Here is a 144,179-nt window from a genome sequence, read left to right on the forward strand (position 1 = left end):
GTTACCATTAGGCTGTAAAGGGTTAATTTACCAGAGAGGGGCGGAATTGCAGAGGAGGAAGTGTTGAGCCGGCGGTTGTGAATGGGGAGCCATTTTCTTCCCAGGAACCCGATGGTACCGGCACTTCGTCGTCATCCGCAGAGGCGTGTGTGCTGGAGGTTAGGTTAGGAACCCTACGAGGGGTTCCTCCCACGGCGAACATAAGGGCGCCTGGTATTGTTGAAACCGCCTTCGGCCAGGGTTAAAATGTCCAGCTCAGCAGAAATGTTGGGGTCTTCTTTGCAGATTGACTCTGAGACGCACCCGCTGGTATACGACCTCCACGACAAGCAGAAGAACGGACGAAACAACACCTGCCGCTAGTACGAGCAGAACGGACGCCACTTCCAAGATGTCGACGCTGCGCCACGGGGGTCCAGGATCAGATTCTGTCGGCCGCCATGTGTGTGCGTGCAGTCTCTTCAGGGTCCCGTCTTGTCGAAGCTTCAATAAACTGGAATGAAATGCGTTGGAAGTTTCTCGTAACGTCTGATCATTGCAAATTTTGTTCAGGGAAGAAATCATGGCATACTATAATCCTAGAAAATGTAGAGTTCTATTTAAAATGATGTGAAATGATGATAATGATAATAATAATAATAATCCGTGGCGTAACCTCCCTTTGAGAGCCAAAGCCGACTAGCTTGACTGCTGGCCTCACGTTCACATGCCTAAGCAGAGGTGAACGATCATCCAACCAGATTCAGGATGACGTGTGGTCAGCACGACGAGTCTCCCAGCCATTGCTAGTTTTCCTGACCGCATTACGCTACCAAATTTCCTCACGATGCTGGGTTGGCACCGGTCCCATACACCGGTCGAAAGCTCATGAGAAATTTCTTTCCCCCAGACTAGACCATTCGCAAAAAAATGAAAAACGCTCTACATTTTGGGATTGCTTGCTCATTTCAAAATCTTTTGTTTTCTGTCTAATACACGTAATTATATAAACCTGCCGTTGCAAACCTCAAATACCATCATGGCGGACGAACGAACTTGTGAATTGGAAGGGGCAATAAGGCTTCCTGAAATGACTCATCACGGAACTTTTTGGAATGCGAATGAATCGAGGCGGAAAATGAAAACCGGGAACATATCTCTGCGTATCTTTTGTGATGATGATATTTAAAAGTGCGTTTATGGCATTGAAATTGTCTTCATTTATTTTAATAACAAGGCAAGGCACAAATCCTATCTTGTGACGAAAACATGATCTTAGGTTTTTGCAGATCTGTTGATATGTTTACGTGACTCGTAGCAAGTGCAATTGACTTTAGTTTACCATTTCCGCTCGGCAAAGAACGAGTGTGGAAACTGCGTATACGATTTTCCAATCTTGTTTCTTACGAAGAGGAAAATGACACAAATAAGAGGTCCCAATCGTGAAAACTGCAGATCGACTCGAAATTCGTACTTGTGATTGATAACCCCGAGGTAAGGGCTGTTCTTCTTCGTAGCCAATGAGAGGTATTCCTTGGTAAACGCTTCTGGTAAAGGTTTTATGGAGCAACTGAGACTGTTCTGCATGTAAGTCGCCACGAGGCAGGAAGTCACAAAGGCGTACTTCGAGTTCTGGCAAACTTTGCTCAGCCCGGACTTGGAGTCAGCTGGGAGATTACTTCTCTTACTGGCAATGAACGTGTCGTAAACTTGTCTTAGGACGTAGTCCGTCGTCTCCTGGGGAATAATAAAATGACAGTTTATAGATCTTGAAGTTAATATGGTGGCATTCACCACCGCAAGAAATATAGAACAATCAATAGAATTTAAACATAAAATATCGATATTCCATACCGTAAAGATGTCAACTCTGGTGAGGTTTATAGGCTGACATCCATAGCAAAGTTTACATTTTTATACATTGTCAAATACGATCATAAAATAATTAAACAAATGAAGGCGTCTCAAGGGATTACATGCACGCTGTCATCCGCTGACGTGACTTTCAACTCATTTTCATTTTGATAGAATATTCCAATATTTCGACATTACTTCAAATTCGCTGAGCACAGCCGAGTTATTAACGACGCCCAGATGATAGTCCTTTCTTTTGAGCAGCGTCTCGAAGCTGTTGAACGGTAAGACGTTGATCCGGACGGCCAGAGACGAGACCAGGGTGGCCGAGTACGCGGCGCTGAGGGTCAGCGCCGTGAGGCACGTCCCCAGGTACACTAGTCTGCGTGACAAAGCGTCAGGTTTGACTGCCACACCTGTTGAGGACGAAGACAGACACAGACACTGGACATTCATAAACAGACCAGCTTTGAACAGCACGTTTCATTTTACGCCATTATAGAATCTGAGAAAATTCCATTTGTATTTTATTTAAAATTCAACATTTTTTCTGGACAGAATATACTTCAGTACGGAGTTCCGTAATTAAACTTAAACCTTAGCCACGTCAGTGTTTGTAAGCCCCGTAATCTTTGCAGGACACAGTTAAGAATGCTGTATACAGAAATTATACTGAAATACGTGTTTCAAATCCTACCCTGCTGGCAGCTGGGGCCCACCCAGCCTCCTCTACAATGGGTACCGGGGTCCTTTCCCGGGGGTAAAGCCGGCCGGGGCGTGATGCTGACCACTCACCCCCATCTAGTGCCGAGGTCAAGGAAGAGAGGAGCTATACCTCCACTCACCCCAAGCGCCTACATGGCGTATAGTGGGACAAACTTTACTTTACTTACCCTGCTGGCAGAAGATTGCATACACATTGCAAAAGGATTTCAAGAAGCCAATCCCGTGCCTCGTATCTTTATGGCATTCAAAGGAGTGTATTGCCACGAGGCAAATGGCCATGATGAACATCACAGTTATGGCCGCAAGCCACAGTTCTTTGCTGAAAGGTGCTAGGAAGTCACTCCACCCGAAATCTCGACTCCCTGTGCCATGAATGAACACGGACACGCTAGAAAAACGAAACAAACATACAAGTTCTTACTCTCCACTGTTTTCAGAGTTATCATTTCCATTTCAGTCCAATTATGAACTCGCTTAACAGATTCAAACGGAATTTGCATGCAACCACGAACGTAAATCTTGAGCTAGGGGAGATCGGTTAAATTGAAGCTACCTACGGGAAACATGAAATACTATACTCCTTAATAATTGATGTGTCAACTAACAATTAAGTATCCACATTAACTATAAACATGCTGCTCTTGTTAATAAAATGAATTTTAAAGGATGCAATGACCACCATTATCCTGCAGTACGGTAAAATGAGATTCACATAAAATGTCTACTAAGAATACATGAAATTCGACAAATCAGTAGATCCAAATACAATTTTGACCAAGTGTAACTTTAGATCTCACACTGATAACATATTCTGTGGTCAGGAATAAGCACTTGTATCATATAATGACACATAATTAAGAATGAGAATTTATATTTAATCCAAAAATAAAGAGATATTTGAAAGCCCCTGCAAATTATCAGCAAGAGCTTTTGAAACCACTGGTTTTCATATCGTTTTAGGAGCAGGCACTGGACTCTGTTTCAGTGTTTTCTGAAGAGGCCTGTAATGCTGACTGGAGCTTGCAGGTTGCTGTAATAATGGTCATTAAACTGCTGCACGAATTGGCAGGAAGACCACACGGAGAATTTTCGTTTCCCTCAAGTTGAAACCAATTCAGATGTTCGGCAGAGAGAGGAACTCGCTGTGCGCACAATTCCTTCAGAAATCGCCTCAGCACTTAGAACGCATAGGCGAAGTTTGGATAGAATTTGACACACCGCAAGTAATCTGTTTTCCAAAATCAGCTTCGCACATTTGCGTTCGAAATAGTAAAATTACGATTCCACGAATATGAGGCATTGAGGGTTGGTTTCAGCAGCTGCTGTTAGAAGCATTCTTCCAAATTAGCGAGGCCTTTAGCTGATAACTTCCGAGGAAGTGAGAAACGTACGCGGACTCGGAGAACGGGACAGTGAAATCTACGACTTTGGTCCTCAGATTGTTCACGGTGAAGTCTCCTACAGCCAACTCCACTTCGTCATTTACGAGCAGAGCAATCATGCCTGTCCAAGTACCATTCTTCGTAAGGGAGCCGTAAGCGTTATCAGGGGCCACTTTAAGTTTCGTTCTGCAACAGAATAAACGCCACACTTTTACGACTAGTCCTCCAGTAAAGTTTAACAGCGACTCAGTCACCTTCCTTTCAACGACACTGTTCACAGATGGAAATGTAATCGGATTACAAGCGGCAACACACGTGATCACGTGATTGTATCTGAGGTTTAGCAGATTTAAGTTAAAAAATAATTATGATTCAGTTTATTTGATGAGATTGAACAGAGTAGAGTGTAATTGTGTCAGCGAAAGTACGGCAGAGTCTTGCCTTCATCCGAACGTAACCACCAGTGAGACGTACGAAGTTCCTCAGAAAGCATTTGCGTGACATTTCTTTTCCAGTTTCATTACACAGTCCATCTCTTCGTTTACGTACAAAGAATTTGGATATTTTAAATTTTAATCACTTTAGTTATTAGTATTTAATGTATAATGTTATGAAGTCATATATAAATACGTAATTACGTAAAATTCATTCGGCGTTCCAGTTCTGCCCAGACGTCCCCCACGAACCCCGTGATCCGGTCTGATTCACTGTTTACCGTCGTCATCGGAGGTCCCTGCAAAGTTTAAAGCGACAGTGAGCAACGCAGTCAAATTGCCACACTCAACACAAATGAGGAATCCTGTTGTTCCCTCCATACTCCACGACGCAGGAGAGACGTAACTTTTACACTTGTAACATATCGACAGAAATGTTCCAGGTAGATAAACGCATGCGTGGATTTATGTTTACATGTGTGCAGGCATTCATGTACGGAAGGACACACGCATTTATGCATGCAGCCACGTTTGTGCGCAAGAATAGTTGGAACCACGCACGTAAACATGTAATTCTCGCATAAATTTTCCATATTTTTGCGATCGAAAATTGAGGTGCGTGATTTATGAGAGGAAATATTGTGGAGAGTCTTCAACGACAAAATGCATTTCCTGTTGCCAAGGATAATACACAATATTACTTTATATACCTACCACATTATGATCTTATTCCTCAATACAGTTCTGTAACACTGTCCTTTCAACGGCTTGTTAATTTACACATCAAGAAACTATGAAATTTGACGTTAACAAATCAGGAAAGACTGAGAGATCAGTTTTCATCTCCGTAAGTCTGTCTTCGTCATCCCTTAAATGCGATATCAAGCAGTTGTTGTTTCCACTCAGTCCGGTCACAAGTTTGTGAACCATTGTAATTTCGTCATCAAAATATTTCGGCATTCGATAGCTGGGCGATGTTCGTCTTCCTCGCCTGAGCTAACATTGAATTGCGAAGGGCTGATGCCCTGCCTCGTTGCTATGTCGCGTCCTTCGGAAAGCAAAGTTTCGTGCGACATTATTGGTCCAAACTTCTAGCATAATCGAGTATCTTATATTCAAGGTCACGGACTTGTCCACTTTTCGGCCCACGAAATGATTTTCTGGCGAGCAAAAGAAGAACATCTTTGTGTTTCCATAAACAGCGCGCGGCAAATTCACGACCGCCTGGCCTATTGCCGTGTTTTTCCGCGTGTCAGGTTACCTCGAATTTGGAACCTGGTGTTTTGCTCCAATATTTCAGTTTATCCACCCTGGAATATCACGAAATATCACATCCACTCAAGTCTCTACAATTTTTCTCTCAGCTAAGAAACAATAGAACTGAATACGAACAGAGAGTACTCAACAACTGTATAGCAAGTACCACGGGTTGAGTTAGGAAATTTCAGGGCTACTCAACTTTCGCGGCAACCTAATGCCTACGAGGCTCTTCAACTACACTTGCATGGTCGACAAACGAATGTTGAATCGTGAATGGGCTCTAGACTGAAAAGAAATGAGTGATTACTATTGTTTTTTTTTCTTAATTTCAGATTGAAAAATCAGGGTGCACGGACTATTCTAGAACGAGAATTAAGCGAACAAATACGGTGTACGATGCATCCGCGTCTGTGACTATGCGCGTATGTACGTGCATATTTACGCATGTATGGACGCATGCTCGTGTGTGCGTGTATGGATGTGTATAAGGGTCAGTGAAAAGACAGTCCCGAGACCTCGACTGAAGATACATTGATGACAGTTCCCTGAAGGTCTGATCGCCGGTCGAGGAAGTCGTCTCTTACTGGTCCACGGAGCCCGCTTTTCCTACTCCACGTGGCGAAGCGTCGTAGCTGCGTCTTGCCAGAGACCTGGTACACCTCCGACAGCAAGACGCAGTGATCCACGATCTGCGCGACGAGGAACCTCGCGTCCAGGGTCACCCGGATGCCTCGCAGCACCTCGTGAAGCGAAGGGACCGCCTCAACTTGCCAGAGCCACACGGCAGTCTTCAGAGACATCTCCGCCAAGATCTGCGGTTAAGACGTCGGCACGTGAACGATTTAAAATATTTAACTGCGAAATGTGTTTCATTATATCTCGCCCTGTTTAATATACGGATATACATATATACATACTATTGGTTGAAATGAAGGCTATGCCAACAATTTTGAATATATGTCTGCGTGTTGTTCTCCTTTAAGAATTCAAAATATCCGCATGTATATACGAAATATTACAATATGTTATACAAGATCTTCTTTGTGCTCGCTTGCACTAGTCCACTTGTCTGAATGCAAGTCGCCTTAATCCAAGCTCATGTTCTCCAAAAGGCAAGTTTCATTGGAAAAAGGCGAATAGTAAATCAGTTCGATGCATCGTCACGGATGAGTTGGTCTCGGCAGATTGAGAATTCCGTAAAAGTCACGTGAGTATATAAAATCACACTAGTTTCAGCTTGTACAAATCATGGTTTCTTCGCCACTCGTCTTTGACTTCAAATTGTTTTTCAGTTCCTGGCTGTACATTGTCTGAACATCTTCATTTTTATGCAAACACAATCTGCAGTTCACACTTAAATGATGATTTCCTCACGGAACATCTCCATTACCTCGTCTCTCGCTTTCAACGCTTAAACAATGTTCATATGCGACTTCACTTGTTTTGTGAATGTTCACAAAAACAAATTTTCCGAACAAAAAACAAAATATTGCATTCCTGTCCGTTTTTCAACGACACTAGCGAAACAAAAATTGCTTTTTTCGTACGTTTCAAAAAACGGAACAGTCAATTACTAGTTCAGAGTTTTGAAATTTTTATTCAAGTCATTTAAATTAAAGTAATAAGTTTGAATGTTTTTTCATTGATTTCACTTGAAACATTCCCTTCAGCAGACCTGAAACTTACCTAAAACACAGTTCAAATTAATAACTTCCTTTTAAATTCTTGTTTTGAAGTGACTTTGGTTTAAGCTGCTTGACTAGTGTAAACGAGGCTTAAGATACTCATTTTTTTTTTAGTTTAGGTTGAATAGACTTTTATTATTGGATTTGTCGAGAGACCTTCTAGATTAGCTGTAGCCACTACCTGATTAAAGCATAACCCAAGCAAATGTATACAAGAGCCTGTCACCATACCCGAGTCTTACACAAATCCACTCTGCAACGTCAGAAGACACAAAGATTTGCTTTAATACTGTCGCCTGGGTCTTTGAAATGGCCTCTTTGTCCGGGTCTTCCAACCAAAATGTCGTAGGCGTATGAATTCTTATGTTCACGCATTTTGTTTTGTGAATTTCGTCGTCTTTGAATTTGTCATCACAGAAGAAATTACCTAGAAAGTATATAACTTGAACACAAACAAGAAATACAGCTCAAAGAGATGACGTGTGAACCAACTCTGCTGGACTAAACTTACGCAGCTGGTTCTTTTTAAACCTGGCGTGAAATATGTTCTGAGAGCAACAGATAAGCTCCCAGTGAGGCTTGATGATATACAAAGATCCCAGTCTTTTGTGAGTCATAAACTGGTCTAAAACTACGACTGTAAGTAGACTCATGTAAGTCAGCCAATGTTCCTCCTCGCGCGGACTCAGGTCGAAAGCGTTGACGTTCATCCCTTCAAATCACGACGCCGCGTGCAGCTAAGAAAAGTTGGCGGGCAAAACCTCATGAACCACACGGCTAATTTATAGCTGAGGCGGGGACTGGCAGACTGACCTCTCTCAGATCCCCGTTTGCACTGTCTGAAAGTACGAAGTGAAGTGGAGTCTTGCCCCTCAGAGGAGGGTCCTTCAACTTCCGGTAACTGGCTGCTGTTGACATGACGTCATGCTCACCAAGGTTCTTTATCACATCGGCCATCTGCTGTTTTACTGAAACTATGAATCACCAAATAAAAATTCAGTTTTTTAGGACTGCCGATATTCATAGCTTCCGACGTTTCAGGCATAGTCACTTGGGCGGAGAAGCCAATCAGAGACCACTTATTGAATTTAAGACAGTTGACGTTGAGGGGCATAACATCAATACCAACTGCACTCGGACAAAGTACCCAAGAGCCAGACAACATAGTGCATCAGACGGAAAACCACTAGATTCGTGAATGCGTTGGAGCAAACTTCACGTTAATAACCGCAGTAGTTGAATTTTTAAGTCTCTTTAAATCACATCGCTGTTTAATATGGGTCTTCTGTCATCATTTTCAGTCTCGTCTCTAAGAAACACACGGCGTCAAAGCCGATGCAATGGTACAGAATTTGTACGTTGTTTCCGGGGAGACAATGGATCAAGGCACGTGTTTCCTGCTCAATTCTTTCGTACATTTTGGTGTACCATAGTAAGTATGTATTGAATTCGATTTGTGCGTACCTACGTATGTACGTATAATCACATCATTGGGTCGCACTTTACTGATTGATCGTTAAGAGAACAGAGGTACTCAGATTCTCCATGACAGATTCTGCGTATCCTCCTGGAAGATTTACCATTGCAAAGTCGTTCAAAAATTTGGTTGTCTCGAATATTATGCAGACGATAAGTTCGTGGACTATTTCCTGATCACAGGATCGGACGCGGTGGACCTGGAGGGTGGGTACCACCACCTTCGCCAGATTTAACCCCAATATTTTTATTTCTTTGGGGAACGCCATGCGGGAGACCTCCTTTAACATAGAGGAATTTAATTCCTCAAGGTTGGCTACACAAGGAACTGGGTAGCCATGTTCGTATTTCAGACAAACTTTTAGGTAGGACACTGTATGTATATTGTAAACGTAAATGCGTATAGGCGATATATGGGCGATAAAGCCAGAGGGTTATATACAGATTTTTACGTATTTGTCTGTACAGAAGAGTATTTATAAATTATATACTACTACAGAAGTTGATGAACACAAAATGAAATGTGATATCTCAGAAGGGAAATAAATCTTTTTCGGAGGAGAGTTATCTGAAAAAAATACTGCTTAAACACATAAGTAATTCTAATTAACAGGCTGTACTGAGTTGCAAGAGACACTATAATGTTAGTATAAAACTGAATACATTTAAAGTCGTTGGACGGCACATTACTGGGGGAACTCTGAAAGGCAAAACGTATCAAAATCCTGCTGTGCCCATGTTCGGTATCGATTTAAATGTTTGACCTCATTAAAATAATAAATGAGACGCCATGATTTCGTACAACTCCTCAAAGCGGTCACGTGATTGTGAATTCCGGGTGATAAACTTAACTAAAACAGCGTTCAGCCTGTCAGCGCAATTATAAGAAAACACTAAAAGAAATTAATAAAACACTCAGAGAGAAGTCTGGACGTTGCTGTGCCATTGGACCCTAAAGACAGGAGAAAGCAGAGATGACCAAGGAAAGATTATGTCTGCTGCAGCGGTTGCAGGAGGGACAGGCGAAGACAATCTTCAGTGGTGATGAAGAATAATAAACTCACGTTTGTCTGTCACGTTGTCTGGGTACACGAAACTTATGTATCCTGCGCTGAAGTACTTCTGAACAGATATTAATAAATCCACGAAGATTGGAGTAAACTGCTGGAAGGCAAGAGTTGGCGTTAGGATGAGGGACGCGCAAGAACACACCGTGGCTGTTGAAGCTGCCATGATTCTGGACTGCAGGTTCCAAAGAGCTCAGTTTACATTTACACAACAACTCGATGAACTGCGAAGTTGGCAGGGGGCGTTTAGTCTTGTAATAGCGCACATGCGTATGTTGGAAATAAAGTTTTGAAAGAAAAATAACACATTACGTACAAAGTATAAAGCAAGTTTGACTGTTATCTACATAAGAGTGTTTTAAAATTTATCGAAGACAGTGGCTTTACAAATTGTGACCGTGTCTAAAAGCTTCTAACTTGTCAATAATTTATATACGACCATCATTGTGTATTGATGTGTCAAAATAACCAAGTAAGGATTCACATTAATCCTTCCTTTTGCCTCTACGAAATGCAACGCCTAAGTCAAAGGTTCCTAATCCGTGGGTCACGATCCAAGTTCGGGTCGTGAAAGTTTTCAAATGGGTCGCCGAAGGCCTTTGAGTAATGCAGGGGTGGCCAACCCGCGGGCCGCGGGTCGCATGTGGCCCGCCTTGAACATTTTTCCGGCCCGCGAGATTCATCACACTTTTACAAAATATATTTATTTTATAATGGCCAAAGTAGTGAAAACCAATGTATTAAAAAAATACATTATTTGTGCATCCATATATTCAAAAATTATCTGTCGAAATTATGAGAAAAAATTAACTTTGATTTTAAAATAATATTCTTGCGAATATATGACAGATATTGCCTGTTTTATTCATGAGTTTACAGTTATGAGTTCGCCAATTACGATGTGCAAATACTCAAATTGAGATCGATTTGCAAAAGCTAAGTGAAAGAGTGGAGAAACAAATATCGCACTAGTAAAATTAATATTTTTTAATGATTTCATTATTTTTATTTCATTCATATTTATATATTTTTTATATTTAATTTTTAGTGCTATATATTTCTTTACAATGTACGCTTAGTATCATTATTATTATATTATCTATGTTTACATGTAAGAATAATAGTAAACACAATAATAATAACTCATTATGTTTCAATTTTTCACTCCAAAAAAATGTCTATAGTGTATCTAAATCTAATATGGGAATATATATAATTTTATATGTGGCCCGCGGAGTTATGATGCATTTCCAAAGTGGCCCGAAAGATCATTTGGGTTGGCCACCCCTGGAGTAATGAATGCTAGCAGATAGAAAGACAAGGAGGGGGGTAGAATAGCCACAGAGAGCGAGATACAGAAAAAGTAACCTAATATATAGAAGATCCAGATGATTCTTGACTGCAAGTTAGTCATAGATCTCCTCTCGTGTTCTGGCAGCCTTCTTCTGTCATCTGCACATTAAGCAGCTGACACTTGAGGAAGATCAAAACATTTTTTACAAACTATTCGTTCACAGAAACGTCAGTTTCTACATTTGTGAGATGACACTAACTTAAGAACCACAGAGAATCCTTAAAATTTTGAAATTTTCACTTCGTCTTATATTTTATTGTATTATTAACGTATATGATATTACAAAAAAATATTAATCTTTACTCACTCCCGATCGATTATCGAAATGAGAGTAGAATTTCCGTATCCCTCCACCAGGGGGTAATTTCATGGTGAATGAAATATGACTCTAGGTTACCGTCGAGATGTAATATGATTTATCATTAATTTTCAAGGCTTGAGTGGCTTCAATTAACGCTGTAACAGCCGGCCGATCGTCATTAAAGAGTGAAAGGTCATGACAGACTTTCCGTCAGACTAGAGTTCCTTTAATTATAGCTAAATACTGATGTAAACAGGTAGGAGAGAGGAGCTTTCGTCTTAACCCCTGACCAAAACAGTGACCTCAATGATTGGTAGTCGTAGACAATGTAGAATGCATTCACAACAAACTCTCAAGTATTAGTAATATTTGGAACATTAAACATCTGATGTTGTGTTAAGATGTAGCAGTTCCTTCTTAATCCTCACCAACTGTAAATTCATGAATAACGTCATTTTTGTTCGGATATCCTCGTTTTACAATATTTCACAGTCAGTTACAAGTTTTAAATAAATGGAAGAGATTGAGAAGACGTCGACACAGCAGTTGGTACAGTACCCGGCTGAAAGATGGCAGGTCAGTCCACGCGCGAAGGTACGTTACTTTGAAGAGAGATAAACAGAAAATCGAACATTTTGTATGAAAGAGAACTTGGAAGATCTAAGGGTAGAAGGATGACAAACTGGATTTTAAAGACGAGCTGTAAGGGTTTTAACACGAAAACAAAGTTTATACCAAGAATTTCTAAGGAAGCGATTACTTGAAAGACCTAGTCATAGAAAGACAAAATTGAAGTGAAATAGGACTGTGTCTGTTTCCTGATGGCGGCCGGAGGCGGGGCTTTGCGAAAAAAGTAAGACGCCTTCGGATTCCATAAAATAAGAGAAATTGCTTAAGTCAAAAAACACTGTACTCAATGGAGTTCGTTGCACATTTGTAGGTATTTGATTCATGAAATGTATTTATTTATAGTTTATTAAAGGACGCTCAGTCTTTTTCCCGTCGATGACTGTGAATAGTGAATTTTAAAGGATGTGGAAGGAAGAGGTCGTGCCTAATTTGAGATACTATCCTAGAATTTGCCTGAAGGGACTGAGGAAAACCCCAGTCAGGAGAGCCGGTCTCCGGGCCGAGATTTCGAAACTTGCATATTGACGTCAGGGCACAGGAAATTATTTCGGAGTGAAGCCACTTTTGCAAATGTCTCATTTCCCTACGACCAACTTGCATACTGAGATGTTACTTTAGTGAGGGTAGCTCCTGAAGCTAACCTACGCTTTGATTCAGAAACGGTGTTCTTTGTTGTCCTCGAAAGCCTCTTACGAAAACAAAATCCATTAGGCCCGAAGCGTCGCGGACCAAACCTCGCCTTAGCCATCTGCAGGTCAAGACACCGAAGACGCCTGTCTGCGTCACATTCAGCGTCTCTCGGCCGATAAGCTTGCGTCCTGCTTTCACATCCCAGGGTTGTGGCCGAGGTCTCCCTCCACCTCTGACCTCTCCGAGAAGGTTACTTCCCTCGTCCTTTCTCACGCTATCGATCGGGGTACACACGAGGCACTCCCTCACTGTGTGTGCAGCCCAAGAATATCACATCCCTGATCAACGTGGTTAAAAACGACGACTAAAGCCTTGGAATTCATGATTCTGCCGACAGCGGTCAATGTTAGTGACACTTCTCTGCGCGAGATTACTAATTCAGTTCATGTGGACTCTACGAAACTGAGAACACGCGTACTTGGCTTGGTACTAACTTCAATAGTTCATATCTCCGTTAAATGAGAGGTCAGATGCTAGATTAATTACTCCATTTTTCAGACACTTAAACCTTATTCACGGCTACTCACTTGAAGCTCGCAGTATTTTAGAAACTATTAATTAATTAATTAATTTTAAAGAACTTGAAATATAACATTCGTTTACCAATGCACAATTTTTTTTATAGATTATACAAATTAGAATTACATTTGTGAGGAGATTAAGGTCAGAGTCTATTCGGTCCATGCAGTTCAGAATGTTTGTCTTCTCGTCTCCTGTCTGGAGAGATAAAGATTAAAACGTGCAAAACTGTGACTTCAGCTGTTTTTTATGAACAAAGAGCGAAACCTGATCTCTCACTTAGGGTAAGAACACTGAGTGAGGGCCTTTGGACCACATGGGTGTGAAGTGACAGCCAAGAGCTTCATTTGCTGACGGCTCCCAGTGATGGGTACTTGGGTTGCCCTACCGCTGACGGTCCACGGCTCCATGACGCATCGTACTATTTTCGGGCCTCTTTGATAAGAGCAATGTTTGCGCTGCCCTCCATGATAGTCGCCTGACACAGCTTGTCACTCAGACGATCGGAGAAGCAGTGGAAACCTCGCATCCAGCTGAATTACACTCTTTCACGTAACGCTCTGTCTTTTACCGGATTTTCGGTCGGCTTTGCTGTTATAAGCGGCCTTTATTCTGTTGCGACGCGCGTTAAACCGGTTTAACCGCACAAATAGTAATGAATACACAAGCTACTTTGCTGTTTTATTGTCTGATTTCCTGTATTCGTCAGCATTCTCACGTAACTTCTAAATCTTTGTCTGACTGTCTTAGAGGAGCTGGAGCTCGGCGGGGGCTGACGGGTCTTTATGAAGGACCAAAGTGCCAGGATATACCGATGTTATTTGGGAAGCTCGTACTGGCCTCTGCCCACGACATCAGCGCCTCTAGGACGAGCAGAATTAGGCCTATAACGAGTACGCAATTGAATTCTGGTCCAACACATTCAGAACTTAATACCAACATAGCAGATGAGTGTTTCAACTTCCTAAAGACGTCAAGAATATTTCTTAAAGGAAAGAGTTTGAATTCGCCTATCGCTCTGATAAGGAGAAACAGGAAGTCTTCAATTCTTGAAGCGAGCACTTGTATTTCTGATCCTGCAGAATACATAAAAAGCTCCCTGCCTGGAAAGGAACAAGTCATCTATAAATGTAATAGTGGATCTAGACTTAATAGACCACACGATGATTTGTTTCCAACTTCACTAGATTCAAATTATCGTAGACCGAGAGTGACCGAAATTACCATACAATTTTATACAATAAACAAGCAGACAAATGCAATTTTTGCTGCCAAGGAATTTGACGAAGTAAAAATTATAATAATAGCGGTTCTAGACACAAACGAGGGGAACTTCATCGCGAGTAGTTACGCGGCCTGCGTTTCTGTTTGTTGGCTGCCCTGCGTCGTTACCCTTCTCACAAAGAAGACATGTCGCAGAAGATTTTGTAATCCCATGGCATACAACTTCGAGGGACACTGTTACTTCCTTCAAAAACTTCAACAACAAGGTAAGATTGTGTCTAATGTAGTTGTCTTGCTTGAAACAGAAACGTAATTTATTCTAAATTAAATTTTAGCGAATTAGAACGTAAGATTTATTGAAAGCTTTAAACCTTTCCGATTCTCAACTGTCAACATAAAAAAGGGGAACTTAATTACTCTGTCGTCACACGTCTTTATCTTGCAATTCTGTGAGGGGCTTTGTCACGCCTTCTTAGTCTCTTCGATTTCTAGAACCCTTGTGTTTCATGAATGAACTTTCCACGCTGTACAACTGCTGAATTCTATGAAATACGCTACTCATTCTGCAGGGCCATTACAAAGAGACGCCAAACGATTTTCATCAACAACATCAGATGTTTCTGCTCCTTCAACCATTGCTGCTTTCTTTAAAATTCAATCATAGTTTATTAGCCTATCTTAAAATATTTACAAGATCCAGAATGAATCTTCTTCGTGAGGCGAAATTCTTTTGTTTTAGCCACTCCGTATTATTTAAATTCGTTCTGCCTTATAAACAATATTTAATTCTTAAGCCCACTGCAAAACAGAGTCTGAAAATTAATCTGTTTAAATCTTTTGTTCCTCGTCGTTAATCTCCGAGATTCACTTCCTTTAGTTTAGTATGAACAAAAAGTGTTTTATAAAAACTGATTTCTATTTCCTCTGCTGTCTACGTACTGACCGACATTACATGTTTTCTTACATGGTATAATTTAGATTTTGTAGACTTACGAGCTTAATGAAGATATCGGCTATAAAATAACAAAAAAGTTATGGTTATAGTTTGAAAGAGACACGTCTTAGCAGAAGTGTTGAAGCTTTGTTTCTATTTGGAGATGATGTCTGATGGAATTGACGTGTTATAACAGAGCCAATTTAAACTTGGCGGGGCGTCAACTGCGTCTCGGTGCCATTGCTATCGATTCTGGAGTTCATGAGATTATTAAGAAGGAAACAATGGAAAGGAATTTTGAATTTTAGGCAGCGAGGTATAATCACTGGTTTCCCTGGATCTGTAAATGCATTTTGGATTTCATAAATCAAAATACGGCTCTACTCACATCTGTAAATTTCAAATCGAAAGCCACGCATGCTAAACATTATACATACGTAGTATTCATACATGTAATGTTATATATGATATATATGTATCACAATTCTGTCGAAATATTTACTTATGTTGTGGCACATTTAAATTTGTTTCGTGCAGGTCGATTATAGTCTCAAAATTTTTGATTTCATCGTTAGCATCAGAACAGATCGTGTTTCTAAAAATTGTTATGTACCTGATACAAAATTAAATAATAAATTGTAAGAACGTTGTCTAAGTTACAAAGATTGTTAGGACGAGCGTCAATGTTATTGCAACAACAATAATATTTCTTAGCCTGCGATACTGTTTCTTGTAATACGTGTATTAAATAATCTAAGAATGATCAACATGTAATTATCTGTGAAAAATTAACAGTCATGAGTCACATGGCGCATTAGAAAAAGGATAAATTTGGTAGATTATTTCTATTATAAATAACCAATGCAGATCCCTGTTCCCAGTCACAAGAATCCTGTCAACATACAATTTAATAGGTATTTTAATATTATCCTCCCATCTACGTCTTGGTCTCCCAAACGGTCTCTTTCCTCCATGGTTCCGGGCTTAAAGAAAGTGGTCGTATTTAATCCCGTCAGTCCGTGTTACATGTTTCCTATCTGATGGTCGTAATTGGTGTGATGAAGCGTACAGATTGCGAAACTGCTTGTGTTGGTTATTATTCAGACCAGACTCAAATGCCCTGTTTGGTCGCAAAAACGCCGAGAGTCAAGACACACTGAAAGAATAATTTTTTCATTTTTGTGTGTTATCAGACGTGGTCACCCGCTTCCAGGGGTAGGAACATAAATTACTCTGGACACAGCAGCCCTCTAGCTCTGGCTCTGGCTCTGGGGAGGGGGGATGCCAGAGAATCGAGTCTGTACACCCTGAACCGAAAACATGTTTCACTTGGGGTGTAGGAACATTCTGAAAAATATTTAGTTATTACAGATTATCTGTATCAGTAGCGCATGCGTATTGGAGGCTCAGTCCCAATCAGCGACTGGAAAGCGCCAATTTAAACCGTAATAAGTATATTTAAGGTTTCAAACTACCCGCAAATCTGGTCTGGATGCCGGTTTTAAATCCGAGAAAAAGGTTGTGAGGTAACATGAAGACGAATTCTGTGTCGTTTTGATAGGAGACGAAAGGTAATGCTGCATTATCGTGTTCAAAGGCGACTTCGTGCTGAAATTTCTGGCCCTGGTATGAGAGTGACCGCTTTCAGACGATTCGATATTATCGATATCATTATCGGATGTGATCCGATGCCTCTCACACGGTTACCGATCCGATAAGTCCGTCGTTTCCGACTTCAGAGCACAAACTGTGTGCACTGTCAGAAGATGTTTCGCTAGAAATCTGCTCGATATTCCGTAAAGCACTCGAAGCTTATACAGTGCGTTGCTCCAGAGCGCCCGATATATCGATATATCGACTCGTGTTCTTGGGTCAGCCAGTGACGTGATCTCTCCTGGAAAGTGATATTCTAAGTCAGTTTGAAATTTTTCTGCTGTTGATTAAAGATGCAATGACCAGGCCAACATTTTAGAGCAGTGACTCCGTTTTATGTTGTTCAGGCCTCAAACTTCGCGTCGTTTGTAAAGTTTCTTTCTCTATGGTTATGTGCTGCATGGGGGTGATCACAGCGTGATTAATGCAGCGACAATAAACACAAAAAATACGTACGTACAGGCCCCAGTAAAATGTATGGTTTCACGGTGACAGACGAGACGTCATTAATAAAACTATCGATTACTATTTTTCACCACACACACACACACACACAGACTGTTTGCGGCAGAACATTTACTGGGTGTGACAGCCAGCTGGTCGGTTCGATGAAGTCTGCTGGAATCACACTCCGTGGAGCACAATTCTTCTTCAAATGTTAAAAGTCTCTCAGCTAGCCAAGACATATTCCTCCTCGCCGCTTTAAACCTGAAGGTTCATCGCCGTTTTCAGAAGAGACTCTCACGAGTTTTCCACGGCTCTGCAACCCAGAAGACACCCATCTTCAGACGGTCACTCGTTCCTGTCGTGAGCCAGTCAACGTCCTAGCGCCTTTAACGCGCCCAACCACTTAGAAACAAACGCCCTGTTCACCCTCTGCTAAGGCACAGAATGCAAAGGCATCTGCTCTTCACGTTTCCTGACTTAGTTTTTGTATGCATTTCTTATGTCATTTTACATTCCTTGATTTACGACCACAATAATTTAAGAAATAAAAGTCCGATATTATTTCGTCTCTTTTTGTGGCGCCCTCATCTTACCAAGTTCTTTTATCCGACCAAGATGGCGCCTACATGTTTCCAGATGCTCCCTTTGCGATGTCCATCCGCCGCTGGTCCCGTGGCCCTTCATGCGTACACAGCACACAAACGTACAAACATTTATTCTAGCCTGGTAATATAAGGCCTGTCGGTTGGTTGACAAAGATAATTTACGGTACACACACACAATGATCATCACAAAGGAATATATTCTTTTCCCTGTTCCTTGCCATAAGACCACTAACTAGCAGCAAGAGACAGAAAGGGGTTTTCAACACCTCAGAATTTTGTTAGTTCGCCATTGGATAGTTCCAAACCAGTTCCACCCACCGGTTGTCTATTGCCAAGAGGTTCCTCGCCAAAATTCTGTATGCAATGTTGACCATTCCTGCATGCGGTGAGTGTTTTAGGGCGCTTTCGAAATGAAACCTTCCTGTGTTAAGTGTTCCACTCTCAATCGTCCATGTGCCAAGCCACAAGCAATGTTTAGTCGATATCGTTTATCGGCGTGGCTTTCGATCAGCGGCACCTTTCACTTTTCGAGACAAATGGTCTGTCACTTTTAGCCTTGATTTGCGCCGAGTGCTTGCTAGATACCGGAGTACTTATCGGAATTGAAATAAAACGTCGATTGCTTTCCGCTACTGAGTGCGGGCGTCGGACCGTGTTTGTTTTGATGTTGAAGACCCCGTGTCCATATTCAGTATCAGTTTTCTGTAAAAGGTGGGGAGTTTTCATGCCACTCTGCAGATAAACGAAGGTACTGACATCCTGTTTCTTCTGTACGAATGATTTCTCGCGTATTACCTGGGACTGTTTGACCGGGGAGTAACTTAAAAGTACAAGAAAACACGAGCAATGTTGGATGATGAAGACTAGCTATAAAGAGAAATAAACAAACACGAATCGGGACTCGAGCCCGAGACTTTGCGAATTTGCTGGGCCCCAAGACAGAGAGGTTAATGCGATCGCAACAGAAGTGGCTTGTTTGTAAATGAAATGCTCTTTTCTCACTGTCGGTTTTTGAGACTGCAGGCTGTTACAAATTCTTGCGTGTCTGGGTGATGGCGGCGGATCAGAAGACCCTCTGCTGCATCTCAAACTCGCGACGTCTCTGCGGGTGAGAATAACAAAATACTTTCATGTCCAAATGACGGAGCACTTTTCAGGGAAATCTGAGATCAAGTATCACAGCGTGGGGTAGGATCTCGTGTTCGTATGTCGTGAGTGTCAACAGAGAAAGTGCAGCACATACTGGATAAAATTCGAAAAGAGAAACCCTCCGGAAATTACTTTCTCACGAAATCCATTTCTTTTAGTAGAGTTGTATCGCTTTCGAAAAAGCAACGCAGATCGCTCACGAGAACTGAGATTCTCTGGCCCTCTAGGTCTCCTTGCCGTCATTTTGACCCAGATGCTTGTCTATGGACTGGAAACATAATGGAAGACCCTACAAAGCGCTGCCTGTTTCATCTGTAGCCAAGACGACTTTAATTATACAAATTGATTATATTATAAAATTCTCAGCCAGCGAAGCGACTTAGTGTTGGTTAGGCGACCAAGCTCTGTTCCCGTAAGGGCTCGACTGCTACACCCAGACCAGCTCTAAGGCCCGTCTATCCTCGTACGCGATGAACCCCACGGGTTATTTCTCCGGGGATAAAACGGTCAGAGCGAGAAGCTAGCGACACCCTTATCAAGTAACATGATATAGAATACTTGAAGCCTAAACTTCAAGATCTCCATACACTTTTACAACATCAGACGTGGAGGATCTAATCTGAAAACTGGTCACAATACTTTAAGATTCAAATTTTCTATTTTCCTTACAGCTGTCTTTTGAATAAGTGATGTTATTACGAATTAATGTGTTAAATAAAGAAAAGTCTGTTCAGTTATTTAATTTAACGGGCTTTAGATGATCATATATTGATTATATTTCTGTTTGCAAAAAGGACTCCGTATTTCACTGTAAGCAAACACACAGACACACAAACAATAATTTCGGGCTTGGGCAATCCGTTCATCACTTGGTGCATTAATCAGTGGTGTCCTCTTTTGCAAAGTAGAACCTCGTTTCTTACAATCGCTGTGATACGGCACAGAGAATGTTACTCTAGAACACCCGGTGTCACGAGTGTAATGAATCTGCTATGACACAGTCCTAGGTCGACAGATCAAGGTTCACGTTCTAAGGTGTACTTAAAGGAGTACCTCAGACTCACAGATTAGCGCACTTTCTGGTAATCCGCTGAATTCCGCTTCATCAGAGGTCCATGTTCCCTAAAGTTTCTTATAAGGACTGAGGGAGTTTTCGAACTACACTCTTCAATCTGTTTCGATGTTAAACAACAGACATGATATATCCTAACCAGACGAAACTTCCAATTTGGAAGGTTGTAACTTAAGCGCACTCCCAGCTAAAGTTTACGTTGTAATGCCAAGACGAAATCTAAGCGGGTTGCTGAAGGACAATTTATCCCGAACGACGTTCACATGCATCAGTAAGAAAACGGAGCGGAGTAGAAAGGTTACTTTCGTAAACTCCAATAAAATACGAAGTGTATTGGGGTCGGCTTCCAATTCGACAGTTTAACGATGCTGTTTAAAATAAACCCAGACTCAAGAAATCCAGGCCACTTTACATCTAAAACGGACAGCAGTGGAGGAAAATCCACGGACTTTGCAAGCGTTCATCAGATACGCAATCTTCATGTTTGTTCTTCCATGGTGTTTAACTTTGCATTTTTGTTTCGCTTGCCTTTAAATTTATTTTGTTGATTCAACCATTGCAAAAGAACATTTGGAGAATCAGTCACATGATCAGTTTTAAGCCCAGAGCGGCTACTACTGTCGGCGCATTGACAGAACCGCAGAACCGCTCGAGTAAGATGTACCGATGCTGCTGAGCTAAGTCCACTTAACTGCTCTCGCGACAATCGTAGTCTATTCGTCAATCATAACGTAGCCAATTGAAAGGGCGTCGTTGAAGAATTGATAAACCAATCAATAAAACAATACAGGAAACGTGCAGGGTAGCAACAATCCGATGTTACCGGAAATCCGTCATCCCCCGCATTTATTTTGTATAGGCTGAACCTCCCTCGTTTATTCCAGTGTCTTTCATTCATGGAACTGAGAACAATACGAGGCCACGTGTGACCTTTCGAGGGAACAGAACATAAATACGCAAGTCCATGAAACACAGATAGTCTTGAGCTGACGGTCGATAAACGAGGCAAGATGTTCGCTTATTCTTACAGTTTTTGTAACAACCCGCCGTTCTACATTATTTAGAGGCGAATGAATTCAATCGGAACCTCCTTCTTACAATGTTTAAAAAATATTCCCCGAAATACAGAGTTGCCATACGTGTGATCTTTTCTCTTCAAATTATCTTATTAAAATGTATTTCTCTCTTACGTATGCCTGATATATAGTTCTGTGACTTTCGAACTGTTCAGCTTATACATCCGCATCAAAATTGTACTTATAAGATGGACCTTAGGGAGTTTCGGATCGATGAAGCGAACTGGATCAGGATAAGGTCTTGTGGCGGGCTGTTGGGAACACGGTGATGAACCTTCGGGTCCCATAAAGAAAGTGGGCTATTGTTTGACAAGCCGAGTAGCAATCGACTCCTCAAACAATAACATGCAAGACAGCCATCTTCAGAAAGACGACATTTGTTCTTCGATACAATTTAGACCTATTATGTTCAGTGTGAAGACTTTATGTATCATTGTAACTTTGAAGTAAGAACTGAGTATATAGTAAACATTAAAATCGTACAAATCTTCTTTTATGGGTGGTTTTAAAATTGTCCCAAATATTTCTTTCTACCAACAACTAATTTGAGATATACGGGGTTAATGTGTGTGATTCTTTACAGATGCTGTTTGCTGGTGCTCTTGGACTCCAGCGAAAGGAGAACGTCGACATTCATTCAGCACGACACTTCACGAAACGAGCCACATTGAGCGCGAAAGATTTCTCGGGACTGGCGTTTCAAACAAAGGATTGGGAAACCTCCAGGCAAAGCAAGGCGCGAGAGAACTTCGGTCCACACACTTGTCCTCCGGGAACACTTCCAGGGGTTCAGGAACGGACGAATCTCGCAGTAAGCACTTCGGGACACGCGCAGGAGAGGCCGAAACCTCTCCTGCGAGCCGTAGAGAAGGCAAGGAAATTTCTGGAGAACCTCGTACCGATGTCGAAAGCAGCGAGGTAGAAAATAACAGACGCACTGTCTCCGCCCAGAATTCGGCTGCTGACATAACTAGTGAAAATCCACGCAGTGAAGAGATGACAAGCCGTCGCTGGAATTACTCAGTTACGACTATGAATGCCGAAACAGACGGCAACAGCACTTCTGCGTATGAGCCCGGTGCGGGCAATGTATCGGCCGTGGCCGATGATGACGCTGCAATTTCTCCGAACACGGACGAGACAACGTCTATCGCCTCTGAGCCTGCTGGTTGTCCGGTCCCTTGCAATGGTCAGGATCAGTACGGAAACGGTTGGACGGGGTGTCCTGGATCCTACGTGACTCGTCCTTGTCCTAATAGGGCCTTAGGGGAAGCCAAGTGGTTCTGTGATTCGTATGGGAACAGTTTCGTTGGCAGTGTACCCGACTACGGCAACTGTACTCACATGTGGATTGAGGAGGCTGAGGAAGAGGTGAGTAATTTAAACGTTAGCAGTGGGAAAACAAAGTGCGCTGAAGTCACGCTCACAAAGTAGTTCCGTCACTTAATATTTATATAAAAAAACGTGTAACAAAGAACGTAGCTACTGAGCGCGAGGCATCACGCCAACTTGTACGCTGGCAAGGAAGCGTTGACGTTCCCCCATAAATTCCAGATTTCAGAAGGCAGAGACGCGGTTCAGATCGCCAGCTTCATGCAGAAGTGGGCAAACCGCACGTCGTTCTTCGGCCACGAGCTCAGCGACGTGATGAGGATCCTCGGGTCGACGTTCAGGTTGCATATGCGGCAGGTGCTCTGGGAGTACCCGGCGATCCGCCTCAATAAGTCCGCCATTTTCACATCGTCGGCCACAGGAGTTATGGGCAGACTTCTTGTGTCCAAGCTGGGTCTGGAGCAGCTGGTGGAGGTGAGACGCCATGGTGACGTGACGCCTTTGAAATAACTGCCTCTCACTGTCCACCAACTCAAGATGACTCTTTTCTGACATGCCACGCTCTATCACTTTCCACTTTATTTATTTCATATTTTGTTTCATTATTTATCCCTATCTTCATTCTACAAACTGTTTCCCATTTCCTTCCTCTCCCTACTGCCCTTCCCCCCCCTCTACCCCCCCCCCCCACTGGCCTGGTCGCGGTTTTGTCTTGTTTTATCCGTTCATATAACTCAACCAAATTTCTCGCAGTCATCTTATTCATCGCCCTGATGAAGGAGGCTGTGAACTCATGAAATGTCAGACAATATCATCCACATTACACGGCGCGGCCAACTTAATTTCTGTCACAGTGAGAACCTGAAATCTCACCAACGTAATTAAATTTTAAGTCATATTACATCACGACATTATATGAACCTAACATTACTTCAACTATTTTCCATTTTACCTGTGGGCTGAAGTGGTGATAATGTTTTCTGCCAATTCCGTATTCTTCCAAAGTCGTGCAAAAAAAAAGTAGATACATGGCGGACGCAGACTGTGTGACGTGACTGCGACGCTAGCGCTGTGTTAACCTGCTGGGTCTCCAGCTTCTTACACTTACGTAGGATGTTTGAATTGCAGTCGCAAAGGGTGTCGCTGGGGTCGGTGTTGAACTCACTGGCAACCAGCGTCGGCTTTACACTCGCCTCCTTAGCTGCAGACCTCGGAGAAAACTTCAAATACAACGCTACGTTCTTGCCAAGGTAAAGTTGAAATGAACCCAAGTCCTTCCTCGTGCTTAATTAGCTCTAAGTTTCAAGGACGTGTGACGAAGTGGAGGAATAGCTCCCTGGATTCTTCGACTCGGCACTAGATTGACGTTAGTATGCCCAGGCCGCGTCTCCACCGCCGAGAATATTACCCCGGTCTTCCAACCTCTTGGCCTACTAGCCCTAAAAATCAGTATTACCATTAATTTTAATCAACTTATGTTACCAACTTTTTGGAGCTGTATTTTGTCTGATTGTCCTGACCTCTTGAGGGACTTACGGATAGCACTACAATCTATAACTCAGAATAAATAGTTATTACTAGTCTAAATAATCGATCAACTTATTCAATGAATCACATTCCTTCTTGATAAGCGAGTGGTCGTTCATCTCATCAAGAAATTAATCCCGCATTATGGAACCAGAAGGCTGATTACCGTGTTCAGAACAGGAGGCATCCGATCCTCTCTCGAGACAGAAGATCTCAGGCCATATTAGCACAACCGCATTATGTTAAAAAGATTTCATCGAAGTCCGCTGTGATGTTAAGCAGTTTGTAACAGATGACTCAACGCTGAAAGACTGTTAGCCCCAAGCACCCGGAAAGACACCTATTATAAACTGCAGTGACCTATTGATCGATATGTTAGTGATTACTCTCGAAATTCTAAAAGAGAAGTACGGATAGAAACATACTTTAAATCTGTAACAGCTAGGTCACTCGAAAAAAATTACAAAGGCCAAAATGGTTGTTTCACCAGCTGTTCTCGATTTCCAGCATCGGACGCATACCAAGGACAATGTTATGTTACAGCTCGTGAGTCTAAGAGAATGGCTAAATCTCAAATCTGTGACGAACTCTTTTGTGAACTCGGTAAGGAAGCTTTGGGCTGTATAAAAGACGAAACATGTCTTCACTAGCAAACGTACTGTTAGATTCTCAAGAAGGACTCTGCGACACGAGGTTTCTTACGTCATAAAAGGATGCAAATTGTTATTTGCTACTTAAGTTTGTTTGCATGTTACATCTTAAGTTTCATTTCACTTCTGCCGCAGCAACAACACGGCGCTGCTGTTCGGAGTGGGCGTGTTCGATACAAACAGGACTGCCAACCGTCTCGTCTTCCCTCCTGAAGATGGCTTCACCAAATCTCGTATCACCGTAGATGCTGACGGCTTAAAACGACCAAGAAGTGTCGGCGTGGTCCTGAGTTCAGAGCCAGCCGCTTTGCTATTTCCGCCCTCACGAAACAAGTAAGACCTCCTCCTCATTTTGTAGACTACAAAGATCAGAGTTTCCTATCCGATCCCCAGAGATGAACCACGTACAGCCGCTGTAATTGCAGCCCACGGGTGGTTACCTGAATAGTCAGAGAAAGGGTTCTGCCTGGTCTTAGAATCTTACGGGTCCGCTAATAAGGGAAACTTTGATTATATGGAACAAAATATATCATAATTTCATTAAGAAATAGGTGTTAGAACTGTGTCAGAAATACACATTAGCCCGAACGCTGTTTTATTTGCTACTTTCAATTTGCAAGACGATTAATACAGAAAAATGTCCACAAAACTGCACACAGGTACCGCTAATAGGATGGCCCGAGTCCCAGTGGAGCGATTATCATAATCAATTAGTTCGTCTCCACGCATGTAACAACTCGAGACCGATTGACCGAATTTTCATAAAATTTGATACTAGGGACATTTACTAAAAACGCAGTGGCCGATTTAAATTTCGCTGAAAGCGGACGAGAATAACTGTCACTTTACATGTGGAGCCAAGCGCATTTTGAGGGGGCGTCATCACAGACTCGTCCCAGAATGTCAGTAGTGAGAGTGGTCGCTCTGGGAGCAGGGGTTAGTGTAGTTGACCCCTGGGTTTGATTCTAATCACTGTCATTAATACAAAATAACCATCACAGTAGTATAGCTGTTACCGTTCTAGCCTTGTGTCCAGATGGGTTTTGGTTCAATCCCAACACGCGATAAGGGACATTGGAATTATCCGGGGTCATTTATCGTTTCCTGGGTGTGGGTTTCCATTTCTGTCATTAACAGAAGACTCCCCACTAGTTACTAACACAAGCATAATCAAAGCGGAAAGTGACAGAATGCGAACAAGGGTCTTGATCTAGCGAATGAACCTGTTATTAACCACTAATAAAGCAGTTGTTAGAGATACGATGTTTTAAACACGCAATTTCAATCTTGCAGTAGAGTTTATTTTTAGAAAAACCCAGGGTTAAAATGTTTTTTCTCTTGTGCTATTAACCATGAAGGGGTGCATTTCATATTACCCTGATATATGTTTATAAAACTGTAGGAAAAGGTTGCCATATTTGAAAATTACAAATCTTGTGACATTCGGTCTAAGTTGCAAAGATTTAACAGCGACTGGTATTAGTAAAACCCTCTCTGGCTATTACCTGTGTCAGTTGATTAGAAATCACCAACGTTTCAGGGAGTATCTCAACTCATAAACAGTTCTGTGTCGATGAGAAACGATGTGATCCCTGAAACGTCTGGATTTTTTTTTTTACCAACGGACATGGTTTAAGCTAGAAATGTTTTTTTTTATATTTAGCTGTATACACCACGTGTCTTGCACGTGGTGTATAAGTTTGACGCAAATATTAATTTCGTATGCTAGATGTACAATGAAACTTTCCAAGCAAATTCAATTTCTGCAGTTCCAGACTGGAACAAAGAGTCCGTCCATCTCCTGAGTCTGTACTGATTAAAGAACATTTAGGGCCTCCGGGTACTGACGAATTACAAGGCGTTTATTTTGATTCGTTTACGACTGAAATCTGTAAATGTAACGCGAAGAGGAAAATAGGTTAGAAAATGTTTGACGAGCTAATTAAAAATAGGAAATGAAATACAAACATAAATACCACGATATCAACGACAAAACTTTTTTATCAGTGAGTGATTCTCAAAGCCAGGCATAATTAAAATTAGTATATTTTATCACGAATCAAATTTTTTGCAGTCAACGAAAATTGTCCACTCATTTTTACCGAGCCCGCATAAAATTTTTGTTCTTACATTTTGTTTGTTTGTTTGTTTTGCTTCAGAGAGAAAAAAGGAGAAAAAAATGTTTTAACTTCAGTTTGAAGCAAAAACTCCGTCCGTGGCATATTTGATATGCAGAGTAATGCTTTCAAAGTCGATGGCTCTGTCTTGCCTCGAGTACCATTCATTCCTGTGGGCCAACATTAGGAGAGAGAGTCTGTAAGTCCGTCCCCAGTTCACGTCCCAGAATCGCATTGCTAGTCACAAGATAATCGGTAGTGAAAAGCCCGGTTATATAAGGCTTCGTACATTCATCCAGACTCGAATAATTTAAATGAACCCCCCCCCCCCCTACACCCCTATAAAGTGTCAACGCATTCATGAGCCTTCCACCTTTAATGCCAAAGTTTGCCATTCGCCATGAAGTTAACTTTTGCAGTTCGACGTTACATTTTTTGCGGGTTAAAACTTATCCTTTTTTTTCCCCACAAGCGGAACTGACGCACAGAAAGTAAAATCCGCTTTCATTTGAGCCCAAAACTTTAACTTGTAGGCATATTTCAATTTATTAAAAAAAGTTAAGGGACTTACGATTCGCGTACAGAGAAAAACACTACAAAACTAGAAATTACGATTGCACAAGAAGGATACTCATGCACTTGCCATATTAAAGTGATTAAATCGTGGAAGATTCGATGGGTGGACACTATCAGGTATAGGTGAAACAAAAAATGCTTGTAAAAGTATGGTCAGGAAAATGGAGGCGTATAAATCTGCGGAAATATAAAATCTCTGAGAAGTGGATTGTCAAGGTGGAAGTACACAGACCGAAGTGCTTCAGTAAACACGGCAATAAACTCTACGGATCAATAAAAACAGGAAATAATCATCTTCAGTTGCTGGGTGATTATCGACTTTCGAAAGGAAAACTTTAAAACGTCAGACGTCAGACATGACGAAATCCTTTCAGCAGTTAGAAAGAAACGTATGTATTAGCAGTTCGTCTTTTAAGCTTTGAGGCTCGTCACTTGCAGTCAACAGCACAATACAGACCTACACTTTGTCGCCTTTGGACTTCTTGCTTTGGGGATACCTGAGCTGCTGTGACGACCACAGATCCTGAATATTAACTGTATTCATGCTGAACGAAAGGTTAAATTTACGAGTATATTTGAAACTGATTACTGTGCGTGAAACTTTTAGTCGCAAAAGCTGTTTCCAACACGTGTCGGGTATTCAAGCCTGTCCTGAATTTTGTGGCACGAAAGACTGCTGAGAAATGTAAGCATCTGTCGCAAATTCCTTTCAGTAAAACTGCAATCACTGACATTTATTAATAACATTCTTAAATTTAGTATATAAGATTCAGTTTCATATTGTGGTTTTCATGTGAGGTTACTAAAGGGAGGCAGGGCGACATATATTCACTGCATGAATGGACGCTGATACTGGGAACGACCCGTTCTTCAAGTGCCTGAGCACTGCAGGTCCCAAATTTTCGTTTGCTCGATCTATAGACATTCGGTAGGACTCCTTGGGTGAGGGATCGGCCCGTCGCAAGGCCTCTACCTGTACACAGGACAGAAAAACGCGGACAAACATCCATGGCTTGAGTGGGATTTGAACCCACGGTCCCAGCGACCAAGCGACCACTGCGGACCCCGGATGTTGATACTCGAGCGTATATTACATCAGTAACTATATTTATTATAAATAATAATATTTGATAAAAACAATACCAAAACTATGAACTCTAATCTTTACAAACTAATCAAGAGACCTCTGAGAAAACTTTGACATAGCAAGGCGCGTATAAAACTTCCTAAGCAGTGATGCGAGATAGCAAAGTGTTGCATGTTGCATGTGATGACAGCGTTGGATTCTTTTATGGACCACGAAATGATAGAATAAGATATGGTGAAAGAACAGGGAAGAATGGAGGAAATAATGTAGAAGTCCGAAAGATACAGAGGAAAGGAAGAAAGATGGAAGTATACGTGAGGAATCATTCCCCGCTGAATTTTATAATGAGACGTTTGCTTAATATGAGGTAGAAAGGATAATTTGCAGGCATGAATACTGTAGAACGCAATATTAAATTTAATAACGGTGCGTTAAAGTCACGGAATTTAACTGGGGGTTGTATTAACTTTCCTTTTGTTGTTTATCTAAGGTTATTTTGAGGTAACTTAATATAAACACTACTTTTAATTATATATAAGACAACGCTGCCTCAGCTTCTGTTATACTGATTTCCAAGAAACTCAGCCTCTTGTTTTGGTGAGCGCTTTACAAATATGAGTAATGAAAATGCAAAGTTTATTTCGCAGACTGACTGTTCCTGTTTAGAACTGTTGTTTGTTTTATGTACGTAATCTCCATCCCAAAAATAACAAAAATTTCAGAGTACGTTCTTCGCTGCACGAGGGCAGCTGAACCACATTATTCCCTCATGCTTAGTCATAAATTCGAATTATGTGAACAGAAACACGTGTTGCAAAGGGAGAAACAAACTGTGTAAACACTGATTGACCTCCGCTGTGCTAGCCTGCAATGGCGGTAAACGCAAACAAACTGACACTTTCACCTTCGGGGTGAGTGTTTCAGTCGCAGAGGCAAACCAGGGTCGACTTGAGCTCATTCGAAATGATGTCAGAGACGTACAAATTGCGTTTGAATCTCAGTTAAAATAATTCAGTGACCGTGATTTCACTCGGGGGGGGGGGGGGGGGGGGGTCCGCGTTTTTTTAAATTGAGCTGTCACATGACAGTAAAGACCCATTTTTGATTTTACCGTGAATTGTACGGGTCACCTGGCAAAGTGAGGACAGAGAAATCTAGGAATCTCCGACGGGTTGGACATGTAGCACACACGAAGAGGGAGAGTCAAGGGGTTCATAGAGAATATTGGTGTGAAATCCTGGAAAGCGACCACTGGACAGACAAAGAAGGAGATGGGAGGGTAATACCAAGATGGATCTTAGGGAGGTGGGCTGTGAGGGTGGAAAATGGGTGGGGTTAGCTCAGGATCGTGGCAGGTGGCGGGCTTTGGTGTTGTCGGTTTCTGCTATCAGAGAGTTAGTTACTCAGTCCGTCTGAGGTAATGCAAGTCACAGCCTCTCGAATTCGCGTTGACTGTGTTACCCCTGTGCTAGCCAGCAAGATAGCAGCCTATGCCTAGCTAATGGAGCTAGTGTCCTGGTTTTAGCTTCGTGGACGAAACCGCCGAGGCCAAGATTCTGAACTCCGTCCTCATCAGCTACAGCATCCAGGACGCAAGTGAAACCAGAATGGAGAGATTCCGGGCCGGGGACGGGGCTGTCCAAATTCTGCTGCAGCACGTGAAAGTCGCCAAGGGCCCGCAGGAAGTGACGATCAGGCGACGTCTGCACGAGGGCGAAGAGCCCGCCGTTGTGCTAGGCAGCGCGCGGTGTGTCTTCTGGAACGCCAGTCTGGGGTAAGGTTAGTCCCAGATCCGTGAGCATATTTTAGGAGCCGCTTGCATAGTCCGAGCTCTTCGAATATTTCCATCTGTCTGCTGAGCTTAGAGGGGAAATGCAGGCTAATAATTTATAACACCTGATTTCCTACTTCCGTTAAGGAAATCCACCACAAGAGATGGAATTACACACATTGCACAGTCGCCATGTAAATATGAAGCCACACATCGAATAATTCAACATTTCAATCTACAGCGCTTTGCAACTTAATCGCTATGAAGTTGAAAATAAAATACAGATTTGCCGGGCTCGATCAGCCACTGCAATGTGTCCTACGTTTAATTTTGAGTGAAAAACGAAGCATTTGCAAACTTTTTAATAATAATTTAAAGTATTTTTCGGTATGGCACAGTTTATATTTAAAACAAATCAAGTTAATTCATGACTACAAAGCAGAAAATGAACAAGAATCTATTGAGAGGCGTAAAATACGTGCTTTGGTAGACAGAGGTTATATTATCCGCTGTGCAGCTTCATACTACTCTGGTTAATCTCAAAGTGATAAAGAAACAGATATCACAGTTAAAAATTAAAATAAATCAATGGGTTATAAAGACCTTGTTGCCGAATATTTGAACAAAAAGCGCCAGGCCCTTATTCTGGAAGTGCCCTATTCGATTTCTGATCCTGATATCCGCGTTCTTCCTAAGAGATCAGCGCCTTCCAACGACTTTCGAGCTAATCTCTCCCCAACATTAGCCAAGCCTATCCATCTCCGAAACGTAATCGACAATCTACGTAGTTGATATGGCGATATTAAATGACATATGAATGTTAAGTATAAGGACCGACGTTTTTGGATACGTGACGCTGTCAGACGACCCAATTACTGTGATACACATTGAGGCTTACGTTTCGTTGTTCTGTGAAATTCTTTGGTGAACGCAGCGAATTTACATCCCATGAGATTGCCCAAAGTTCTGTTTACTTATCACATCGTTTTGATCAGCGATCTGTGCACTAATCCTCCATTGTGCTGGTGTGTTTGACCCCCCCCCCCAATTAAATACCTGGAGAGTAGCAAATCAAGTCGTTCAACAAAGGAAGAGTGGTCCTTGTTGCACTTACATTCTGCATGCTTCAAAACCGTGCATTTTTAACACTTACGCATGACAGACAGTGGAGTCAAAATTCCATCCATTCTTAACCTCACCCAACATAATACATACACGACACTGAAATAAGTAATGTAAATTACTTTCTGTAATTGTTAAATGCTCACTACAAACTTAAAATCTCCGTTATATTTGTCGCAGATCGTAACTTGAAATCCATATTATTTCATATTCCGTACCGAAGTCTGTAAAAGTTGATAATTTGATACCATCTTCGCCCTTTATCGAAGAGTTACAAACTAAATTCAAATGTCCTCCAAAACACTGTGACCAGTTCCAAGACGGCACCGCCATAACAACCTCTAACCTGTAAAATAAAATTCGAAAACCCACACACGTTTAAACAAAATTTATCGAGTTGTCTGTCCGTTACTATTAAATACGTGCACATCGTAATATCGATATTAAATGATTTACTGCACGACAAAGTCTGAGCTTAGAGGGCAAAGGGCAAGAACCTTTATTTTAACACGCGAAATCATCACAAAATTATCATTTGCAACAAAAGTTTCGCCTATATTTCAAGTCGGTTTTATACACATTTTTATCCGTGTGTTGCGCACTGCGCAGTTCGTTTCGAGTTTAGTGGCAGTCAAGCTAAACGGTATCGTCGAATCGCGAATCATTCTCAAGGGACTTAAGAACCCGAGCTGCTTGTTCATCAAGCAGATTGCTCTCCACTAGATTACTTTGCATTTTGTCAATGCTACCGCGATTTCTAAACTTTGTTACTTAACTCGTGTAAGATCAAAATGAACCACTTCATTGCTTTCTCGTGTAATTCACTCCAGTGACTGAACTGTCGCTCCTTGCGAATAAATATTTCCGTGCTGAGAACTGAAAACGGAAGTAAACAGATTTAAAAAAGGGTTTATCGGAAGGTTTTGTCGTTTAAATCTACATTTGAACGACATTATAAATTACAATCGAATAAGTGTATAGGATGTATATGAATTATCTCTACAAATTCACTCGTGAACAAAACATTAACTAAAAGACGTTGACGCACCTTCTGAGCGTCATCTGCGAGATAGACTCTCGTGATACTTATAACAATTCACTCTACACGACCATCGTTGCATCTTATTTGGCGATAAATTTTTCATTTCAGCGGATTCTAAGACGCACGCGGCCGTATATAAACTTGTGTTTGAGAGACAGCATTTGCTAGGATTTCGTGTTCCCCCTCTATTACAAGTACAATCATCAAATGCTGACAAAATTTCTGACATGATTCCTGTGATTTGTGTACGTTGGGATGATACCGGAAGCAAGCCTTCGTACTCAGTTTCGAGGTCTCCTTGGCTTTACTCTTAAAGGAAAATCTCAGGATGAGAAGGTTCTTGGCTGACATTTAAGCAGTTCCTCCAGAAAGGGAGGGTTGGCCAAAGTGAATTACCTTGATTTCGGACACAATACTAGGCCCTTCGTCTTCAGCCAGTCCTAATATTGAAAGCAGCATTTTAATTTTGTGAAACTTAAGGCAGTTAGGCAGATAAGTAAGTAAGTAAGAAGATGGCTGTCTTCTGGGTTGTTGCACCGTGTAGTCTGGTAGAAGTTTACCGACGTTTCGGAGGTCCTTAATGCCTCCATCATCAGGGATCGCCCTGATTATGGAGGCAGCAAGGACCTCTGAAACGTCTGTAAACATCTACTATACTACACGGCGGTACAACCCAGAAGACGGCCATCTTCGGACTCACCGCCGTGAAAACTCAAATCCTACAAGTAATTAAGCATCAGTCGGTTGTTCGAGTGACACGCAAAACGTGTTTCTCGTTCACTTTGGTCTCCTGCCTTCTGGCTGTCGTCGAGAATGACAGATTAGCGTCGAGGGAATAAGTGTCAATAAGGACCAGCGTTGGAAGAGGGATGTGCCGGATGTGATCTCGGACCACTAAAGAAGTTTCTGGGATGTTTACAAAGTTCAGACGGCAGGTGGCAAATGTTCAGAGAGAGATGAAGAATGTTTAAAAGCGGGAAGCTGTATGCTCCATCTTTGGCTTTTCTAGTGCATTTTTAAGGGAAAGAATGAACTTGTTGCGTTGAGGTGATTAATATATCACATGAAATTCGATGATTTTACCTTTTCTCTTGGTCCTGATTGTATAAAATCAAACAGGCCGAAGACTTCGGAATCCTAAAATCCAGTTTGCTATGACTCTCAGTTAATTTCATAAGTGAGAAGACGATTTGAATAAATTTGCTGCCAGACATTAAAATTCTTTCTGAAGAAATTTTAACTTACTGCATTAATAAGAAGCATACATCACAAAATACTAGTCAGTCAGCTGGGCAAATAAATTTATGCCCTTTAAATAACCTAATGCCGCGTTCTCAAGAGGCCATAGCCGAATCTTTACCTAAGCTCGCTGAATTTCTTCTCTCTTCTCCCAAACTATGTAATCAAGATTCATTTTAATATTATCCTCCCATTTACATATAAATCTCACAAATAGTCTCCTCCCTTTAATTTGCGACCAAAATTATGTATGCATTTTGTATATAAAAAAAAGTAAAATATTATTACATTTTTTTAAATACAATCTGTACTAATTATCTTTCTTCTATTTGTATTGAACGATGATGTGCCAAGTACAGAAGCTTCCGGAGTCGAATGATATTTGAATGTATGGTCAGTGTTCCATATAATGACAGACAAACCTCGGCTACCTCGTTTGTTGTTGTGGTTGTTCGAGTTTCGTGTGCCATTTTTGTATTGTTGAGTCTGCGTTCTTTGACAGGGAGTCGGGTTTGTGGGACGAGAGTGGCTGTCGGGTTGATTTCAGTGACGAGACCTACACGCGCTGTGTCTGCAGTCATTTGTCTACGTTTGCGGTGCTCATGGACGTTCACGATTACGTGGTGAGTGGATTCGAATGGAGAGTAACAATTCTCTATTATTTCGTTGTATTATAATCGCAGTTTGAAAAGCTCCACATATCGAAAAAATTTAAAAAAAAAAAAAAGGTTATGTGATATTTTATTGGACAGTTAACAGTTGGGGTTTCCATACGTGAGCCTGTAATCTGTCGATTACATTCGTGATATTTATCGGATAAAATAATCCCGCAATTAACACACGACTGCTTAAACCACACATCGGGTACAACAATAAGAAAAATTGAAATAGTGGCCAAGCAGAGGCGAGAATTTCGGTGGAATACCGTAGCGTAATCATGCTCTAGATTTGTATTTATCCGCTTTTCAATCCGGTTAATGGCTGCCCCGACATTTATCGGTGTTACTCGCTCTTTGCATCACGTCTATTTTGAAATGGATAATCGCGTCTGTCTGTCTGTCTGTCCCTCAGTTCGTCTGCAGCATTTAACTGATTTGCATAAAATATGTTATGAACGTTAAGCCACTGGGGTGTACCCGAAAATCGCGCTGTTCAATTTTCTGCAATCGTTAATACCAACACGGAAAAAAAAACAAATCTATGAGGTGGAATCGACACTAGCCCCACTTGTAAAGAGAATCATAAATGGTGTGTTTTTCTTACAGATCGCTACAGCAGCAGAGGCAGAAGACCACATAGCCTGTATTTTTCCAAAATTTTCCTTTCAGACTAATAATTTTTGCCAGAACGAAATCTCCCCGTGCATGAATATTTCACCTACATTTTGGCACCATGACATAAAATCAACCAATTTTGGTCTATCGTCGGATTTCCAACAAATCCCTTAAATTAAATGGTTTTTAAATATATATTTATTATCTCAGTCTATACACAAACGTATTTAAAATGTTGTTGTTAAAATTTATATAACACTATAACATCTGTAGTAGAAAATATCACAATAAGTTATATTATGTTATATTATGGCGCTTATTATTAATTGCACGACATGTTTCGATGTTTTATGACATCATCTTCAGGTTTATATCGTCGTTTTTATCATTTTAAAACTATTATATATTTCGATACAATGCATTTATTGATTTATAGGTATATTTGTAGATTTTTCTGTCTTTAACATATAAAAAACATTTAGAAGCAGCAAATATATGGAAAGAAGTATGGATAAACTTAGAAAATAAAATAACATAAAAGTTACAAATTGAATTAACAAAGTTATATCAAATAACTTATTGTGATATTTTATACTACAGGTGTTATAGTGTTATATAAATTTTAACAACAACATTTTAAATACGTTTGTGTATAGACTGAGATAATAAATATATATTTGATTTCAACACAAACATGACGCACTTAAGCTACAAAAAAATGATTTTTTTTTTTAAAATTTGCAGTAATCAGTAGTAAACGTTTGCAATGCTAGACAGTTAATTATGAGTCTACAATTATAACGCAGAATATTTGTGCCTCTCTTTAATAGGATGATATGTTTTTAAGTGTATTAACACCCTCCTCAGCTGAACAGATTACATATGGCGTCGTAAGTTGTCAGGTTGAAACTAACGAGCCCTGAGGCTGGTCTTCTACGTTTCTGCCTGATGCTGATTGCAAAAGAGACAGTTGTGAGTTACCCTCAGGTATTAATGACGACTACAGAACCAAGACTTGCGTCTTGACAAATATAACACAAACATCACACGTCTCTCTGTCTTTCATCAAACCACGTCTTTGCCAGTAACTGTCATCTACTTCGGTGCTCTGTTCTCTGGGAAATCGTGCACTTCGCCGCTTGCAAACTAAAGCCAATCGAATTTTAATCCGTACGACATCGACGTGAATAAAACCACTGCCTTCGAAATTTTCTGTCGATAGAGTATTCCGGTCTCACGGTTTCGAACACTTATAAATCATTTCGAACCTGAGGTCTTGTAATAAATTTATTATTGTGTCGCCGGCCGCATTCTTTATAAATGGCGACTATTTATTAAGACTTTGTGGCGATCTGTTAAAACCGCTACAGAGATATTATCACTTTCAAGCAGGTGTGAACATTGGTAAAGTTTTCTCTTTCCGATGCGTGAATTGTAATTCGTATTAATTACTCGCTTAAAATCAGGTACTTAATTCTTCTTAGAAAATTCAATGATTGTGGTTGATGCATGCGTCTACTGGCAGGAGTACCCGAAGCTCATGATTCGCCTCATCCGACTTCCACCGCCAGTGGAACGGGACTGTGTTTCGCTTTACCGAGTGGTAAATCAGTGGTTCACAGAACTACGTGTTTGAGTCTGTCCAGTTGGTTGGACCGAGTAAAACGACGAAGAACCTGTGCAGCCGTCCTCGTGCTGAGAGAACCCGGGAAACCAAACGGGAGTGCCAACCAATCGACTTTGTAATCGCATGAAGACGTCACGTGACAAACTTAGCGAACGTCTTCTAGGACGCAGCAAAGAGCCACCACAAGTTTCTTACAGCACAAATTGGTGAAACCACGAAATTTATAAGAATGGCCGATTCTGTTGTTGTTTGTTTGTTTTTCACAGGGAAAAGACGCGGCTCTGGAAGTTCTGTCTTTTACATGCAGTGGCGCTAGTGTGCTGTGTCTCCTTGTCACACTCGCAGTCTTCCAGGGATGCAGGTAAAGAGTGGGGCTCTCCAATGTTCAGTTTTTACTCTATTCATTGACATTTTCTCAGCTGCTAATGATGCATTTCTACCATTCAGTTCAGAAAATTTTATATCCCCTCGTATCTAAACCAATTGTTCTGCAAGGAAAAAATATTTTATTCAAGACCTCTCCTGCGAAGTTTGGTCAAAATATGTTTAATTGGAACATTAGGAACGCCACTCAAGAAGATCACGTTCTGTAATCCTCTTCTTTGGCGTTCAGTTCTTTTATTTCATTATTTTATCAGAACAAGGATCGTCTTTCGGCCAAGGACATTAATACCTTTGAGGATCGCACTCAAATCTGCAGAAAACGTGTAATTTATAACATTCAACGCAGTTGTTACAGGCACTGCTTAGCGAATTTCTTTACTCAGAGAGCAATTCTTATGAGAGATCATAAAGAATCACTGGAGAATTTAAAATACAGAGTAAACGGAACGAATAAAGTAAATTCAAACTTTCGCCCCACGCTCAATAGTTCATAAGTACCCTGAGAATTCTGCAATTACACTAGGGCAGACTGATATTACTGGAAACAAAACCTTTAGTAAGTTTTCTTCAGATGGAGAGTGAATCAAATCAAGAATCACGAGTGCATAAGATTTCGGTTAAACCTTCAGCCTTTCGATAAACTTGCCCGACAAGTGCCGCTGCTGAACTTAATTTGCTAAATATTTTACCAGAAACCTAACCTAACCTCACTATTTCCTCTCTTAAATTCCATACTCGTTCTCCTGGAGCCCAAGGCGCATTGACACAGACACTCTGCAGTGTCCAGTTTATCTTTGCAACGCGTTACAGGTCCATCCAAGGGGAAAGGACGGACATCGGCAAGAACGTGTGTGCGTGCCTGCTCGGAGGTCACGTGACGACCTTATTCTTCCTGGACAAAACGTACATCAACTTCTCTGAGGTGAGCACCGGACACGAGGAAGGTCAGTGTCGATACTGACGACTCATAACAGCAAGCAGGGTCCTACTGAGAAGCTGATAGTTTCTGAGGTAGTCAAGGAACAATTCTCTGCTTTCAAGTTTATTACAACATTTACAAGGATGTAGTTTACAGTTAACCAAATGTCGGGGAAGCATTTCGCATGCCTTGTACCATAATGCAGAGGGAACACGGGTTTCAGAGGAAAACGATCTACGTTTAGGGACGTAGAATTATAGCCTAAGTTAACATTTGCAATTCACTGACAATACAATGCAGTAACCATCATCACCAATTCTCTTGCTACAAAAAACCATCCACGGGCCAGTGTGAACACAACCAAACAATTTATAATGCAAACAAATGTCATGTTAATTCATATTGAAACAAGGAAAGCAGTTAGGTAATGCACGCGTAATGTAATAATTCTGGAGTGTTCGCTGTTTTGAAAATTAAAATCCAACAGGCAGATTGCGGACAGGCGCAAGGATTTATGGGCATGACCTCCGTCCCCCCCCCCCCGACTTCAAAATGGGCGTCTAATAATTATTCATCAATTTTAATGAAAGCAGGAACTCCGCTATAATAATTTTCTTCTTAATTTCAAGCACTGTGAGACAATTTATATCCTAGACTGTGCAGCGCCGACGGTGTCATCATGGAGATTTGGCGATTCCGCTATTTGGGTTAAAAGTAACTTGGCGCACACAGATTATGAGATTGGCCACAATTGACAGATTTTAGTTTAACTAATTCACATTAGATTTAGCGAAAATCTGCGAAGAGGTTCCTTTATCGCAGATCCATACAGCCTCGCGCACAGTCAATGTAGCTTAGAAGGGAATTCTACAGACGTTCTTGCTAAGAGCAAAGGCGAAGGTGATGGAAAGTGAAGCAGGTCGCATATCCACCAGGTGAGTGACATTCCCGAGCAAAACTCACTTCTGGATGGCCTGACGTGGTGTGAGACGGGTTTATGACTACTCGGAGCAAATTTCAGAATAAGACTTCAAATCTACTATTGCATTGCTCTCTCTACATATGGCCTTTTCTAGACTTAACCGGACTAACACACACTCCTAGGTTTTGTCGTGGATGTCTTCAGTCTGTCCACCCAGATTCCGTTACAGTACCTCGAAACACTCAGTGAACGTCTCCTTCTAAATTACTGACCGTCTTTCATATTTTCGGGTCTTGGATCAAAGCCTCGGCTCAGATGAAGGTTTCTCTGCAGTGAATAGCAGAAATTACATACAAATTAGGTTACGACCACTTCCGTTAACACCCTTTGAAAATAATAATCATTATTTCATGAATCATCATATCATTCGATAACTCAAAGTTGCATTCGTAATCAAAGATTTACTTCTGAGTTGCTCTCAGGTTATGCTACAAACATATTCAGTTGAAGCAGCGTCAGGCCATCAGCAGGCGTCGAAGCTGCCCGTCTCTGATTACGGAGTCTCGTAGGAGTTTGTTTTAGCAACAGAACAACGTACAAGCCAAGAGGAGGCTCGACATCACGCATTCGGTGTCACGTGATGATTTATGGGGCCGATCTTATTTCTCGATTGAACGTCTTTCCCGCCATGAAAAATGTTCCTGGCTGCTGTTCGGAGTTCTTTTATGAACGGACAACATACTCACGACGATATCCAGTGCTTCTGAAACAAAGTTTGCCGGAAAATTCATTTCTGTACGCGCTAGTTTTGTCCCAATCTTCAGAGTTGATGCTACTAAGGACATTCATAAGGTGGCGAAGTTTAAGGCGTCTAAAACCTAATCGGGATGTGATTAGTTTTATTTGATTTTAGGACAACTTAAACAAAAAATAATGTGAGTAAGAAAAATACGTCTTAATGTACGTGATAGTTCAGTTGTAATCTTAATACAATCGTAATAAGATTCTTGTTGTCAATATGATGTTCATTCAATTGACTTGAATTCTAGAGCCACTCCAATTTAAAATATTTCATTTCATCTGAGAATTCTGAACATTTCGTCGAGCTGCCTTCTCTTGTAGTGGCCTACACACTCTTTGACTGGAAGGGTGATATTTTCTGAAATATTTTCCGAAACCGTACTGACGTTCATATTATCATCTAATTATTCAAAAGCTACAAACCCATTTGAGATTTTGACCTGATATGGAATTTAAGTTCTAAAGGGTTCTGACGATGGTGGATTAATCTTAAAATTATCCATTGTCTGGACTTTTTCAGTGGCGGAGACTGGCTCTAACCAACGGACCCAACTGAGTAGGTGCCTCTCACCTGAAGACGGAGACACGTCGTGCTTTCTTATTTTAAACAAGACGATGGAAAAATTCCAGACAATAAATAATTTTAACTGACATGGTATCTTAACTTGTAGGACAATATCGTTCACCTTTGTTTGTGTGCAAACCGGCCTAGTTTAAAAACGCGTCATCGCCTTGCTGTAACCCAAACACTGATGTGATCTCCTAAAAACTAAAAGGTTGAAAAACAGTTTTTTATAAAGCGGTGTGTGTGTGTGTGTGTATTTTAGCGCGAGTGGTTTGTTGCACGCCTGTGTGGACAAACCGATAATCCTCATTACCTTTTTCGATAGCCAGTCGATGTTTCGTATCGTACGCCTATACTCGTGTCGAATATTGCTCTGTTATGTTCGCTGGACTCTTCATTAATCTACGATGCTTATGGTTTGCCTGTGCCGACAGGATGCCCCGAAATGCCCCTTGTCAAGTTTAAAGCTTCATTTCACATGAACGACGAGGCATAGAAATCTCATTCGTGTGCCGTTAAAATCGGCATCTCAGGCCATTTATATTACCACGTGTTAAGTGCGTTGTCCTCAGTTTCCACGATCTTTTACAATCTCATCTCAAAGTTTGATACAGCCTTTTGGATAATGAGTCGCGAAATTTCGTGACGAAGGTTGACTTAAACTGTAACGCACTTCTGACCTTTTCTGGGTTTTAAGATAATCGAATGTACGGTTTGTTGATGCATATTCGCTGCTTAGTACTGCAGGTCGCAATTTTCTGGTACCTATAGAACCGACTGAAAACAAAAGATGAATTTATTTACAGGCTATATAGCATCAAGTGAGACTATGATAGTAAATAATAAATTGAAAAATATGTGAAAGGAAGCGGTCGTGGTTAAATATAAGGTGTTATCCCAAAATTTTCTTGGAACCACTGTCAGTATAGCCGGTCTCTGGGCCGAGTTTTGAATCCGGGACTTCCCAGATACGAAGCAGGAGAGATGATAACTTAACTACGACTTTCAGTAAATAAATGGCTTGGGTACTACAATATTCCAGCAAAATTTCTTCAAATTATAATCACTTATAGCGGAGAAAATCTAGTTTAAACTTGAAATGTACATTTTGGGCCACTCTGTACGTCGCAATCAATAGTTTCATATGGCGTGAACGTGTGCACCGCTGATGGTGGCTGGACCGAACGAAAACATGCAAAATGAGAAATGGAACAGGTATCATCGCGATATTAATTGCACGTGCGGTGGGATGCGACTTGTTTGTCTAACTGCAGCCGCTTACGGGTTCATTGTCCATTCCCCAGGTGACACATTACTCAGTACGGGGCGGCAGATTAACGATATCGATAGGAGAAAATCGAACGACTCGGGGCAGAAAAATGTAATCATCCGGTCACATCCGTGCCTCTGCAGTCAGCGGCCGGCGTGTAACCACGTGAGACATATCACGGCAATATTAGTTAGGTTAGGTTAGGTTAGGTTAGGTTAGGTTAGGTTAGGTTAGGTTAGGTTAGATTGAGATAGGTTAGGTTAGGTTAGGTTGGGTTGGGTTAGGTTAGGTTAGGTTAGGTTAGGTTAGGTTAGGTTAGGAGGTTCTGAATATTTTCTTTACTATTTTAAATTAAATGGAAAAAGACCATAAACATCTTTAAGATGGCTGTCTTCTGGGTTGCTGCTCTGAGTAGGCTGGTAGAAGCTTGCCGACGTTTCAGAGGTCCTTGCTGCCTCAGTAGTCGTGAAATGACTTTACAAACTGTTTGCAGGAATACACATAGGCAGTGCAGCTCATGGGCTAAAGCGATAGGTACATACGCAGATGATCATGTGATTGGCTCTATGTCCAGTCAGATTTCTTTCACTGTGTACAATTCTGTTACTTATTATTCTTATTGTTAACTCTGAATTATTATTTTCATAATTTAGGCACGCAACATATCAAGATTTCTCACCAATACCATATTTTAATCGCTGAATTATTAGATTTGTTTCGTGAAGAATGTTTAGGTACGTTCTTGTCTCATCTCCATACCAACTTTAATTCTTTTAAATCCAATGTTTCATTATTTACCGTAATAAAATCGAAAGGCATTCGGCAAAAGATTGACTCAACAGATGCATAATTTCAAGGCGCTATTCAGGAAACGTGTCACGTGACACTACAGTCTCGCTCTTGCGTCACGAAGTTTGTCGAGTGTGTGAAAGTGAGATTTTAATCGAAAGTTGATCAGAACCGACATTCTGAGGTGTAACAAACGGAATGGTAGGCTGACCCGCCGCAAAGCTTCAGCGTTCACTTTGCGCACACAGTAAAAATAAATCATATAAAGGGGCACTGAAGTGTGAATAGACAATACGCCCAACAAATGACGTACGTGAGAATTTATGAACACGAGCCTTTATCTGACATGTTCTTTTATAGCCAATCGAGGATGCATAGACGTTCTGTTTCAAAGGACTACGCAATCAAATTTTCCTTTTCTTCAGATCTCATTAAGAAGATTCTTAGTACATATATTTATTTTACAGTCTATACACAAACTTATTTAAAATAATGTTGTTAAAATATTATAACATTTCCAGTATAAAGTATATTATGTTATATTTATGGCGCTCCTTTATCGTAGTACGACATTACATTATTCAGAGCTTTTATTTTTGTTTTTGGACGACATGTTTCGATGTTTTATGATATCATCTTCAGGTTTATCAATCTATATTATTTTAAAAACTATTATACATTTTGATGCATTGCATTTATTGATCTTTTAGTATGTTTGTAGAATTTTCCGTCTTCATAATGATCTGGTGTCTGTATTCAGACGTTCATTATCTGTGGAATTAATTTCCAAGTGTTATTATGCAAAAGATTCTTAGTGTTTGGTTGCTCTATGACGCTGTATCAACAGCAAACATATTCCGCTGTAAGACTACTTAACAGATAACCGAGTTCAGGACTTCTGTTTTAGACCCACAGACGTCACTTACGAAAGAAGGCTTATTCTGCTTCAGAAGAGGTCACGTGAGGTCACGTGTCAGTTCAGTTAACTTCATGTCTGGTGAACGTTGCATTCAGTAAGCAGAAATGAAAAGCGAACGCTTCAGAAAAGTAATAAATGTCTTTAGCCGAAATAAGCCGTCACCATATTAAAAACTTCTTCATTCGAATGAATGCGAAACTTTAAGCTCGTAAAATCATGAAAGATGTAACATAATTACGTGCTTTTAAAAACAGTTAAACATTTCATGGTTAATTCCCACCCTGAAAACGGGCACTGATGCGTAAAACTGCAATGTTTAAATTGTAACGGTTTTAAACGAGATTACAAATGAAGCACAAAATTTACAGCCTCAGTGAATCTGAAGCAATGGCCAGGTTTCATTTAAGTAATTTGTGCTTTGCGTATGTTTGTAGTTTATATAAAATCTGTGTATCTAACTTAATTCTTCCTAATTACAAGGTGGATAAATAATTGCTTGGACTAGACTGAACTGGCCTGGGTTGAAGCCCATGAGGGTGTTTTTGTGAAGTACCAACGAACCTTCGGTTTAAAAAGGTGGGGACTAACTTGAAAAGCTCAGAAACTACAAACTTTTCACGAAGAAATTATTTTGCCATGCTTTTAAGACGGGCGCGTTCTTTAGACACTTATGTACGTACCTACAACAGCAGTGTACTCAAGCTTGGTGCAGATTATCGGCGTAAAAGTACGAAGTTGCCGCGTTGTGAAGTATTACGTAAAGTCCCTTATGGTACAATATCGATTTCCGTGCAACGTGTTTTGTCTACCTTATCCTTAACTCAGACTTTTGAATCGGAGGAAACAGAAAATCCCTTCAAGATTGCCCGTCCTTGGTCACCCCTATGAATGAATGCACAATCTGCAGTAGACACCCGAAAACTGTAATACGAGCAAGCAACTGTTTAAGTAGGAATAATAATTGAAGATTTCTGTCTTCTGGGTTGTTGCGCCTTGTAGTCAGGTCGAAGTTAAACAACGTTTCAGAGGTCATACTGCCTCCATCATCAGGGCGATGAGTATGAAGATTTCTGTCTTCTGGGTTGTTGTGCTGTGTAGTCTGGTAGATGTTAACCAACGTTTCGGAGGTCATACTGCCTCCGTCATCAGAGTATGAAGATTTCTGCCTTCTGGGTTGTTGCGCTGTGTAGTCTGGTCGATGTTAACCAACGTTTCAGAGGTCATACTGCCTCTGTCATCAGAGTATGAAGATTTCTGTCTTCTGGGTTGTTGCGCTGTGTAGTCTGGTAGATGTTAACCAACGTTTCGGAGGTCATACTGCCTCCGTCATCAGAGTATGAAGATTTCTGCCTTCTGGGTTGTTGCGCCGTGTAGTCTGGTAGATGTTAACCAACGTTTCAGAGGTCATATTGTCTCCATCATCAGGGCGATGAGTATGAAGATTTCTGTCTTCTGGGTTGTTGCGCTGTGTAGTCTGGTAGATGTTAACCAACGTTTCAGAGGTCATACTGCCTCCGTCATCAGAGTATGTAGATTTCGGTCTTCTGGGTTGTTGCGCTGTGTAGTCTGGTAGATGTTAACCAACGTTTCGGAGGTCATACTGCCTCCGTCATCAGAGTATGAAGATTTCTGCCTTCTGGGTTGTTGCGCCGTGTAGTCTGGTAGATGTTAACCAACGTTTCAGAGGTCATATTGTCTCCATCATCAGGGCGATGAGTATGAAGATTTCTGTCTTCTGGGTTGTTGCGCTGTGTAGTCTGGTAGATGTTAACCAACGTTTCAGAGGTCATACTGCCTCCATCATCAGGGCGATGAGTATGAAGATTTCTGTCTTCTGGGTTGTTGCGCTGTGTAGTCTGGTCGATGTTAACCAACGTTTCAGAGGTCATACTGCCTCCATCATCAGGGCGATGAGTATGAAGATTTCTGTCTTCTGGGTTGTTGCGCTGTTTAGTCTGGTAGATGTTAACCAACGTTTCGGAGGTCATACTGCCTCCGTCATCAGAGTATGAAGATTTCTGCCTTCTGGATTGTTGCACCGTGTAGTCTGGTAGATGTTAACCAACGTTTCAGAGGTCATATTGTCTCCATCATCAGGGCGATGAGTATGAAGATTTCTGTCTTCTGGGTTGTCGCGCTGTGTAGTCTGGTAGATATTAACTAACGTTTCAGAGGTCACACTGCCTCCGTCATCAGGGCGATGAGTATGAAGATTTCTGTCTTCTGGGTTGTCGCGCTGTGTAGTCTGGTAGATATTAACTAACGTTTCAGAGGTCACACTGCCTCCGTCATCAGGGCGATGAGTATGAAGATTTCTGTCTTCTGGGTTGTCGCGCTGTGTAGTCTGGTAGATGTTTACCAACGTTTCAGAGGTCACACTGCCTCCGTCATCAGGGCGATGAGTATGAAGATTTCTGTCTTCTGGGTTGTTGCGCTGTGTAGTCTGGTCGATGTTTACCAACGTTTCAGAGGTCATACTGCCTCCATCATCAGGGCGATGAGTATGAAGATTTCTGTCTTCTGGGTTGTTGCGCTGTGTAGTCTGGTCGATGTTTACCAACGTTTCAGAGGTCATACTGCCTCCATCATCAGGGCGATGAGTATGAAGATTTCTGTCTTCTGGGTTGTTGCGCTGTGTAGTCTGGTCGATGTTTACCAACGTTTCAGAGGTCATACTGCCTCCATCATCAGGGCGATGAGTATGAAGATTTCTGTCTTCTGGGTTGTTGCGCTGTGTAGTCTGGTCGATGTTTACCAACGTTTCAGAGGTCATACTGCCTCTGTCATCAGAGTATGAAGATTTCTGTCTTCTGGGTTGTTGCGCTGTGTAGTCTGGTCGATGTTTACCAACGTTTCAGAGGTCATACTGCCTCCGTCATCAGGGCGATGAGTATGAAGATTTCTGTCTTCTGGGTTGTCGCCCTGTGTAGTCTGGTAGATATTAACTAACGTTTCAGAGGTCATACTGCCTCCATCATCAGGGCGATGAGTATGAAGATTTCTGTCTTCTGGGTTGTCGCGCTGTGTAGTCTGGTAGATATTAACTAACGTTTCAGAGGTCATACTGCCTCCATCATCAGGGCGATGAGTATGAAGATTTCTGTCTTCTGGGTTGTCGCGCTGTGTAGTCTGGTAGATGTTAACCAACGTTTCAGAGGTCATACTGCCTCCATCATCAGGGCGATGAGTATGAAGATTTCTGTCTTCTGGGTTGTTGCGCTGTGTAGTCTGGTCGATGTTTACCAACGTTTCAGAGGTCATACTGCCTCCATCATCAGAGTATGAAGATTTCTGTCTTCTGGGTTGTTGCGCTGTGTATTTTGGTAGATGTTAACCAACGTTTCAGAGGTCATACTGCCTCTGTCATCAGAGTATGAAGATTTCTGTCTTCTGGATTGTTGCGCTGTGTAGTCTGGTCGATGTTTACCAACGTTTCAGAGGTCGTACTGCCTCCATCATCAGAGTATGAAGATTTCTGTCTTCTGGGTTGTTGCGCTGTGTAGTCTGGTCGATGTTAACCAACGTTTCAGAGGTCATACTGCCTCTGTCATCAGAGTATGAAGATTTCTGTCTTCTGGGTTGTTGCGCTGTGTAGTCTGGTAGATGTTAACCAACGTTTCGGAGGTCATACTGCCTCCGTCATCAGAGTATGAAGATTTCTGCCTTCTGGGTTGTTGCGCCGTGTAGTCTGGTAGATGTTAACCAACGTTTCAGAGGTCATACTGCCTCCGTCATCAGGGCGATGAGTATGAAGATTTCTGTCTTCTGGGTTGTTGCGCTGTGTAGTCTGGTAGATGTTAACCAACGTTTCAGAGGTCATACTGCCTCCATCATCAGGGCGATGAGTATGAAGATTTCTGTCTTCTGGGTTGTTGCGCTGTGTAGTCTGGTCGATGTTAACCAACGTTTCAGAGGTCATACTGCCTCCATCATCAGGGCGATGAGTATGAAGATTTCTGTCTTCTGGGTTGTCGCGCTGTGTAGTCTGGTAGATATTAACTAACGTTTCAGAGGTCATACTGCCTCCATCATCAGGGCGATGAGTATGAAGATTTCTGTCTTCTGGGTTGTCGCGCTGTGTAGTCTGGTAGATATTAACTAACGTTTCAGAGGTCATACTGCCTCCATCATCAGGGCGATGAGTATGAAGATTTCTGTCTTCTGGGTTGTTGCGCTGTGTAGTCTGGTAGATGTTAACCAACGTTTCAGAGGTCATACTGCCTCCATCATCAGGGCGATGAGTATGAAGATTTCTGTCTTCTGGGTTGTTGCGCTGTGTAGTCTGGTCGATGTTAACCAACGTTTCAGAGGTCATACTGCCTCCATCATCAGGGCGATGAGTATGAAGATTTCTGTCTTCTGGGTTGTCGCGCTGTGTAGTCTGGTAGATATTAACTAACGTTTCAGAGGTCATACTGCCTCCATCATCAGGGCGATGAGTATGAAGATTTCTGTCTTCTGGGTTGTCGCGCTGTGTAGTCTGGTAGATGTTAACCAACGTTTCAGAGGTCATACTGCCTCCATCATCAGGGCGATGAGTATGAAGATTTCTGTCTTCTGGGTTGTCGCGCTGTGTAGTCTGGTAGATATTAACTAACGTTTCAGAGGTCATACTGCCTCCATCATCAGGGCGATGAGTATGAAGATTTCTGTCTTCTGGGTTGTCGCGCTGTGTAGTCTGGTAGATGTTAACCAACGTTTCAGAGGTCATACTGCCTCCATCATCAGGGCGATGAGTATGAAGATTTCTGTCTTCTGGGTTGTTGCGCTGTGTAGTCTGGTCGATGTTTACCAACGTTTCAGAGGTCATACTGCCTCCATCATCAGAGTATGAAGATTTCTGTCTTCTGGGTTGTTGCGCTGTGTATTTTGGTAGATGTTAACCAACGTTTCAGAGGTCATACTGCCTCTGTCATCAGAGTATGAAGATTTCTGTCTTCTGGATTGTTGCGCTGTGTAGTCTGGTCGATGTTTACCAACGTTTCAGAGGTCGTACTGCCTCCATCATCAGAGTATGAAGATTTCTGTCTTCTGGGTTGTTGCGCTGTGTAGTCTGGTCGATGTTAACCAACGTTTCAGAGGTCATACTGCCTCTGTCATCAGAGTATGAAGATTTCTGTCTTCTGGGTTGTTGCGCTGTGTAGTCTGGTAGATGTTAACCAACGTTTCGGAGGTCATACTGCCTCCGTCATCAGAGTATGAAGATTTCTGCCTTCTGGGTTGTTGCGCCGTGTAGTCTGGTAGATGTTAACCAACGTTTCAGAGGTCATATTGTCTCCATCATCAGGGCGATGAGTATGAAGATTTCTGTCTTCTGGGTTGTTGCGCTGTGTAGTCTGGTAGATGTTAACCAACGTTTCAGAGGTCATACTGCCTCCATCATCAGGGCGATGAGTATGAAGATTTCTGTCTTCTGGGTTGTTGCGCTGTGTAGTCTGGTCGATGTTAACCAACGTTTCAGAGGTCATACTGCCTCCATCATCAGGGCGATGAGTATGAAGATTTCTGTCTTCTGGGTTGTTGCGCTGTTTAGTCTGGTAGATGTTAACCAACGTTTCGGAGGTCATACTGCCTCCGTCATCAGAGTATGAAGATTTCTGCCTTCTGGGTTGTTGCACCGTGTAGTCTGGTAGATGTTAACCAACGTTTCAGAGGTCATATTGTCTCCATCATCAGGGCGATGAGTATGAAGATTTCTGTCTTCTGGGTTGTTGCGCTGTGTAGTCTGGTCGATGTTTACCAACGTTTCAGAGGTCACACTGCCTCCGTCATCAGGGCGATGAGTATGAAGATTTCTGTCTTCTGGGTTGTTGCGCTGTGTAGTCTGGTAGATGTTTACCAACGTTTCAGAGGTCACACTGCCTCCGTCATCAGGGCGATGAGTATGAAGATTTCTGTCTTCTGGGTTGTTGCGCTGTGTAGTCTGGTCGATGTTTACCAACGTTTCAGAGGTCATACTGCCTCCATCATCAGGGCGATGAGTATGAAGATTTCTGTCTTCTGGGTTGTTGCGCTGTGTAGTCTGGTCGATGTTTACCAACGTTTCAGAGGTCATACTGCCTCCATCATCAGGGCGATGAGTATGAAGATTTCTGTCTTCTGGGTTGTTGCGCTGTGTAGTCTGGTCGATGTTTACCAACGTTTCAGAGGTCATACTGCCTCCATCATCAGGGCGATGAGTATGAAGATTTCTGTCTTCTGGGTTGTTGCGCTGTGTAGTCTGGTCGATGTTTACCAACGTTTCAGAGGTCATACTGCCTCTGTCATCAGAGTATGAAGATTTCTGTCTTCTGGGTTGTTGCGCTGTGTAGTCTGGTCGATGTTTACCAACGTTTCAGAGGTCATACTGCCTCCGTCATCAGGGCGATGAGTATGAAGATTTCTGTCTTCTGGGTTGTCGCCCTGTGTAGTCTGGTAGATATTAACCAACGTTTCAGACGTCATACTGCCTCCTTCATCAGGGCGATGAGTCTGAAGATTTCTGTCTTCTGGGTTGTCGCGCTGTGTAGTCTGGTAGATATTAACTAACGTTTCAGAGGTCATACTGCCTCCATCATCAGGGCGATGAGTATGAAGATTTCTGTCTTCTGGGTTGTCGCGCTGTGTAGTCTGGTAGATGTTAACCAACGTTTCAGAGGTCATACTGCCTCCATCATCAGGGCGATGAGTATGAAGATTTCTGTCTTCTGGGTTGTTGCGCTGTGTAGTCTGGTCGATGTTTACCAACGTTTCAGAGGTCATACTGCCTCCATCATCAGAGTATGAAGATTTCTGTCTTCTGGGTTGTTGCGCTGTGTATTTTGGTAGATGTTAACCAACGTTTCAGAGGTCATACTGCCTCTGTCATCAGAGTATGAAGATTTCTGTCTTCTGGGTTGTTGCGCTGTGTAGTCTGGTCGATGTTTACCAACGTTTCAGAGGTCGTACTGCCTCCATCATCAGAGTATGAAGATTTCTGTCTTCTGGGTTGTTGCGCTGTGTAGTCTGGTCGATGTTAACCAACGTTTCAGAGGTCATACTGCCTCTGTCATCAGAGTATGAAGATTTCTGTCTTCTGGGTTGTCGCGCTGTGTAGTCTGGTTCGATGTTAACCAACGTTTCAGAGGTCATACTGCCTCCATCATCAGGGCGATGAGTATGAAGATTTCTATCTTCTGGGTTGTTGCGCTGTGTAGTCTGGTAGATGTTAACCAACGTTTCAGAGGTCATACTGCCTCCGTCATCAGGGTGATGAGTATGAAGATTTCTGTCTTCTGGATTGTTGCGCTGTGTAGTCTGGTAGATGTTAACCAACGTTTCAGAGGTCATACTGCCTCCATCATCAGGGCAATTGGCACATTCTTCGCCCTGATGACGGAGGCAGTATGACCTCCGAAACGTTGGTAAACATCGACCAGACTACAAGGCGCAACAACCCAGAAGACAGAAATCTTCATACTCATCACCCTGATGACGGAGGCAGTATGACCTCCGAAACGTTGGTAAACATCTACCAGACTACACAGCGCAATAACCCAGAAGACAGAAATCTTCATACCCACCGCTGTGAGAACCTCAAATGATACAGGAATAATAATTGTTTAATTCACTTAATTCGTTGTGAAATTCGGTATTTCCGGTGTGTGACATGACTTTGTGCGCTGTGCCTTGTGCAGGTGTCGTGTTCGATCGTGGCTGGGTCGCTGCACTACCTGTTCCTGGCCGCCTTCTGCTGGATGACAGTGGAGGGTCACCACCTGTACCGAATGGTTGTGACGGTGTTCGACAACGGTCGCGATTTCCGACGATGGTACCAGGTGGTGGGGTACGGAGCCCCGGCGTTCGTCGTGATCCTGACGACGGTCGTCGCGGTCCTCAGGGGCGACAGGGCTTACGGGAGGGAAGAACTGTACGTGAGATGAACCTAACATAAATCGACGACGGACGGTTTCCCATTTTTGAGGCGAACTGAGTGCTCATTACCTTCTGAACGCGTAACAAACGATGAACAGGTTTCACAGGGACGAGATGGATTACCTCGGTTGAAAGAGCTGCCCACTTCTGATCGACCGAAGCTCGAGTCCCAGTAGGGCCAATGGACTAAGATTCTTACTTGTCAACACGTTTCGATCGATCCACTGAAACTTCGACGTACATTGCAACAGATAATTTCTATACCAGCTATGTCACTATCAGCTGCCTCAGGGATGATCCTTAGTATGGAGATGGTTAGTCAGTTCAGACGGAATGGATTCTTGCTATGCTTATAGTAAAGGACGTTTTGTTTGTTGTAAATGGACGTTTAATTCTTACGGCTTGTAATTCGCAAGTGTGTTACTACACGAATAATTTTTAAAGAGGCAGGCAGAAACGAGAAACAAACAAAATGAAAAATGTACTTGAAATTATAAAGGTATGGACCTTCTGTTGAGAACCAGGCTTCGAAAGCTGTCCTCCGTTAGTACAGAACACAATTTCATTAATTAACAAATCTCTGCACCTTTAATTCCCTCAGTGGAATAGATTTCTTTATGACAGAATTAAACTCGCTCAGTTAACGAAATCTGAAAGGAATCCACATCATCAGATCCTAATTTGTTCCAGACATGTTGAAAATACTGCCTTCTAAAGCAAATTGTGTCATAAATTCAGCTTTTTTCGACCTAAATTGTTTATGAATTTCTAAGAGTCATGTCCTTATGTCATGCTGGTTATATCTCAGCTGGAATAACTTAACTTACGTAGGAAGTCCACTCCATCTAATTTCTTAGTATTAGCTCATTTAATAGCGCTGTTCCAACTGCAATGGTTTTATACTGTCGAAAAGCAGTACAAAACATGGAGCGATGAAGTCGTCGCCTACTTGAATATATTATTCACGGACTGTTCCTCTAAGGGTTACAAACAGGACGCATTATTTCCTGTAGGTGGAAAATTCAGTGGGAATAATTTATTTTGAATCCTCAACCCTTTCTCTCGTTCTCCGTTTCATCTAGATAAATCGTACGTCTATCTCCTTCACGAGTACTTACAGAATCTGCCAAACTGTAGCTTCAATTGTTGAATAGATCATACTGCCCTCTAGTGTCATTACTGTCAACTTACATACGTGTTCTTTCTTAGGTCGATAATTTTCAAAAGCACAGCCCAGCTTCGAGTTGCGACGTTTCCAGAAATAGTTTACTTGTCTGTTTGCAGTGTTGTCGCCCGCAGGCTGCCGAGGGAAATATTACTCGCAACGAATTGATTAATAATAAATTGCGTTTGCTGCAGAGTTTGTAGACTCACGATAATTAATTAATTAAAGTGATGATTCTTTGTGCTCTCCTTCCAGATGTTGGCTCTCGTCTCCAGTCTACATCTGGACTTTCATTGGCCCCGTGTTGCTGCTTTCCGTGGTAAGTCCTATGCAAGATAATAGGGGAGGAAGCTAGGTTATGTTAGGTTAGGTTAGGTTAGGTTAGGTTAGGTTAGGTTAGGTTAGTTTAGGTTAGGTTAGGTTAGGTTAGGTTAGGTTATGTTAAGTTATGTTAGGTTTGGTTAGGTTAGGTTAGGTTAGTTTAGGTTAGGTTAGGTTTGGTTAGGTTAGTTTAGGTTAGGTTAGGTTAAGTTAGGTTAGGTTAGGTTAGGTTAGGTTAAGTTATGTTAGGTTTGGTTAGGTTAGGTTAGGTTAGGTTTGGTTAGGTTAGGTTAGGTTAGTTTAGGTTAGGTTAGGTTAGGTTAGGTTAGGTTAGGTTAGGTAGCACACCAGCCACTCAGCGCGGGCGCAAAGCTGACACACGTTAACACCCTGGACACCATATATTAACAATTTTCGTAAGTTCCAACAGGAGCTTACAGGGAAGAATTTAAGAGCTCTTATCAACACGGTAAAATTCTGAATCAAATATAATTAGAGCGATCGAATAAAGGAGGCTGAGGTGGGTGAGACATGTGGAACGCATGGCGTATGCCATAAACACATGTAACACTTTCGTCGAAATAGCCGGTGATTAAGACTTAACATAAATATAATATTAAAATGGTTGTTAAAATATGTGTGAGAGTGTATTGTGCATTAAACCAGCTGACGAAAGAGCTCAGTGGTCGAGTTCTTCCGAACACAGAAACGCGCCCTTGAGTTCGACGCCCGACTACCGTAATTAATTTATTTATCCGGGTAGAAATAAAGGAATCATAAAATCAACGATGTGTTCAGGAGCAATTATTTAATATGAAGGACAGAAGGGCATGTCCGGTCGCTTTGTCCGATGACTGTCCATAATTCATCGCCTGACATTTAGTAATCTAACTCCCTTAGATAAAGGATTACTGGACGCATTAAAATTATAAAGGCGCTTATAAATAATTCCCAAGAGCTTTGATTACTAGTCTAGTAATGCAGATATTGTCTATGCCAACGAAATGTGTTTAGTGCGTAAAGCTAGTACAGATCCGCTCTGAAATTCTCGTTCCGAGAATGAAATGCTAAACTTTTAGGCAATAAAATGTATATTTGTTTACGTAAAATCCCATTTCCACGCAATCAATATTTCAGGAGCAAACATATTTTCTCATGAGAGGATATTTAACGACGAAAGACGGCAAAATAGTTTTAAACCGAACAGATATTTAGTTGCATAATTATGTACTTTGCTCTCCACTTAAATATTTGATAGTTCAAATACGAAAAATGTGCTGAGTACGTCTCTTTGATGCACTTAGAACTCTCGAGACTTAAGTCGCTTCCCTAGTTTCAAGGCCCAAACTCTCGGCCCAAGCTCCTACGTGGCGTGTAACGGGCTCTTGGCTGGAGGTATCAGACAGGCCATAATCACAATGCCAACATCCGAAAACGTGACATGAGAAGAAATTTTCTTTTGAAGATTATCGGCATTGTGCGAACATGCGAATTCAGTACGACTAAAGGGTTTTAAAATGTGATTTATCATTACTTTAAAATGGCACAGCTGCCTGCTCCAAATGGGAAATACATTTCTAAAGTTTGATATTACTACTGAGGAATGCCTTTCAACTTTATGAATTTTTAAAAGAGAAATCTGTATTTCACTTCCTATGAATCCAATATAACCGTTCAGTATCCTTAACATGATACACAAATTATAATGCTAAATTCAATCGGCATCATCTTTGTCCTACAAGTAATCTGTTGAAAGTAAATCAGATATGTAACCCCGAATAAGGCAGCGTATCTTCTTACCTTGAATAGTTAAATTCCCTTAGCGCGGTACACACTTAATATAACAAAAAAAAAAACTGAATTTGCTAAGCTACTGCTTTTACGAAACGTCGACATAAAACGAAAAAAAACAGGCCTCATGAAATTCGTTTTTTCGTTACAGTTTGGAATATCCGATCGAAGGACGTGTACATTAATTAATTCCTGGTACAGCTTTAATTGTTAATTTTTTTTGGAATTTAATACAGAAATCTAGTTTTATAATCCCTAGATTATAAGAATCGTCACCATTAATAGATGTTCTGACATTCTTTGCTTACAATGCTGGCCCTTGAATTTATGGAAATATAATAGGCAAGGATACAGATATATAAAAAGACGAGTGGGTGGGTAGAATATAGATACATAAATGCACATGTAAACAAGTGGACAGATAAATCAGTAGACGGGTATAGAGAGACAGGCAGACAGGTCGATGCATATAGAGTGGTTTATAAATCTGCCTCAAAACGCATAAAACAGTTTCCTACGAAAATCATTTCATTTCGTCCTTCAACTCTGTTCACTCATGGGTTATGAATAACGAACGAGGGCTTCGCAGAACGAACCGAACCCATGGCGAATTCCCCTTCATCGTTTTCTGCGCGGGTTCACAGGTTCGTGTAATGGACGAAAGAATTTTACGCTAAAATGAAAAAGAAATATATGTCACAGACTGCTTTTTGCCTCTGTGTGTATATTTGATGAACTGTTTCATGGAAGGCTTGACTCACATTCTCTCCCCAATATAATATGATCTTTATTGGGTGCGGTGTAGTGAATGAAGATTTATTTTAAGAAGCAGGAACAGGGCCTCAAAATGTGCGTCTGTGATTCTGATTTGCTGAATCACTTAAGAGCGTCCAGCGAACCGGAAAATAAAGTGGCTCACATATCCTGTAAGAAGGCTGAGAGAACGTTTTATCACGACAAACAAGCAGACTGCCTCAGCGGTATCGGTGTACACTTTCAGAAGTTACAGTTTTCGAATTTCTCTCTAGTCACATGCTACTCGCAAAAAAGAAACTTGTCGTGGTTTTCCCTTCTCCTTACAGAAAATTAAAATTAGCCAATACGACCTCTTTCAAAATCTGTGCCTACTCGACACTTCGTCACCATTTTCTTGTCTAATTCGTCGTTGTGTCAGAACAGCGGTTAAATGTAATTTTTATTTATAAATGTTATCAAAATTAACGAAATATATTGCTCATATACATTAGGCCTATTCTGTCAGCAACCTTAATTCTTAAAATTCCCGTGTGTTCTAAGCGATTGACATCCGGACAGACGTCTACTAGACACTTTAGACCCGGATTTAAGCGAAAAATACGCTGTTCATCTACGCACTTGCTGTTAGCTAGACGTTCTGCATAACTTCAAGTGAACGGTTACTTTAGAAGAAATTCCATTGTTTCCAAACCACTAAATTATTGGAAATATCGCCATAAAGTATCTGCTGCTTGCGAATTAAAAGCTTCTAGTATGTTACTGTACTGGTGTCAGCTGTAGGACATAGGTCATTCTGACCGGTTATTTATATGCTTGAAGAACCCCAAAGTATAGGACAGCTCCTACCAATAGCTAATTATTTTTATATATATCAGGTTCGCTAACAGTAAATCTGCTGTAATGGCGACTACTGTTACAAGCCTTGAGACTAAGACGGTAATTAATAATTCCTGATCATAAAACACTTGTTCCGATTTTGGCTTCACTCATAAATTCAGGAAATCCTTTAGAACCTCTAATGTCTGCCAAGACTGTCGGAGTAGGAGACGGAAAATAAAATTGTGACTGTGTAAACCTCATGAGGACAAGGCTATGGGTAAACTTCGAGCAAAATTCTCTCGCGTTTATCATAAATTATCATGGAATGAACAAAAACTGATACAATATACAACATGAAAGTGTTACTACATTTTGCCTTGGATTTTAAAGGGAATAAATGTACATTTAACAGGAATTCCAAGTCCGAATATAAAATGCAGTCAGCACCAGTAATGTTGGTGTATTGTAGCATTATGGATGAGACCTAACCTAACCTTGCAACATAGAAACATGAACACAAATTTATATCCGCCCTCCTGGAACGAACTGCTTGTTAATTAAGGACAAAGTTTAACATGAGTAAACTTCCCGTTCGCCAGAGATTGTTTGAACAGTTAATTGCCGGGTGCCAGTTTAAATTCTGATAGAAATACAAGGTGGGTTATGTAACTCCCAACTCTACATACCCCGTTAGGGTATGCAGACAGGGTTTATCCCCAGACACTTTTGGAAGTTGAATTTGACACAGCATGTACCGCAAAACTATGCAAATATGAACGTTTGTCGTAAAATGCAGTGTACTCTTTATTCTAGAGGTATTAGGGAAATTTAACATGCATATAATCCTACCTTTAATCGTAGTGGGTAGGTAGTTCATCATTTTGGTCACTAGCTGTCTCTGTCTGTCTTCTCAGCCTCCAGGTCTTTCAAAACCTCGGTCTTCAGCTTGGAGTTAAAGTTTGTTCTTAAGAGATTTTATATAAAGTTGCGGAAATCGACTCTTGAGTAGCCCGAGGACGGTCTGTAACAACCAAAACATCTTCAGAAAATCACAGTTTGATGTAATAAATATACGAAATGTTTCCACATGCTATGCGTATCTGTTAGTAATTATTAAACTTCTTCACAGTAAAATAATTCAATGTATAAACTGGACTTAAGTATATTTGGAAGCGTGTAATGTAAGTCATTACATGTAAGTTCCCCATTCGGAATATTTTTAAACAAAGCGCATATCAGATATCAGATATTAAGACTTCATGTCTACTTCTAAAAGAAATATTTTCATACAATTCCGTGAACGTTTCTGTTAACTGCAATTCTGACTGGAAGAAAGCATCCCTCGCCTCGAAAGCTTACGACCCTCAGACTTTCGGAGAGAACAAATTCTACTGTCAGAACTGTGAAGGATGCGAAACGACACTTCTTTGGCTCAGAGAAGCGAACGCCATGACACAGCGAACTGTTTCGTCTTCTGAGTCAAAGCATTCTTTTATTTTATTTAAACATTCGTAGTACTCGGATTTGGTGCAAATATTGCGTTTCATGCAGTGTAAAATAATTTAAGAAGGTTTGCGAGATGTTTTACCTTAAAAATATTCATGACGATGTGTACATACATAAAAAAATTCAGTAAAACTGTGTCTGACAGCTGTAAGTCAACTTTAAGCCGAAGACCTAAAACGAGTTTCATATTCCACAGTTTCTTTGCACGTATTACAACAGCCATGTGTATATATAAATATAAATAAATAAATATACACACACAAAATCCCTCCAGGAGCAAATTAAACTTTTCTTTCTAAGGCTGTGTAACTGCTTTACTGACACATGAGAAATCATTTTACCTCACATCCGTGATTAGGTGTTCGTCACTTTTCTCGCACGTTACAGAAAAAATTTGACGTTAAAGCTACAGCTTTCTAATTTTTCGTTTTGTCTGCAGCTCAGATTACTTTTGCCCACCCTGTGTTAAACACAGCTTCAGACTCCAGGTTGAAGTATCTCTCCTGAGCTTCTCGTTTTAAGTAACGTACAGACGGGAAATATTCACGAGACGTTTCACTGACACATGAAGTTGATTTGCTAACGCGAATCCTGTTACCTGTCGCGTAATTCCGTACATACAAGCATAATCACTTAGGCAGTGATCACACGGCGCTTTGAACTTAACTGCATAAACATGCACGAGTTAAATCGACGTTCATTTTTACGAACACCTAAACACATTCTCATTTCTTTCCATATCTTTAGAGTGAGGAATGACATTCTCTGGAATTGGATATGGCAGATATAATAAATGTATTAATATTTTAAAAGCCGCGTTTGTTATGTCACATTTGGAGATAGGTTTCTGCATTCTCCCCCCCCCCCCCCCCCCAGGTGTTAAGAAACACTCATAACAAATGTGGAGAGTTTTAAAAATAAATTGTCTACGACATTTCCGAATCAGTTTAGAATTTCTTAAGTGTAATAGCACTTGTATTATTGTACTCGGAGTGGCGTTCTTTATGCCAGACACTGCTTAGCGTTATTTGATTAATCTATTTATTATCATTAACATTTTCACACGCTCATATGCAAAACGGATAAAAAAATTCTGTGAACGTCTTAATGACCGAATAAGTATTTCGTCATTAATCCCATTCAAGTATTTGGAAACTTTTCTGGAAGTCAATCTAACCTTTGCTGTGACGTCATTGGACGGACGTTTCGATTGTCTCAGCCTGTAAAAGTTTCACATTCACACTGGCCACCACTTCTCTTCCTGGATGTAATAGCAAGTCATTTTGATTATTACGGGAAATTCTAGGCTTAAAAGTGTACACAAACAAACAGGGAGGGAGTGTCTGAAGACAATTCCGATTTATAGAAGCCGGAGGGGGGGGGTTAAAATGAAAATGAACACAAAATTTGTGATATAAACACGTGAATTTGCCGGACACAACTGAGAGTCTGAAGAAAAATACTTCTTTCATGACGTTCTTTTGCGTTCTGGCTCCGTGTGGACTGGCCGGTAGATGCCAACGTTTCGGAGAAGCGTACTGTCTCCATCTTCAGGGCTGAAGTAAATAAAATGCTCAGAATCAAGAGGAACTGTATAATGTGGCAGGAAGGTAAATCTCAAATGTATTTCTAACCGTCAGATAAATGACGGGAGGACTGAGAACCGTCGAAAGTCATTCTTTTGGTGTTTAAAATCTAAATACAGATATGATGCCCACTGTTCCATCTCACACAGTACTTACTGATGCGTCTGGTATCACATGCATGTGACTGTGATAAGTTTTCCTTTCCGTTTGTACCCCGTGTAACTTTCTTCAGTCTGTGGATGTTCGAAGACCTCGGTACGTGACGACGAAATGCGGTAGTGTTCTTAGACACAAACCTTCCATTCAGAACCTAACCTCAACATTCCCTTCTTCTGTAACTCAAACGTCCTCCTCTGTACTTACCTCTGTGCCATAACTTTTGGCCCGATTAACATCAGACAAAGGCGATGTTGGGGTCTTCCTAACGACTTGCTTTAGTGAAACAAAGCGTAGTTGATTACGCTTTGTCCACATATTTCAAATGTTAATTACTAACCTAGGAAAATGTGTGTGGGGGGGGGACCGCGTCACCTAAGGTAATTCCGCCACCCTAATTATCTTTCAAACGATTTTAATTGAGCGCGCTGTGTTCACACTGACATCTCTGGTGACGAAATGCAAACAGTCTCGAACTGTCATGGCGGTCCAGGTTTTCGTCGTGTCTTTGTGGCGAAGAAAAATCTCATTTTAGGCACGACTCTTCTAAGTTTTAAAGTTAACAGAGTGCACAGGAAGCGCAACTTTGTGTTTTTATTTCTTAAAACAGACGATGACATTTGAAATTACAAATACGTGTGTCTGTTGTTATGAATCTGTAGTCTTGTATTATACTGGGTTCAGGCGGGGATAAATAATGTATTTTGTCAGCCAGTTCTGAAGTAATGACACACTTAATGGTGCTGCAGGCAGTATGAGGGCTTATGATCTGTTAAGCAGATTCTGTAGTTGATTTTATGAGTTACCCACTCTTAACAAAAAAACCTCCACGGTCATCCCTTCTTCATCTACGCCACCCGCTACACGTAAATTGACTTCCTTTTCAGGAAAATTACTCCGCTAGATGCCTCTGCACACTAACCTAACATTGTCTACAAAATCAATCTTATTTACAAGCCCTGCGTAAATTCTAGCTCAAAATTACTTATAATTACAGACCATAAAACTGACCGGAAGATTGCATGTAATAACTTTACAATCATTACATCGTAAACTTTGTAAGTTACGTTCTTTACAGCGTATTACGGAAACTTGCATTCCAAACAGAATAACACACGAGCCTCTTCTAACACAATTACTTCATGCATATTTGCGGGATGGCATTAAAACTGTCCGCTCAAAATTTGACAACTTCGAAGCGAGAGACCTCATCTAGCATTTCTTTGTTCTCATAGACCAACTACAAAGTGGCAGAGCGGATTCCTGTTAAGTACGGCACTTACTAAAACTTGTTCAGCTACTTCGGAATCGGTTAAAATTGGACAGCGGTGACAGAGACGCATTACACGAAGAGGAACTCCCGCGTGGGGAATCCCTCGCTAGGAAATTTATGCCAGCTAGGTCATATTTGTTACATTTATAGTTCAAAATGGTTCCAAAGTACCAGTGTGAGCTAATCTTGAGTAAAACCAAGTTTCATTTCTTCCCCTATTCTCTCTGCCCCATTCGCCCGAACTGACTGGTGTTACTGAACGTTCTGTGATCCTTAACGTTCGCGTTTGCAGATCAACACAGCAGTCCTTGTTCTGGCTCTGCGAGAGGCCGTGTCTGCAGGACTGAGCCAAGGAAAATCGAAAACCGAGACAGTGTGGTGAGTTCTGTCCCAGCCTGTACTTCCTGTAGGAAGCAAGGAACTTACTGGCATAGCAAAGAGGGGTCATTGGATAAAACATTATTAGGACGAGATGAACAAGACATTAGCAAGAACGGGAGGGATGAGAAATATAATCTGAGATCCTGAATGAAAGAGGCATACGACGTAAACTAGATGTAGGCGGACGGACAATATTAGAAAGTGCATGTCTTTACCACTTGCTCGAAGAAGTTTTGTGTAAAACGGTGAGGATATCTGGCGGCTGGGCCGGCGGTACGTCACGGTCTTTCCACTATGCGTCATCACAGCCTCGGTCGTGGCGTTCTTAGTCCTTGCGGCACAGCCAACAAATATCCTGATCGTATCGCGTTGTATGTGAGGTAATGTTTATAGCCCTGTGAGATGATGCACCATTGGCTTTTACCAGGATCTGGATCCGGGGATGGTTTTCACTGTCCGCCCTTCTCGGAATAACGTGGCTGTTTGGACTTGCCTACATGGAATTCAACCACAGTTTTGTCTACGTTTTCGTCGTGCTCAACGGCTGTCAGGTGAGAGACATTCGGCTCACTGAACCACACCAGTTCTGGCTCAACGTTTATATGTAACATAAAAAGATGATTATGAAGACTGGGTAATGTACGATATTGTAACTTAACTGCAACCTCACCAATGTCGCGTACTCGTCATAAACTATGTTACTATTATACGGGTCGTGGGAGTTTGACATTTGATTACGGGTGGGGAAATGTAACTGCACACTACTTCGTTATGTTGTGTTATGTTTTTGTTATTAAACTGCCGTTCGAAATGGTTAATACGCTCGTATTTGAGAACATAAAATTTGCACATGCGTAAAACCCAAACTCACTTTACTATCAGTTACAATTCATTTACAAATTTGACTCTTCAACTTTCTTTTAGAATGAACTTAAATGTGAGAGTCTCACAGTTGCACTAAAAATGTATATAACCACATAAATCAAAATTATATTCACAGAAACTTTAACAACGGATTAAATTGTGAAATGTTTAACACAATTCAATTCAGAATATATCTCTCTCTGGCTGCAATTTAAAAAAACAACAACACGAAAAATAAAATTTAAACTGAAATGTAAGAACCTGCTCTTTTAATTACTGTTCTACGTGGGAATGTGTGTAATATTTGTAATTTCTTTAGAACATTCCTGTATGCTAGTTGATTGACATGAACCGTTTTTCTTGTAAATAATCCTGTCAGCCATTACAGTCACTACTCAAGGTTGAAAATGTATGAACAAATAACATAAATGACGATGCGGTTCTTGGTCCTTTGCCCTGTGGGAAGAAATCTGGTTGAGAATGTTCGAGAACGGGTGCTTGGGAAATGTACAGACCCAAGACAGGAAGTGACAATATAACTGAGACAAATTCCAAGTTCGTCTTTGCCATATGATATTAGAGTGGTCATCTGATTGCTTTTGTGGAAACGGTTGTGAAAAGTCATCAGGGTTCTACGAAAGGCGGGAAATGTCTTGACGAACAAGTGAAGAAATCAGTCCCCCATTTAAGAGAATGCAGCAGTGGGGGTGTGTCCCCAGCAGGTAACAGCCTGACTTCTAACAATACTTTCACGTGTGTGTGGACAGGGCCTGTTCATCTTCCTGTTCCGCTGCGTTCTGAGCCACCAGGTGCGTGTCTCTGTCACGACCAGAGTCAAGAGGGACGGCTTCCTGGAGCTGCTGCGAGGACTTGCTGTAAGCTCTTGTCGGAGACGGACGTAGGATTCTCAGACCAGGGGTGACCAACCGTTTAGGGCCACACAGTTTCGCCCGTCGCATCGTTATAAACTATAACAACGCACGGGCGTGTTGTAAAAAAAGTTTCTTTCACAGAGACAAAACACTGGATGTTTCTGGCTCGACGACGAACGGGGTTCGACTCCCTGGTCGGACTGTCTTCTCTGTTGTCTAGAACCTCAGCTTTCTCTCCAACAGGTACCGCAGTTCTTTCCTCAGGGTTAAAGCGTACCGGGGCGTGGAGCGAAACATTCACATGCATACGGTGACGATGTTGAAAATGTGTGGCGCTAGACCTGCAACCCCCCGCCCCCCGCTTTAGACGATTCCATACGTCATCAGACCTGCCTAATTATGTATAAGACTCCTGAAGACAATTACATGCATCTACAATATTCTACTGGCAAGTGTCTGTCAGCCGCGTGTCCAAAATGTTGAGAGTATCGAATTTCGACTTCTGATTACATTCGAAAATCTTGCCATTGTGTGTGTGTCCAGGAATAAGTCACCAAAAGAGTGTGTCACGCAGCGAATATACGATAAATGCATACGGATTGTAGGCTGTAAAACTAGCACATACTACTTGGGAAACCAAGGGTACCGGTAGATGGACGGATAATATTAAAACATGTTTTACGGAAGCAGGGTCTGGATTTATCTGACTCAGAGCAGGTTCCAGCTCCTGAGCCTTGCGAACGGGACACAGGAATTATTATTCCATAAATGACGCGACATTTATTATTCCAGCCAAGAAGCTAAAAGTCCCCGATTACTGTTAAGTATTTACGCATTTACGTAAACTTTTAAAACATTACAAATTAAACGCATCTGCGTATAAATGCCTCGTACAATTAAATGCATAACAGAATTTTCAGGTGAATTATGAGGTGTAAATAAACAGGCCTACAAGTGGTCAATATCGAACAGAACTTTGACGTTTCGGAGACTGTTTGTCTTCCCATCATCAGCGACTAACGCAATGAGTGGCACAAGGCAGTGTAATTATGTTCACACACGGAGCCCAGTTAAGGAAACACAAACACGTTTCAGGGATTTAAATATTGAAGCACCAGCCACCTTTATGGACAAAATGCCAGAAGTGCCTTGACTTGGCGCATGAATTTTCATCAGAACTGTCTTTAGCAAGACCGGAATCACATCTCCGTGCCTGGAGTAGGGGACCCCATAACCAGACATTTTCTAAACCCGAAAACTCGTAGTGTATTTTCTAATTTGTGTTTGAACGTATTGTTTCCTGCTTGCCGTGTGTATCAAATGGTTCATCATGCAACTTCGTGTCCTTGCAGATGCGATGTTCGCCCAGGCCCTCGGATAGCACCCGCACGACAGCCACGGAACACACGGACTGGGTTCACGATGACCGGAGCAATCGCCCTCTGTGGTTTGTGCTGACCCAGGGCGATAAGGCGGCCTTCAATTGGGGTACGTTCCTTGCGACTGTCGATGAAGACGCGACTTTATCTTTGGATCTCGTTACGTGACCTCATGAGTGGGCTAATGCTGCTCTCTGTGTAATTAACGACGCTAATTTAACGTGGAAGTTATACTACGTTAAATGGAATAGGACGGCGATGACGAAGTATAATTTAAGTAAGAAAACAGTCGAAAGGAAGTCATCCTGCCTACTTCAAAGTATTTTCTGTCTCGGGCACTTAAAATTACGGAGCAAAGTTGCTCCGTTAAGTCATATTATGGAGCGGTGTTAGAGCTCAACGTTCAAGGTGCAGATAAGTAGCTAGATTCACGCCCCATCCGCTTTATCCCCAGGGGAAGAGGCTATATTAACCGCTGGATACGAAAATGGATCGATCACAGAGCTAAAATGAATGCAGTGGGAGTCTTAAATTTCAGCCCTCGGTCTTCTTGGGGGTCCAAAGCTGATGGAGGGTGGAAATGACGCTTAGAGGCGACACTCCATGAAAGAGCACATTGCTTTCTTGACCGCAGTATAGTTTATTTGAACCGTCTGTTAATAAAACTTATCTGCTCTGCTGGAAAACACTAAGAATTAAATTTGTGTATTGTTCAGGTGATTTTTATTTTGCAGGAAATGTCTAGCGTTTATACAGAATATTTATTAACTTTCTGTTGTAAACCAGCAGGTTTATAAACTATTCTTCCTTGTGTCACTTGTCGGCATGGCTTCAACATAACTTTTCTGCCGTCAATAATGTAGGAATATAGTCACAAAGATGGATAGCCGAATGCACGGTTTTGTCAGGGTAATGTGACATAAGTCGGCTGTAGAAATCTGAGGATGAACAAGAGAGTCCTTTGCTATGATATGGATAATCGGCTGAGATTAATAATACGTAAAATTCCTTCTAGGTTACACATTTAAAAATAACTGTCTCTGACTAACAATAGCAAGCAATAGTGAACGAGACGTGTTTTCAGAATCAAGTATCCGTGGCAGCCCGGATCATACGGCCGTTAATAAGTCTAACTGCGACCAGACCGGAAGCCCCTGCGCAGAATCCGGCAAGATGAACCGGGAAAGCTATGAAGGGAGTGGAAATTTGGGTCAGCGGGACATTTGCCCGGCAGTTTCCGGCTGTCAAAACTGGTCTCAGAGGTCCGTGTCAGCAAGCAGATGCTCCACAATTGACGAGGAGCCCGACCCTGACTGCTAGGAGCCCGACTCGTCGTGACGCCATTTGCAACTCCAGGACAACATTACGTAGCCTGTAGAAATATCAGAGTTCTTGCTGTGTTATAAAATGCTACTTACGTGTAACCTAAACAGCAAGACTACTATAGAGCGTTTGTATTTGTGTCAGAGTGATTTATCTGCACGTAAAGGCATCGTCACACAGACTCATTTTGTCTCTTTTAATTTAACAAACTTTAAAATACCGGAAACTTACTTATCCATAAACATTTCTGTACAACATTTTGGATCCCTACCCTGCGTCATGTATTTGTGCCGTTCAATTAACTTATTTCGATCGTATCAGGCGAATACTGAAACTGTGGAAAAAGGAACTAAGGATTTGGCCAGGTTTCACGATTCTTCACGGGTCAAGAGTTGGCCTGTGTTGTTTCAACAAAGTCTCTTTTCCTCTTTGTTCTAAACTAATACACTTAAGCTACTTAGCACTGTGTTTATAATTTACTTACACGTCAGACAAAGTTCCTTTCATACTGTAAGAATTTTCCTCGGAATCTTATGATAAGATATGCATTTCTTCGAAGAAAAATTTTTTATAAAGAAATACGTGAGTGCAGTGTGAATTGCGTTTTGTAAAAAACAAAACTTACAATAAAGGATCTTTAAGAAAAGTAATGTTTCTCCTCTGATTTGCAGTCACTTTTAACATTAGATTGCGAGTCACAAAGCGACAGAACGCTCATAATTTAGTTATGATTTTGGTCACTGGTAATCATTTTTACCATTCTATTTAATGAAGTCTAAAATACTGGGGAGGGAACTTAAACTGAGAATCTATAAAGTTCTGATAAGACCAGTAGTCACATGTGGATGTGAAGCCTGGACATTAACTAGCTTTGATGAGCAACGACTTAGAATATTTGAACGCAAAATATTACGGAAAATCTACGGTCCAGTACAGAATAGTGATGGCTCCTGGAGAATTAGGATGAATCATGAACTAGATTGTATCATACAGGGAGCAGATATCGTGAGGCTGATGAAAAGCAAAAGGTTAGCCTGGCTTGGCCATGTTGCAAGAATGGAATGGAGACCGATGGGAAGAAGGATGAAGAGGGAGACCACGGAAACGATGGATAGACGACGTGGAGGACGATGGGAGTGAGGGGATGGAGAAGAATTGTGAATGATGGGACAGAATGGAAAAAATTCATCGAACAAGCTAAGACCCACACAGGGTTATAACGCAATATGGAGAAGAAGAATTCGTATTTTCTAAGTACACGGAAGTTCGCCCATATTTGTCTATTTTAAATACGTAATTCAAAACTGGAAGCTATAAATGAGAAAAATCTTACTTTATTTCAGACAAAGTTCGTACCACTCAGAATCACGGCTCATATAAACGATACCGTTCCCTCTTCACGTGCACCCAGACTTGGCTGGGTTCACTCTTATTTCCGTGACGATTAAATTTTGTAGCACGTTAACATGGACCATTCACTGAGTAAATGGACGAAAGAAACAGAAAATCGATCTGTCAACAGGTTTTTGTGGTCGGACGACAAAAAACTATTTCAATTTTATGAATTTTAAATATGGTGACAGTGGTATGACCCAGAGAAAGGTGGAATTACGAAAGTTTAAAGGTGGAACATGTTCGTTGAGGTTAAGCACGACGATCAGCGTATCCGGAACAACAGAACAATTTTATGAATGACGTGACAGAAGCTTTGAAATAATGGCTTTAAGACCGACCTAAGTATTTTATTTATCGCAGTCTGGAAGCCCGTCGAAAACTGGAAGTAGCCACCTGTCGTATCTGAGTTTAAGACAGGCTATCGCGATTTAATACTACTTTTTCCAAAGTTTCTAAAAGTACTTATTGTACGTATCTGAGTTACACCTAATCTGCATGGTTTCTTAAATTAAAATACTCTGTAATTAATTTAGTTTCCGACTTAAACGATCTTCTACCTTGTGTCTGATTACGATGGCAGTTTTATTTTCTTTGTATTTAATCTTTCGTTAAAGTTCGTCACAGTCTCTAGCGCTCAACGAGTCTCGACTATCTCCACTTTAAGTTAAGTGGTTCCATAATTACTTATCAGCAAGATTTTCTTCAATACAATAATTTTATTCACCGTCTTTACACAAGCTTATAGATTGTTAAAATCACATAAAATTATAACATTTCAACATTTGATATTGTTACATTTTAAAATGACGACATGTTTCGATGTTCATTCCATCATCGTCAGGTCTATCAATTAAAATTAAAAACTGTTGCACTTGCTGCCCTGCGTATACTGATTTGTTCTACCCGTTAGATTTTATTTGTTTAACCTCCAGGCTTCTTCCATTTACTTTTGAAGACTGCGCCTGGATGTCTTAAATCTGCAAAATCAATTTTAATTTTCATATCCTGATCCTGGCTACTGACATAGGAAATGGAATAATTTTAAAGAATTACTCAATATATCGTAATACAAGCAAAAGAAAAGTAATCACAAAATATTTAAAGTATTATAACATACCGGGTTGTGTGTGAGGTGCGTGTCCGATATTACGGAGCTGTAGACTGCAACTAAGTTGTGAGTATCGTGTATGGCTATATATATTGGGTGAAAGTTGTTTAGGGGGTTGGGTCGATGGACTGTAGAATGTTAAATATCGGATTGTTCGTGTAGATGTTACTGTCGTTTAATGCAAGATTTTGTTTATGTGTTCTTTGTATATGATATTTTTCTATGGTGTCTCTATGATAGACCTGACGATGATGGAATGAACATCGAAACATGTCGTCATTTTAAAATGTAACAATATCAAATGTTGAAATGTTATAATTTTATGTGATTTTAACAATCTATAAGCTTGTGTAAAGACGGTGAATAAAATTAAGATATAAGATTTTCTTCGTTCGTTTTCTAAGAAAATATTCCCTCTCTATTCTGTATCATCTTTAATATTACAATGCTCTAAATTGTACCTATTTTATTAACAACCTTTGGGCTAGAATTGATTATTAAATTTTCTTTTCTTTTCCGGTGACTTAAAAATACGCGAAGACATAAACTTCGTTATCAACTGCAAAATTCAACAAGCTTATCATGATCGGTACATCAACGGTGTGCTAAAAACTATATCAAACTTAACATTCAGTAAATTAAAATCATATTATACCTTTCACGTGTAAGGAAAATATTTCAATTGCTACATCAGCGATATTTAAATTTTTCCTACTGAATTTAAAAGAGATATTCGTGCATCTTTAGATAGTAAATGACATAAACATGGCACTAAATACATTACGGCTTATTTGTTATATTGCATGTAATTTCTATTCTTTAATCAGTGTGGCCAAATTCAAAGTACATGAGATGTGGAACTGGAGATTTGTTTTGGACTCTCGGACTTCGTGATTTCTGCTGGAAACTTACGTGCATATTTTTCATACAGTTGGGAAGATGCGGACTTTGCAAAGGATTTGGATCGCTACTGATTATCTCTGTAAAAATCCTTTGAATGTCTGTCCACATGCTAACCCCCCCCCCCCCACCCAATTAAATTTTATTCCATTATAAACTTAAGTTTATTATTTGTACAATATAGATGCGTAGCATTAATAGCTCAAAATGTTTAGAACTGTAATCCGTGTAATGGAATTTATGGCTTTTGTCTGGAATCCACTTTTGGAAAGAAATCAACCATTCTGATTATCTGAGTAAAAATCGATTTACAGATTTTGACATTTACTGAATGTGATGAGCAGGTAGGGACTCGAAACCATAGCTAACCCATTCTGATGGTCCGTCGGCCGTTCTAGTTCATGAAATGTCCGATGGTCACATCGTGCTGCACTCTGATGCTGATATGGGAATCACCCGCTGTGGCGCATTAATTCGACCGTGAAGGTGGCGATGTTGGCAGGAGAAACGACTAACAAAAGAGCGTAATGATGCGGACTAATCCGGCCATTATGCAACCAGGCTTCGTGAAACATGTGACAACAAAACAATGGAAAGACACGTACAACACATGCCGTTAACGGCTATGCACGTTTATGTACGTAACCGAACACAGCTATGGCTCGTGTACTTTGTTACCACTTCAGTTACACACTCGCATTAGCATGTTTGATCATACTAAGTATACCCCAGTGCCAGATATTTAGACAACGCACGAGTTCAGCATTCGGCTCTTCTGAAGGACGAAATGCGAGACGCGGAAGCCTCCTTTTGGGATGTGGCGTTGAATTTGGCTACCTACGTTACGTCAGATTTGCTGTTTTCAGGGTAGTGCATACAAGCAAGATCTTCGAATACAGTAGACGCCTATTACGGCAATATTCCCTTGGTTAGACTTCGTCCTAGTTTGGGAATAAAAAAACAGTTTCAGATTGTCGCACATGGCGGGAACATGATCGTTATCTATTGGTGGGTAAGGATTAAAAAGGATACGATCGTGGTGTACTTTAAAGCACAGCCCTTGGACAGACCGATTGTAGCACGTGGAATATTCCAACTAGCAACTCAATAGGCCTAATAGCGAATTATCAGGAGGTTCAGGGAATTTCATGTTAAGTAACCGAGCAGTGAATGGAGATACATCTTCCAGACTCACTTGCCAATTGATTACTGGCTGTGTTAATTAGCAAGACGTTATTTGCTTTGGATGAAATGCATTATAATATCTGGTATCTGTACTCCGAAGCCCCAATAAGACGATACCAAAATGTGAGTTGGAATTCGTAGAATTCTGGAAACAGCTAACATTTCATCCGCTTCAGAGGTTATACGTCTACCAATACAATACTTTTGTTTTGTGGTGTACACTTACAAAGGGGAACACTCGAACTAAATTTGGAGAAGATCTTGCTGCATTTTAAATACGTTATTTCCGCTTTTCAGTGTCGTAATTACGCCCTGCGGCAGACTTTTCTTAAAACGTCGATGGAAGTGATTGCTCACTGCAATAAACATCCACCACTGGACCATATCTTCAGCCAGCCACATCCTACTTATTTAAGATGTATTTTAATATCATCCTACGCTTAGGTATGAAGAAGTTTATGATACTCCCATCATGTAATTTTCTCTGTTCTCCTGCCGCCTTCTCCTTATAATATGAAATATTCTACAATAACTTCACTCTAAACGAGACACACGCTTCGGCTGTTTTATCAACCGGTAAGAAGGCTGGGTGGGCCCCAAAGCAGGTCTGGACGTGAAGGCTACAATAAAAATATGTTGACCCTGTTGAGAACCGAACCTCGGTCATCGAGCTCCTGGTAGTTCACTGTATTGACAAATATAATAACATAAGACAAAGAGTGCATAGCTCTCTCTCGAGACTTCTGTTCGTCGTCCTATAATGTCCAAGTATTTTCCTCAGAACCCCGGCCTTAAAAAGAACGTCTCTAAGACATTCCTTTTGGGCTGGCTTTGCTACAGCTGTGTGCAGAAGATGACTGTCTTCTGGGTTGCACCGTCGTGCTGTCTGGCAGAATTTTACGAGCGACCCCATCGTCCTGATGATGGAGTAAGGAAGGGCCTCTGAAACGTCGATAAAATTCTACCAGACTACACGGCGCTGCAACCCGGCCATCTTTGGGATGAGCGCCGTTACAACCTCAGATCCTGACAATACGCACGATGTAGTTTATGGAAAACTAATCCAGAGACCCTGGGCTCAATTAAGCTTCAAACGTTTAATTAAACCGCGAAGATTAATGACGTCAACAAATCTGCAGCTCTAAAGATGACACGCGGAAGCTATTCAGACTCCATGAAGGAACTTGCCCAGTCGTCGACATACATCTGTTTGCTGCGCAGATAACGTTTGATCAGGCAGTCAACTTACTCAGGAGCGGATAACATATTTTACACGAGTGGAAGTTGTAAAGGGAATCAGTGACAAAAGGAATTCAGATTTTTTTGAAATAAACACTTCACAAAGCTACGCAAATTCCCTTGTCCAAACCAAACGCTGGTCTCTACGTAACGGAGGGACGTACCGCCTCTGCAGACGGGTAGAGGACTCTGGTCTCCGAAGTCAAGGTGTGAATTAACGTCGAAAGCTGGTAAAGTTTACCGACGCTTAGTAAGCGGTTACTGCATTCATCAGGGCCAGAATACAGGCATGTACCAACTAGAGAAAGTCAAAACAGATTTTGATTAAATTTGACATTAAATTTTTCTTAAAGATTCTCAGGCCTTTCTGTGGGCGAAAATGACTGAACATTTCCAGTCCATCTTGTTTACCTTCGTTACCATGGCAATCTGGGAAACCTTGCGTTGAAAGCAATCGCATGGGGAACTCCACGTGATGATGTTGTCGCCTAGCGAGACGACGGTCAGACATCCCGCTGACAGAAAGAAAACTGATTCCAGGTATTTGTGACATCAATGGTGGCTTGCGAAAAGTCTTATATAATAGGTAAAAGGCATAATTTCAAGTAGAATTAAAGAGATAAATAGGTACACGCGCCGCCTACTCTGTTCATAAACGGGTAGTGTTTACAAATAAGTCATGAGACTCATTGCGGTTTCCTGTCTTCATGGGTGTAGCATAATTTGTCCCCTGAATGTAACGGGTGGGTGTATTTGTGAATATCACTACTCTGTGTGAACCTTTTGTTTATAATATACGAAATTTTGTAAAAATATGAATTGTAATATATATATAATATGTACTGTGTTCTTAAGACTTACTTCACATTCTATTGTCTTCTGACTATCTTATGGATTTGAATGAATGAACCCCCCCCCCCCCCCACAACCCTCTGCCTCGCCTGCGACGCTCCCTGATTGTCTGATGTTTCCATTTTCAGATAAACATCTCGGTGCTTATGTACGTACAGGCGCTGCGGGAGGCCGCTCCTCCAGGAAAATCGAAAGCGAAGAGAAGTCAGGAGTCATTTCGTTCTGGACTCTTATTTCCCGGTTCGGAAATTAAAGACCGGATGTTTTATTTGGACACCGTCGAATGAGGAGTCTCCGAGAGTGGCCGTAGAGACTGGTTCACGGTAACTTCATTCAGAGTGAGTGTGACGTCACAAAAGTTGACCGCGTGTAGGCCCCAGAGCGAGAAGCCTTTATATATCATAAGTTAATTATGCGGTTTTATTATATTTGCTTTAGAACTATATACAGAGATCTGTGGCCGCCTAACACCAGGTTTCCACGGCCACAGTCCTTACATATTACAGCTTACTACAACTATTCACTAATGCTACTCTACATGACTATTATTAATCCCTAATACTATTTACATAACTCTTTCTTATTGCTCGCGTGCCTTCTACCCCAGTGGCAGTTCTAAATTCCTAATTTTGACCTGTCTTTTACATCTTACTTTGTACAGAAATTTCCCTACATCCCTGACCTCCGTGTCATTCGTAGTGCTTAAAATTTTCTTGAAACGGTGAACCACTTGTTCCTCAGGAGCTGTTCCCTCCACCTCCCGGTTTCCGTACACTTTAATAGTATGTGAATCTCGCTTTCTGTCGCCCCACATAAAGGGCATATTTTCCCATCCATGCCCCCCCTCATCCCTCTCAGCTTCCAAATACCCGCTTTGAACCATGCCCATCCCTCCCTCTCCACCCTCGTAACAGCAACCAATGTAACCCTGTCTACCCCACCCTGATTTCATCTCCCCGTACAACGCCAAAGATCTCTTTTCTCTAATTTTAGCAAAAACGTTCTGTCGTTCTATGGCGTTGCACCTCTCCTTTAAAATTTCCCACGTCCTGCCCACACTTCTTCCTTGCGGATCCTGCCAAATATACCCCAACCCCAATTTATCTAATTCCTCTTTTACCCCCTTAGCCCATCCCCCAATTTTCAAGTTCAGTACCTGCCAGTCGTAGCATCTCCTTACTAAATCCTCCCTGTCCATTTGCAAAATCCTTAACCAAAATTTTGTGACCAACCCTAAAACCTTGCCCCTCCTGCTGTCTCTCCCCAGTTCCACCTCGGCTACCCCATTTGCTCCGACCCTTGGTATCCCTAGGACCTTCTTACAAAATCTCCCGTGGATTACATCAACTTCTTTCCATCCCTCCTCCAATCCCCATATTTCCGCCCCATACATCATTCTCGATTCACATACCATCTCGTATACATTTTCTAAAATATTTATCCTCATATGTGGCATTCTGGCTAAGCAATTGTCTATCGCCACTAAGGCCTGCTTCCCTTTTGCCACTACTTTAGCCTTTTGCTTAGCCCACCCTCCTGTGCTTTCCAGGTAGCATATTTCCTTCGCTGTTTCTATTATTTCGCCATTCATAAACCACCTCTCATCCTTTCTCAATTTCCCTCCCCTCTTGCATACCAACACTTTCGTCTTCTCCAACTTCCATTCCATGCAGTACTTCGCCACTTGGTTGATCCCCTTCTGCAAGCCTTTCACCGTAAGCGACCCAAATGCTAAATCATCCGCAAACAACAACCCCGGAATTGGTTCATCCCCTATCACAGGTGCATGTACGTTTCCCTCCCTAATATAATCGATAACATCATCAATAAAAATGTTAAACAGATTGCAGTTTTAAGGAATCTTAAAGCATTCACTAATCCTATTTTTTTAAGTTTTAGTAAGGAAAGTAGCGGTCATCTTGTCTTTGGTATAAAACGACGAAAACACAGCTTTTTCAGAAAGCCATGTACAACATATGTTATAGGGTGATTGAAAAGTTCGTGAGAGAAATGCGTCACGTACCCACAAACACGGAACCCTCTTCCAACGCCAGTTTAACCGCGAGGTGGCACTGTTACCTTAATTTTGATTTTACAAAATTTAATTTAATATTTGCGATACTGTGTCCTGGGTTGTGCGAAGTTTGAATCACTGCAATTTCCTTAATATTTCTTGTCACCCACATAAACACAAAAAAGCTGGTATTCATTGCACATTGAAGCGAACGAACACGAATCCAGCATCTGAAGACAAAGTTAAAATGATCCAGCGTGTTCAACACATTTATACTGAACGAGAATGATTCCCAATGCTGATTGCAAGAGGCATTACGTAATACTGAGGAAATACACCCCTCCCCTTACATTTTACAACTACAAAATGGGCAAAATTTAGGCTACATGTTTAAAAATTTGATTGGAAAATGTACCAGTCTGCATACGAACACTGGAAGGTAAGTTTTGCTTACAATCAACAGTAATTTAAGACAGCAGAGACCGGTTTAAGATAAACTGAACAGAGGTGACACTAGTCACTTGACATGCCTTGACTGAAATATTCAGAAGAATTTTAAATTGCTAATTCTGCTAAGCAAGGCACTAGTATGAATGAAAAGTGTATTGAGACAGCAAACTCCATGTCTGATATCCTAACAAGTACTTAAATTCCCCGTCCTCCCGCGTTTCGAGTAATAGAACGAGCTGTCTATTTCCTGGAGCCTATAACCGGCCAAATTGCGGGCACAAACCTCAGCAAAGTCTAGCGGCTTTTAAATCGCTTATGACAGCACAGAAGCATTTCCGCGTAAGATTCGAAAAATAAATTTGGTTTAAAGTCTTTTAGGTTCGTCAGTTGTTACTGAACGCCTGTCACGTGGGAGCTCCGTAAAAGTAAGTTTTGTCTTTCCTAACTGTCATGTCACCCACGTATCACATCTTAGCCAACTGCTTACTTCTTCGGCTACAATAATTTTATTTTATCTCCGAGTTTATTAAATTTACACCAAAGGAAAGCATATAAGGGTTCGGATATTGACTTACTCTTTTACAATATTTTTCACGCACAATAAGCCAGGAGAATATGCGGTCAGAAGAGAGGAAATATTATTAGATTTGAGAAAAATACATAACATGTATCTTTATAATTGTACTCTTTACTAAATATTGTTTCATAAGTAAGCCCGTTCAAGGAGAATGACGTGGTAAAATCACGCGCATGCACAGAAGAGATGAAAAATGACAAATGCACAAAATATTTATACGAACACGCGGCGAAAAGAAGCTACTTTGATGACACTTAATACTTTCAAGATGTATATAAACAAGTAGAGTGTTAAGCGTGGATTGGATTTGTCTGGCTAAAGACAGGGTCCTGTGGCGGTCTCTTGTGAGCATGGCAATAAACTTCGAGGTCTGTTAACGACATCATACGAACGTAATTTTCCCCATTGACATAAATATTTCGAAGGAGTTGTGCCAAGTCAAAAACATCTCACACCCTACTGACATATTCATCGCCCTGATGACGGAGGCAGTATGACCTCTGAAACGGTGGTTAACATCGACCAGACTACACGGCGCAACAACCCAGAAGACAGAAATCTTCATACTCTGATGATGGAGGCAGTATGACCTCTGAAACGTTGTTTAACATCGACCAGACTACACGGCGCAACAACCCAGAAGACAGAAATCTTCACACTCTGATGATGGAGGCAGTATGACCTCTGAAACGTTGGTTAACATCGACCAGACTACACAGCGCAACAACCCAGAAGACAGAAATCTTCGCACTCTGATGATGGAGGCAGTATGACCTCTGAAACGTTAGTTAACATCGACCAGACTACACAGCGCAACAACCCAGCAGACAGAAATCTTCATACTCATCTTCCTGATGATGGAGGCAGTATGACCTCTGAAACGTTGGTAAACATCGACCAGACTACACAGCGCAACCACCCAGAAGACAGAAATCTTCAGACTCATCGCCCTGATGATGGAGGCAGTATGACCTCTGAAACGTTGTTTAACTTCGACCAGACTACACGGCGCAACAACCCAGAAGACAGAAATCTTCATACTCTGATGATGGAGGCAGTATGACCTCTGAAACGTTGGTTAACATCTACCAGACTACACAGCGCAACAACCCAGAAGACAGAAATCTTCAGACTCATCGCCCTGATGATGGAGGCAGTATGACCTCTGAAACGTTGGTTAACATCGACCAGACTACACAGCGCAACAACCCAGAAGACAGAAATCTTCATACTCATCGCCCTGATGATGGAGGCAGTATGACCTCTGAAACGTTGGTTAACATCTACCAGACTACACAGCGCAACAACCCAGAAGACAGAAATCTTCAGACTCATCGCCCTGATGATGGAGGCAGTATGACCTCTGAAACGTTGTTTAACTTCGACCAGACTACAAGGCGCAACAGCCCAGAAGACAGAAATCTTCATACTCTGATGATGGAGGCAGTATGACCTCTTAAACGTTGGTTAACATCGACCAGACTACACAGCGCAACAACCCAGAAGACAGAAATCTTCATACTCATCGCCCTGATGACGGAGGCAGTATGACCTCCGAAACGTTGGTTCACATCGACCAGACTACACGGCGCAACAACCCAGAAGACAGAAATCTTCATACTCATCGTCCTGATGATGGAGGCAGTATGACCTCTGAAACGTTGGTTAACATCGACCAGACTACACAGCGCAACAACCCAGAAGACAGAAATCTTCATACTCTGATGACGGAGGCAGTATGACCTCTTAAACGTTGTTTAACTTCGACCAGACTACAAGGCGCAACAGCCCAGAAGACAGAAATCTTCATACTCTGATGATGGAGGCAGTGTGACCTCTTAAACGTTGGTTAACATCGACCAGACTACACAGCGCAACAGCCCAGAAGACAGAAATCTTCATACTCATCGTCCTGATGATGGAGGCAGTATGACCTCTGAAACGTTGGTAAACATCGACCAGACTACACAGCGCAACAACCCAGAAGACAGAAATCTTCAGACTCATCGCCCTGATGATGGAGGCAGTATGACCTCTGAAACGTTGTTTAACTTCGACCAGACTACAAGGCGCAACAGCCCAGAAGACAGAAATCTTCATACTCTGATGATGGAGGCAGTATGACCTCTTAAACGTTGGTTAACGTCGACCAGACTACACAGCGCAACAGCCCAGAAGACAGAAATCTTCATACTCATCGTCCTGATGATGGAGGCAGTATGACCTCTGAAACGTTGGGTTAACATCTACCAGACTACACAGCGCAACAGCCCAGAAGACAGAAATCTTCATACTCATCGTCCTGATGATGGAGGCAGTATGACCTCTGAAACGTTGGGTTAACATCTACCAGACTACACAGCGCAACAACCCAGCAGACAGAAATCTTCATACTCATCTTCCTGATGATGGAGGCAGTATGACCTCTGAAACGTTGGTAAACATCGACCAGACTACACAGCGCAACCACCCAGAAGACAGAAATCTTCAGACTCATCGCCCTGATGATGGAGGCAGTATGACCTCTGAAACGTTGTTTAACTTCGACCAGACTACACGGCGCAACAACCCAGAAGACAGAAATCTTCATACTCTGATGATGGAGGCAGTATGACCTCTGAAACGTTGGTTAACATCTACCAGACTACACAGCGCAACAACCCAGAAGACAGAAATCTTCAGACTCATCGCCCTGATGATGGAGGCAGTATGACCTCTGAAACGTTGGTTAACATCGACCAGACTACACAGCGCAACAACCCAGAAGACAGAAATCTTCATACTCATCGCCCTGATGATGGAGGCAGTATGACCTCTGAAACGTTGGTTAACATCTACCAGACTACACAGCGCAACAACCCAGAAGACAGAAATCTTCAGACTCATCGCCCTGATGATGGAGGCAGTATGACCTCTGAAACGTTGTTTAACTTCGACCAGACTACAAGGCGCAACAGCCCAGAAGACAGAAATCTTCATACTCTGATGATGGAGGCAGTATGACCTCTTAAACGTTGGTTAACATCGACCAGACTACACAGCGCAACAACCCAGAAGACAGAAATCTTCATACTCATCGCCCTGATGACGGAGGCAGTATGACCTCCGAAACGTTGGTTCACATCGACCAGACTACACGGCGCAACAACCCAGAAGACAGAAATCTTCATACTCATCGTCCTGATGATGGAGGCAGTATGACCTCTGAAACGTTGGTTAACATCGACCAGACTACACAGCGCAACAACCCAGAAGACAGAAATCTTCATACTCTGATGACGGAGGCAGTATGACCTCTTAAACGTTGTTTAACTTCGACCAGACTACAAGGCGCAACAGCCCAGAAGACAGAAATCTTCATACTCTGATGATGGAGGCAGTGTGACCTCTTAAACGTTGGTTAACATCGACCAGACTACACAGCGCAACAGCCCAGAAGACAGAAATCTTCATACTCATCGTCCTGATGATGGAGGCAGTATGACCTCTGAAACGTTGGGTTAACATCTACCAGACTACACAGCGCAACAGCCCAGAAGACAGAAATCTTCATACTCATCGTCCTGATGATGGAGGCAGTATGACCTCTGAAACGTTGGGTTAACATCTACCAGACTACACAGCGCAACAACCCAGCAGACAGAAATCTTCATACTCATCTTCCTGATGATGGAGGCAGTATGACCTCTTAAACGTTGGTTAACGTCGACCAGACTACACAGCGCAACAGCCCAGAAGACAGAAATCTTCATACTCATCGTCCTGATGATGGAGGCAGTATGACCTCTGAAACGTTGGGTTAACATCTACCAGACTACACAGCGCAACAGCCCAGAAGACAGAAATCTTCATACTCATCGTCCTGATGATGGAGGCAGTATGACCTCTGAAACGTTGGGTTAACATCTACCAGACTACACAGCGCAACAACCCAGCAGACAGAAATCTTCATACTCATCTTCCTGATGATGGAGGCAGTATGACCTCTGAAACGTTGGTAAACATCGACCAGACTACACAGCGCAACCACCCAGAAGACAGAAATCTTCAGACTCATCGCCCTGATGATGGAGGCAGTATGACCTCTGAAACGTTGTTTAACTTCGACCAGACTACACGGCGCAACAACCCAGAAGACAGAAATCTTCATACTCTGATGATGGAGGCAGTATGACCTCTGAAACGTTGGTTAACATCTACCAGACTACACAGCGCAACAACCCAGAAGACAGAAATCTTCAGACTCATCGCCCTGATGATGGAGGCAGTATGACCTCTGAAACGTTGGTTAACATCGACCAGACTACACAGCGCAACAACCCAGAAGACAGAAATCTTCATACTCATCGCCCTGATGATGGAGGCAGTATGACCTCTGAAACGTTGGTTAACATCTACCAGACTACACAGCGCAACAACCCAGAAGACAGAAATCTTCAGACTCATCGCCCTGATGATGGAGGCAGTATGACCTCTGAAACGTTGTTTAACTTCGACCAGACTACAAGGCGCAACAGCCCAGAAGACAGAAATCTTCAGACTCATCGCCCTGATGATGGAGGCAGTATGACCTCTGAAACGTTGTTTAACTTCGACCAGACTACAAGGCGCAACAGCCCAGAAGACAGAAATCTTCAGACTCATCGCCCTGATGATGGAGGCAGTATGACCTCTGAAACGTTGGTTAACATCGACCAGACTACACAGCGCAACAACCCAGAAGACAGAAATCTTCATACTCATCGCCCTGATGATGGAGGCAGTATGACCTCTGAAACGTTGTTTAACTTCGACCAGACTACAAGGCGCAACAGCCCAGAAGACAGAAATCTTCATACTTCTTGTGTCTGAAGGATGAAGCACATCGATTTTTACAGGTTCACTATTATCATTTGGATAGTAAAACGTAGGACGCCGATACGGACTGCGTGGCAAAAACTTGGCACACCGGGAACAGACGATCACGTTAGGGTTAGTATTAAGCAGATAGAATCTAATCTGCGAGGGTGTAAGGTCGGTAACTACATCGGGATCTTTTGCAGTTGGCGACGTTCAGTTTTAGGGGTTCTAAGCCCACCGAAGCTTTAGAAATTAATGTTAAATCTTCCGTGACTATGAAGTGGTTTCGTCCTTCAGCCACTTTTGTCTAACCACAAGCTTCTGCACCACTAGCGACAGCTATTGTTCGGTTCCGAAACTGTTACACTTAGACTATAATACCTGAATGCCAAGTTCGTCTTTAGGTTAGGTTAGGTTAAGCACAGTTTAGTAACGGCGTCACTGTTTAGAGGTCCAAACATTGAAACAACTGGGGGCCATTTCCACAAAGCGAGTTCATGAACAGGAAAGTGCATATTGTTCAACGGCGCAGTAATTAACGGAAGCAAGCAGCCTGCTCTTAAGACTCTCGGAGAGGCTGAACGGGGAAGAATAAAATAAGCCCGGAGTGTTCGTTCTGAAAAGGAAAAGGGAAATTACTTCCGCCTTGTCTCGCGAAATAAATTCACAAATTTCGAAAATTTAAAATTTCCAAAATTTTGTAAACACTAAAATACGTTCAAAATTACTCGGGATTTCAAAGCGCAGAATTAAAAAGTAATATTTTCCACTTTCGAAATACCAACCATTGAAATTTATAACAAAACATCTGTCCCTCCCTGAACTTTCTTAACCGATACTAAACAAACTTAACCTAACCTAACCTAACGTACCCTATCCTGTTCTAACCTAACCTGCCCTCCTCCTTCCTAAAAGAATCTTAAAATACAGGAACACTTAGACTGATTCCCAATTAAGTCAATACGAACAACATGTACCATAATAACCACGGCAAACGTTCAAAGAACGCGTAACTGTTTTTGCCAATAGTAAGCATGGAAACTGTTTTAAACAAAAGAATTCACACTACGGCAGTATCTCAGTACCCACTTCACGACTTTCCTCATTCACCATTTTGTAGTGCAAGATGGAATTAATATCCATACAAAATTTCGAGTTGAATCGACGGTCAGACACGACTAGCCCTTCCTATGCACTTTTTGCAAACAATGTATAATAAATGTTTTTAACTTCGCCTGTATAATGAGGATTGCTTTGTTATTAAAGGGACAGTTGCCAGTTCGTAGGCCTCTCTTGTTGTCTCATCTCGCGAAAATCTGATCATATATATACAGGGTGGGTGGGAAGTAAGTACGCATTAAATAATCGCTATGCATTGGAAATATAGAGGTTATAACCATTTCTCAGTGCCTACTTACTTCCTACCCACCCTGTATATGTTCATATCTTCACAGAGGATAAGAATTTAGTAAGGACGCGTGGATGGCGAGTGAGAGTGTACAAGACACAGGATTACGTACGAAGTGTTCAGTGTTAACATTTCGCCCTCTGCTCCGCCTGAAAGTTATTTGGCCGGCACTACAACTCCTAATTCTTTCATAGGCACTGGGCTTCGCAGACTACGTTTGTGCGAAAAGCGGATGTCAGCAAAATGACCTCGACGCTTCGAGAGACCTCCGTAACTTGAAATATGACACAGTGGAATTACTATCCACTGACTGGACCCACACCTGCCAAACCGAGTCCTGGCTGGACGGGCGGTGTGGGGGGGGGGGTGGGGGGGCTACGGATGTCGCAGACGAGATATGGGCTGCCCTGCATGACAAGTTGGCTCCACACAATCGATGCTTAATGACCTTCCGGAAGCGATGCATGGGGTTGGCATTATTACATGGGGCCCCAGGTTCTGGACGGCAGCCAAACCAGACTAGATATTCGGAGGATGGAGCACCAATTCTTCATTGGACAGCGTCGACCTTTGACACCTTGCGTTCCCCTCCTGGCAGTTCGGTTAGAGACGTCGCTCTGATGGTTGGACCATCACCAGGGTGCGGAACAAAAACCTCACAATGGCGACCTTTTGACTTCATAGGTCGCCATTTGTTTTCGCGTTTCCATTGGAAAGTTATATACTTGGAGTTTTCGTGCCTCTGCGAGGAATAGGAAAGGAACTGGTTCTGTCCTAAATGAAGAATTAAGACGTCGAAATTGATACGAATCATGGTTAAGGTTAATGGGACAAGGCTGTAGCTGGACTTAAAGACGCAGTGAGGAAAAGCTGGATTAACGTTAAGATGGACCTTAGGGATATGGATAAAACTAATGCAGATAGCTCAGGATAGAGTCCGGTGGCGGGCTTTCGTGAACACGGTGATAAACATTTGAGTTCCACGAAGAAATTGGGCTACCCTCTGACAAACCTAGTAGACAATCGACTTTCCGAAGAATTTCCTGCGCCATAGAGTGAGTGAGTGAGTCATGGACTGTGCTTGTCAATTTCGATTTTGCCTTTCACCGATGTTCGAAAATCAAAAATGAAATTTCCAAATATGACACGATTAAAAACATCAAGTCTTTGGTTTTGAATTATTACACCAGCCTGTGTCTGAACACTGCAGGTGCCTTCAAGTCAACACGCTCTTCTCTGAACAAACAAAGGCCTGTGTAGTTGGCAAGTCTTAGGCACGCTGCGGGCATTGTCTGGCCCCAGAGCTGTGGACTGTAATTGTTCGCACATCCCGAACCTCAATAACAAACCATCAATGTTGACCGGTAATTAAACTCCACTGACATTTCGGATGGCTTGCAGAACTGGCCCTAAAGGCGTGCAAGTGTGCAGGGACAATTCCTTTACACACAGAGCAGACTTCTGTATAATGCGCGTTGGAATACGGCATACACGTTTTAGAAAAGCGTACTTTGATCATTACGCCGTGTATCGCTGTAACGCTATGTTCTTGTTTTGTGAACATTTTGCAAGAAATCTTAACACTGCTACAAGGGACACGCCTCAACCATAAATAATCCGCGTATACACTTGAATTCCTCCTAATCGTACAAAGTTCAAACACGCGTAAAATGTAAGCCGTATCTTAAAAATCTTAAACGTACCAGATTCGCTCTGCATAGGCTAAGAATATTACGTAGCGAAGCCATCGTTTAAAAAAAGTGGTCACCGGGAGACGCGAGTTTACCGCGGAGGTGGAGACGTCAAAGCCTGTTTTGTGACCGAGTTCTATTTGGGCAGGAGCCACTTTCAGCCGCCGAGTGCGAAATAAAAGATGCTCCGAAAAGTTCAGGAATAAATAACGGAACAGTAAGGAAAGAAAACGCGGAGTCGGGTGCCTTCTGAGACGTTGCAACGTACAGTCTCGAAGAACGTCACCTGACGTTTCGGAGGAGTTTACTGTCGCCGTCATAACATTGGTAATGGAGGTAGTGAAATCCTCTGAAACGTCCATTACCATGAATCAGAGTACACGACGCAATATCCCACGAGACAGCCTCACAGAACTAACAAAGGAAACAACAACAAATAAGTAATTAATGACGGACGATAGGGAAGTGAGTTAATTTTTGTACAAATTCAGGATTCGGTCTGGAGATTCTGTTGACGGTCTCGAAGAAATATAACGTGTGTCTGGATGTCACAATCGACTCACTTTTGCGTCAACAGTGGGCGTCGAATCGGATGCAAGTAGCTGGGGGAGGTGGGGGGGGGTCCACCCACTTCGACATGCTTCGGTTTGGCTGCAGGACGGGAAACTTTAACAGTTCTACCCTCGTTCCTCCTTGACCACTTCCTGGAGCTTACGTCGTTCAACAACAGCCAGATCCTTGCCTCGCGCTCTCTTATGGATTTCTTCATTCTGATTCTTATTTCAGGACGAAAAAGTCTTTTCTTGAAGGAAATACAAATTTAGTTTTTTTTTGTAAAGTAGAAACGCAGAATTCAGGTCTTTGATTACTTTCGTGCAGACGTTGAGAACTGAAATTGAAAACTCTCTTCTCTGAGCGTAGATGCTGGTAGTGGCCCATTGACTACAAAACCAAGCAACAGATGACTGCGAGGAAACATCCACCCCGTCTGACAAGGTCTCAGTTCTCAAAATCCAGTCTGAATGGGCGATTCGCCATTGTTCCTTTGTGATTTCTCTGCACAGAGTAAAATGTGAAGGAACAATAAGGACTATATTTGTCTGTTCCCGTGTTCGTACGGTTCTTACTCTCTATTGAATTTATTATTGTACGCACTACGACAAAAGAAGTCCGATAATGCTAATTCCCCTTCCTATCTGTCGAAACATAATCTTTATCATCCACAGATATAAAACTGAACGTCTTCACATTGTTTAAACCTTGAAAATACACTTGGTGCCAAACGCGTTTCGACCTCAAGAGGTCATCATCAGTAGGAAAGAAATTATTCAAATTCAATTTCTTTCCTACTGATGATGACATCTTGAGGTCGAAACGCGTTTGGCACCAAGTGTCATTGAAAGGTGTAAAAAGTTTCGTTTGTATGCGTGATTTGATGTATCAATACACCGCACGGCACGCAAGGTCTCAAGTTGTCACATTGGTTTAAGAACGACTCGTAGTAAAATTATTCCGAATTTCACGAAGTTTGAGGGAGGGTCCATCGGTGGGTGAAGATGGTCGCAGCTGACGGACTGTCAAGTTTTAGTGAACGAAACAAATTCCCTTCTGACATAACACATGAATGTCGTGACATGTTACCGTATGTACAAGCCATTACGAAGACTTGGAAATGCACAGCGAATGCAGACATCTGGATAGAGAAAGGACTAAGTGAATATGAATAAGCTTTTGCGCATAAAATCTGTTTCCACAGCAACATTAAAGGATGTAAAATTGAGGCTGTAGGTGGAATTATGTTCCAATTTCGTGTGCAGCCATTGTTTCAAAGAGAGCAAGGTGCAGCAGGTGGCGACGTCGTTGGAGACTCTTGGAAACAGAGACGATTACACTCGTCTTTAGCTCTCTGCCTTTCGTTTGAGACCGTAGTCTGTTTAACAAATGCCGCTTTGTTCTTACTGAGATAGCTCAAAATCGAGAGCTATTTGACACGTACTGGCCAGAGTTTCCTTTCATCCGGATATGAAATTTATTACGTGTTATTACAGACATTGGAGTGGATGTACACAAAGGAAAGATTGTGTAAGCAAAATAGAAAAAAAAAACTCAAGGCTTTATGGAAATAAGCGGAAGTAGGTAGAAGGGGGGGGGAACTCCAATTTATGTCATTTACAGAACTTCTCATGAAGCCCGGTTAAATCTTTCAAGAAGACGAAATTAAAATGCTTATCGCTGTGAGGCGAACGTAAGAGACGACTTTCGGTCTGAGTGCGTGAGTGCGCTGCTCGCTGTTTGCACATTCTGCAACGACCCCCCACCTCCAGGTAGTCGAGAAATATGCAGTCCTTAGTGTTCAGAAGACCCACTCTCCCGTCCTCTGTCCTGAGCGAGATACGTCCAACACAGAGCACGTCAACCATACACGCCCACGTCTTCCATTCCAGGCTTTCAAACCAAATTATGTACGCGTTTCTCTTCTTATCTGTTCGCGCTACATGCCCCGCCCACCCAATTCATCCTCCTTGATTTCATCTTCCTATTAATGTTTATTGAAGTATAGAAATTATGCAGCTCATTATCGCAGTTTTCTTCAGTCTCCTGTCACTTCCTCTGTCTTTTGAAATGAGAGACCTCACATCACCTCCATTCAAGACAAAAGTTAAAATATAATTTTAACAATTCTAGACATCAACAGAAAGGGCAGTGTTTATGAGCTACACGGCGTCAATTATTCCCTAAATTTCATTCCTTTTTAATCCCCTAATGAATTCAATTTGATTTGTTGATGCGGTTTCCAAATATTTTAATTTTACCGTACTTTTGACGGGGCAATGAGCAAACGCCACGCAATGATTTTGTCCCGTAACACAAAAATATGCGTCCTGTTTTCTCTATGGTTACTTCTAGACCAATTTTCTTACTAGCTTCCATTAGGATTTGTGTTTTTCTTCATGATATACGTACATTTATTCACCAAATAAACGCACATCGTTAGCACAAATCACAAGGGTATATGTCCCATTCAATTCCAATGCCCACGTGTTCTGTCTGACCAAATTGTTAGCATAATCGAAAGCAAAGTTGAATAGTTATTATACTTAGTTTGTCTACTTCAGAAATGCAGTCGACCACACACAAAATATATTGCTGCGGTGATCTGGGGAACGCCTGAGTATAAACTCCAGATTATTTATACCTTGGCCGCAGATAGAAAATGTTGCATCCATTTTCCTCTAGACAATTATTCCTTTTTAAATTTGAAGCTACCCTATCAAATCCCATGCTGAGCTACCATCACATCCCATCAGGTTTACGTACGCGCGGATGGATTGGTCATGACACACACTGTCAACGGCAAGGTCACGACAAATTCTGCCACCGGTTGAACTGTTCTGTGACTTAGACAGTTGACCTTTGTAATGACCCGTGACCAAATTTAAATACATTGACCTGGGTTCATATTCTGTGTGATGAGCGTCTTATTCCGACTACATAATGCAGGTTCGAACATTTCGTTCTTAAAAAAAGATTGATGTAATCATTGTTCATTAACACGTGCCTTGCTGCTATTAACCTGCGTAGTTTGACTGTTAGCATAATTGTTTGTGTGCTCTACGTTTCGCTCTCTCTTCTGACATGCTTAATGTCGCCACGCCCACCTTCGCCCAGCCCTGTTCTCCTTCAAAGCGCCCTTAACCATACAGATACAAGCAAACAAACAATCAGGCCTTGTTAAAATATTGGTTTGCGTGCTTACCTACACGTTCATGTCCTGTCTGGTGCAAATTGTTTTATTTCTAAGTCTTCCTCATATGACATCCGAATTTTGCAACACTTCACTTCCGCTTATCAGTTTACGTAATTAGACACGGCTGACCTTGTTTACAGTCTGCGTCGTGTTCATGAACTTCGTTGTTCAAACGAAAAACTGAAAAATGTAAAATTGAACAGAAAACACGGCACTTTACCGCAGAACTATAATCCACACAAAACCCTCATCGAACACACAGAACGACAAACGATGCAGCGTAGTCCAGGGTTCGTGACGTGCTAGGGTCTTACCCCGCTATCCGCGCGCTGCAAACTGCATCACAAGCCGGTTTACTTCCTCGATGGTAACAGGTGGGTTGAAAGTCCAGTCTTTCTTGCATCCAGGAGACAGGCGATCATCCATGATTTACGTGGCATATTCACGTGTATGTATGAATGAGTGTGCGTTCATTAATTATGTGGGGCACTGCGGAATGTACCCAAACGGTCGATTGGTCTTTAGTGAACTTTGTTGTCACCAGGAAAGTTGTTTCATCCGGAGACAAGTCCCATTCTCCCTTCCGAATATCGGTTTTCTTTAGTACGAAGCTTTCTGCCTTCAACTGCAAACAGTCGACCTGAGTTGGTTTGCGAGACCGATATTAATTAATGAGTACGGTGCATACATACGTACACACGCTAAATGCATCAAACTTAAAAGTTGCGACACGCTCCTGAAGATAGACGCTAACAAAGGAACTGCATAATTTAATGGACGTCCAGGCAAATACTGCAGCTCACCATGGAAACCATTGCAATCATATTATTTTGTTCTTACTCAAATACTCCACTTTCCGTTGATATTCTTGACATTTTAATGTCCGTTCCATTTCCAACGCTGACGTAAGAGGATGATTCAACCACTTAAGTCGTATAAGTCTGTTGGTCCACACAGAATCCCTACTTTTATTATCAAAGGCTGCTTTCAGATACTCGCCTCCCTCTTAAAGTACATATTTAATCTGAGTTCATTAAAAGGGGTCTTCCTCCTCGTTGAAAGCGACTGTTTTCCCTTTATTCCAGCAAGCCCCACACAGCCCGTGAGTAACTACAAACCTCTTACAATCTTCCTGAGGTTTGTGGAAGTCTTACTGCTCTCCTTTTATTTTAAATCGAAATTTAAACATCTCAGCATTGATTTAATAACTATAAACCTACGGTAACCAATTTAATCACGTAATTAAACATTGTCTTCACCGCTCTTTCCCCACAAGGGCAGATAGCCTCCGTCGTCTTACATTTCGGTCTAGCCTTTCACAAAATCTCTTACTATCTTCTACCGCAAAACTCTAAGCGTCTTGGCCTACAAAGCAAAATATCTATACTCTTTACATCTTCGTTTATTATGAAATTACGAATGTTCTCAAAATATATCATTTCATAGATCTAATAAAAGCTACAAATATTTACAGTGTGATACACGCGCGGTAAACAGTGGCGTTGCTGTATTAATTTTGATGCACCGAAGCTCCTAGGAGTAACAAATTTATGTCATAATTTTTCCTTACTAGACAACTGATGCTATAATTTGTAAAATCCCTCCAGTCTGGTTGAAGCTCGAACGTCCTCTGTCGATTGAAATATGTTCATTTTTTTAGATCCTAATATAGAAATAAATCCGGGATTTTATGTCACACCCGATTTTGAGAAGACGACCTATTTCTTAAATTGTGTTCTATTTTAAAACATTTAAACATATGACAGCTAGTCCATCACGTTTACGTGTTATTCAGCATTAAATTTTGCGTGATCCTATTTAGTTTGCTGACATGTTTTAATTGTTGTTTTGAGTTCAAAAATACGCTTCTTTGTACATATTTTACTATTCTCTGGCCGTTGCCAAGAACTACTATAGAAATTAATTTAATTATTATTAGGATTAATATCTTCTTCTTGGAGGGAATTTTAACACGGCTTGTGTGTCCGTTAAATTAAAGTAGCCGTGCTATGTTATATGTTAAATTACGGATACATTATAAACAATTTTTAGGCGTGTTTATGACAGAGTTTCATGCCAAATTTCTTTGGTAATCGCTTTAAACCCGAAAGCTCAAATACATGTTATCTACTTCTGCTATGTTGTTTCATATTAAATTAACTATGCATGGACATTTTTTTTGATGTCATAAAAGTAGGAGTTTTAGTGTAAATTTTAATCAAAATCTCTAAATTCTTTCAATATACGCATGAAGTGCAGGGATGATACTCAGTCCGATCGCTCAAAGAGACATAAATAATGCGGGGAGCATTAGTTCGCGTCCAAAGTAAAATAATTTTTGTTAAGGAGTGAGCTTTTGTTGCTACGGGTTATGAAATTAAATCCTAAAGATCAAACAACTGTCCCGGTTGCACGAACAAGTTTTCCGCCATCGTTGAAAAACTGTCCTGTGGAAATGTGCTCGACCTTCCGACCACTTGCAATCCGAAGTGAAGTACGCGCGTTCTAAACCTCCCACACCGACACACTGGTTCGAACTCTGCCGGCCACTTTTCATTTACTGCAAAAACGTAACATGCATACACAAAGCGGCTTCCGAAATGTTCCGCTCACAGTATACAGCGCCACTGGGTTGAAGCACACGTTCAGAAACAAGAGATGGTAAGAAACATTATCGATACAAATAGGGACAATGGCGGGCAGTTCGTTCAGTTCATCCGTGAACCAGTAAGCAACCATGTACCACGTGTAAGCCGGCACGTAACTGATGAGGAAGACGACGTTCAGGGCCCTGAGGACGCTGGCGGTCCTCGTTCGGGACAATTCCACGGCCCTGTTGCAGGACTGACTCGTCACATCTCGTACGCTGTTGCGTAGGCGCCTTGCGGTCACTGCGCTGAAAACGGCCATGGCACACGGACACACCACGCAGTAAAGTAGGAACGTCAACATCGACACGAGCTTCCTTCGGGCTTGGCTATACGAGGAACAAATCCCATTCCTGTCCCTGACGTTAAAGGCTTCCGGAAGGGACACGAAGATGGCTAACAGCCACACAGTTACGACATACAGCAACACTGAGCACTTCCGGGATATCCCAGGTCGCCAAAATAGGTGCACGGTTATGAAGTATCGCTGTAGGCTGAGGAAAACCACAGAGAGAGCGCTCACTGCGAAGAACACGAAGCGCATCATGGCGAACAGGTGGCAGTAGACGCCAGTTAAGGGTCCCAGTACGGAAGAAAAGTGTACCATGTAGTGCACCGGAATATTAATCAGCAAGTTGAGCGTGTCGCCGACGACGAGATTAAATATCATGACGTTGGACTTCGTCCTGACGTTTCTGTTCAACGCAAAGATTAGCAGGATGCTGCCATTGCCCACCAAACCGACGAGCAGAATGACGCTGTAAATTACAGGGTTCACGTATTTCCCGAAGAACCTTTCCGTCTCGACAGCCTCGCATTCGTCGTTGTAACCTTTGAGCGTGTCCGTCTTGTTCTTGATTCGGGACTCCCACTCTTTTTCAGAAAGCAACGCACAGATCCAAGAACTGTTGAAAGAGGACGTATTGCACGATTTCATTATAGAATGTACACAAGTGACTTTGAGAAGTGCCGACTCATGTTTCCTGACAGACTCCTTCAACAACGACGTCAAATCTTTTAGAAGCTTAAATTCCTTTTTCCTTTCAGTTTCATCTGTCAGAATCTCCTCTTTCTTATTATAATCCCGGATGTCGGCGTCCATTTCCGCCAGTCCGTAAATTTCTTTTATGGTCCTTAGATTACATTTTGTAAGACTCAGTTCTCGGTTCCGTAACTCGTACTGCAGCGAACTCTGGTGGCGAAGAGCGTTTTCTGGCGCCATTTTGTTAAGGCAGTTGACATAGTTGTTCGTCGAATCCACCGCCAGTTCACCGATTGTCATGTTGCCGGTCTGTAAGAACTGTTCTGTAGATTTCAACGCGAAGACACGCGTTCTGTTGAAGCACTCCGATTCAGGAACGGAATCGCTGTAATCTGGCACGTCATTGTGACCGGCGACGATGAGCACCAGGACTGGTAACGACACCTACACAACAGATACGCAATGCAGATTTTTCAGTGTTTAATAGAAATAAGTTGACCGCAAAATGTCCTTCACGACAACCAGAAATGTCCGTATTTTATTCACAACAAGACCGTTTATAAATGTTTACAATCGATAATGCAGAAAAATTACTGCAAAGAAGTTGAGCAATGACAAATATACATCAAGACTTTAGAATAAACGTCATTTTTCAGACCGAAAGATGCGTTTATATTTACAAGTTAAGAGGAAAATAAAAAGTGGCGCTGTCAAGAAGCCGATCGAATCTTGTACTAGCCTAATTTTGCAGGGCGTACCGAATGCTATTCCAGGGCGCTTATGTAAATCCGGATATCTTATTAAGTTTCCTTTATTTTTTTATTTTACACACAGAACTAACAATAACTCAGTCACTGTAATGACAGGTGAAGATCTGAATGCGGAAGTGGAGATACATGAAAGTGTCAGACTTACATTAATATAAAACCAAACACTCTTGTATTAATTTACACTTTTCCAATTTCCACAATCCTATTTGGCCTGTCCGTGTCCTCAATTTCTGATTTTACTGACGACATTATTAGAAGAACGTACGTCACAATGACATGTATTAAATAAAAGATCAAGATTATCCATGACTCGGTCGGCAGTGCCTCGTCTCTTTCTTCTCAGATTGCACCATACGCCATAGTTTAACTTTTAAAATCATAATTTACAGAAGCTGTTGTTGGCAAACGTGTGCATGAAACATTTATAAGGATGTGTTATCCAAGGATGGGACATTAAGAAAACTTACAACGTGAACAAATGAAACGCAAACTGCAAACACAGCGTGTAGACAGAATCAAAGAAGACAGGGTCCTTAAAAGGAGACACATATTTTCTCTCTCAGAGGCAAAGAGGAGCGCGCCAGAATACTTAAGAATGAATACAAAACCCAGTTAAAAATGATTTTAAGCACCAAACACTTGCGTAAAAGGAAGACAAAAGGATTTTTCATTCGCAGGCAAGTTCTGCGTCTGAGTAAGCCATCCACTTACCAGCGTCTTTAAGAACATGTCCGCACTGCCCTTATCCGGTCCGAAGGTTACCGAGTGACATCGAGACTCCTTACCGCGATGAGTGACTTCCTCCTTTTAGAATGAGCCCATTCGCTAGTGCCTCGAATACCACGACGGCTTGTTCCTTATTCAACGTCGGCCACGACAAACAGAGACACTGATACTGATTGGCTTTCAGAACACCTTATCGCTCAGCAAGACTTCCGTTAGCAGGCGGAATAACCGAATTGGCCAGGGTAAAGGAAAGTCCCTTGTTTACATCGCGGTGATAAAGTGATAAGGGCCGCCTGATACGGACAGACCGCAAGGCCAACGTGTGTCAGCGCCGTCTTAGGTCCCAACCTATGGGTTGCTTCGGAGGGGCCGTCACATGGCCACTCGCAATTGCCACAGACATCATCGTCCACCGCAATGCTGGGACTTACATGTGTACCAACACCCGGTATAAAAACACAACACGCCAGCAAACGTTAAAGTCGAGAGGTTGGCACTCCTGCTTCCTACTCGGGTTCAAATCTCAACCCGGAGGCCGGCTAGCCTGACTCAAATACGTCTTTCGTGTCTGCAGTCTGTCCATGAAAATTCTTGAGGGTGTAAGGGGCTGTCTAATACGAGTTCCTCACAATATCAAGATTATTCTCACCAAATACGCCTAAGATGTATTAATAATGTGAGAAACTCGTTGAATTTCAACTGGCAACGACACATTTATTTTCTTAATCGTACATTTACTCTATCTTAATTCCTGCTTTCCCTCGTACTTCTTCCATCCTTGAAAAACATTAAGATACCGCACAAAGACGCTTAATTATAAACCACCAGGCTGTGGTGATCTACTCTGTGACATTTAACCAAAACACAGTCAAAAGGTAAACATCGATCAAAATATGAGGTCACAGGAGAATAAAAATATATAAGCTGTGGTATGAAAAACTTGCTATCGTAATCGCCGTGGCCCACGCCATCTTAAATGTTTCCTTTGTGACTTAATGAGGAAATGCCAGCCGTGGGCCTTCGAAGGTCTACGGAGTCGCTTCCTTTACATTACATCACTTTCAGCAACTTTCTTGCCCTGAGGATATTTATAAATTCGTCTAGAAAATTCTGAGATTTAATAACACGATGTCGCGTTTATATTTAATAAATGTTTTCACTACTGTGAAGCTCGCGGAGGAAAATGTGACAACATTTCGGCAAGAAGACGATGAAGAAAAATGTAAGGAACCTGATTTCTTGTGACTCGTCTTACTGCCATGAGCCTACAGATACGCGACCGATCGATCGACCGATCGATTGATCAAACATCATTCCAGTAGCGGTGTTATTACCGACGACATTTCTCTGTGCTAAACTCTCGCAAAGTTGCCCTGAATTTACATTCCTACTCTGATCCAAATGTCGAGGTCGTAGACTAGTCTATTTATGTTACTGAAACGTATGTGAAACAAAAGTTGCGAGTCTTAATAAAATGCAAATTTTATAAAACTTATTCTTACGACGGTTCGTTTATGAAAAAAAAATTGTATTGAATTTGGTTTCAGTTTCAATCGAAGTATGACTTCTACCTCACCGATACGAATTTAAATAGTTCGTTAAAGCAATCCAAACCCTTACAATGTTATTGATATTTCCTTAATTTGTTAATGGCTGTAAAAGTACGAGGAACTGTTTCTGGTCAGTAATTGGTTGAAGGACGTCGGAAGATAACGAGGTCGGCCATTTTTACGCTGACATTAGTTCTACGACGAACTGAGCCCGGAGTTCCGAACAGAAGGCTTGGGAACGAACGCCCGTAACGAGTTCCGTTCGCAACTTTGGGATTTCTGACTTTAGAACCACAATGTAATACAATACTTTTATTTCCGTCGTTACACAAGCTTATTGTTAAAAATCATATAAAATTTCACATAAAATTGTTACATTTTAAAATTGACGACATGTTTCGATATACAATTCTATCATCGTCAGGTCTATCAAAATTAAAATTAAAATCTGGTGTATCTGTTGCTCTGCTTATATTGCTTTTGTTTTTATCCGTTTATTGACAATAACAACGGACACGCACCTCACACACAACCCGATATAGGCACCCAGGCGCGTCTCCAAAATTAAATGGAAGAAGCCTGAGATGTAATAAAAACGGATAAAAACAAAAGCAATATAAGCAGAGCAACAGATACACCAGATTTTAATTTTAATTTTGATAGACCTGACGATGATAGAATTGTATATCGAAACATGTCGTCAATTTTAAAATGTAACAATTTTATGTGAAATTTTATATGATTTTTAACAATAAGCTTGTGTAACGACGGAAATAAAAGTATTGTATTGAGGAACACAAGCATGATGCAATTAAGATATAAACCACAATGTAGTTCAAAGAGTAATATCGAGCTGGCTTTCTTAAGAGAAATTAAAGTCAACAGCGCTGATGTAACCACGCACGATCGTATATATTTGATCACCAACAAAAGTATCTGCAGCCAAGTCCGAGAATCATTCAGAAGAACGACAAGACCTGTCATCCATGTTGTGTGGCGAGGATGATGAATTGTCTGCACTGGTTGATCAAGGCTTTATCACAGCGAGTCCTTGGCCACTTTGCTTCAAATATTCACATAGTTCATTGGCATTAAAACGCATTTCAGTCGGCAGCGCGTGAATCTACGGGTGTCTTAACGTAAGCTTCCATCAATTTTTTGCAACGAGGGTGTCTAAATGGAGAATGTTTCCGAACACTTGTACAGAACATCTGGTTATTTTCATGACTTTGGGTCCTTAAAGGACATCCTACGGTGCCAGGCCACTACGATATAAGGTCCAGACATTCTTTTAGCATCCTCTTCCCAAACACCATTAATCTGTGTTCGTCCTTCCAGATGCAAGATCGGATTTCACGACCTAATTAAACATCAGGTAAAATTATAGTTACGTTTTGCGTACTGCATTTCATTTGTTTTTGTCTTCAGCTCAGAGGAAGAGAGCCTGAAGGGAACACGTGTTGACAGAACCCAAGAACTCTTTTAAGGTGCACAATTCGTAAGACAAAATTGATTTTAATTGTCTTTGGTCGTCATTTGTAGTTAATATAGATATTTCTGAGAGTACCTATTCAGGAAAAAGATTTAATATTCGTGTAGGCACAACGGAGTCCTTGTTTTGGTATCATTCTTTCAATTACCGCACCATACAAACCTCACGTGCTGATGAAATAGAATTCTCCATGACCTAACCTTGCAATATAATGAGTTCTCACTCTCTGCGCACAGAATTCTACGTTTTAATAACCAGCAAAAGAGAACATTCCTTCAGGAATTGTAAGTTAACTCCGACTTTGCGCGTAGGTTTTGGCCTTGTGACTTAAAAAAGATTGTGACTGCTTGCTTTAACACACATGACACTCCATAATTCAAAAGTGCCCTATCACTTCACGATAGATAACTTGTATATTTTGAAGGGCATTTAAACAACTATCTCTCATGCGTAGAAACTTATACATGACACATATATACGTCCATACAACACACATCACGCTCTTAGACTGTCAAAATACAGAAAATTATTATCAACGTCCTAAATGCACTCAGAAACGTCTCTTGCAACCAGAATTCTGCAGTTACTGTTAGCTCCACAAATTTCTGTTGAAAATGTTTTAACTATCGGAATGACGATGTAAGTCTCACTTGAACCCACAATTTTCTGCTTATAACAAGGAACTGCGCGCACTCTCTCTGTGAAGTGCTTGCAACCACAAGCTGCAATATTGAGAGGTTGAGAGAATCTTTGATTAAGAATTGAGATCTGTACATAAGTGGTCATACTGCCCATTAGTACGTGCTTCCGAAAAAGTTAAAGACGACGAATATAACCTCAACATTTAGAGTTTTGTAAGTTTTGCCATAAGAAATACCATTAAAATGCTTCAAATCGTGTAATTTTCTCCGCGAAACTCCATAACATTCTTATGCCATTTCCTTAAAAATGACTAGTCATTAAAATAATTGACACGTAACATAAAAATTATAGGTTATTAACGCTTAAGCCTAAATTTTAAATATATTACAGTGTAATTCTTAAGGGAAAATCCATTGCTCGTTTCTCTAAACGTATCCGATGGCGATATTGTTCTGGGTTTTGGCGCCATGTAGACTTGTTGGTGGATGCCAGGGATTCGGAGAATCTTACTGTCTTCATACTCAGGGTTGTCCGAAACGCTGGCTACTACCACCAACAAGTCTATACGGCGCAAAAATCCAAATCATCATCATCATCAGAGCAGTTTAAACAAAAATCCCCTCACCTATCCTATCCTGTTTGTTTGCTATCTAAAGAAAGTTGTACAGTTTCCAAGCTGTTGCTTGTCTCCATGGTAACTGCAGGTATACGTGGAATAAGTCTGGACGCAGACGAGTTCCTTCGACGAATGGGAATTCCAAACGAACGGATTTTGGAAACGCGTAATCTCCATTGACTTTAGACCTACAATACACTTTTGTCTTACGAAGTAGGCTATCTAATTCTGTCTCTGTCCCGGATAAAAACACGTAAGGTGAATGAAAGCGAAGTTCGGGGCCTGCCAGTCAGGAGACCAGTGAAGGTGAGCGGTTAGCTTAAAGCCCCGGCCGCTTTGCCCCATTTGATTCCAGGATGAGTGAGCCCGAGAAGCGGTCTGCACTAGGTTTTTTTTTTAAAAAAACGCTTCCCCTGTAGATAACCGATCCCCTTACTAAGCAGAAGACTTGATTATGTTATATCTCTTCAATTAAAAACTTTAAACTTCTATCCAGAAAAGTAATGAAAGCGTCCTTTCTAGATTTTACGTAATGAGAATAAAGCACTTTATACACAATGCAGACTAATAAAAATCTGAAAAGCCTTCTCTCGACGAGTAAAGTTTAGAAAAAAAGAAAACTTCTCTAATGCAGTTAATTTCTGTAGTCCATGATAATAGAAGATAATTAAATACAGAAGTTATAGCAATTGGGGGGGGGGGGGACGGAGGGAGAACAGCCACGTTGTCGTGCTTTTGGCCGCAGTATCAGGGTTACGCTTTCTCTCGACAGCAGTGCCTTTCCTCCGGTACAGCGCAAAACCACACAACTGACTTATCTGATGCTCCTACCAGAGCACTAAATGTCCCATTAAACAATTAGCCTGGTTTAATTTGTCTCCCTCCTGTCACGTATCTCTGTTTTATGCAAATGTTACGTACCCAAATCACGTTTTCATAGGAAATCATAAAGAAAGCACAATCTTCGCGTTTCTTCTTATTCTTATTCCTCTTACTCAGAGTTAATCTGGGGGGGGGGGGGAGGTGCCGGTCCGCGTGCCTGCGTCTTTCATGTGCTGTGTCTGAACACACGAATTGTCGAAACACGTAGCGCAAAACATCTAATTTCGAAAATTGAAATAATCACATAGGTGAGATGTCGGTATTTATGAAAAAATATTATTTTGTTGCACAACAGGATACCTTTTTTTAATTACCGGTAGTATACCCAATCGTGATAGTTCTGGATTTCTTAAAAGCGTATTGTTAATAATTCTACATAATAAATAAATTACTCGACTTTTGTTTAAAATGCTGTTAATATCTGAAATATAGAACAATTAATCCGCGTGTTATCCATTCATTTGCAATTGAGAGTATGAACCATATTTTCTACAATAAAATACCAATTTCACACTAAGCGCGTATATAGTAACAGAAACTTACGATAACTTCAAATTATTCAATTCTGGCAGTAATGATTCAATACTTTGCCATCGATTCAAAAAAAAAAAATCGCAGTCGGTGGGACTCGAACCTATGCTCCCAGAGAGAATCTGATTTCAAAACAGACGCCTGAACCACTCGGCCACGACTGCTCGTACCGACCCTCTCAATATTTATATAAAAAATATTACTTTTGTGCACAACAGGATACCGTTTTTTAATTACCGGTAGTATACCCATGGATAGAACGTCAGCCAGACTTAAGAACCTGTATTGATTTGCTGATTACCCTCCAACAGCCTGTAGTTTCTTAATTACTAATAAATTAATCTTGGCCGCCTTCATAGCATTGTTAGTTGATGGGGTAAGCTGTTTGCATTAAGGACGATCTGCTGTTAGTGATTTCACATTTATCCTTGTACGTGCGTAGGACACAGCTACGATGAAAAGGAGGTTGAAGGGTCTTTCTTCACAGCAAAGTATGGATAATATTATGGAAAATGCAAGGGTCAGTTTACTAGGCGAACTAAAACATAGATTAAAGCTGAATTTACAACTAATTTATTACTATAAATTAAAAGGAATAAGAAAATCAGTCCTTTTATAAATATAAGGAGCGTTTTAAACAATTCAGGCTCAGTGTTTCCAGGGAAGACACATTAACCATAATAGCATTTTAAATGTCACAAATGTAATATTTTGTATTTTCCGATATTACGTAATCGTAAGGCGAAGTAGGCAGTACGCATGCAAATCGAAAGATAACTCGAAGCGTTGAAGGAAACACAAAATGTAGTCGATAAACATTCTAAGCGAAAAGGAACTTTTTGGTCCCGTCTCTGCCTCAGTGTCGAAAAGAGTTGGGGAAAAACGTCAGATGCAAGGCGATCTGAAACTACGTTACCAAAACAATAAAATTCTACAAATCCTATCTACCAACAGAGGAACAGTGTTTGGTAGTACTTGCAACCCTTCTCAAAATTCACTGCAGAAAACAAGTTCTGGTACAGTCTGAGCGCCATTCGTCATGTAACAGAATAATTTATGCAAACACGCGCTGACACTATCTCGGCCCGGAGATCGGTTGTACTGACTGGGGCTAACTGTGATTTTCCTCAGTCCCACTGAGCAGATGCCATGACTACCTTAAATTAGGCCACGACCGCTTCTTTACAAATTTCATCCGACGCTATAATTGGTCTGACCAACTGAAAGAACGTCGTTTAAATAAATGAATACTGCTACAAGCAAAAGGAAGCCATGCTTTCCTACATTGATCATTATAAATGCTTGGAGAATTTCGAACACTGTCTAAATTGCAGTCGGTTTAATTCGAGTCCAAAAATCGTGATAGTTCTGGATTTCTTAAAAGCGTAATGTGAATAATTCTACATAATAAATAAATTACTCGACTCTTGTTTAAAATTCTGTTAATATCTAAAATATAGAACAATTAATCAGCGTGTTATCCGTTCATTTGCAATTGAGAGTATGAACCATATTTTCTACAATAAAAATATCAATTTCACACTAAGCGCGTATATAGTAACAGAAACTTACGATAACTTCAAATTATTCAATTGTGGCAGTAATGATTCAATACTTTGCCATCGATTCAAAAAAAAAAAATATTATTCGCAGTCGGTAGGACTCGAACCTACGCTCCCAGAGGGAATCTGATTTCTAGTCAGACGCCTTAACCACTCGGCCACGACTGCTCGTATCTAGACACTCAGCTGCAGAACTTAAGATCAGAAGAAAGCATGTCGGTCTACTTCTTCGCAGATTTGTGAGCCTCAGAACATTTCTGTTGTACCGTTTTCAAAACAAATATGTTTGCTCTTGCGTACATAACGCATGCTATCATCTTTATCTTCCGGACAAATGGATATTTATTAACATTCCAGTGTGCTTTAATGCACAACTTCTTACTTTCAGAAGATGAAACACAGTTTTATAATAAATACAATTGTGAAGAGATGGGTTATGTTAACATTTTTGCTCCTGAAACACGTTCCGTTAAACACTAAGCTGGAGGAGTCTGAGCTAGCTTTCAGTGGCGTAATATTCACACGAAATTTTACGAAAATCCAAAATATATTTCGTACTATTAAGTGCCACTTATTTGCAATTCTGCTTTCAGTATTACGTAAAATATTTAACGTTCAACGAGATATCATCCCGTATTATACCGGAAAGTGATTTAGGCGATAAGTACACCCGGACTCTAAAATGCACGTGTTCCGTCGTACATTCTATTATGCAGAGTGCTGAAGGCATTGACAGGTGAAAGAGAGATGTGTTTCTTGTGACGTGGACTTGGGGACGCATAAACTGAACGCACAGTTACGTCACGATATCAAAACCGGAAGAACAGAATCTTCGAAATTAAATGGGGGTGGGACCAAATCACGTGATCGTTCTTACAGAAGTATGAAATAATATGGGTATTAATTAAGTCACAGAAAGGAAGGAGGTTAATGAACCTAATCACGCGGGCTAATGGCGATATATACATGTATACGGATGGATCCGCTGGAAAATGTGTTGTGCAAAATCAAACGTCGAGGAAGCATTTTATTCTTGGAGTCGAAACACAAGCGGAAACAAATTGGCAGATACAATACTCCAGTAATGAAGGGCGTATTCCGATATACAAGCCGTGTGTAAATATTGGCACGCAGTTCGTAATTAGGTTTTGATATTTTTATGTGACCTACGTATAATGCGGAAGGAAAATGTGTCCTTCTTTTGCCAACTTCCTTCTGATATACATTCAGTTAGGTTGATTTTTAATGATTGTATCTGCAAGTGTTTTGTGCATGGTCATTTCATTTGTACGAGTCCTCATGCTAAAAGGTCATTATTATTATCCAGTATTAAGTGGGATAATAACTGGAATTCACTGCCGTACATGTGATTATGTTTTGCCGATATAATGCACAGGATACCAAGACGCTAGGATAGAATCGAACAAACCCTTAGCATTACTGTAAAGTTTAATTTTTCGAACGCCAGAAGGAAATTAAAGTTTCATTAATTAAATTCGGAATAAAAGAGAATTTAGATAATTACGTAATGAGGTGATTCATGATGAGAACAAGGAGGATTTCATGGGCGGAGCATCTATCTCATCCTGACTCTGACAAATGCCTACTGTCTTGACCACAAAACTGAAGGGACGAGTGGAAATACCGAAATTTTTATTGAGCAGAAAATTAGGATATTCAAATTACTCGTGCATTAAGGTTTGAGATGCGGAGTTGCCTCTTATTTGCCTGTATTTACCACCCGGAGCAATCAGATTAACTTCTTCAAACGCTCATTTCCATTTATGTTGGCATTTTCAGGTCAAGCCAGTTCTCAAGCAGAGAGAGGGCATCTTAATTCACTTCTCGGTCAGCCTCTGTTTGCTGATCGATACAGCGGAAGCAGGACGGACTCAGCAGCTGACCACAGGACTGGAATCTGCCGACGTCAACACGAAACTTCGTCTCGTTAGGACGAGAAACTTGGTGCCAACGAGATATCGATTTTCAGAGTTACACGTCAGACGTTTTAAAGTCCACGGATAGAAAGGCTTATTCCGTAACGAAATTCACTTTCAATCAGAGCACGTGTCAGCTTGGTTTATCTCCACATATTGATTCAGATTAGAAAAAAATTGTCATAATTTGTTCACTCTTTAAGAGACTGATTTCTTCTGTTTTATAAAATGGTACAGTTTTGCCCATTTTAAAATACTGCACAGAAAGTAGTTTCATTTTCCTTCTTTTGAAAGAAATACGTAAACTGGACTGATAGGCCTTGACGCGGGGGGCCTGTGGCGAAATCACGTGACCACGTCACTAGAACTTCGAGTTCCATAACAAGTTGTGGATATGTCGAATACTTAAGCGGCGATTAGCTTCTTAGTAAAGACTTTGTTTCATTAAGTTTCGTGATTAGCTAGTTTACCGTATTATCACTAATTACTCATCCATTTGTAATCTACCAAAAATATGCTAATTTTATCAGTGCTAGAATATTGCCCGTTGAAATTACGCAGGAAATTAGAGACACTGTTAAATAGAACTTTTGTAATTGTTTTCATCGTAAACACCAGAAAAGAATGCCTCTTGTTCACATTTGAATTAAATTTCGTGGCTGATAATAAAAATCTAAAATTTCTCTTACCTTTAAAAAAAGTCTGATAAATAATTCAACTCAAAATCCCGTCCCCGACGTGTTGTGGATATATTTTTGTTGAAGGCAACTCACTTCGCACAGAATTCAAGTACAATGTTACTGGACAGGAAAAAGTGTCCGATACACTTCGGAGACACACTTCTGAAACGTCATGGGGATCCCAGCGGTCTCAGTTAACGCATCTCAGACTCGTAAATTTGCAGATCTGACTTTCGAAACGGATTAACACTGCTCTATCTTTCCAGAAGGTATTCTATATGGTATTTGTTTTGAAAGAAAACAGTGCAAAGTATAAAATGCGTGTAGCGATCATTTAAGGAATCTTCTCAACTTTTTAAATTACAGTACTGACAAGAAACAGCGTTATAATAAATGAGACTCATTGATAATTTTTTATCTTCTACTTATAACCCGATTTCAAATAAAGTTGAGTTTCACAGACTATGATAGGTTAAAAACACTTATTGTTTTGTACAGAAATAAATTCAGAGAAAGAACGAAAGGCATGAGCGAAGTTAGAACGAAAGACTGTAGCAAAAGGAATTAACGATACATGAAATTAAGCTCGAAATATATATTGACCATTAAGAATCCAGCGCTGATGTTCAGGAACAATTTATTGGATCGTAATTAAGTACGCAGATGGTTACGTACTGAGGAACACGAAGTAGACGTGTCGCTATTTCTTATCTAAACATGTCACAAGATTTTACTGTTAACGATTCGAGCAATCTGGTTGCACAGTTTGTACCCTGAAACGTCCTGCTGTACCAACAGCACGCAGTTGCTGCTGAGGTTACAAACTTGGTCCGAAGCAGACGAGTTCCTGAGCGTTCCATCACTGCAAACAGCTTCCATTAGCAGTTACATCCTGCGAGAAGGCAACCTGATACGCATCTCGCTTGTTTTCCTCTCTCTCTCTCTCTCTCTCGCTCGCTCTCTCCTCGTCTTCCGCTATTGTTCAACTGTTGAACTTCCGAAAGCTTCAAGAAATACACACCCAGACTTCAGACGTCTTGAAGAAAGAGCACATTCTGCTAAGTACAATACTCGACAAGCCCTTTGTAGCAGATACAGTGCACGGGGGTGAGACCCCTCTTAAGCTTTGTTCTGTACGCACACAAATTTATGGTCCAGGAAACGGTGATAAAAGTTTCTGAACAGGAAAGTACGTTCGACAATCTCTGTACTGATCGACATAATTATATCATTCTGATGATAGTTATGGGAATGACACAGATTAGTTAAACAGGATTATATTAAGTGACAGAGATGAAGTCGAGATTCAGAGAGAAGATAATGAAATAAGTAAACAAGGAAAATCTAAAATCAGAATAAAAGAATGTAAATGCGAAATATATCGTGAAAGGAGGAAACAAACTTGGAGGCGAAGAATGTTAAAACGCGTATCATGTCTGGTGCTGCCCATCAGCTGTGCGGTGTGTCTTTAATGAACGAAAACCATCTTTACAGAAAGTTCAATAATTTTCAAATATTTTCCACCACAAAAACGACCAATATCTACACAAGATGAAACTAATTTTACTCCGGTTTCACATATAAAAGATTATTATTAATAAATATAATAATAATTATTTGTGTATTTCTATACAAATTAAAAAAAAATACCTCTGGGTCTGTCTCATGAACGGCTACAAAGTTTGTAACCATCAGCTGGTGTTATTAGGATGGTCAAATCAAATATTATGGACGGAGCATGTAGCACGGATGGTTCAAAGCGTTATACACGCCTGAAGGAAAGTGACTACAGAGAAGACATTGGCATTGACGGGAGAATAATATTAAAATGGATCTCAGGGGAGTGCGTTCGGAGAGTCTGGTTCGCATTCGTCTGGCTGAGGGTGGGGACTTCTGGCTGGCTCTTGTGGAAAAGGCAATGGACCTTCTGGATCCATGAAAGCGGGAAAATTCTAGGTAAACGGAGCGTACTAATAGCGTCTCAAGGACTCTGCTCCATGGCGTTAGCTAGATATACGTACTTATCCCCTTCGAAGGCAGCCAATGGAGTGATGGAGTTGCGAACAGCATCTCCGCAGACTTGGAGGCAAGAATCAGGAAGAACTCCTAACAGTTCTGTAGTATGATGCTGTCTTTTTGTCTATCAAAGAATTTTCGACAGCCGTCTGCACATCAATTTGGAAAAACGAAAACTTCGTCTTCGTTAAATATTTCATAATCCAAATCAGCATAATTAATCACAGCCGTAATTAGGTTAGGTTATAATCGTCCAAAACTGTTCATCCTATTCGCTCATGTGGAAGGTATTTGCCGTTCACCAGTTGGCTACATGTAATGGCGAAACATGACGGGAATCTGTCAAATGGTAGGGCAGGAGAGACCTTTAGAATTGGAAAGTAAAATTACTTAAACACATTATAAAGTGTAACTTTCACTCAAAACATTCCACATTTCTTGCAGCATGCTTAACGTACAGCTGTTTAGCGTCTTTAATTTTAAACTACGTTAAGTCATTCATCGATAAGGCCTCAACTTTAACTAAAACCCTTTGTTCTACAATCACTGTGAAGTATTTCCTTCTTGACTGCCCTAGATTTCCCAGCACAAGGCAATTTCTAAACTGATCTAACTTAGCTGACCCGACTGATCCACTGTTACCTGGGTGTTAACTATATTCATGTTATTCAATAGGGAACTGTCAAGGAGTTGCAGAGAAATATCCGACTGTAAGTAAGATTAGGAAGGTGTCGGTGCGCTGTACGAACTTTAAAATGTGGTTCGACTATTCTTAAACTAAAGTCGAAGTAAGCTTAACTCGTTTTCAGCGAGTGCATCAAAACGCAATGTAGGAACTGAGTCTTTATTACTGAAAGGTTGCGGGTTCGCTAAGACTACATAAACCCGCCTCGTCCTATAAAACATGTTTCAATGCCAGTAGAGCTAATATATCACTTTTATTACCTCGCTGTAGTTATAAAGTGAAATTGTGGAGGGAAAATAAGAAAAAATTCAGCAACGTCCCTGAAGTCTGTGCTTTAAATAAAATATTCGGTAATAAAAGGGATTTATATTATAAGGCAATCATGAAATATTGCAAACATATCACCAGAATCGTGAGTGCATTCATTTAACGCGGGGTAGAAGGTGCAGGTCTGTTTATACAGGACTCTTTAACGGCGTCTCAGTACACATCCTGCGTACAGCGATAAGACCGACGTATCGGACTTACTGATTATGCTAATTAATAATCTTCTAACTCGGAACACTTTTTTGAGATGAGACCCGGAATCTTCCTTCGAAATACCACAAACCGACTGTTTTTTGTAACCAAAAGAACCCCATTTTGCCCCATCTATCACTGCCGTCTTGACTCTCGTATGCGAAAAGAAACTTCTTTCAGATTTCCATTCTTCAGGGTAACTTTTTCGTCCTTATTCATTTCAAGATGTCACTGGATGCTTTAATAGTCAAGGTCACAAAATATATTTTGAATATTCCATTTTATTTAGTTCCTCCTATCGTCAATTAAACGTTAGTTAATGTTTCATGACCTTTCTTAATGAATTAACTAGTCATTGCAAATAGTGCATATGAAATGGAATTAAAAAAGCAGCTTCAAGACTTGAGTTAATTATTTTGATACGAAGGTAAATGGTGGAAGAACTTCCCTATAGAAACAAACGTCAATACATAAGCACTCAGAATGCCCGCCTCTCCCAAAATCCACTATTATAACATGGACGCGTCACACACTACCATAAGTCAAGGAAATGATGACTTGTCCATTAAAATCGTTGGTAACAGTAAACGTGTAACAGAGGATACTCAGCGGTGGCAAAGGGACAGAAATTTATAGACAGAGTTGGCAACTGGTGGCATTTAGCAACGTTACTTAGAAAAAGCAAAATGACAATTTAAAAAATAACATGGTCGTTTGAATTGTATGTTGGCAGAAATTTGATGTTTGTTATACGTCATAATAACTGTTGCAAATTAAAATAGATTTATATCAAGCTGAAACGGAAAATTTAAATTTCAAAGCTTGAAATGAGAATGGTAAAGAGAAATTACTCTCGCTTTAACGGAGGTGTCAATGGACTAATTTTCCAGCCGGCATGGTTTTGTCTTCACACTTTTTAAAATAGACGCAGCTTAGAAGGCCTTGATGTCAGAAATCTGCTTTAGTGAGTGGAGACACCGCTCAGGTTAAAAGTCATCCGGTATTAATAAAGTACCACGCGTTACCTATTAACAATACGAATAATTAATAATTAAATGCAGCTTAACGCAAATTTTAGTGACAGAAGGCGCAGTGGTATATGAGCGATTGTTTGAGACTCGGCTTTGTCACAATTTAATTTGAATGAATCGTATCTTTTGCACTTTATAAATCATGCTCGATACTTCACACACGTGCGGCGGAAAACAAGAGACGCTGTTAAAATTACCACGTCCATAATTTAAAACTTTAAATATGTTGATACAGTTTACGCCGAGGGAGAATTGAAGGAGTTCAAATCGTCATTTATATAAAATCTCCTCCACGGCTTTGGTCCTAAGCTCGTCCATTTTTACGGACGATGAAGACAGGGCAGAAACTGAGATGCAGGAACATTTTAGTGCACTTGTTTTGAAAGGCACAGCGCTTTACGTCAGGTACCTAGGAATAAAAGTAGTCTAAAGTCACATTCTGCATTTTGTTTTCCGAATAGTGTAGGAGGAAAATGTTTTCTCCCACAGACACGTAGTTTGAAACGACGAAAGCTTTATGGATGTGGCCAGTAATGGAGGAAGACTCAAGACGTTCGAAACTGTTTCTGAAACCGAATTCGGTGGAGATTTCTATTAATTCCTTTTTCAGTGCGTTTGATGCACAAATGACAGTGTTACCGGAACGTTCAAGTACCCAGTTTATTTCGCTTAGCTCAGGTGGAGACTGTTCAGTGCGCGTTGTGCCAAGCGGTCTGAAGTCTTCATTTGTTTCAGTTTCAACGCTGTCATCCACTGGAATTTAATTTCAGACCAGGAAATATAGTGGAATGTGTCGAAACATTCAGTTTGATTATTCTCCAGACACTTCCCCCCCCCCTCCCCCCCCAGAACCTCAGCTTCACTGTGAATGATTCTGCTCAGGTCGTGCAATAACAAGTTTTAATAATATATTCCTGAAAATATCTGGAAAATAAGCGAAAACCTGAAACCAGACAGAATCCAATGTCAATTTATCCTGCCCTCTTTACAACTCTGCAAATTTCCTCTTCAGTTTTGTTTATTTCTTACGTTTCTTTCAAGACGTATTCTCCGTAGGGTCGTGGATAGCAAAGGAAGGTTTTGAGAGAGTCGTCATTATAAAAAGTTAACAGACAGTCTCGGATATTGAAACTGACCAAGTAAAATTTGTACAGTTGATCATACATTATCGGCTACCTGGAGATAAAACCGACTTTATGGCTGGACAAATAACTTATATTTATGAAAATACGCACGTGTCTAGTCTCATACGATACGATAATATTCGCGTTTGGGGTATATTAAATACATTTTTGTGTTGGGTGGTCAGATTTAACAACGTTTATCCTACACGAAAACATTTTTTGCTGTGTTACTTTTGGGGACATTCAGAAATTCCACAGGCAGTTTGTTCTATCTTAGCCGGATTTCGGTAAATGGTAGTGAAGCATGTGCCTTCTTAGCGTATCCTCCGATGTCTGAATAACAAAGTGATGTCTCTACTTTTTACATTATTTGGCATCTTTTCCCACTTTACTGAGTTCAAAACTTCCCCCGTCCCTCCAAGCTGCTTCTCCGGCATACGCAATGCCCTCATTCGAGGATTTCTAGTTCTGTTCGTGTCCAGAACTTGTCTCGCTGTGTATGTATAACCTTACGAAGCTGTAATAGGACCGGCTCCCTTAATTTGTAGCTGAAATACTACCTCAGCTTTTCACTCTCCTTATTACACTGCACCATCCAAATCCTTTGTCACAATATAATTCCAGTTACAAAGTTTTATCGTTGGATGTCGCACACCAAAATTACAGATCCCCGAACAGACTCGCAGTAAGCCAAGTGGGTTCATGGCCTTAACACCTCTTCCGGCTGATTTAGAAGACCACAGAAAAATCGCAGTGTACGCGCGTTCTACGACGCTTTCGAAAGCGGATCGCAGGTTTGAGCCCAACTCGAGACGAAGATGTGTCCTCGCCTTTCTGTCTAGCGCCGTCTTGTACAGGTAGAGGCATTACGACAGAGAGGCCCTCACACTGTCCGTACCGTGGTAAAACTACTGTTCGAGACTGTAATCTTGAGACTTGCAAGACTGCAGGAGGACCGAAGTGTTAAAGGCAGACGCCATCTTTCCTCCTTCACCCCGCAAGTCTCAAGATTGGAATTATTACTGGTAGTAGAATTCAAATCATAAAAGTTTAAAGTTTGAATAACGAGTACGTATAAAGCTAACAGTCGCTCAGATAGTAAAAATCCCCCTCCCCCAACAATTTTATGCAACCCAGACATTCATTACTCATTCCTGTCGTTAACGAACTGAATCCAGTTAACATTTTTGCAACCTGTTTAATTAATGATCATTTTAATAATATATTCCCATCCATGTCCAATCTCTCAAGTTGTCTCATCCATTTCGGTTTCCTGGCTAACATTCTGCGTGCATTTCATCTTTCTAAGTGACGTGCCGGCCGGAAATTTCGGGAAAGGACAAATGCCGACGCGTCATCTCTTCAGCCGTTACGCGCCTTCCGCCTGTATTCAGACGCCAGCGCATTCAGGTGTTTGCTGCGTCAAGAGTGCACCAGAAATACGTACAACCCTACAGGTGTCACGGGCGACTTTCTTGTTGTGGAACCGCCTGTAGGAAGTGCTGAGAGAGAGAGAGAGAGAGAGAGAGGGGGGGGAGACCTTCTTCTTCCGAGTGATCTCCGTCTCCTTGTAGCACTTTACTTTGGGTAAAATTTACGATAAATACTGCAATAGTTCCTTTAGTCCTCGCCTTTTAAGTGACGATCGTCTGGTTCGAGCAGAGCATGAGGAAACGACCACACAGTGCACAAACCGAATCAAAAGCACGCGAACAGCAACATCTCGTAGAAACGAGTGCGGTGCCAACATTACATCATTTTTTCAGCTAAACTCATTTAATTCTGCGCGGCGGTCAAACCTAAATTACAGAGTCTGAAATCGAACTGTGGCTCTCTGGCTGCACTCTCGATAATATCGCTCCTAGATTAGCTACATTTTTTCAAGATTCCTGTAGTTGAATTAATCGGGTAACGTCGACCATTTTCTTTCTGAGAATTCTGGCGCAAGCAGATGGACCCAACTGCATTCAGCGGACGGGGGCGTCCGGACATTAAAACTTCTATGTAACCATCGGCGTTACACATCCAAAGTTAATCGGACAGTAAAGCTGTGAAGTGCGCATGACTAACCACACGTAATTATTAATTGATAAATATTAACAAGATGAGAGACCTCACAGCGCACACGTCCGAAATGTTATTAAAGCCATGAGATTTATGAATCGGAGTTTCGACAATCCTGATTTTGTTTCTGTGTCCTAGCAACAGAAGTGGAGGGATTAGTCGATAAACAGAGTAACAGATGACTGAAGTGAAGATGAAGTTGCGTCTGTGTGCAATTACTTCACCACGAAGCCTTCCTGCGGCGTCCAGGCAAAGCCTCTGGTCTCGGAGGACGTAGAGGTGCCTCTGGCTTCCAGACTCATTGCACTAGGCCGAAGTAGGAGGTCGACACCAAGCCCATAGTAAAAATAACTGATCGCGCTTTCACTTTTAACTTATTATGAGAAAGAGCTGGTCATTCCGTGAAGTTACTGCCTACAGAGTAGCAGACCGGAGTTTGATTCTTGTCAGAGGCAGAAGTGCTTTCCTTGCTACAACGTACGCGTCGTCTCTTGGGTCAATACAAGGCGCACCGCCCGGAAGGTAAACTGTAACTTCTGTTTGTTGGCGAGGTTAATAACAAGCACGGATTTACCTTCGCCCCTCCCCCTGTTCGACAACATAACGCGCAGAGTCAAAATTCTGGGAATTCTGGGTCCAACTTCAAGTTGGAATAACATCTACTTGTCGCTTAAAACATTGTACAGGTTACAAAATATTAGCGTGGTAATAACGGATGGTTTATTCCTGAACTTCAGATGAAAATTGTGGACATTTCTCAGAGTATACGAACCACCGATAATGCTTCTATATTAATTAATTTTGAATACAAGGATTAATGTGGCAAGAGAGTACAGCTTCTATGGGGAACTAGTGCGCGTATTTTATCAGTATTTTACGTACCACGTAAACTTTTGTTAGGAGATTTTATTGCAAATGTGGGGAGGCAGGGAGGTTGATTTGAATGAGATTTAACACGAAACCCGTAATTACAGTGGGCGAGAGCAGCAAATTTCGCTACGTCGATATTTGTATGTCTTCTCGCGTTGCAACATCTGCGAAGAAGACGCAGATAAATACCAGACGAACATTTCGTGGTTGCTAAAATTGTTGGCGGGGTCCCGGCCAGTGGACGTTGCGGTGTGTCTCTTCTTTGGCGTCTACGTAACTGACGTTTCGCACTTGCCACTGAATCTGGATTCGGAAACTGAATCAAACGTACCAAAGTAGTGAGGTTTCTGATGTTCTTTCAAAAATTTCACTAGTCGATCTGATATTTTCTACGGTACTGGAATGTGATTTTGAGGACAGGCAAACATCCCTATTATATTCTGCAAAACTTCTGCACGAGAGAAGCTGGCATTTATGAAGGCGGGTGTGCTTATTTTACTTAAAATTAAACATTAATTGCATATATAAATAAGATACAACTTACGCCTTAATAAAAGTCTGAGCAGAAGTTTTTACTAACAAAGTCTTCAACAAGTTCGCGTCAGAATTACACGAAGACCTCCAGAATAAATGGTTGTGTTCCTTTGTATTTCTCTTTCAGACGACAGCACTCAGTTGAATTAAAGATTCTAATTACATTTCTCTCTATTTTTATAATGGCATGTCCAGTAATTAAATTCCGTTACGATTCCAGAGCTAGTAACATTCTTTTGTGGAGTTTATTATATAAAGGACACATGGAACTTATTGAAATGCAAGAAACACACTTAATATCTGAACCCACACAATTTCTATTATTAAAAAAAAATACCTTTCGATATTTTCGGCTATTCAGTCAACGAAGCACAAACTGAATTGAATATTTACCCTCAGTTTAATTCCTTTGCATCTTGAAAGAGCGCGTTCCACTTTGGTCACTCCACGTGGCTCATTCAGAGCTGACAAGAGCGTGACCGTTTTAGAGACAAATGAAAGGCGGTGGATATAAAATGGCGCTCAGTTTTATATTATTCAAAACTTGGAATTTCGCTGACAGATATTCAGGTTTTTAAATCGCTGGCAGCTTACTCGTACACATATCAATTTCAACTGCAACGAAAATATTCTATGTTACACAAAACTTTATTCAAATTTGGGTTTATATGAAGTCCAAAGTAGACGGAAAACTTCCAGACATAACTGCTGTATTGCTTAGGTGTCATACTTAGTACCTCGTCCTACGGACAGAACACAAATCGTGTTTGAGAACACAGCACTGAGGTGAATAAGAAGATGGCTGTCGTCTGTTTGGTCTTTTAGAACTTCACAGATTTCTCGCTGCTTACTTATCGCCCTGATGATGGAGGCAGCAAGTACCTCTGAAACGTCGGTAAACTTCTACCAGACTACACGATGCAACAACTGAGGAGACAGTTTCTTAGTGCAACGAATGTTTTCACGTGAGTCAGAGAGCGATCCACCAAATAAACAATCGATTTTTGGTCGATAAAAAGTTTTTTAAAACGATGGTTCTGTCTGAAGAGGACAAAGTACTGGCGGCTTATGAGTGTGAAGAACGTGTTTAAAGCCACAGCTTATTATTTTCATACAGTCTGGCGCTAGTAGTAAGCGTCAAATACCACGAAAAGAATGTCTGGAAAATTTTTAGAAAGCAACTTTATCTTGGTGGATATCGATTTTAGATCGTGCATCAACGGACACCCACGAAGTGAAACGGTACGATTTATTTAATATTCTCTCTCAGCAAACGACTGATACTGTCACAATTTGTGAAAAGGCTTTTTGCGTCCAGTCAGTAATATTAAATATTAGAGCGGCCAAATAAAGGAGGATAGAATTGGCAGGGCTGGCCTTGTAATCCTGGGGGTCTCGGGTTCGATTCCCGGCGGTGCCCGAATTTATAACTTGTGTTGGGCAAGGCCGTGGTCTAGGCAACACGGAGTTTTCCTCCGTGGCATCCCAACAATTACTCCATTCACACACAGAAGAAGGCAATGGCAAACCACTTCTGGATCATCTGCCAAGAACGTATATGAACAGGTCCCAGTCCGAGAAGAGAAAAGGATGGAAGGATCCTGTTCATATCGACCTGTCGTCAGACAGAACACTAAATAATAATAAGATGAGGTGGTCTAGCGGTTAGAACGCTGGCCTTGTAAGCCTGGGGTCTCGGGTTCGAATTTATAACTTGTGTTGGGCAAGGCCGTGGTCTAGGCAACACGGAGTTTTCCTCCGCGGCATCCCAACAATTACTCCATTCACACACAGAAGAAGGCAATGGCAAACCACTTCTGGATCATCTGCCAAGAACGTATATGAACAGGTCCCAGTCCGAGAAGAGAAAAGGATGGAAGGATCCTGTTCATATGGACCTGTCGTCAGACAGAACACTAAATAATAATAAGATGAGGTGGTCTAGCGGTTAGAACGCTGGCCTTGTAAGCCTGGGGTCTCGGGTTCGAATTTATAACTTGTGTTGGGCAAGGCCGTGGTCTAGGCAACACGGAGTTTTCCTCCGCGGCATCCCAACAATTACTCCATTCACACACAGAAGAAGGCAATGGCAAACCACTTCTGGATCATCTGCCAAGAACGTATATGAACAGGTCCCAGTCCGAGAAGAGAAAAGGATCGAAGGATCCTGTTCATATGGACCTGTCGTCAGACAGAACACTTTTAAATAAAAATAATAAAAACATCTGTACCCGAAAACGCTGAGATCAAATGTAAAATCTACGTGGAAAATCTTGGCGTGGATTGGAAAAAATTATTAAGACGGATCTTAAAGAAATTGTTAAAGTGGATGACAACATCTAATACGTATTATGCAATAATAATATTCAAGTTTCGTTATTTTCCCGGGTTCTTCGCTGACTGCGGATTAATTATCGTCCTTTAAAACCGAAGTGAGTTTCTGCTTTATTACGAGTCGCTTAAGAATCACTTTTAGCCTCGGCAATTTTTAACAGGAGATTAGAAAGAAGGGCCAGCTAGAAATCTAAAACTGCGTATTGCGTGGTACAGTTTTCTTTTTCCAGGAGTTTAGAGAGGCAGATCCTTTATTTCTCACTTTCTTCAAATGCGAAACCACACCAAAGTCTGCTCCTTGTTTCATAAACTTACGAACATTCCAAATAAAAGCTTATATTTGAAAGTATACGAATCTCGACGGACCCAGCTTCATCTGCTCCTTTATCGTAACTGAGTTCTTGGTTTGCTAATGCTTAAAAGTTGTGCTGGAAACAAAGTGCACAAAATAAACTCATTATCTAGGTTTAAGATGCAATTTGACCTTTTTTATAATAATTACTGCAACAGAAAACGAATTAATTGCATACATAAGAGTAACTGTACCACTAAAAATACTACTACAAGACTTTACAATAAGCCCTCTTAGGTAAGCGTCTTGGTATAATTATTAAGACTGCTAAGAGCCGACGTTCATTCCACGAATCACCACCCTCGCATCACAAGAATTTTTAATTTCCTCCCCACTCAAGACTTTTCTTGCAGCGATAAAGTACAATCTACATTCTTCAGAGACGACGCTAATGAGATACAAAACTGATCTCCAGATTATAAAACTCTTTGAGTTACCAGCGCTACAATTAAGTAAGAAAAGCTGGACGAAAGCACGAGACAAAAGAAGGAAAGAGGAAAGCACAAAATCGACTGTTTTCAGACTCTTTCAGGACAAAAACCTTTTTAAATGCGCCGTCGAATGAATTCGGGTCACAAACGATCATGACTCACGAATGGTGACTTCTCAGGACATGAAAAGAGGCTGGGGTGAGGTTCTTCTAATTCGTATAAGTCATTGACCTGAGAAGAGAGGATGACCTCAGAATGTTGGTTAACCTACCAGAAGTTCCAACGGAGTGCCTCAAGTGTGGACTGGAGATGGCTGTCTTCTGGGTCCTTGCGCCTTGTAGTCTGGTAGAAGTTTACCGACGTTTCAGAAGTCCTTGCTACCTCCATCATCAGGGCGAAGGCCGTGAAAACCTCAGTTCCCTCAAGCGCAAATTCTCACCGCAATATGATGATAAGGAGAAGTCTCAGTGCTTAACACTAATGAGAAGAACAGTGCTGATATCATAGCGAGAATGTAAGTGTGAGTGAAACTAGCCATTGGAACTCCGGTATTGGAAGGGGGGGAGACAATACTTTTGAATGAGATCCAATTTCCGTGAAATACGTGTTCATTTCTCCACGGCAATGATACCTAAACCATTCAGAGTGTAGCGCCCTCGTAGAATGTCAAGTGGACACTCATACACTATCGAATTCAAATTAACGTGAGTACAACGGGTCCCATTTTGGTGTAGAGTCTAGATTCAACGCAGGACAGACATTTTATGGTAGTAGGTAATAAACCTTCGGGCTCTCAAAGGCCCTTCACTGGACCCTGTTCAAGCTGTAGTTGATTCCTAACCTTCACACAAAATAGAGGTTTCATCTTAAGACACCCGTCTCATCACTGTCATTAATATCAGGTGAAGCTTATAAATCACGAAGCTTTTATAATCTCAGTTCTCTTACCATTGTCTTTCTTTAGTTGTAAGAAATGTTTCTGCTACGTGCTCTGTTCCTTAACATCATCAATCCTTCTCTTTAGTTCATGGCAAGAGGCGATGTTCAACAAACATAGAAAAAGCAGATAACGTTAGAATAATCTTTATATTTTACAGATGACAGAATAATAAAATATTCCTGAACAGACCGGCGGTAAATGTTTTCGGAATATATTATTTCATTAGATTTCTCTTGAAAAATCAATTGAACAGAAATCCGAGATCAATAGAGCACGAAGTTCTAGTCCGGTTTTAAAATTTCGCCCCCTTCTGTGAGAGGAAAGATCTTGTCACCTGCAGGAACCAATCAAAACGAACGTTTCCTTCGTGAAAGAGTCACTGCATTTAACAGGGAAAAACAAAGGCCTGCCTGCAGAGTTGATACGATGTTGAAAAGTTTTCCAAAACATGAGGCTGATTAAAGTACAATTTTATGGCATTAAATTCACGGGGCAATGTCAGGTTACATATTACGTCACGTCGCTTATTAATAGGGGATGAAAGTTTAGAGAGAGTGTGGGGTGGGGGGTGGGAGGGGGGCAGAGCACCCATTAGCCAGAGGGAACTGCCACATTCGTTTAATGAAATTTTGCAGCAGTAGCTACGGCTTGAATGATTGCTTTGTTTACACGCCGCGTTCACTGTAGGGCGAAAATTAAAAAAAATAAGCGTCACGGACAGAATGAAAGACGGCTTAAGAGTTCAGGGAGCGCGCAGCTGTAGCAAAAATTCAATTACGGCTCGTCAGTCGGGGGGGGGGGGCATCGTCTTGTAACAGAGGTCGAACAGCGGTCTTCCGCGGCTCATAATGAGCGAGTGTTCCGTAATTAGCTGAAAGATTTGCAGCTGCGCGCGACTGCCAAATCACCAGATCACCAGCACTGACTCATGTACGCGTAATAATTGTTAGAAGTCAAAGAAATTATGAGTCGATTTAAATCGGGCAATGCTGGGTTACATTTAATTACGAAATTATTCCCTTGTACAGAATTATAATTCACCTGTTGCTAGACTGAGTTATTCTGACAACAGATTACTGAGAATCTTCGAAATTTGAAGGGAAGTAACAAAAGACTACAGAAAATTGCATAACCTGGAGTTGCTTAGTTTGTAGGCCTATTTCTGTATAATATTTTATTGTTGTAACATGGGTGAGACATGTAGCACGCATGAGAAACATAATAAGTGCACAGGCCTACATTTATTCGAATAAACTGCAAGGAGGAAGAGGGAGGGATTGTACCAAAATGGATCACAAAGAAAGTGGGTTTGGATTGGATTAATCCGGCTCAGGGTAACTCCAGTGTCGGGTCCTTCTGAATATTGTAATGAAGCTTCGAGTACAATAAAGAGGGGGTATTTCTTGACTAAGCGAGAGATTATTAACTCCTGAGAAAGATCTCTGCTCCGTGGGGGCTGACTGTTTCCTCTGAACGCCTCAGCGTCCCTCGTAGCTTGCTCTGTGTGACAGTCATAACGGCAGACATGCTGTGACGTTTGAATGTTTAATTCAAGTGCATGTGAACTTTGATTTCCTTCTTTCTGATCATCATTACCATCTGCTGCCAAAAGAAGGAAGCTTCAGTAAAACTTAACTTTGCAGGGGAACGTGTCCCGTCAATTCCGACGTCACTGGGCTAAACCGAACGACCAATTCCGACAAGTGACACAATCCCCGGCTAGACGCTTCCTCAAAACACGCTTTTGTAAGATCTTCCTGAGGATTTTTCCTCTGGCATCTGCCTTTCAGGCAGGCTCTGGAGCCCACCCAGCCTCCTATTCAGTGGGTACCGGAAGTCCTTTCCCGGGACGTGATGCTGACCACTCACCCCATCTAGTGCCGAGGTCAAGAATGAGTAGGAGCTATTATCAACTCTCCCCTCAAGCGCCTCCATGGCGTATATTGGGACGGCTTTACTTTTTATCTCTAATGTTGTCCTCAGGTACGTTTTAGGGTGTCCAAGGTTTTTTCCAACTAAAATTCCGCGTGACTCTGTCGTCTGGTGAACCGACTTACACGTAAGATCCACAACAAGTTCCTTACCCTACTGATTACTAACGAAGTGGCCGATATCAATAAGAAGGGTAGCAAACGAGCTACTGTCGACTTACTTCGTGCCTTTTGGACTTTTGAAAACGATTTGGCAACACGTTTATTACTTACACCCTTCCGGTAGCGTAAAGGAGCAAATACTCACAAGCAACTCCCTGGAGCACAGTCCTCGTTCAGAAGCTAACACTCGCTCAGGTAGTCATGAATGTTAATTACCGAGCCAGCCACTGACCCCTACATTGAGCCAGATGAATCCACTCCATCCTCGCACCAAATTCTTCTAAGTTCCTTCAAACACTTAATCTATACTCTCATCTATGCCTAGGAACCTGAAGTGATTACTCTCATTACCAAAACTTTACATGCATACGTTCTACATGTTACACCCATCTTTATGGCTTTTCTTCACTCTAACAATAATTACTAAGCTCCTTGTTGCGTGCTCCCTTCCATGTCTGTCCACATGTTTTCCTCAGGACCGTGCTCTCAACTTGAGTAAATCCATGCGGAATTCCACACCCACACAACACGCATCCGCTTTTATATATTGCCAACGTTGGTAATATCAGTAATACCAACATCCGAAATTTTGCATAATCCTGAGAGAGCTCTATCCATTATCATACAAAGCAGCAATCGATATTCTTAGAGCGGAGGTGACGTTTTGAAGTCAATATTACGAACTTATCTGCTTATTTTTCCCCCTTGAATGTCGTTAGTGCTACCAATTTCGTCTGCAACAGTTTCATCACAACAGATTTATTAATTTTATTCACATCTTCCGGAAGCCTTTAACGCCAGCAGCCAACTTCTCGTTCACGTACTGAGGAGGTCATGCCCCTGCTTGTCGGCACAGCTTCAAGGAAAAGTGAGCAGCACAGATGAAGGTACAGGCCAGCTAGTGCGCACGTAATGAACGCCAAAATCCACTGAACGCATTCTACTTCCTCAATTTTTCATGCGATCTGCCACGGTTGTCAATTTTGCTCGTACCCGTCAGAGGCCATGCCTTGTAATGAGACGGGTTTTACGTCAACAGATCGCACGTTCTGTCTATCAGATGCGTAATTTTTGCCAAAGCTTCCAATTCTGCAAACAAAGAATTTATTTCGTTTTCACAGTTTTGACCGTCCGCTGGTTTGCGCGTGTCTTATGATAAATTAAAACTTCAGAACTAATCCATGGATGCTGTGAAATTTGGTACGATATATTAAAAGCATTAAGAAAGTGCATCACAAAGAATCATCAAATTACAAGCCAAGGTGAGGTCGACCCCGTCTTTAATTAACCACCACGTCATGACGGAGCTCAGATATGGCTCCAAAGCAAACTGAGAAAAATAGTTCGCCGTCTCCACTGGACGCGCAAGCGATTTCATAGAGCGAAGTCCTGAACACACGCGTACTTTTCTGGTATTGCAACTCGTCCAGTTCTAAGCATGCGCAGTGTACTGCTGCTCGTAGCTCATCCGTTAATGTGTGATAGAGGAATGTGGACTTGTGACATCAGCATATTTGTTGTGCGTTGAATTCAGGGCAACAAACTTAACATTTCTTTTGTAATTACATAAATATCACTTGATGAATTCTGTAGATCTGACAGTGGGACAATTAATTATGTCTTCCAAAAACCCTTGCATTATTCATATCCTGTACAAGATTAAAAAGATGGAAAATGATTCGAAGCTATTAGTTTTGAAATACTCTTCTATTGTTAGGCTTCAAAAGACACCTTATCATTAGTTTCTAAAGTACAAGAAGCCTTATCATTTTAATACCAAATTAATTAACAGGCTGATCCTTCCCTTGCAATAAAAAAACATTTTATTAATTTTTTTTCGAACAGATCGAACGAACAGTGAAACTATAACATCCATAGATCATCAACTTAAAATAAATTATACGAGTCCTGTAGTGTCAGAAGCTTTCGTAAATACAACCACAACAATCAAAGAAAATATATAATAGTAATTAAATATATGACAACATTAATGAGGGGCATAATATTTAGAGAAAATTTAAAAAAAATTTGTTATAGAGGTCCATAGCATGGCCTCTCATTTAAAGGGGGCGTTTAAGATTAAGGGAGTTTTAAAACGAGGTACTCGCGGAAATATTTGTGTATAACAACAAAAAGAGGCAGTTGGCTGGAAACAATTACAACACGAGAAGCCACGCGAAATAATTGTTTGCTCTCACTCACAGCTGGAGATGCCCAGGGCGCAGAGGAGATCGTGGCTCGGCGATTAATAATATTTTTAATATCAGTAAATGCCTCACTCTGTGGAAGAATTTGGCACTTAGGGGTTCAAATGATGGCACTCAAACTCCAAACGCTGGTGTTTTCCTTGAAATATGGAAGTAATTAGTTACCATAATACAGCACTTAGAGAGAGAGAGAGAGAGAGAGAGAGAGAGAGATGATTTAAAAACATAATGAAGGTTCCGTAAACTACTGCTCTAATAAAATCCAAATGTTGTTTGTTAGCCTCTTGGGAAAAAAGTTTCGACCTGAAATCATGGTTTAATTTTAGAAAACATATTTTTCATTGTTATTTGGTTGCTCTCCTGATGTTTCCGACCACGAAGAGATGAGTCAGTTTGGTATGTGATTTTTTCAGACGGAAAAGTTTCTCTAAAAGAGACTTCATCCACGCGCACACAAAAACTGGTACTCGGTTAGCGTAAGAAATTCTTAATAACCTAACGGAGGCTTCAACTGACATGGACAATGCAAGAACGCCAAGCTGAGTTATCGCAGCAAATATATTGGAATGCCAACAGGCATTTCGCAGAGAAATGCATTAGCTCAATCAGGGCCACGTGCACCTCGAAGCCTTAATCTGCCGGTGAACACGTGGCTTCGTTCAATGACGCCTTGGGCTAACACGCAAGCCTAAAATAATTAACAGAAATTTCTAACTCCATTAAAGATCACAGCAATGCAATTACGTGAATTGTAACGGATGAATATTTCTTTTACGCTAGGAAAATGACAATTAAATTGGAAATCCATTCTTTCCAGAAAAATGGTTGCAGAGGGAGATATATCGACCAGCAACACACAAATTCAACTCCTTACTCACAGAGATTCAGATCCACACACATTCTTCAAAAATGTTGGTTTAATAGTAAGAACAATTGAGTTCACTTCAATTCGATCCAATTCCACAATAACAACAATAATTCAATATATTAATATATGTTTGCTGAATGAGTCCGGTTGCTGTACAAATCTACATTTGTCATCAGATTCCTAGAAGTGTCGACGGCTCAGTCGATAAAGTGACTAGGCCACGCGCCGGACGCCCGCTTTCGGGACCCACCCGGTCTTCCATCTAATGGGTACCGGGGATGAGTTCCTTCCTTGGGGTAAATCGGCCGGGGCTCGAAGCTCAAAATTTACCTCCTTCTAGTGACAAAGTTAAGAATGTGTGAAGCTTCCTAGCTTCTGCCCCAAAGGTCTGCAAGGCGCTGTGCTTCAGGAATACATTTACGTTACGCCTTTGCCGTCAGTTCACTTCGTCACCCGGGCAGGTGTAACGCGGGTCGCATTTTCCATCGCAAAGTCTGACTGCCTTAACCACTCCAGCACATGTGGGAATAAGGGACTTGAGTATTGCGTGGCGGAACGCTGTGTTATCGGACGATCCACGAAGCACCATTGCTTGTACCAGGAGTGGCTGTTCCCGGGAATTAGTCGGCGAGCTAAACCCCTTGTCGCGGGATAGGGGTTGGGGCGGGGGGGGGGGGGGTTGGTTAAATCAGCTGCAAAACAAAGCTAAAAGAAAAGAAACAGAAAGACACACAGAACGAAAGGAAACGATGAGAATCTCTTGAAAGCAATTTGATGTGTCTTGTAACGAAAACAGAGTTATGTTGTAGCAGGCAGAAGTTAGCCACAGTAATGGCTTACAGACACAGCCCTCTCGAGGCTCAAAGTTCCAAGACGGCGATGATATGACAGCAATTCCCACAGCTACAAATTTATTGACCGCAGCAAATTTCAACCCATGTTACTTGCTGCAACGAGGACCAAGTACGTCTGGATTCAGATAGCTTTCGCGAAAGCCCTTATTTACGTACATAAACTCGAAATGTCTTGAAACAGAAGTTTCTTTACTTCCATTACACAAAACTTGCTTGTTTTATGAGATGTTCCTACTTCAATATGAGATATTTCAACTCAGTACGATATATATATATACATTGATTTTTTTGCGGATTAGGAAGGATACTGTCTATCTGCTAGTAATATCCAGCATTTTCCCGTAGAGATTGAATAGGCTACGTACATGCGATAAGTTTTACTCTCGTGTCGCCACGAATAAGGCTTCAGAATCAGGTCAGACGACGATCATATGTTAACAACATATGTCACATACACGATTAAATTCGGTGTGTCCAAAAAGATCAAAATCCCACTAACGATTATTTCAGGAGTCCGTTGACACCACCATAATCTGCTTAGATTTTCGAAATGCCCCGGTTTAAATAAAAACACTTTCGACGGATGAATCCAAACTCAATGATCAAACGAGGCGCGTTCGTGCTAACCACACGTCACTCTGTATTTGGTCGGATGATCGTTCACCTCTGCTTAGGCATGTGAACGCCAGCTAGTCGGCTTTGGCTCTCAGAGGGCTCTTACGCCACGGATTACTTATTTATTATCGAAAATAAAATCACACAAGCAACGGTGTATTTTTTTTCCGAATCCTTACCTACATATTTGTCAGGATCATCTTCCCATCTCATTCCACACTAGCCTTTAATCTCGTAGGGGTATGAGAATTCTGCGTCAGCCTGTTTGACACAACTGTAGCGAGATTGTCTGCACATGAATTCTCTTTATCTGCTTTATTTAATCAAGAAAATAGTCCCTTGATTTTTTCTACATCTTTGTTATTCCTTCTCCTATTAAAATGTAGGCCCCTCACAGCTTCGAAGTAAAGAGCTCGTGAAATTGACCCTCCGGGCAACACCCCTCAAAAGTCAGCTCTGAACGCTTGTGTGGAATGCCATGTCATTAATATCCCTTTATAAGTAACGTCATTTTCCCTTTAATTTCAGAATGTTACCGCCACTTTCAGTACAGTGAAACAGCAGGAATACTTTATTTTAAATAATTCTCTCAGCTGTAGAAAGTTTCAAGCATAATGTATGCAGAAATCAGCGAATACGCCGGAGATATTTTGTGAACACTTAAACATATCCATTTCCTTGTTTTATCCGTCCCCTTGCTGTATTTTTTATTTCCTGCACGAATTCCAGAAAATATACTTCACATAAGGGACGTATTTTATTAACAATGTTAAAATTTCCAGTCACGAAGTAATAAAGATATTATGTAGACAGCAGATTTCGACGCAAACACAGAAAACACTGGCTTTGGGAAGTAATTTATTTTTTCAATTGAATTTAAAAGTTGTATTGTCTTTTGTCTTCTTTCTATGCTCTGCTTTAGCTTTTTAAAGTGAGATTGACTCAGTGCCGTCTGTTCGCTGCAGAGAACGTGTCTGCAGGCGACCGAGAGGCAATGCTTTCGGGACACGGGGTTAGAGGCAGATGGACAGACAGTCAGACAGGCTTCCATCCCCGGAACTGGTCGGACCACAACTTCGCCAAATCGTTACATCCTCGTCCTTTTTTACCCTGAGTAATGTTTGGGGGTCGCAGGACTGCAATCTCTGTCCATCTGTTGAAACTTCCGTAATGGTGTGAAAGGGTCGGAACGCAAAGAGAGAATTGTGTTTGCGGGCGCGAATGTACACAGCGGCAGTGAAGGTCTGAATTCGTAAATTAAATTTTAACGAAGTGCCTGATGTACATGTGATACCTGTCTCTCAGTTTCGACTTCAAGATCCCTGCACTCTTTTGAAGAACGTTCTACTTTGTTAGTCTGGTCATTCATCGCACGTTTGTTTTTGAAATGTCTGGGACCAAACGGGTTTATTACGCACGAGCAAATAGGAGAAAGTCAGATGTAGAAATAGCAACAGCAGTTTTTGTGCGAACAGAGATCTGGAACACATCGCACAGATGAACGTGAGTGCCGTGAACAAATTAAACTCTGCGTTTTTTCGTATCATACAGCTGAACAGAATTGACTTGTAACAAAAACTTTTTTGCAAATATTTCTGCACTGCACAGATAAACACCGAGCCCGAATAACAAATTAAAACTCCATTTTATTTCGTATTTTGAAGCTGAACAGAACTGCCTTTATTCGTATGTTCGAATTACCTAAAACAAGGTCTTGAATGTTAGCATCTGACAAGGTGAGATTAGGTTATTTTTGTTACATTTCACAAAAAAATATTTTCTAGAGAAAGAAAATGTTTATGTTTTTTCCTGAGTTTAGCTTCGTCTCCGTACTCAAATAAAATGAAATTGTACATCGACCAACCCCTCTCTAGGGATCGTGGCTTAAAGCCATTTACCACTAGGTCTAAATATAAATCGAACATAAGTTTTTATGCTCTTAATATTGTCTACATTAAAATGAAATTCCCACGAAATGGTAATCCAAGGGAAGCAGAAATGTCTTAGTTTACGAAATAGCCTACAAGAACGTGATCAATATGCCATGATGGTCTACAGAGAAGATGCATGAATTCTAAGACCTTAACAACAGATGAAGGCGAGAGCTGAAGTCATAGTACAGTGTTTACCACAGGGAAAGGCAGCTTCAAAATACTCTACAGGGGCCAGTTCTGTTAAACTGGGACCCTACAGTAAATGACTTTTAAATTAAATTATTACATGAGGCAATTTAGTTCAGATCGTCAAGAATCTTTTACTCCTTCCTTCAGTTAGAATGCGACTCGAATCCACCGTGTGCCAGATAACACCATCTCACTAAGATGGTTTAAGATCTCATCTAGTATTCTTCATCAATTAGCGCCTTAGTCATCTAGACGTTCTTCCTCACTAAGATTTCCCGACTAATATGTTGTTTTGGTAACATTTTTCATCTCCCCAATGCGTAATAAATCTTTAGAGTTCATCACCTAAAAGTACAACGACACAGACTCTAGAAATAATAATCAAGTGATTTCCTGCATCCAATTGTTAATTTCACTACAGGAACGAAACACGTGTATTCCCACAGATCAGTCTCGCAATTGCCGTAGAATTATTCCATTAGTTTCCGTGATTTAACGCACTTAAGAACATAAAACACCAAGATATTATTAACAATACTAGATTTTCGTTTAACAGAACCTAAGATTGCTGTAATTATGCTTCATTTTTGAGAAAGAAATTAACGAAACCCACATGCAGAGTTAAATTATGATATACAAAACACTAGCCGAAAATCCTGAACCTAAGAGACCAATTGGCTTGAACACTCTTAGATGCGAAGATAGCGGAAGATTCTACGGGTCTTAGAGACACAAAATATGAAACTGTGAACTAGATTCGTCGGGCTCAGGACAGGGCCAAGTGGCGAAATCTAATTAAAAAAGTCAACAGAGCATCGAGTTCCATAAAAGATAAAAAAGTACTCGAACGACTGAACGTTCGGTAGCTTCTCCAGAAGAACTCTCTTTTATAAACACACGATAAACAAATCACCAAGATAAATGCCGTAGAACTTTCTGACAATTGAGTAAAATCGAATCTTCAGACCAGCTGATTGGTTTTAGCGCACGGAATCTCTGAACCGAAATTAACTTAGTCACAAAGGAATTATATCACCTTATTTGAAAGAAAATTGAACGTGTTAGTAAATTATAATTCAAATGTTTCAGTTACTACAAATCGCCTATTCGATGTAACAACCTCGAAAACATCAGTTACAATATCTTATAATGTGTTCTAATTGTAATCGAAATTTCGAAATAAGTGATTCCGTTTAAACCATATTTCATTCTTTATCTGTTCCATTACAATGACTCAAACCAAGCACGGACTGCTTATCAGGAACAGCGGCGACTGACAGAGATGAAGGACCTGTATAGAGCCATATTCTTTCAAGACAAACGCCATCATCACTTATCACGTGGCTGCGCGTCGAATTCAATAGGAAACATGCATCATTTGCTTCGTAGGAGAATAACTGCAGCATGACAGTAGCAATATTGCTCGAACGTAGCTTGTCACTTTGACGTCTGTTTTATTCCGGGGAAGGAGGGAAAAAGTACTACGTCAATATTCTTTAAATTTCTCCGTGTGTATTGGACACAAAAACCTCTTCTGGCATAGATTTACCACCTAAAAATTGTCACAGTTGCCACTTTTCTGAATTCCATGACTCAAAATTAATTTCATATAAATTATAATGACGCGCTGAAGATTTATATCTGATCCAGTTGCCATAAATTATACGTAAATGCAATAGTTAATTTGTTATGTATTAATGTAAGAAGTAAATACGGATATTCTCGTCTGTGGTTCCTTGGTTCTCATTCTACAAGAACAGAACACACTCGTGCGTTCAACATATTTTGAACATCTATAACAGATTCATGGATCTAAGTTCAATGACCCTGATTTTTTTAACATCTTCCTTTGTGATAACACTGGTGTTAAATTTGTTATTTTTATGTTTGAATGCAAGTCTGCTTCTAAGTCTCTTTGCGCCCTTACATGCGTACTATTTAAATAAGTTAAACACGGGGTAACATTCTAGCCAATGTACACATAATAGGGCGGTTTACAAGGTAAGAAGAATAAGAATCTGGGACCAGGATGGAATAAGGCCTAGTATTGGGAACGAAAAGAAGATGGCGGTGGAAGGCTCAACAGGGGCTTCATGGTTTTGAGGACGGCGAGTGAAATTAAGGAGTGGTAGGTCGCGTGGACTCTGTTCACCGAGTTTTATGAAAATCTCTGTTATTTTTTTTTTCAAAGGACAGACAGACGCAGACACATGATGATGTCATAAGCTTAAGCTTGTTTATAAAACGAGAATAGTGGATCGATATTACGAATTCAAAAGGCCAGCGCACGTGCAATGACGTGGTCTCCGTATGAATATTTATGTAACGAGTAAAATAATCAGCGGTGAATGAATTCACAGGACATGGGCGTTTTGCTTGGTTAAGGATCTCTCTGGATATTAGATCTGAAAGGGACACTTCGAGACCGCATCCAGACCTGCAAGAACGAATTCTATTTAGGTAAGAAAGGATCATTTTATCAGAAATACGGTTTGTAGAAAACACTACCAGACGTGTAATTAATGGGGCGAGTTTGCAAACGAAGTCGCAACTGCGCTCGTCACCTTCGCCGTGTCTGAGTGTCCGTCCGCATGAAACAACTCTCCAAAACAGTTTTCCACATCTAAATACAATATTGAACTGGGCGGTTAACTTAAATGCGTCTAAATATTCCAAGTTTGGAACAAATTTTACGTCCAATACATTCACTACATATATCGATGTGTCATCTTGTAAGTCGACACACGTTGGAATTACTTTTATGAAATTGTATAGTGTCGGTCCTTTATCGTTGGCTCCGTCTATTTTGCGATATTTATAAGCGAGAACAAAAAATCAGTCGTCCATAAATTGATAATTTATAACGCGTCTTAGTTCTTATGTGGTTACCAAATGGTTTGATAGTGAACTCTGATTCCTACTGCTTGGTTCAATGAAATATCCACAGTCAGGATCATTATTATAGATCATTTTTCCCCAAGTAACAAGTCGTTTCTCTGGATACAAATGGCCGGAATTTCGTTCAGTGGCGGTCTTTTGTCAACACTGAAGTGAATGTTTGGGTACCATAAAAGACGAGAAGTTTCTTGTGGAAACGAGTGATTATTAGACGCCGAAGGACGACAGAGCAGGATGAAATAAGTTCTGAATCGGGAGCTAACGTTATTATGAAAAAAAAAAGCTTGGAATTTATCGTCAGCTTAAAATAAAACGAGCTATAATACACATCAGAATGAAATTGTACGTTACCCAGCCCAAGAACTTTTGCTCCATTAATACTTCATAAGAACATTTTACTCGGCTAACTAAAGTGTAAGTTGCTAATTTAAGTTAAGGCTCGAGAGCAACTTATTACTTTGTAATTAGATTGTGCAGTGAGCAGCTAGAATGAAGGCGTTATTTTACTCATTACATCACAACTACAAAGAATTAAGGATCTTGATGAGTCAGTTTGAACAGTCAAAGAGACACGTGCTCAAAAACTTTGGTACGGCTCGATTCACATACTCTAATCGAAATATTAATTTTAAAAAAGAATAACACGTACAGTTAGCTACATGACAAAACCCTCATGTTCTTGAGCAAAACAACTTTTGTGTATTAGTAGTTCAGAAGTCGTCCTGCAGAGCATATGAGGATACTTTAGTCAAAAAGTTATCTTTCCCTTTTTACATTTATGAAATATGATTAAACCGCTCACTGCAGGTAGAGTTGAGCAATTAGTCAACTGGAAAACTACTGAGGCAACTACAGAACTTTTATTCTTTTTCTTCTCTCCGCTCCGCAGGTTTCAAATTCCGTGCTACCAATGACAATCTCAGATTCCTATGCGGTCCCATTGCTTGTTTGTAATCTGTCCTTTACCGTGTAATTGTCGTAAAATGTTGTCACTAAAACCAGTTCTGTCCCTCCATTCACATCTTTATGTGATTATATTTAATACCGGTTTTAGATTTTGGAACGGTTCCCACCTGCAGAACCATTTCTAGATGTTGCTTTTGCCTGTACGTAACTTACGTCCACTCCTTATATTACTGTGATCATGGATCCAGTCCACTCTTTTACTGTGCTTATTAAGATTCATTTTAATATTATCATCCAGCCTAAGTCCCTCTATCTGCAAAGTAGTAAATGCCCTGAAATGGTACAAAAATTTCATGTGCGCTGTAAACAATGCACATTTCATCCGCCTTGTGATATTAATGTTTTGGTGGTATTAAAAATCCTTAGAGTCTGGTCCTTGAAAACGTGGTTAACATTAAGTCAACCCAACAGATGGTGCTTCATCGCAGTCTAAAGACCAACTGACAGCCCAACCTGCGTTTCGTCGACAGAACCATTCTCACTTCTTGGTGATAGTATTTTGAAAGAGAAAACGCTATCTCGAGCACAAGAGGTCCTGTGGTATGACGCGAAGTCTCTTACTCAGTTCTACGTTGGTGTCGAGGAAACTCTCTGTCGTCACCATTAAGAAAAGATAATCGAAATTGCTTTCTGAATTCTGAACACAAAAAGTCGACATGTGTCACAAAGCCGATAAATTCCATCTTTCAAGTGCACCCAGAAACTAACCTGCGCCATTGTTTTCGCTGAAGAGGGGACACAGAGTCCAGTGTCATGTCACAGAGTCGGCTGTTTGTAATGCCCACATGACAACTGACAAAAAAAACGAACGGGTTGCGGGTTCCCTTGCTTATAAAACGCTGTCAGAAATTAAGTTTTCGTCCGAAAAGGAAATCGTAGTATTCTTTCGCTGTTCTCCGAACGATGTCTCGTACAACACCTCACATTCTTACCCCTATCAGACCCAGTGTATGCAAATTTGCATGGCCCGACATTAGACTCAGGGGAGTGAACCCCTCACTCTCACGAAGGTAGAAGAATTTCTAAATATATCTTTGACGCAATAAATAAAATAGTTACACTTTACTGTTTCGATATATTTATCAATGTGTCCATATTAATACATTTCTTTTAGTTCGTATCAAATTAAAGAAAGTTTGATGTTTGGTTTATTTAATGAATGCTTTTTTGAGCTGACAAACAAGCTAAAAGTTCTAGTCTAAATTGACATTTCCATTAGACACCCCTCAGAAGTATGATGGTACTTCTAATGTGGACGAGGAAATCTTTGAAATAACGTAGTATGTAGCTTTTCTCTTTTGTCGATATTCTGTGTCGAAAGCCACGAGGAAAGTTGCGGAGAAAAGGAGGGAGTGAGATGAATAAAGGAACAAAGAACAGTGAAAACACGAAATGAACATTCCCCGTTAAACTTGAACGAAAATGGATGAGTACGTTTGGTTGTTATGTTAACTTTCCTTCCAAATCACTTCCTCTAGTGTTCTCAGAACTGATTCTTCAATGCCTCTGTTCGCCGTCCTGTAACCAACACATTGGTTAATCAGTCATCATAAAACAATGGTACCGAATTATGTTTCGGACCAGATACTGTGTGTCCTGAGATTATCCGCAGTTTTCCTCAGCTTGTCCACGCAAAGGGTTTTAGAGTACCTGCCGCGATATCTTAATTTCCCAATCATTGAAATCTCCATCTAATTTCCTCGTTAAGAAACAGTCTCAAAACAAACCAAGAAACAGAGAGATGTTTGAAAAATAAAAACATGAAATGCCTTCGACCAGAATCAGTGAATCACTTTTGTATTATCGCTCTACAGAACTCAATAAGCGACTGAATGCGGGCTGAAATCGATTGATCGATATCCGGTCGGGGATGGCAGATTTCCCTTCATGACTGTGTTGAGACCCACTAGGAGTCACTTAGCAGGCCATCCGGTGGGTACGAAGGTAATTTATCTGAGGGTAAAGCGAGCGATGTAATATCGTAACAAGGAATTCCTGGAGCTGTATCTCCATTCCCCATACGTCTTCTTGTCTTGGTTCTTAATCCAAGAACAGCTTTATCTCCTCGCTGTATAAAGGTGTGCTATGAAAGATGGCCGTGAGATCCCAGCATCTCTTGATTTATTTTCCTGTTTCTAATTTTCACTCATCCGCGCTTTCTTTGGACCAATTTCGTTACCAAGATGCGCCCGTTTCCAAGGTAACCGGGGATGAGTGAGTGTAGGTGTGAACTCACCATCGATCGCCAGACACAGTGGACGCGTATATAACACCTCAAAATTCAAGCACGCACAAGATTTCGCTACTTTTCCCCTTTTTAATGCAGAAAGCTATGATGACCAGAACTGACGTGGTCGATTGCTCGAGATGATGTTGGCAACAGTCTGACTAACTGCAGGATTTATTATTTATTTAGCGTTCTGTCTGGCGACAGGTCCATATGAACAGGATCCTTCGATCCTTTTCTCGGACTGGGACCTGTTCATATACGTTCTTGGCAGATGATCCAGAAGTGGTTTGCCATTGCCTTCTTCTGTGTGTGAATGGAGTAATTGTTGGGATGCCATGGAGGAAAACTCCGTGTTGCCTAGACCACGGCCTTGTCCAACACAAGTTATAAATTCGAACCCGAGACCCCAGGACTACAAGGACAGCGTTCTAACCGCTAGACCACCGTGGCTCAAAACTGCAGGATATCGGTGACGATCCAAGTAATCTTTAGAGGGCGTAATTGCATTTGTTTCCATCAATTAGTCGGGCTTTGGTCTATTTTGTTTTTATTCTTTCCTGTTAAATTAGAACCCGGGTACTTAAATTCTGTCTCTACTACGACTTCCATTCTTAAGCGAGTCCATGGCGCTGGACTCTACTTGTGACTTTTAACCGCGAGTCACAGTTTCATTCAATCCTGTTCAGTGACGTGTAATACTGTGCTTTGCTCAAATGTTTAAATATTAACCGTGATTCAAAACCCTCCATTATCGGTATAAAAATAGATCCAAAATGGAAATGCGAGTTCCTGTGGTTTTCTTAAATCTGTGACCTCATGCTGTTGGTGACGTGCGTGAAGCTTTAACGGCTGTGATTGGATCAGAGCTCTGTTGTAGTCTACTTAATTTTTTACATAATATGGACTGAGACGTGTTTATCAAATGCTCGCCTTATTTTTGCTTCTCACATATTTAACTTACAGAACAACAAATTCGTGTTATAAGAAATTTACGTCAAATAATGGGTATCACCATGCTTGTCTTCTGTAGTCTGGTAGAAATTTATAGACGTTTCGGTGGTCCTTCCTGCCTCCATTATCAGGACGATTTTCCTGATAATGGCGCCACTACCCAGAAGACAACCATTTCATCTTCGTGCTTACCACCGTGAGAAACTCAGATCCTGTAACAGATATCAAATTTGAGCGTAGTTGATTCAAATTTGGTATCTCAAACCGACAGTTTCATCACATTAATATATATATATATCAGCGTTTCAAATAATGTAATGATCCATGTTAAAATATGAGCAGAGTCTAGCACAGACGTTTTGAAAGGTCATTAAATATAATCTGATAAACTATAATCAATTTGCAAATTCAGATTTCATACTTTATTACGATATAATATTTCTGATATTTGTGCAATTAAGTTTATTTTTGGGTTAATTTACGTGTCAGTTTATCAGTCTTTGTGGTGCTCATATCGTAAATTGATCACTTTGTCAGGATCCATTCGTGAATTTTATGATGCGTCATATGTGGCATATAAACGCCCAATATTAAGTTCAAGACACACATGGATTTGCTCATTTAGCTCTTCAAGTTTATAGATTGATACTCTTAGTGAAATCTGTACTTTATTCGCCTTGAAAATGGCAACTGGAATATTAGCCGAAACGTCGGTTAACACAAAATATCCGACGCGGCTCTCAACCGAAAGCCAAAGTTATACATTTAATGTTATTATTTACCACTCACGGAGTCGGTAAATTTGAGAGACGGTTGGTTTCACAACTGAATCGAATTTGTCTGTATTCTTAAATGGTATTTCCATCGAGCCAGTGCATAGAACCGATAGGAAATCTTGTTGGATATTTATAGGTTAAATCTCGAGTCTTCGTTTACCATTTGTAGGTAAGAGTTGTGCTGGGAAGGAGTCCTGTTCTTAAGTTGGCAGGGAACGTGGTGTTTATTGTGGAATGTCAATCAATCTCTAAGATTTTTGGTTGCATCAAAAAAGAACCCAAACCTAAGAGCGGATTCTTCTTCCGCGTACGGAGGACGTCGACTGAAATCGGAAAACAGGGCCTTAAAAATTATAACTGGAGATGTACTCTTACGAAAAAGACTTGCACTGCCTTGGTCTTCACGTCTATGGACTATTGTTACCAGTGGGAGAATTACCCCATCGGACAGTTTGTCCCTAGAGAACGGAACTTTGTGGGTTGATCCCATGAAGATTGGAATCGCATTAGCTGAAGGCCTCTGCCCCTGGGGGAAATGAGTCATTCCCCTTTTAAAACATCTACCCTGGAATTTGCCTAAATCTGAGGAAAATCACGGAAACGTCTGCCGGGGTAGTATTTTTGTTCGTAACAGCTACTAGGCCAGATCGTTAAAGTTGTGCCACGGAAGGCCATAGTACGTTTGTGATCAGGTTACCATAGCAACACACTCTCAAACTTAGCTTGTACGTACTTTATGTTCACTATATACATTAATTCAAGATGACTGAGCAGTCGTTTGTTTTCATGAGTTATTTCTGAAGAATGATGACATTTAATATTTGGTGATGTGAAATGCAGTTAGTATTTATCAGCGAATGTTAACGATTTGATAAACGTTTTAAAGATATCTGAGAAAACAGGAACCAAGCAGACGTCCATACAGACCAACAGTGTCTGGGTGATATAATTTTCTATCACCGCCCTTATGGCCTATTATTACTTCGCGAGACAATTGAATCGATTAATGCATGTTGGGTGAAATCACTGTAAAATTCAGTTAAACAAAATGACCACTGAACGTGAACGTCACTAATATTTAAGACTGCTTTAAATTACACTGTCTTCATGAACGATGTAGAAGCGCCTAATTTGTTCACCCTGTGATCGTGTACTTTGGTGTCAGCTTCCAGCGTTTTTTAACAAAAAATCTACACGCAATTCGTATTCTGTTACTTTGGGACATTTTGTTCCGCTCTTTATGTTTTAAATTTCTGTAACGTGAGATTTAAATTTTTCCATCAAAAGTGTTAACAACTTTTACAGTGGCGTATTCAGCATAATTGTCTGCCACGAAATTACTTAACTAATGATATCATTGAGAAATTTGGCACGTATCGCCACTAGACAAAACAGCCTACTAGTTGCATAAATAGCTGGAGAGACTGAGGCACAACGGAGGCAGAGAGCCACTCCCCTTCTCGAGAAGATAAAAAGTAGGAAAGATAGTGGAAGAATCTCTTCAATATGTTGAATGATTAAGAACTGCTACTCTCATTCTTTAAAACCCGTACTGACAAGAGATGTCAGTATCACCTACCAGACCAGCCTTATTATCGAGAGTTAAAGATACCTAAACTAAGCAAGTGGACATGTTGCAATGTAACAGGGCCACCTTGCCCCCAGATTCACGAGGGGTTGCACGCCCGCAACACAATACCTCGTGTCATCGTAAGGTGCTAATGAATTACAAGGCGAGGGTCAACTGCTCCAAAGGACGATTATGACCGGCGATAATCAATCCATGTCAAGTCTCGTCCCAGATGTAACCCAAGTGGCAGCTGCAATGCGTGGCCTGGGGACGCGTAATGTCGATATACCATATCTTGTATCGAGTAGTAGATTATTCATGACTTTAATGTCAACGCAAAAGCGTTGTACGAGAATGGATGAGTGAATTGAGTAGAGTCCAGGAATGCAGTGGAACATCGACAAATATTATAACTGGGTTGTGGCTTCTCCTCAGGAATGTTTTCTGTGTTGATTCAAGACGTAATGCATAAAATTTACGCAATAATCTGACGGTGTACTCACCAAAACGAATCTACTATAAAAATTCATGATTTGTCGTCTATCAAAAAATGACGTCATCAAACTGTTACGATAGAAGATATCCGTCTTCTGGGTTATTGCGCTGTGTAGTCTGGTCGATGTTAACCAACGTTTCAGAGGTCATACTGCCTCCGTCATCAGGGCGATGAATATGCCAATAGGGTGTGAGGAGCTGGATTTATAGGCCGGGAAGTGAAAGGTGTAGCCTGCCCCGAGCCAATGGGAACAGGTATGGGAGTGGACCAATGGTAGCACGTGGGCGAGAGTGGGAGAGGGAGAGAAAGTAGAGAGAGAAAGGTGAGTTTGGTTGTATGGATAAGGCCCTGAAAAGGGCCGAGTTAGTGGTCTGGTTGGTTCTGGCGGCGCACTCTTGCATATTCATCGCCCTGATGACGGAGGCAGTATGACCTCTGAAACGTTGGCTAACATCGACCAGACTACACAGCGCAATAACCCAGAAGACGGATATCTTCATACTCACCGCTGTGAGAACCTCAAGTCTTACATGTTACGATAGACCTTGGGCCATCAGTGGCATTAATTTGCTGTACGCTTTAATTCTTTTCTCGCGAATGTCAACAAGCCGTGATGTTCCCTCGCTAAGAGAAATACAGCGATGGTCACCCCTGGTGACGTCAAACAGCCGTTGAAGTTCAGCCGGAAATTGTGCTTGGTTTAGTTTGAGACTTAGCTCATAAAGCCACGCCGTATCTCCGAACCCTGCACGTCGATATTATAATTTTCGCTCAGTTACTGAACTCAGTTGCAAGTGATTCCGACAAGGGGTTGTAGTCGAGAACACGTCTGACAGGAAGGAATCGGCTTCCGCTATGCGAGGCATTGAATGCATCAGCGTCGGCACAGAGCAATATGAGGATCACAATGAAATCAACCAAACGGCAATGCTCTTTGAAGTCCGCGAGACCGAATGAGCTACGTGACAAACTCATTATGATATTCTTGGTTAACGAGTTTCTAATTCGCTTGAATTTGGTGACAAAGGGTGGGAAGCCCATCGGAATTTTGTACTCTGCAGATGGCTCTGCAACCGTCTGTGGTCGGACGACAGCCCTCGGAATCTCCGTCTGCTAGAGCCCTTGTGGTCGAAGATGTTCCGGACCATTTCTCATTTCTGGTGTACACTGTCCGTACACCGGATAGATTTGTCGCCGTGTGGAAAACAGAGACTTATTGTGGAGCGCTGGATGGCGGGCAGACAAAGGTTGTAATGGCCGGCTTTAGGCAGCCTTTTGGTACTTACTACACACCAATATCAAGGAATGGGGGTGGGTCTTCACTGCGGGCCTGCAGCCAAGAAATGTATTAACTACGACAGTCCCACGACCTGACCTATTTTTCCACTAAATATTATTACGGTGAGTAAATCAAGGATGTTAGATTAAGTGGGATATAAAGCACACTTGGAAAAATGCATAAAATTCGATTGTCTCAATATCTGACGGGAAGAAACTCTTTTGATATGTGTCAGGAAAATATTAAACTTGAGTTCAAGAATACAGTGAGTAAGGATGTGGATTGGATTAATTTTGCTCATATTAGGGTCCAGTGGTGGGTGAGTTATGGTTGAGGCGTGAATATTATGTTAATATAGCGATCTTATATCTTCCTAGAAGATTTTAAAAATATGTTTCTCTAATAGCCATTATTCTGTATGCGCTGTTAGCATTTCACTTATAAGAGTTTCAATGCAATTAGTTGGGGTGTCAACCCACACACGCATTGTCATTTCGTGATTACCCTTGCATTGCACGTAAGGGGAAAATATCACTAACGTGGGATAACAGTGGAAACAAATATGGGACAGTAATCCATATTTGCGTCCTCGTTAGCAGAAAGCGTGCGTTCTTCTACCCAAGAAACATATATTTATGAATTTAGCAGATACGACGAATAATGGCGTAAATTGTGTTGTTCAGAACGTGTTATCTCATCTCAGTTTGAAAATTCACTGATCTTACTTCAGTAACTGTGTATTTACGTACAGTGTATTGTTAAATACACATTTTTGTTTAAATATTTATTTCCACTACCTACCAGTTACCCCTTTTTTCAGAGCGAACAAAGAGCCGAATTCTACAAAATCTGTTGTTAATCTGTCTTGCTCAAATGTATGTCACATGAGCTTGCTTTTAGAATCCCTTTTAAATGTTATCTTGAATAATGCTTAAACCAACACGTGTCCAATAGAGGTGAAATAAAATCAGCACACAAAACGACATATGATATTTGCGTTCAATCCTCCGTAGCTTCCGGGAACTGAACCGATATATGATTTTGTGTAGTATGTGTACATATAATAAATAGCCTCCGAAATGTTGAGTATGTAGGGACACCTTTTTCATTAATCATTATTTTGTATATAGCACATTTTGAAATAATAAAATTATAAGTACACTGTAATCATACTGATTTATAAACAAACTGCGTAATACATAAAATGAAGTACAATTGGAAAGTTAAACAATAACGTGAAACATAAAACGTTAGAGTTTAAAATGAAACTTCGACGGAATGCAGGGTATTATTCAAATTCTATAAATATCGTTCGCAGATATTGACGATTCGTGACAAAAGTAAGCAGAAATGTGTGATTTTCAGTTTGTACAATCTGACTTTTTTTTTGTCTTACAAAAATATTTCAAAACTACCCTATGTAGTGCCCTGAACTAAACGGCTTTAAGGCTTTAAAAAAAGGTAGCGATATTTTTCGTATGCTACATTCGCGTGTTTAGCAGATAGCATATAATCGAATTTTCAGCGTTCGGCAAATAATTTTTCACATTTCCACACCTACAATTGAATCTGCGTTTGGGGGAGGAAACGTTTGTCGTTAAGGAAATATAGTTAACACTTTTAAATGTTAATTTTGTGCACTGATAGGGCCAAAATGAATGCTTTGCGAGGTGATCAGTTTTATGGAGAATGCCCTCGGTCTGATTAAGTCAGGGTCCATGACAGAGATTTTAACATTTATACGTTTTATATATACGTACTTCAATAAATCTGAACATCCGTTGCTGAGAATAAGCAAACATGAGAGAAGTTAAATGTTAAAGGTGGAAAGATTCAGTCAGTTGTTAGTACTGTTATAATCCTGTTGTTCGAAAGTTAGGAGAATAATATAAAAATTTAAAGTGAAAAATTTCTCTCGGTGCATCAAAATTCTCATTCCAATATGCTACATATGGAACCGTATTTGTCCCTGAAAATTGGCATCAAGTATGTTCGGTCTTCAGTGAAACAAAATGGTTCTGAATCTTGTAATAATATTTATAAGATTAGATGGACGTGTCTGTTTCTCAAAATGTCGGCGTCTTACAACTAAACTTGGTATCGATGACATACAGTATAAACTGTTGGACGAATTTTATCAGATAAACGAGGAAAATATTTTGACCGACAATCGAGTAAGGTCTGTACTCCGTGTAAGATATTCACTTAGCTTCGTAATGTTTAAAACACGAACACTAATCTCTGTCACGAAAGGCGAGACTGTAAAATCTTTCGCTACAATGTTTTTCAAAGTTAAACAATGAAAAGTACATAAATACATCTCAGGAGTCCAGTATCCTAAATAGGACTTAGGATATCTTCAGATTATGAGAGGGGGGCTCACTGTTTCGACTGCAACGGTCTGTCATTCGCACATAGGCCTGTCTCAGTGTGGCGTACAGAACTTGACAGTCGTAAAGTAAGCGACAAACAACGTCTCCATTTACCTGAAACATAAATTTCATGAACGAGCTTCAGTCTCTCTCTCTCTCTTCAGAGCTAGGCGTCTGTCTAAACGGATGCGTGGCGTCGATCAGGCGGACGGGAAAGCGAGCGTCCCCTATCACCATAAACAATGCATCGCTGAAGTCACGGTACGGAGGCCTTCCAGCGAATGCGCCTCTCGCATCAGCAAATATTTGCAGCTTCAGACTCTGAATCAAATCGGAACAGTATTGGAGCCGTGTTCGGAATTGCTAGCATGTAACCTCGCAGATACGTTCCGAATTTGTAGCTTGTTATGCACAGATCAATACATATCAGTTGTACAGAATCTCTTACATGCCAAACTTAACGTCTACGTCTGGTTAATGGTTAAGCATCCTTACGACAAACAACTGCCCATTTGAATCAAAGCCTTCAATAATGTCCACGTGCCTTATGGAACTGCGTACCTTAGGCCCCTTACACCCTAAAAAGGGACTCACATGAAAGATAGGTTAAGTTAAGGCGAAGGCAGGAATCGAAACAGGAATGTTTCGACTTTTGTATTTGTCGAAAATGTTACAAGAGTTTGTGTGAGCCCTATTCCTACACTGAGTTCACCAGCTTTACGTAGGAGGTTGATTAAAAAGCCGTCTAGACATAACATTGTGGGAGCAGCTTGTTATTTTTATGTCATAAATATATGCAGTAGAAACAAAATTATTCGATTCTATACAACCGTATCAGATTGAACTACATCTTCAAAGCCACGCACGTATATACACGTGCCACAGATGGCGGTTTGTACTCATACACAGACTAACACACAAGAGTCTGAATAAAAGTCGAAGTTTAATGCAGAATTTGTCGATGTGCTCACTGATTTAAATTTCCCAGCATCACCGTTGTCTAAAGTCGGCTTTAAGCTCAAATCACACGCTGAGATATCGTCGGATTTTGTACGATTTCCTCAGAACACAGGATATAAGCTCACACCCCACAGAACACTGTTCCCATCTAAGCAGGGAGCTTAAAAATTAAATAAAAATTATGCAATTGGAAGAGCATGTAGAAGGCACGTGAGCATGAAACTCGTACACAGTCCCCAATGGATAGGATTAGGCAACTCCTATATCTCTAGCGCTTTCCACTCGCACGGCTTACTCATCGCCCTGATGATGGAGGCAGCAAGGACCTCCGAAACGTCGGTAAACTTCTACCAGACTACACGGCGCAACAAGCCAGGAGCCAGCCATCTTCGGACTCACCGCCGTGAAAACCTCCAATCGTACAAGCACACAGAATTCTATTCCAAAATCCTGAAGGGAAGAAATCACTTGAAAGACATAGTCGTAGAGGGGGGATATTTTTAAAACGTGTCCTAAAAGAAATACCGTATTTTGCCCAAGGATAGGTCAAAGGATTAGTCCTCTGGAGCAAAAACTCACGCATTAGTCAAGTGATGTCGGCCTGCCATGCAAACACTTACCTTTATTCAGTTCACAATCCGTTATTATCCTTTCTCGTCTTCAATAGAAGTTACGGATCAAGGCACAGAAAAGAACAAATGCGTCAAATATTATGCATGGGTGTGAAACGCGGTCTCTCACTTCGAACGAAGGAACAAAGTGTTTAGAAAAACCGTCCGAACCCCAAACTCGAAGAGACCGTCGGCTGTGTTATGACGAAGAATGTTGTAATTTATAATGGCTACCCTTGGGGTAATGAAGCTTAAGAGATTACAGCGGCTGAGCTCGTACATGGAGTGGAGGACAGCACGGCGGAATTTAGTGCCGGCAAAATCTCTTGGGGAAATCTCGCTCTGAAAACACAGATAGAGACGGGATAGTAACATTAAGACAGATGTTCTGAAGATGAGAAGCGGATGGGGTCCATGCGCCCCCCCCCCCCCCGGGGCATTGTTACCTGGATGTAGTTATTAACTGCGAAAACAGAAACAAAAGACATGCAGCGTGAAGCGGCGAGTCCTGTGCTGGTGCCACGTGATCTTCGCTCGGTTGACCTCTTCTCGTGATCGGATCTCACAGGCCTGTCTGTCGCACATTTGCATCGGACAACATCCAGCATCTCATTCAGGAAGAATGGAGGTACAACAAAGCCGTGTAGTCTGGTACAAGATTACCAACGTTTCAGAGGTCCCTGCTGCCTCCATCATCAAGGCGAGGACCTCTGAAACATTGGTAAATTTCTACAAGTCTACAAGGCGCTACGAGTCGGAAGAAGGCCGTCTTCGACAAGGAAACTATTCAAGAGGAGAAACAGAATGGATTTGGACAGATTCAGAACCTAAATACAAATTGACATAAGTCCGCCAAAAGAGGAAACAAAAAAGAATAACTTGGAGATCACAGTCACGACGTGTCTAAAGAAGAGGAATTCCAATCGAATACAGAGCAACGCCGAGCAGAAACTCCTTAATTTCTCGGTTCACTAGAACTGATTTACAAGAGACAAGAAATGCTATTCACCAGGGGATCAGGCGTTCGTGTCTTCCCCTCCTTCTATCATAGATTTCGTCTTTAAGAACTTATTTCTCCAGCCTGAACCCACTTAAGAAAGTATTTTTTTGTCTTAGGAACTTCACTGAACAAAGTATGCAAAGCAATTTTCCGCTCTCCATCTTCTGGGCTGAAACGACGTCAGCGCTTCGCTGCGGTAACAAAACAAGACGCAATCAGCGCCACCAGCCTCTAACAAGAGACTGGCTATCAATCAGAAGTGGCAAGAAAAATGCTCTTCATCTTGACTCTCAGTCTCATTACGACCCCGAGAAACTAACCCACACTGTAACACGTGACTGTCTCTTTCCGGATTAAAATCTCAAAATTGCTGCAAATATATTTGCAGGTCATTACATGAGAATCCTGAGAGAGAACTTACTTCTTTATCAAGCAACTGACTTAACAGTGTACTATCTGACTAACCAAAGTAAAAATAAGTGACAAAGTACAGTTAGCAAATCCTGAGCTAAAGTGTGGAGTTGATCTAATCAATAATAATTTAACGGAAAGATAATATTCATATCAGTTTCACAAGCCAAATATCGGAATAGTGAAATATAAACTCGGAAATTATGTAAACCAAACAACTTAATCTAGCTAAAATTAACTAACAAATTCAATAACCAACTAACTCCTTGATAGCAGAACCCCCACGTCCAACACCGACAACACCAAAGCCAGCCACCGGACTCGATCCTGAGCCAACTCCATCCATTTTCCATCCTCACAGCCCACCCCCCTAAGATCCACGTTGATATTATCCTCCCATCTCCTTCTTGGATTGCCTAGTGGTCGTTTCCCCGTGACTTGCCCTGAGGTACCTCAGCACCCTACAATTGCCCTCTAGGGGATTTCGCCCCTTGGTTTTGCTTACGACACTTGCACTAACATTCTGTGCCATCCTCCTTCCTCTCGGGGCATTAAAAGCCATTGACTTTCCCCTGGCCCAGACCATCCGTGGTCCTCCGACGTTTCGGGTTACACAAGCACAGGCCAGCAACCCGCAACAGTCAGACAAAACTTGACTAGACCAACCCCTCGGCTTGCTCAGAGACGGGATCGTTCTTATCCGTCTGTCTGTCACTCATTTCAGCCATAAAAGTGTGCTGTCCTCTATCAGTGGCCATACGAACTACTCGTGCTGCAATCTGTCTATAGCCGTAAGAATTAAACATCTGTAGCGGAAGTTACCATAATTGTCGGTTTGAAGGACGTCACTCCACACCAACGCAACTCTTAAAATGAACTCTGCTCTTATCATTTATCTTGATGGAACTGCGTATTACATTACACTCTCAAACATACTAATTCGTGCTGATGTGCAATTTCTTTCTGCGCAAAGATGTCTGCATCCTTCTTGACACACACGCTGTGAGCTTTAATATTGAGAACTACAATTAAATACAAAATTGAACCATCCACCGGGTCAAACCTCAGCTGCGTCCTCATGTCTGCTCTCGGATCGCCAGAACCGATAGTGCTGCCATCGGTGAGTGGTCATGTAAACCACCATTGCTAGCGTACAAATTATTTTCTATCGCAACCACTGGATGTGGCGTGCGTAAAACTTCGGAATTTTGTGGATCCTGCAGTGTACACCTTTCAAATCTTGATCAGTTCTTACGGGAATTTATACGATTAATTATCTCGAATAAAAATCCAGAGTAGTTGGTGATGCTTTATATCCGTGCGGATATTTGACAGCAATCGCCGGGCTTTGAACTAAAATCACTTTCTTCTTCATATGTTTGTTATATTCCAAATAAGAACCTGTGTTCCCCATAGCCAGTGGTTTAAGAATTCCGGCTGTAGGCAGCTTACGTAAATACAATTCCGCTTCGTTCATGGCTGTTTATCCTCCTTGTCTGCTGCAGCGTGCAGATAAAAGCTTTGAGATGGATTGACCCCATCTAGAAGTCCAATCGCTTCTCGGAATAAGATTTGTATAAACTTTTACAACAAAGTCTGGAGACAGAAATCAACGTTATGCAAAACACAGGTAGGTAGAGCAACCTTATCTAAAACCCGGTTTAGCTCAAAAATCGGATTTAGATATGAAAGGGCGTGGTGATGTGACAGGAGAAGAACAGATGTGTGACATGCGTGGGCAGCGCCCTCGAAGCTAAGGGCACTGGAATGTCCAAAATATAAAAGTACGCACGAATGTCTGCGTGGTCTTTGAGAAAAGCCTTTTCGTCCCGTCCCATGTCAGTGAGTCCGAAGGTTAAATCTTCATAATGATTTTACTGATTTCGACGAAATTTTGTATTATATGTCCGTACTGAAAGTGGCACATTTTAATTTTGGCTCGAATCCGATTTTACACGAAGTTCGAATTGAATTTTGTGAATTCTCTCAGTACAAAGTTAATTAAATACCTTATTCACATCTAAAACAAATGAGTGAACATTTCTACGAAGTAGTCGATATCTAATTAAATTAATGAAATATACACTTAATGGTATAAAGACGAACTGCATCTTAAACACATGTATACCAATGCTTAAAATTGGTGTGAACCTCTAGAAATACCTTGGCATATACCCAAGGAAAAGTACGACATTCCTTTATGTTATATCAATATTGTCACAGTTCAACTCATGCTTCATTATTATGCGTGATTTTCTTCGTGTGCATGAAATGAGCTGACCAGGTCTGTCCGTCTGCGTGTCCTCAACGCATAATTAAAATCAAGAAAATCTGATAGATTTTGATAAAATTTGCTATGGTTATTTTGCGATTGGGATCTGCCTTGAAATCATACACCTCAAATTTCTACAATCGGTAATACCAACATGTGCGGGAGAAAAAACGTGCAGTTGACAATACAACAGTGTCATAGAATGACGCATAATCGTACATTTTCTGGAAATACATAAATTTGGTAGTACAATAATTCTTTGTGTAATGTAAAGTAACAATATGACATCTACATAAAACAAAAGGATTTATTTTATTTGGCCATGATTTGATCGCGTAAGAATTTACGTAAGACTTAAGTACTTTATCAGATACTTGCAGCCTACGGCGTCGTATTCTAACTATTGTTAACGATTTAATATATTCAAAAAAGACATCAAGAACACGTGGCACGTACGGATAGAAATCAACAACTTATGTCATGGAGCAATCGGATTTCGACCCACGGACAGGCTTCTTCGATGTGATGTCGTATATATATACTGGAACTGAATCTCGTTTATATAAGAGTGGGTGCATCTCCCTTCCTCTATATATTTAAGACTTATTTTGATTGAAGACTAGAATATTATAGATACATTTGGTTGGACTCGCTGCGGGAACTCAGTTGTCTAGTTTCGGGCTGTGTGGTCTGAGAGGCACCCAGATCAAAGGAATTTCCTCAAGGAACCTATTAGTTTACCAGAAGCAGGCAATTGCTACGCCTTGTGCAAAAGTACGGCGACACGACGTCACAGAATTCAAACTTCTCTTCCTGCCACACTGTAGAATCCCTCTCATTAACAACATTGTTACTTCAGCCTTGAAGATGGAGACAGTACGTTTCTCAGAAAAGTTGGCATCTGCCGGTCTGTCCGCACGGCGCCAGAAATGAAAAAAAAATAACATCTTGGACAAGATTAAAATCGGCCACTTCGCGGTATCCCGAGACAACCTAGGAGGGAAATTTGAGAACGTCGGGTGTGAATTCGGGAATTGTCGGACAAAACGTCGAAAGTTGCGACGTTCCGTTCCTGTCTTTTTTCGACTTCGGACAGCAAAGTTAAAGCGAGAGTCAGTTAATGCTAAAATTCTTCACGTTTCACCACTGAGGAACAAACGTGGGTTGATCAAAGTGCTTTACGAATTCAAGGGTCTCAGTAAATCTGTCAGTCTCTCCAAAGTCAGTTTCCGGTAAGCAACTGAATCTTTGCCGTAGAAAGAAAAGAACGTTTAAAATATATGTCACCGAATTTTGGTGAAATTTGTGGAAAATATATATCTCAGATCGCAAATATTTAATTTTTCCTTGTTAATAGGAATTAGAATAAATCTCGCGTTAAAGGGACGCGGTCACATCTTTATCTCGCCTCCATTGTATTGCCATGATTATATGGATTACGCATAATGAAAGTGACCTGAGTATGATTAAATTATTCCCGCTAGGATAATTTAGAATTCAAAATTAACAACTGAACCCACGCGAAGACCGGAAACTCTGGTACGGATTACAACTTTCCAGCCCTGTTATAACTCGTCTCTCATTCTGATGGAATACTCGCGATAAAGACCACGGGATTGTGGTACAGTGGAGATATTTCGAACTAGTTTATTGATAAAATTAAGAATATTTTTACCGAGTGCTCATGGGAAAGCAAGAAGTGTACAGAACCGTCTGCTTGGGAAATTCAGTGGGCAGAGACAACTGTCTAGAAGCAGATTATAAAAGA

At 41.2% G+C, this 144,179-nt stretch overlaps 5 protein-coding genes and 2 non-coding genes across 7 annotated transcripts; 2 read left to right on the forward strand and 5 right to left on the reverse strand.

Annotated features, from left to right (window-relative positions):
• Nucleotides 1-565: 565 nt before the first annotated feature.
• On the reverse strand, nucleotides 566-57,183 carry LOC110826532 (putative glutamate receptor). The gene is made up of 8 exons (XM_087354057.1): nucleotides 57,045-57,183; nucleotides 8,134-8,294; nucleotides 6,151-6,447; nucleotides 4,580-4,674; nucleotides 3,951-4,127; nucleotides 2,727-2,947; nucleotides 2,032-2,249; nucleotides 566-1,716 (listed from the first exon to the last, which is right to left on the reverse strand). Exons 1-8 carry the CDS (start codon nucleotides 57,073-57,075, stop codon nucleotides 1,318-1,320), a joined length of 1,599 nt encoding a protein of 532 aa, XP_087210183.1. The 5' UTR covers nucleotides 57,076-57,183; the 3' UTR covers nucleotides 566-1,317.
• Nucleotides 13,960-51,351, forward strand: LOC110826535 (uncharacterized). Its single transcript, XM_087353654.1, has 10 exons — nucleotides 13,960-14,847; nucleotides 22,101-22,888; nucleotides 23,072-23,323; nucleotides 23,978-24,099; nucleotides 25,162-25,359; nucleotides 30,332-30,580; nucleotides 34,483-34,603; nucleotides 37,148-37,242; nucleotides 38,076-38,187; nucleotides 51,106-51,351. Exons 1-10 carry the CDS (start codon nucleotides 14,013-14,015, stop codon nucleotides 51,349-51,351), a joined length of 3,018 nt encoding a protein of 1,005 aa, XP_087209780.1. The 5' UTR covers nucleotides 13,960-14,012.
• LOC110826536 (uncharacterized) lies at nucleotides 52,770-66,110 on the forward strand. The gene is made up of 6 exons (XM_022057262.2): nucleotides 52,770-52,827; nucleotides 61,009-61,094; nucleotides 61,525-61,648; nucleotides 62,729-62,836; nucleotides 64,186-64,321; nucleotides 65,297-66,110. The coding sequence occupies exons 3-6, from the start codon at nucleotides 61,595-61,597 to the stop codon at nucleotides 65,530-65,532; spliced, it is 534 nt and encodes a 177-aa protein (XP_021912954.2). The 5' UTR covers nucleotides 52,770-52,827; nucleotides 61,009-61,094; nucleotides 61,525-61,594; the 3' UTR covers nucleotides 65,533-66,110.
• Nucleotides 66,111-72,533: 6,423 nt separating this feature from the next.
• Nucleotides 72,534-74,107, reverse strand: LOC147872939 (uncharacterized). Its single transcript, XM_087353530.1, has one exon. The coding sequence runs from the start codon at nucleotides 73,881-73,883 to the stop codon at nucleotides 72,813-72,815; it is 1,071 nt and encodes a 356-aa protein (XP_087209656.1). The 5' UTR covers nucleotides 73,884-74,107; the 3' UTR covers nucleotides 72,534-72,812.
• A 13,885-nt stretch (nucleotides 74,108-87,992) lies between these two features.
• On the reverse strand, nucleotides 87,993-92,418 carry LOC110826534 (bombesin receptor subtype-3). Its single transcript, XM_022057260.2, has 2 exons — nucleotides 92,053-92,418; nucleotides 87,993-91,015 (listed from the first exon to the last, which is right to left on the reverse strand). Exons 1-2 carry the CDS (start codon nucleotides 92,068-92,070, stop codon nucleotides 89,495-89,497), a joined length of 1,539 nt encoding a protein of 512 aa, XP_021912952.2. The 5' UTR covers nucleotides 92,071-92,418; the 3' UTR covers nucleotides 87,993-89,494.
• Nucleotides 92,419-97,862: 5,444 nt separating this feature from the next.
• On the reverse strand, nucleotides 97,863-97,944 carry TRNAS-UGA (transfer RNA serine (anticodon UGA)). Its single transcript has one exon. It is a non-coding gene; the product is annotated as a tRNA-Ser (tRNA).
• Nucleotides 97,945-99,428: 1,484 nt separating this feature from the next.
• TRNAS-AGA (transfer RNA serine (anticodon AGA)) lies at nucleotides 99,429-99,510 on the reverse strand. Its single transcript has one exon. It is a non-coding gene; the product is annotated as a tRNA-Ser (tRNA).
• Nucleotides 99,511-144,179: the final 44,669 nt, after the last annotated feature.

The sequence above is a fragment of the Zootermopsis nevadensis genome, unplaced genomic scaffold (assembly GCF_977971745.1).
Source record: "Zootermopsis nevadensis isolate Lab colony 2312 unplaced genomic scaffold, Znev_1.0 Znev_ptg000022l, whole genome shotgun sequence".
NCBI classification, from domain to species: Eukaryota; Metazoa; Arthropoda; class Insecta; order Blattodea; family Termopsidae; genus Zootermopsis; species Zootermopsis nevadensis.

Excerpts from the sequence above, each read along its gene's own strand:
- LOC110826535 (XM_087353654.1), top strand. The coding sequence starts at position 14,013 with ATGAATACACAAGCTACTTTGCTGTTTTATTGTCTGATTTCCTGTATT. Across the intron at positions 24,100-25,161 it reads AACGCTACGTTCTTGCCAAG|CAACAACACGGCGCTGCTGT; the intron begins GTAAAGTTGAAA and ends CTTCTGCCGCAG. Across the intron at positions 37,243-38,075 it reads GCAGTCTTCCAGGGATGCAG|GTCCATCCAAGGGGAAAGGA; the intron begins GTAAAGAGTGGG and ends AACGCGTTACAG.
- LOC110826532 (XM_087354057.1), bottom strand. The coding sequence starts at position 57,075 with ATGATGAACTACCTACCCACTACGATTAAAG. Across the intron at positions 4,128-4,579 it reads GAACGCCGAATGAATTTTAC|AACGAAACTTAAAGTGGCCC; the intron begins GTAATTACGTAT and ends ATTCTGTTGCAG. Across the intron at positions 1,717-2,031 it reads CTGTGCTCAGCGAATTTGAA|GAGACGACGGACTACGTCCT; the intron begins GTAATGTCGAAA and ends ATTATTCCCCAG.
- LOC110826536 (XM_022057262.2), top strand. The coding sequence starts at position 61,595 with ATGGAATTCAACCACAGTTTTGTCTACGTTTTCGTCGTGCTCAACGGC. Across the intron at positions 62,837-64,185 it reads AGCTGCTGCGAGGACTTGCT|ATGCGATGTTCGCCCAGGCC; the intron begins GTAAGCTCTTGT and ends GTGTCCTTGCAG. Across the intron at positions 64,322-65,296 it reads TAAGGCGGCCTTCAATTGGG|AATCAAGTATCCGTGGCAGC; the intron begins GTACGTTCCTTG and ends ACGTGTTTTCAG.
- LOC147872939 (XM_087353530.1), bottom strand. The coding sequence starts at position 73,883 with ATGGAATGGAAGTTGGAGAAGACGAAAGTGTTGGTATGCAAGAGGGGA.